Here is a 121,896-nt window from a genome sequence, read left to right as displayed (position 1 = left end):
CCTTAATATAGCCCAACATCACGAAGCTGTAGGTAAGACTATTCGTGCTCACTTTAATTATTTCTTTAGAAGTCATTCTGGATCTGAAGATCATTACACACAACTTCAAAACAATCTTGACTCATATTTCATCCAGTCAGTTTCACAATTCAGCAAAAGTAGGAATAAAACAGAATTTCCATGCCTTCTCCAATAAGGATCTTTAAATAAATAACATATTCATAAAACTCTCCCAAGATTCCATTGCATGCAAATACCAAGTACAACTTGTAGTTGTACTTAAAAAAAGAGTAGTTGCATTTAAAAAAAAAGAAGTTAACATCAACTCATAACTCTAGCATGTCTATTCCTGAAAGCAGAAACAGTACTTGAGGTTAAGGCAATAAAACAGAATTAGGTTAGTTAGTTAGCTTGTGTTATTAAAGTTAACTTTAGATACCTCCTGAGATGAATCACTTAGTCACCCTCTACTGACACAATTTGTTATTTTGAAGAAGAGAGAGTTTAGGAGCTAAGAAATGGTTTATTTTAAAATGTCTTTTTAATAGTGGTGAGCTTTTGAGCTAACCATAAAATTGCTGTACAACAAAGATGCTCATTAAGATAACAAGGGTAGGGTGATAAAAGTCAAACTGTAAGCTGCATCCTCTGTATCTGTATATGAGTCGTTAGGAAAATCCTCCTGACAGCAAATCAACAGAATAGGCAATAGGTGGTGCTATTGCTATGTGTAATGCCCAGCAAAAGACACGATGCCGCATAGGGGGAAAATATTTGCCAGAAAGAGCACAAGACAAACACATATTCCTAACTTCTGAATTCTCCAAAAGGTGGCAGTGTCATTTCTTTGTCTCTCTTGTCTGAGCTTCACCACTTATCACTGTCTTGTTGAACTGAGGTGCTTAATTTTTGTGTTCTAGGCCAAAGCTATGGCCAACGTGTCATTTTTATATGAAGGTTGCAAGGATTCAATAGATCTCTCATATTGCTCAGTTGATCCTAAAAGACATCCACATGCAGAGGAGATAAATATACCCACTGGAATAGGGGTCTTTGCAAATAGAGGATATTCAGAAGCTCCTCAGAATACATTTGATTTCCGTAACATTTGGTAGAATTATTCCACAGTTATCTTTTGTGGGGGAAAAAAAAGAGAACTATTTGGGAATAGTTCTTGAAGTTTGTTATATGATCTGGCTCTGTATCCGCACTCAAATCTCATCTTGAACTGTAATCCTAATTGTAATCCCCACATGTTGGGGGAGGGGCCTCGTGGGAGGTAGATTATGGAGGCAGTCCCCTCATGCTGTTCTGGTGATAATGAGCAAGTTCTCACAAGATCTGATGGTTTTATAAGGGGCTTTTCCCCCTGTCAGTCTGCACTTCTCTCTCCTGCCACCATGTGAGGAAGAACATGTTTGCTTCCCCTTCCGCCATGATTGTAAGTTTTCTGAGGCCTCCCCATCCATGTGGAACTATGAGCCAATTAAACCTTTTCTTTATATAATTACCCAGTCTCAGGTATTTCTTCATAGCAGCATGAAAATGGACTAATACAGTTTATAAAGTAAAAAGATAATTTGCAATAAACTTCCATAAAATTAAAAATAGTTTTCAAAAGAAGCATTAGTTATGGTACAGGAAAAAGTAGCAATATGAATAGTTAATAAATAGCAAAGTCTCTTTAAAGTATTGCTTTAGGCATGGAGAATGGATTTTTTTCTTTTTTTATCTGTGATGGTATTTATCATCCTAGTGTTAGTTTAGTCAAATCAGTCTTCATGGTTTGGAAAGATGTCCAGCTGTGAAAAGAAGTCACCTTGGGATTAAAATTTGACACAAATTATCAACCAAATTGAGAATATTTTACCACATTGGACATGAATTTTCAGACTGATTTGTGGAGATAAATTGTTTCTGATTCCAGTGGTCACACAAGAAGATACTGGCCTCTTCAAACTAATTCATTAAGTATCTTCAATTATTGCTACCCCTCGAAGAGTTGCAAAAAAAGAAAAATAAGTTGCATTGTACAGTAAAGTGAGAAATAAGGAGCAACAAAAATGATGCCTCAGCTTGGCATGGGGACTCACACCTCTAATCCCAGCAGCTCTGGAGGCTGACGCAGAAGGATTGCTTGAGGTCAGAATCTGAGACAAGTCTGGGTAACATGGCAAGACTCCATCTTTAAAAAAAATTTTTAAATAAATAAACACCTGGGTGTGGCAGTGTGCAACTGTAGTCCCAGCTACTGGGGAGGCTAAGGCAAGAGGATTGCTTGAGCCCAGGAGTTCGAGGTTGCAGTGAGCTATGAGTGCACCACTGTACTCCAGACTGGGTGACACAGTGAGACTCTGTCTCTAAAAAATATATACAAAAAATGAAAATAATGCTTCATAAAGTTTATAAAGTTCTTTCTATGCACCTGATAATCTAAGCAACTTTTTAAGATAGGCAAGATCGCTAATAATGCCAGCTTAAGTTTGAATACTTAAGACACTTTTCCAGCACTTTATACCTATTAAATTATTTAATCTTGTAATGGCTGTATGAGGTAGGTACTATTATTTTCCCCCTTTTCCAACAAAAGAGACTAAAATAGAGAAAAGTTAAGTTGCTTCCCAAGGATATACAACAACTAAGCTAGCTGGAATTAAAACTCAGATAGTCTGAAAAACTCACACAATCATTGCATATCACTTTTAGAGGTAAAAATGGACATTAAAGTTTACATAACAAGTTATTAAAGGTGCAACTGAATTTAGAACCAAGGCATTAATGATTTGTGGCCTGATGATCTTCCTTGAATCACATTTCATTTTTCTTTGGATAATTCCTGACTTGCCAAAAATTACATCTCCCTTGAATATAAGTGCCATCTAGACTGGTCTACACACAAACTGTGGGAGGTTGGTCTACCACAGATATTTCTCTGCACCTGACCACTGTGCTATCTGGAATTTCATGCCCACCCATCTCTGTAGGTTTCAGAATAAATAAAGTCAGCCTGCTCTTCCAAGACTCTTCCCAGTTACAAGTTCTTGTCTGAGAAGTCTATAGTGGCCAGTTTAATGCTGACCTCAAGGAAGAAGAGGAAACAGAGTGGTCTTCAGACTTTAAGATTCCAGACCTGTCTTCACTTTGGCAAGAAAAAGGAGATTACTAGATGCCTTCAAGTATAGGCAATATAGTATTCCTGAAAGCAGCTTGCGCAGTCTCCAATATTTTCCCAAGGATACGTAAGGATGATAGGACAGAAGTATAGAAGTCCCAAATCTTAAGAAAATAAGATACCACTCTCATTGGCTAAAGCTTTGCTGAGCTTTCTTGGTTTATTCCTGTTCAAGCGTTTCTTACAGTTTCTATGTGGGATGCTTATTGTATCAGTCAGCTTGTGCTGTGTTATGCTACGGTAACCAAAGACACCCCCACCTCCAAATGTTGGTAGCTTACAACAAACAGTTTTCTTTCTTTCTCATTTTACATGTCAATCATAGATTGACTTAGGCTCTTGTATCTGGAACCCACGCAGGCTGAATGAGCAGCCCCTACCTGGGACCTACCGGGCCACTGGCAGTGAGAAGAAAATGATGTGAAACCACAGAGTGGTTCTTAGAGCTTTGGCTCAGAACTGGCTTCTGACATTTCTGACCACATTTCATTGGCCAAAGCAAGTCATGTGGCCAAGCATGATGTCAATGGGGAAGTCTTAATCCTTTATAAGAATGTCTTAATCCTTTATAAGAATGGAGAGTTCCCTAATATTGGGAATGAAAATACAATGATCAGACTTACTGAATTACATTATATTAGGCATAAGGAGGCTCCTATCTGAATAAATTAATAGGGTGAAAATACAAGCAAGCTGTAGAAACTTCAACTAACTCTATAAAATAAAAATTCAAGGAGTCTAAGCATTGAAACTCTTCTCAACCTTTCTCAGCAGTGGCACAGTGAAAAAAATAAAAAGTCATTTCAGGGCATGGTAGTTGACTTGAGAGGGCAGGAAACATAGCCCAGGGAGCTGCTGAGCCCAAAGTGGAAGTGCTCCTCCATCAGCAGCTATAAAGCACGGGCCAGGTCACACAGCTCCTTATTTAGTAAAATTGGCAAAAATCCAGGCTTCATTTATAACTCACTGCATTGCAGTCCTTTTCGAGTACATTACCAGGACTTCATAAAGATTGATTGAGCTCTGGGAAGCCGTTGGGTTGAAAGTCCAGATGTACATAAATCAAGTTACAGCATCATTTAATTCACAATGTATCTGCCGAAATCATTTTGGGGTGGAAGTGAAAAGATTTATAGTAAGTCTTATGGGATTTGATGATCTGAAAAGTAAGAGATATTAAATGGGTGATTTAGCTGCAATAGTCAACTGCAGTAGTTTTAAATGGACTGCAGCCTTCATTGCTACTGGTTTAAAATGCATTTTAAATAATTGGAAGTATATTTTGGGAGCTCTTTAGGGTGACAAGTTAAACGTGATTTTTGGCAGTTAAAAATAAGATCTGATTTATATTCAGAAAAAACTCATCCATCAATAAAATACATGTCAGCAAACCTCTTTATATCTTAAAGCACTGTTCTCTACCATACTTAGTCCTAGATCTAAAAACTTTTTCTTAAATCTGTTTTATGATAAGAACCCAAAGTTCTTGAACTTGATGAAAAGAATTTCTGTGATCCTTTTAGTCTTGAGCCACAAATCAATCTACAATTGAAATCACACCAGTTTTTATGTGGAAGGACATTAAAAGCCACAATTCCAATTCATGCCCTCGTGGTCTCACACTAGCCAGGCACCTGGAGTTCCAAATCTGTAGAGGAGGTGAAGTTTGCTATAATCTTCTCTGAGCCCAACTCTTCCTGTATCGTTTTCTTTTCTTTTTTTCTTTCTTTTATTTTCTTTTTTTTTTTCAGTCAGAGCCTCCCTCTGTCTCCCAGGATGGAGTGCAGTGGGGACTCCAGTGATCTTCCCACCTCAGCCTCCCAAGTAGCTGGGACTACGAGCATAAGCCACCATGCCTGGCTTATTTTTTTATTTTTTATAAAGACCAGGATCTCACTATGTTTCCCAGGCTGGTCTCAAACTGGACTCAAGCAGTTCTCCAGCTTTGGCATCCCAAAGTGCTGGGATTACAGGCTTCCGACACCGGGCCCGGCCTTGAATTTCATGATGTTTCTTAATGCCTCAATTCCCCTTTTCTCTTTTCCTATCTTTTCATCTCTTTCTATCTTTTCTTTCAAAATCTATTCTTTAAAAGAAGTTATTTTTAATTAAAATTCACCGTCAGATACCTTAAAGGCTGAGGATATTTAACCTACTAGCATAGGCCATCGTATGCAAGTATCAGTAGAAAACAGTTTTGGCCAAAGGAAGGATGATCTAAAGGGAAATTAAGACAACTGAAAGTGAAAGTGGGATATATTCCTCTCTTTTTAAAATCACACAGTGGAGCAAATTTAAAAACAAATATTCAAAAGGACAGTTGATTCATATGGATGTTACATTTCTGTCTGCTCCTCTCACAACTTTACTGGCGTTTTTGATGGAACAAATTCTTAAAGGAACAGAGTTTTCTCCCCAGTGACCTCTAAAAATTTGCTCTTCATTATGAAAGACTGAACTCAGTATTTTTTCCAATTAATAGTAATATTTATTTAGTTTTACTTGATGTTCCTGAGAAATGTTGACTCTACATTTGATTTTAGTAAATGTTGCATGTGAATTTACTTTCATTCTATCTTTAAAAATTGCAATTAGAAAAATCTAGATCCTTTCCCTGCCTTTGTTACTGCTCTAGCAGTTCTGCGAAATTAGAGAGTGGAAGCCGAGATAATACTTGAGGGTGTTCAATTCTGAAATTCTTCATTGGTTCTTTTAGTTGAGGACAAGCTTCCTTAGTGAGAATGATTACTGCCAAATTTATCTCTTTGTTAAATTGGAGCATGTGTGTATTACTTAAGCATAAAGCTAAGTACACTGTATTAATCATTACATTGCCATCTTCTACTGGCTATCGAAAATTATTATTTAATCCAATATGTAGAAAACTACCCAGTGATTTCTAAAACTGGATCGTAAGTTTAAAAAAATGCACTATTGATTACTATAATACATTTTAAAATCTAAATTTAATATCTAAAACGTAGATTATAATATATTTCATATCCAAAATATAATTATAATTATCTACACTTCCCTTTCGTTCTTTTCCTATAGGTGTGTTGTTTTTACATTTTGTCTAAATTACCCTTCTTATTTCATTTGTTTGATTTTTGCTTTCAGTTCACCCCGCTAATACACTCTTTAAAAATGTATTATAATTTTTATTCATTATACATTATATTTTATGTGTATTTCAGTCAATAAATGCATGGACTTGATAATAAAAATTCAGGCTACGCAAAAGAGCACAAAGTAAAAATATAAAGTCTTTCTCTATCCCTACAACTGTCCTACTTTGCAAAGAGGACTATGTTTAACATTTTTTGGTTTTGGTTCTTGTGATGATTAGCTTGGAAATTCTAAATCACTGCTGTTCAATAGAAGCATAGTGTGAACCACGTTTAATCTGTCTAGTAGCCATATTTTAAAAAGTAAAAAGAAACAGGTGAAAATAATGTTAATGATACATTTTATGTAATCTCATTTATCCACAATTTTATTATTTCACATATAGTCAACATAGTCAAATTTAAAAATGAATATTTTAAATTTTATGTTTTATCTTAACTGTATTTATACTTATAGCACATATTAATTCAGATTAGCTACATTTCAAGTGTTCAATGGCCACATGTAGCTAGTGGCTATCATACTGGACAGTAAAGATCTAGATAATATGCTAAATAAATCAAATTTTTTGTTTAGCAGTTTTAAACAGTATTTGCTAATTTCCTGCCAAAAAGATGAAGAATTCAACATCTTGTGCTACGCATTCTATCTTACAAATCTCATTAAATATGTATTTTTAGATCTCCCATCAGTCTTCTTTATTATTTTGAAAACTATACCTATTCTTCTTTTCTTACACTAGTATTAGACAATATCCTTTGAATTCCAGCTATGCAAGGTGTGGAAACTAATATTCCCTCACTTCTCTCCACCTCTCCCACCATGCCTCCCAACTTTTGTCAAGCTATATCATTACTTTTAAATTGTTAAAGTTCATAACCTTTTTATTTTGTTCTATCACTTGAATAAGTTTAATTTTCTTGTCTTGTTTTAGGTCTCTAGAAATGTAAAACATGTGACAGTATTTGAAATATTATGAGTTTGGCAATTTCATTGTACAATCAAGCAGTGTGATTGAACCCTTTGGAAGTACAATCTCCCACTCTCAATCTGTGCTACTTAAAGAAGAAACATTCTGAATATTAAGGACAAATAAAGTCTCATTTCCTGTATTCTATCAATTTCTCAGAATTGTGCTTCAGTTTAGTTTGTTTCATATGAGGATCATGGCTCATTATTCAACGTTGTGGTTTTTCTTGAATTCTCTTCTTACCTTTCATTTACCTCGTTAACTAAGATATATACTGGCCATTTTATTTTTAGATCATCATGCTTTTTCATCATACCACTTAACATATGAAAGTGACTGTCTTCTTAAAGACTATCTCTGGTAGCTCACTAAGTTCCTTTCCTAATTTGAATTTATTGCCTTGTATGTCTGCTGCTGAGCTATGATTCTGGGATTTAATTTCATTGCTCTATTGGCTAAATTTGCAGTTTCTTCCATGCCAAGTATTTCTCTTTCAGCAAGCAAAATAATTTATTGAATTATATTCTCTAGTAACTTTAAAAAAATACACAAAAGAAATAAACTTTCTGAAGCTTTGCATGTTTGAAAATGGCTTTATTTTCCCTTTACACTGGACTGGCACATTTTAATTTTCTAAGAAACATCAGATATCTATAATAGCCTTTTATGCTATAAATGCACATTAGGGTGTCTATACTCTGTGGAAATTAAAATCAGTAATTACACAGTTATAGGATGAAATATATTCTTGTACTTCTCCCCATTAGAGTCCCCACAGTGAAGCAATATTCCACACTTTACCTTTAGCCACTGTTTTGTACCAGTTGGGAAATCAAAACTTTCATTAAACCAGCCTTCCTGGTAGATACTTAGAAGAATTACAACACTCTTCAGCATGTTTAGAAATGTCCTTATTCCTGCCCACATTTTACAAAGACATAATCACATAGTAGGTGCCTTTGGGACTTTTGAAATACATTCTGTGAACGAGAAGAAATGCCAACATGTTGGCAAAACTGATTATTTTCATTGTGGATCTCATGCTTGCTTTGGCCATTTTTATTATCTTTTATTTAATGGCTGTCATTGGTATTTTCATCTCGGTCATTTTCTGTCTTTTCAAAGCGGAGATGGAAAAAAACTGTAACTTCAACCAGCCCTGAATCTGGGCACTGGATTCTCGCAATGCTACTGAGGAGCCTTTGGCAGGCGGCGCAAAGAAAGTCAGCTCCAAGCTGCTTCCGGTCCATTTTCCAGCTGTAGGAGAAGGGTCTTCCCTGCCCAAGGAGAGTGGTCCCCTCTTCTGAAGAGCGAGGAGCTCTCTGCGGTGGAGGAGGCATGTGAAGACTTCCCAGAACGCTGCACCCACCTGACTGAGAGGTACTTTTTAAGGTGAGCATGTTAGACACCGAGCTTCATTTTCCTTCTTAATGCAAGTACGATACATTCTTGAGAGGAGAGGAGAAAAACAAATTCTTTTAATCACTGCCTTCTAGATTTCAAAACTGGAGCTGTCATCCTCTATAAATACTACAAAAGTTTTTGTTTTTAGCTGAGAGTCTCGATTACCCAGCAAACCAAGGAATCCTACCTATGTTATTTTCTCTCCCAAGCACTGATTAGACAAAGGGAAAAAGAGGATGAAACTTCGGTTTTAATCTTCTCTAGCAGTTTGGCTAAAAGGTTTGGTGTAAGAGAAAGTTTGAGAAAATGGATGCTTTGATCATCCCTATTCTATTTCACAACTTTGGTTCAATGGAAGCAAATTAGACCAGTTTTGCCTTGGCTTTTGACAGAAAAAAATGGCTACCATAGGTTCCCTGTGTTTGGGTTTTTGTGGTATAAATCCATATATTTTACAGTATTTGCATATATGTTTGTTTTCAGAAGGTTCTAGTAAGTTGATTTAATTTTAGCAGTTGTGATTATAACTTCTTAAAACCAAGTCCTAGTTTTCATATTTTATCTCCATTGACTTGTAGACTTCTGACTTCTTAACTTTTTAAAAGTATTTCTTCCAAACAAACTGAAAATTCATTTCAGTCTAAATGTCAAATAACACTTAAATGAATTCCCTTAAAAATATAGCAAAATCATACTCAATGAAGGAAAAATAATAGGCTTAACCTCAGAGGCCATAAACGCATAAACTTTTAGAAAAAAAATAAAGTGCTTTAGTATAATAATGTTATCCATAGATCAGTAATGCTGCTTGTTGAAGAGTACAATAGCTCCTCCACAGAAGAAACTGGTTAAATTTTGTCGAATGAGTACAGATTGTAGTAAGGGATTTTAAAATCATCTCCATTGCATCATTTCCAGGTTTATGCACAGAAGTAGAGGGGCTGACCTACCTGGTGGGATGGGGGATGCACAACTGAAGAATACCTTAAACAATTGCCCTGGCCAGGCGCAGTGGCTCACACCTGTAATCTCAGCACTTTGGGAGGCCAAGGCGGGCAGATCACGAAGTCAGGAGATCGAGACCATCCTGGCTAACACGGTGAAACCCCATCTCTACTAAACATACAAAAAAATTAGCCGAGTGTGGTGGCGGGCACCTGTAGTCCCAGCTACTCAGGAGGCTGAGGCAGGAGAAAGGCATGAACCTGGGAGATCGCGCCACTACACTCGAACCTAGGCAACAGAGCAAGACTCTGTCTCAAAAAAAAAAAAAAAAAATTACCCTTAACAGCTGATTACCTGCATGGAATTTACAATTATGGAAGCAGTATTTAATGAAATGGTTTTTCAGTTATAAGAAAACTTGACTACTATGCAAATATCTGGGAAGAGGCGCCCAGAGTATGTTTCTGTTTGTCTTTAAATCTTGCCATTATTTTACTCCATAACATATGTAGAGGGACTAGAGGGATGAGTAATAACTTAGGTAAATGTTGATTCAGAGGAGGCAGAAGAATAGGTCCTGCATGTGAGGCACTGGTGAAGTCAGGTATCACGGGGAAGAACTCAGGGGCAGGGGTAAGGAAGAGGAGTGTGGAAAAGAGACATGATGTGAATGTAGGATGTGATGAAATTGAAGGGCACCGAGGTGAACATTCACCTTTGCCTTGTGTAAGCTTTTAGAAACTGAAGAAAACTCTACACTCTACTGTGCTAACATTCACTGCGGATGGGTCATGGTTGGACCCCAACAAAGATTTCTTATGTGGTCTTGGCCATTTGCTCCAGAGTTCTCTTGTTTATCTCCTATGTGTTCCTAATGTAAGGGATTAGGGTTGATGGCAATGATTTGATAAGAAAGGAAATAAAAAATGCTTTACATTTTGAACATGTTCTGAAGCTGGTCCTCAACATCCACTACACTCCTGTCTTACACCTGGCTTCAGAGGACCTGCTGGCCCTGCAAGGAGTTTAAGTTTGTGTAACCTGCCAGGTTCCTCCAGCTCCACTTGAGTGAGTTTTGCATCCAAAGCTGTCTGTCCCTTAGTTTCTATGTGGGTTCCAGAAAGGTAAGTTTAGTACTACTAACTTATAAATTCGGTTAGGTGAAAATTCATTTCTGAGACTTATTACTTATCAGTGATTCCACCAGGCAACCTAGGAACCTTTTGGCTCTATTTTTTAGACTACGCCAGCCCACTCTTAAAATTCAAAAGGATCTTGAGAGTCACTGAGTCCACTTCTCATCCAATATTATGTGGTATCTTCTATGAGACACTTGTCCAACCCACGGTCTGTGGGCTGCCTGCGACCCAGGACGACTTTGAATGTGGGCCAACATAAATTCATAAACTTTCTTAAAATATTATGAAATTTTTTTTACAATTTTTGCTCATCAGCTAGTGTTAGTGTTAGTGTATTTTATGTGCTAATGTTAGTGTATTTTATGTGCTAGCATTAGTGTTAATGTATTTTATGTGTGGCCCAAGACAATTCTTATTTTTCCAATGTTGCCCAGGGAAGCCAAAAGATTGGAAACTCCTCCTCTATAATATCCCTGAAAGATAGTTGTCCACCTTCTGCTTAGCCATTCTGCATGAGCTGCAATTTTTTCCCTCACAAGGCAGTGTGTTGTTAAGAAGTTCTTTATAACATACAGTGGAAATCTGAGTCTCCACAACTTTCATTGCTTTGTCCTATTTTTACTCTGTTAAGCAATCCAGAAAACAGTTGACTAAGTACAATGACTTCACAGGAACCACAAACTCTAAGAAGAAAGATCAGCTTCTCCTTTTATAAATTTCCTGCTTTCTACACAAAGCATTGAATAATGTTGCCTTTTTCAGTGCAAATACCCCATTTAAGATCATAATAGTAAGATAAATCTAGAATTTATTGTGTACATTATTAGAAAATTCTTGATGTGTCTTTTCTGACTTCTTGCACATATTTGCTAATCAGGAATTTTGAAATTCATCTCTTCAAAGCTTCCTCAAGTCTGGGAGTGTTGCCAATTTGCACGGAAGAACATTTCATGAGTGCATTCATAACTATTAAAATATAATTCTAATGCACTGACCCAATTTCACAGCACATCAAAAATTTAATTGAACCCAAAATGACTCTCACAGATGTCTGATAATTTTCCAGTGGATGTTATTTGTAAGGTCAGATAAATTTGAGCATTTTAGAAAATTGTCAATCTTGCCAATACAATTTTTTGTGAATACGGCAACAGGAAAACCTCCAGTAGCAAGCTATGCTAATCTTTACAGAATGAAGCCCCCTTCATCAAAGGTAGCTGAGAGTGGAGAAAATTGGGAAAGAGTCCAGCCATCACATTTCTGGTGGCAGTGGATTTAGCTAAAGAGGCCCTGGGGCTGGACTAAGGAAGTCCCCATGTTCAGGATCCTCATGGCTTTATTAGTAGGTTTGGGGGAGTCAGAGTGCTAGAAGCCAAAGATTTTCTGCCTTTGTGGAAGGCTGAGGGTGAGCAAGCTTCTAGAAGACAAGGAGAAAGTCAGTTCCTGGAATGCATATCTATAGTCCCTTTTTTGTTTCTGCCTCTGGTGACATTTCTAACAATATACAGTTGGCTCTCTCTATGTATGGATTCCACATTTGTTAATTCAACCAACCATGTATGAAAAAATATTCAAAAAAATTTTAAAAGAACAATACAAAAATAACACACGTTTTAAAAATATAGTATAACAACTACTTACATAGCATTTACACTGTATTAGCTATTATAAGTAATCTAGAGATTACTTAAAGTATACAGGAGGATGTGCATAGATTAAATGCAAATACTATGCCATTTTATATAAAGAACTAAAGTATCCTTAGATTTTGGCAACACTGGGGATCCTGGTGCCAATCCCCCATGAATACAGAAGGATAACAGTAAAAGCGTTTGGATCTGGGAGTCCCTTTAGGATCTGGACCACACCACTTACTGGCCGTTTATTTGTATCAAGTGACTGCCTCCTTTGGCCTCTTTTTCTCCATCTGAAAAGAAGGGCATATGAAACTAATGCCTTGGAAGTCCCCTTAAGGCCTAAACTACTATAAATGTTATCAAACAAAATGAGTTTAAAAGTCAGATGCTGGCCGGGCGCGGTGGCTCACACCTATAATCCCAGCACTTTGGGAGGCTGAGGTGGGCAGATCACAAGGTTAGGAATGCAGGACCATCCTGGTCAACATGGTAAAACCCCGTCTCTACTGAAAATACAAAAATTAGCTGGTCATGGTGGTGTGCACCTGTAATCCCAGCTACTCAGGAGGCTGAGGTAGGAGAATTGCTTGGGAGGGGGAGGTTGCGGTGAGCCGAGATTGCACCACTGCACTCCAGCCTGGGCAATAGAGCAAGACTTCATCTTGGAGCGGGGGGAGGGGGGAAGAAAAGACACCTGGTCGGCCAAGAGGGCAATTTACACAGATGGTTTCTCAGCATCTGTCACTATACTTTGCTAATACCTGGGAAATGCATGAGTTGTGGGAAGCCTCAAGGGGCAGGGTAAGAGTTTTCAGGAGCACGTATAGGACTAAGGGTAGATTCTTAGAATAAATTTTCTTGGGGGCCCGACATTTATCTTCATGTCCCCCTTGCACCACCTGCTCACAATTAAAGTGCAACATGATATGCACACCTACATCCCACAGGTATCCATTGTCCTGTGTGTTCAGACAGGCTATCTAAACATCTAAACCCAAGTATTTTTGTTCTGTGTACAAGCAAGTTATCTGTTTTATATTCAGTATTAATCACTTGGATTATTTTGCCTCCCAAGATATCAATTTGTTCAACTATAAAATGAATATATGGTGTAAATACTATCAGTACCACCTGGGTTAATATTATTTTAAGGGTATATTGAGTAGCTATTCTTTGCTATTAACTCTACTAGGGGGTTTGGCAAAACAAAGACACATAACACATAGATGTAGACTTCAAAAGAGTTCTCATGTTATTTCTATTTGAAAGCATCCATGAACTAAACATGAACTAGAAACTTCAGGTAAAGTAATTAACTAAACAAAAAAAAAGTAATGTTTTTTCAAAAGTTAAAGTTCAATAAAGTCCCAGAGTTTGCCAACTTCGATTTTGTTTATTTTTAATATCCTGTGTTTTGAATGTGAAAAGCCAGACAATCTAATTGTTTTGCATTGTAAATAATCTTTCTTGACTTATCAGACAGAATTTGCTAGAAGTAAATGAACTATTTGTCACTCGTTTCTTGGGTATGACACCAAAAACCCAGGGAAAAAGTGAATTTTTTTTCAAAATTAAAAACTTTTTATCAAAGGACACAAGTAACAGAGTAAAAAGGCAACCCACATTATAGGAGAAAAGATTTGCAAATCATGTGTCTAACAAGGGATTAATATCCAAAATGTATAAAGAACTCCTACAACTCAACAACAACAAAAATAAAAACTTGGTTAAAAAGCGGGCAAAGGATTTCAATAGATATGTCTTCAAAGAAGATATACAAATGGCCAATATGACGTGAAAAGATGCTCAATAAAAACCACAGTGAGATATTACCTTATACCCATTAGAGTGATTACTATTTTTAAAGAGCAGCAGAAAATAAGTTTTGTTGAGAATGGGAGAAATTGGAACTCTTGTGTACATAAAATGGTGCAGCCACTTTATGTACAGCCACGGTGGAAAAGAGCATGCCAGTTCCACAAAAATTAAAAAGTAGTGTATGTGATTCAGCAGTTCCACTTCTGGGCATATACCAAAAAGAATTGAAAGCATATTGGTGTACATATTGTACACCAAAGTTGATAGCAACATTACTCACAACACCAAAAGGCAGAAGAAATTAAAGTGTCCATTGATGAACGAACGTATGAACAAAATGTAGTGTATTCATTCAATGAAATATTATTCAGCATTAAAGAAGGAAATTCTTACACATGCCACAACATGGATAAATCTTGAAAACTGTTTTTTTTTTGAGATGGAGTCTCACTATGTCACCCAGGCTGGAGTGCAGTGGTGCGATGTTGGCTCATTGCAACCCTAGGCCTCCTGGTTTCAAGAGATTCTCCTGCCTCAGCCTCCTAAGTAGCTGGAACTACAGGTACGCACTACCACACCCAGCTAACTTTTATTTTATTTTAATTTTTAGTAGAGATGGGGACGGGGTTTCACCATGTTAGCCAGGATGGTCTTGATCTCCTGACCTTATGATCTGACAAACTCGGACTCTCAAAGTGCTTACAGGTGTGAGCCACCGTGCCCGGATGAAGACTTGATGTTACATAAAATAAGCCAGTCACAAAAAGACAAATACTTCCATAAAATTTCAGTTATATGAGGTATACAGAGTTGTCAAATTCATAGAGACAGAAAGTAGAATAGTGGTTGCTAGAGATTGGGGAGGGGGGACGTGGGGCATTGTTGTTTGATGGGTACAGGATTTCAGTTTTGTCCGAAGAAAAAGAGTTCTGTGGATCGACAGTGGTGGTGGTTGCAAAACAATGTGAATGAACTTAATGTCCCTGAACCGTACACTTGAAAAATGGCTAAGACGGTAAATTTTACATTCTGTATATTTGAACACAATAAAAAAAAATAAAAAAGAAATTAGATCAATTATATTCTGGCTTTTATTATTATTATTATTATTTGAGACAGGGTCTCACATTGTTACCCAGCCTGGAGTGCAGTGGTGTGATCTCGGCTCACTGCAGTCTTGCCCTCCCAGGTTCAAGCTATCTTCCTGCCTCAGCCCCAGTAGCTGGCATTACAGGTGTGCACCACCATGCCCTGCTAATTTTTGTATTTTTTTATTTTGTAGAGACAAGGTTTCACCGTGTTGCCCAAGCTAATCTTGAACTCCTGAGCTCAAGTGATCTGCCTGCCTCAGCCTCCCAAAGAGCTGGGATTACAGGTGTGAGCCACTGCACCTGGCCCTGGCATTTTTTTTATAATTATAAAATGTCACATTTATTGCTGCAGTGCTGTTGAATACAGGACAAGTCTCCAAATTGACTTTAAAGAGGATCATTTCAAAATCCCAATAATCTAGCCAGCTGTGTCGACATCTATAAAATTATTTTTCTTTAAAAAAAATGACTTTTTTTCAAAACCAGTTACCTTGAAGCACTCAGAGCACAATTTCCACCCAATAATTGGGGTTTTGTCCACCTCCCCATATTTTTTCCATTTTTTGTGTTGGGTTAATCTCATTATATGTATATAATATATGTAGATATAAATATATCTACTTATAAAGATAGATATCTGTTATATCTGTCTGTATATAGACAATTATATTATGTTAAATTATCTACATAATTATATTATAGATATATAATTGTAGATAATAATATAGACAATATAATGATACCTATATACAGATATAACAGATATCTATCTATATAGGCATAACTCATTTATGTAATTGAATTGTATATATAATTTATTTTTTTGCCTGATTATAAAAACTAGGCTATGGGGAATGATGGTCTTCACAGGGGGTATTTTGTATAGGTAAACTCTCCAGATTATTTGGCTTTTAAAAACTGGATAGGACATATATGCCCAGTCTCAACCATGGCTGCATAATAAAATCACCAGCAAGGTATTTAAAAATAAGTTTTTTGGTTCTAGGGTAAAGCCTTGACATGGAGATTTTAAAAACATCACCAAGTGATTGTAATTTGTGGCTACAATTGAAAACTACTGCCCTAGGTTCTCAGTCATTGAATTATATTAGTCTGATCATTTGGTTTGTTCTTGGCACTGATAACCATGAAGTATCTTATCTTAGTTTGTTTTGTGTTGCTCTGACAGAATACTTGAGACTGAGTAATTCATAAAAAATTATTTTGCTCATGGTTCTGGAGGCTGAGAAGTCCAAGAGCATGGTGCCAGCATCTTGTGAGGGCCTTCATGCTACATCATTCCTCGACAGAAGCAGAAGGACAAAAGAACATGAAAGCAAGAGAGAGATGTGGCCAAACTTGCTTTTATAACTAATTTATTCCCACAATAATGACATTAATCCATTTATAACAACAGAGCCCTCATGAACAAATCACCTCTTGTTAGGCCCCACCTCCAAACACTGTTACCATGGGGGATTAAGTTTCCAACACATGAATCTTGAGAGACACACTCAAGCCATAGTATATTTACATTGATTAGCTAGTTTTTCGTAATGAAGAATTCAATGTTAGTAAGCCACACCATGAAATCCTACAGATAAGTATGGTATGTTCTTAGATAAATTAAAAACAATTCATAACAATTCAGTAGCACATTTATCAGATTTGCTTTCAGTCTTGAACAAGGCGAGTCAACAATTCACTCCATGCTTAATGGCAGTTAATTCTTAAGAAGATTGTTCAAATGTAAAAACACAGCAATGACCTGAAAGCCTAACCTGAAGGTTCTTATCAAGAGATACCAAAGTAAAGACAAAATAAAACAATTGCAGAATATTTACTATGTGACTGTTCTTAAGGGAGACTCCTGAACTAGGTGACAACCATATTCTCAGAGATTCAGGTTCATTATTTCTGTTGGGTATTAAGCCATCATGCTGTAAATTTCCAAGCATGAGTTCTTCCCAAAGCCCATTTATTCTTCACATTGCCTCATGCATGCTCAAAATCCTAGCATCAAACTAACGGCATGGTTTATTTCTTCTCTGGGAGCTATAGACGTAGACTCCATTTGAAGTCTTGGCCCTATGCCCTACACATTGTTGCCAGAATAATCTTGGCAAAATTTGTGCTCAAAGACTTGTAATAATTCTCACTCACCTAAAATAGAGTAATTGTGAATAACTTAATCTGGTATTCTTAGTTTTCTAGACACTATCTTTCCAGCCTTATTACCAATGATTTCACTATGCATTGCTGAGATTCAGCTGACCTAAACTAAATGTGGCTAGTCTGGGCTCCAAGCTGCGGGTTAGGCCCAATGCCTGGTCCACAGGTCCCTCTTCCTTCTTGAACTGGCAGCTACATGAGGCATGATCTACTCTTTGTGATGGATGGCTGGAGCACAAGAAGGACATAGGGACACATGTTGACTTTTACAGTGCAGACTTGGAGTTGGCACATTGTCACTTTGGGTTATGTTCCATGGGTCGAAGAAAGTCACATGACTGGGCTCAACATCAGTGGGGCAAAGAAGTGCATGCTGTCTACAGAAGTCATGGAGGGAGGTGGTGAATATATATCTGCTGAACAATAATATAATATACCCATAAAATGTAACAGAATAAAATTTTTCATAATCAATAATACTACCAATATTATTAAATAGTTCTTATTTTATGTAAAATAAAATGTAGGCTTAACATTGCCTGAGTGAAGTTTGATATAGGATTTGAAGTCCATATTCTTAAATGTTTGAGTTTTTTTAATGACTTCCATTGAACAGAAATCAGGTCCACTTACTGGAAAAAAGAAACTGAGTTCTTTCTATGCCATTTTTCAAGGCTGGAAATTGTTCCACGATACGTTCTTTGAGTTTCTTTCTCTTCCTCCATCATCCCTGATAATGGCTAAGCTCTCCCAGAAGTGCACACAGATGAGGCCAAATGCAGTACTGTCTTGGTAGAGAGAACAGGGGCTTTGGTGCAAGGAAAATGAGTCAACCACAGACTGGCTCTGAACTTAGGCCAAGTCATGTAAACTCACAAGTCTATATAGTTATTTAGTAAAACTTACCTGAACTGACTAATGGGTTGCTGTGTTCATTACGTGAGATACTATCAGAAAACACAATTGGAAATATTAATTATAAAATAGATATCCTTATGTATACAACCAAAGTCACATGTCACTTAAAGAGGGGGATATATTTCTGAGAAATGTATTGTTCAGTGATTTTATCATTGTGTGAAAACATCATAGAGTGTACTACAAAAACCTAGATGGTGTAGCCTACTACATGCCTAGGCTATATGGTATGGTCTATTGCTCTCGGGCTGTAAACCGGTACAGCAAGTTGCTACACTCAACACTGCAGGCAATTGTAACACAGAGGTATCAAACATAAATAAACCTAGAAAAGGTACAGTAAAAATATGGTATAAAAGATAAGAAATGGTATATGCCAGTAAAGAGCACTTACCATGAATGCTGCTTGCAGGACTGGAGGTTGCTCTGGCTGACTCAGCGAGGGAGTGGTGAGTGAATGTGAAGGCCTGGAACCTTACTGTACACTGTAGACGTCATATACACTGTACACTTTGGCTACACTAAATTCATTTAAAATATTTTTCTTTCTTCCATAATAGCCTTAGCTTGTTATAACTTAAACATTTTTAATTTTTAAAACTTTTCAACTCTTTAAAAATAATACTTTGCTCAAAATACAAACACAGCATACAACCGTACAAAAATATTTTCTTTATATCCATATTTTTGGAAAAAAATTCTATTTTCATTTTTATGTTGTTGAAAATTAAGACATAAACAATACATTTACCTAGGCCTACACAGGGTCGGGATCATCAAGATCACTGTTTTCTGCCTGCACACTGGAAGATATTCAGGGACAATAGCACGTATGGAGCTGTCATTTTCTATGGTAACTATGCCTACCTACTTCTGGATACTTCCTGAAGGACTTGCCTGAAGGTGTTTTACAATTAACTTTTTGTTTCATAAGTAGAAGGAGCGTGCCTTAAGACAACAATAAAAACTGTAGTATAGTAAATACATAAATCAGTGACATACTTATTATTATTATACATTATTATGTACTGCATACAATTGTAACTGACAGCACAGTAGCTTTGTTTACACCAACATCACCACAAACAACGTTAAGTAATGCATTGTGCTGTGATGTTGTGTTGTTTACGATTTCACTAGACAATAGGAATTTTTGAGCTTCATTTTGATCTTAGGGGACCACCATCATGTATGTGGTTGTTGACTAAAATATTGTTATGCAGTTTTGAAATTACGTAACTGCAATTTGTCTAGACTACAGTCTCTATAGATTCTAGTTTTTTTTCTACTGGGTTTACTTAACGTACTTTGCCTTTAGCTAGTAGTCAGTTGCCATTAAGAATAAAGCAGAAATTTTCATTTATAAATGGCTAATGGCATTCCTATATTAATTCTCATCCTTAGAGACCATTGACTGAAATAGATTATAATAAATATGATCAATTAGCTAATCATTTAATGAATCATTTGGTACACAATAATTGTTTCAAATTTTCCATTGCATAATACCACCTAATAGATATTGACCACAAAGGAAATATCCCATTGAATCTAATTTTTCCTCATTTTTAATATATGTGATAATTATCTCAATAAATATCTCGAGACTTACTAAAATTCAGTCAAGTGGCCCTGTTAAAATACTTAAGGATTGCTAAAATTCTCCATTTCACTTTATGTGTGAATGGTTTGCTGAAAAGAAAAGAAATAAATGATTGAGACATATATCCTGGATTTATTTTTCATTTTGAATTTTGATCTTTAGGAATTTTATTTAATAACAAATTAATAATAATAACAAATAATAATAAGTGATTTCATGTCATTGGTAGTTTTGACAAGTTCAAAAGAGCCAAGTGCATTTTTATTTTAAAACAAGACTTAGGCCGGGAGCAATGGCTCATGCCTGTAATCCCAGCACTTTGGGAGGCCAAGGCAGGCAGATCACTTGAGGTCAGGAGTTCAAGACCAGCCTGGCCAACATGGTGAAATCCCATCTCCACTATAAATGCAAACATTAGCTGGGTGTGGTGGCACCACGCCTGTAGTCCCAGCTACTTGGGAAGCTGAGGCAGGAGAATCACTTGAACCCAGGAGGTGGTGGTTGCAGTGAGCTGAGATCACACCATTGCGTTCCAGCCTGGGTGACAGAGCAAGATTCTGTCTTAAAACACACACACACACACACACACACACACACACACACGCAAACAAAAACAAAACAAGACTATGTTTCTGAAGTCAGCCTGCCAAATTTAGGCAATGTATTTGGAAAGACTTTTTATTCCTAGGTGTTATGTTCCTTAGAGCTAGATTCATTTAACTGGAGAGAACTTACAGTATGCTTGAGAAAAATAATATAAACATAACTGCTGTGGAATCATGGAACTGTGTTTATATATCACAGATCTCAGAGATATAAATTAATCATTCAGTGAAAACTACAATCCCTGAAAATAGACATGACTATAATAAAATCAATGAGCAGTTATGTATAAAATCCAACTTTCCTAAATATATGTTTTATAAACACTAATATAAAATACAAATGTGAATAAATATAAATTTTCTCCAACAATTTTGTCTTTAGTTTGAAAAGCATAGTCTTTTGCAAAGTTCATAAATTGGTATGTACACATTTTCAGTTATCCTAGGGTGCAGATCATCTTGAAACTTCAAAGTGAACATACTGACATAGGTCACAGAACAACACATTAATAAGAGCCCCCAAATGAATTGCCACACAGCAGACTTCATTCTATCTTTTTTAAGTGATGAAACAGTCTTCCTTTTAATGAAAAATGCTCCAGGCCCTGACAAGGCCTGGGCTGCATGAGTCAGGGTGAGGGTAGCATGAAGACAAAAGGATTCTAATTCCAAGTAGCAATATATGGAGCGCCCATTGACAAAGCATTTCAATTCCTCAAGTACCTGTGGTCTTGACAATGTGACACTACAACAAACTCCTCCTTATGGAGGGTAGTGGCATATGTTTCTCCATTTTTGAATCTGGGCTGGCCTCTGGACTTGGTGAGGCCAATAGAGATTTAAACCTGGGTCTCAAGAGACCCAGCTTGAGATTGGCCTGGGTCTCAAGGGACCTGGCACTTCTGCTCCCTTTCTGTTGGAGTCCTGCCAGCATCTTGGGAACAAGTTTCAGAAGATTGCTAGAGGATGGGAGCATATGAAGAGCAGATTGCAACCATCCCAGGGGAGGCCAGCCTAGACCAGCTATAATCACCTGTCTCCCATACATGGAGAGAGGCCCCCGAGTTTAGCAGAGCTGCATACTTGACCCACAGTGAACCACAGATGCGTGAGGGAGTCCAGGTGAGATCACAAGAACATCCAGCTGACCCGTAAGCTTATAAGCAGTAATATCTACTTATCATTCTTAGCTTCTGCTTTTGAGTTGTGCCAACTCATGCTGGTGGTGCAGTGTTTTTTAGAATATCTCAGTGCTTTCTAAGAGACTTTTAATTTTCCCCCCCCAGAAACCGCTGTTTTCATGCTAGATTTAATCAAACTTACAGTGGTTTTGTAGTTGTGAGATAATTCATTGACTTAAGCACATTTATAGAAACTCCGTAAAATGAGTTTGAATTAAGTAAGCAAATGAATTTCTTGTCTCGTCGTCCTATACCTCAGACTAGCTAACTAGTAAATTTGTACATAGTAAAAAGTAAATAGTGAAAGAAGGTATAAGTAAGAAGCAGTAAAAACAAAGTAGCAAAATGCTTTGTTCAAATAGCACTGCCAGTACCAAAAGCTGGAGTCCAAATGAGAAAAAAAAAAAAACAAACAACTAAAATGAATATTAGTTTGCAGATTCAAAAGCTAGTTCAATTGAATATATAGTATCGAAAGCAGAAAAGATGTCAGGATGACAGAACTAAGTCTAAATATAACTTTGCTCTCAAACATGTCAAGATATACATTAAAATGAATAAAAAATTTTCACAAATTAAATTAAAAAGTAGCTCAGGAGGCTGAGGCAGAAGAATGGTGTGAACCTAGGAGGTGGAGCTTGCAGTGAGCCAAGATCACGCCACTGCACTCCAGTCTGGGCGACAGAGTGAGACTCCATCTCAAAAAAAAAAAAAAAAAGTAGCAAACACATATCCTATAAAACATGGATAATATAGGGAAATTCTAAAAGGGTAAAAACTTTCAAAGTTTAAACAAATCCAGACAGACCAGGAAAATATTAATACAAATTTGAAAGTATGATACTAATGTCAGAGAAGTTTGAATTCAAGGAAGAGTCTAAAGGAATTTAAACACATAAAGATGAAACATTTAGAACACGCATTTACCTAAATAATAAGATAACAATAAATAACATAGCAAAAACAATGACAAAACCGTAAATTTCAAGAAATGCTAGGAAAAAAAATATAGATAAGAAAAAATTTGAAATTCTGCACAAAATAATTGAAGCTAAAATAATGAAAATATATTAAATTCTATAGTCTTATAGAATATACTTCACTTTAATCACTTATATTTATAAAGCAATTGGCTGTATATTAGGAGAAAAGCAGAAATAGTACAGACTACATTCTTGATGCACATACACAACCACACACAAAACATAAAAGATAATAATGAAAATCAGGGAGAAAAACTACAACCACCCTGAAATTTGTAATTTTCTTCCTATAAATGTCTAAGATCAAAGAAGTAATCAAAATTATAATTGCAAAGTATTTAGAAATTATTATAATTAAAACAATAAATATTAGAAATTAAAAGCAGAGAAAAATACCTACCCTTGCATATCTATATAACTAGCAGGAAAGAATAAAAACAAAAGAATTTAGCTACTCAACACCAAAAGTTAGAAAATAATAACAAAATAAACCTAAGAAAAGGAAGAAAATAATAAAGATAAAAGCAAAATTAATTAATTAGGAAACAAAGTGGGTAAATAGATTGAAAATAAGTAACTAAGAGTGAAGTCGTCTATAAGTAACTTGCTAATGAACCTGGTCACCAAAAGGAAAAAACACAATATTAAAATTTGAAAATGAAGAATAACCAAAAACAGAGAGGAACATAAAACTACCCAAAGAAAGTATGGTGCACACTACAAATAAATTGGAAATTTTTCCTGATATTGAGGATTGTATTGAAAAACAGAATTCCTGGGATTGACTCCAGTCACAGAATGTAGCACATATTTACACATTTGCTTCCTAGAAGCAATCACAAGAAATTGATACCAATTACTTCTTTGGGAAAGAAACTTGCAGGGGAAGGAGAGAAGTTCCTTTTTCGTTTCATTCCTTTCTGAACTATCTGTATGTCCATATTTGATTTTTTTAAAAATATGGGCTTATTGGGAAATTAGATTATATATTTATTTGTAGTAAGACAAATGGAGAGAAACAAAGAATAGTGGCTCACACCTGTAATTCCAGCAGTTTGAGAGGCCAACACGGGCGGATCACAAGGTCAGGAGATAGAGACCATCCTGGCTAACACAGTGAAACTCCGTCTCTACTAAAAATACAAAAAAAAAATATTAGCCCGGTGTGGTGGCGGGTGCCTGTAGTCCCAGCTACTCGGGAGGCTGAGGCAGGAGAATTGCTTGATTTGAGGACGCAGAGGTTGCCATGAGCTGAGATCGTGCCACTGCACTCCAGCCTCGGCAACAGAGTGAGACTCTGTCTCAAAAAAATAATAAATAAATAAATAAAAATAAAGAATAAAAGGTACAATCATGAGTAGAACACAAAGGCTGATGATCAAACAGTCCAGCCAGAGTGATGATGGGTGGAGGCTGGAAGAAACAGACCCAGAGACTTTGTGCTGGGCAACATCTGTTTCTACACCTGCCTGGCTACCCCATGGACTGTCACTCAGAGTTCCAAAGTATACCATGTTGGTATATGTATTTGTTTTTCAATATTTACTTAGATTTATTTTGGAAAAATATCCAGTATATCCAGCTATTTAACAAAATTGAGGATTAAAACTCTTTGATTTGGTGCTATTTTTGGACATGCATATTACACCAACAGAATAGCTGCTGATGCAAACCTGTTTGTTCCCTCTAGACAAGGAGATTAGAAAGGGTAGGTAGGTTCCTCCTTAAGAAAGAAGCAAGTAAGTTGAAATACAATTTGTTTTGTTTCTTGCATTTGAAAGTGCAGTTTAAACAAGCCAAATAGATACCATATGGCCTTCAGTAATTTGACATTGAAGAACAATGTATGATTTATATTCTATTTCCAGCTACTGCACAGTGAGTGTGCTGTGATACCATGTTTTTAAATTCCTCTCTGCCTTTGCCCTTGTTGTGTCTTAGAGGCATTACATTTATTTATTCACTTATTCATTTCTTCTCTTTTTTTAACCAGTGAACTCCAAAACAGATTGAAACTAAAAATAAATAAATAAGTTAAAATTAAAATTTCTCCATTTTAGTGACCTCACTGAAGCTGTGTCATTATCCAGGGTAAATACGCAAGGTTTGTCTCTCCCTCAAAAAGATTACGGGGACACACAGGGGGAGGGAGTTTAGGAGTGGAGGTTTACTAGCTAAAAGAAAGAGAAAGGAGAATAGCTCTCTCTCTCTTGTGAGACAGAGGGGCTCCTGAAAGGGAAAAACCAGCCTGTGGCATACTGCACCAGATTTTATAGGCAGGCTTGAAGAGGCAGTGTCTGATTTACTAGGGCCCACAGATTGGTTGGACCAGGTGTGACATTTACACAGTGCACAAGGAAGGCTGGCCAGCCCATCCTAATCTTATTATGCAAATTGGCTTTTCATTTGGCTGGGGCCATCTTGTCTGCTCCTTACTGTATGCATAGCTGGCAAAAGAAGGGAACATGGAGTCACCATTTTGAACATGCCTAGTCCCAGGTAGACTTTTCCTCTTGGCACAACTACTGGCATTCACTTGTGCAAGTTTCCAGCTTGCTTGTCTATGTCTGCAGCTCGATTTTACAGGCTGCTCTTTGTTAGAAAAGAAAATGATTTGGGGGCTGGTTTTCATTAAAAGGAAAACTTTACCAAGGATTTCCATACCCTCACTATCTGCCTAAATAATTTTTTCTTAACTCCTATATCATCACCACCTCTATGAGTTAATATTGTTTTGTTGACACTCCTAAGTATAGCATTATTTTGTATTGTGATAGTATATATAGCCCTGACTCCCCTACTAAACCCCAAGCTTCACAAGGTCAGGGCCATGTTTCATTGTTTTAGAAATCTGTAACACCTAGCATGTTCTAGATTATTTTTAAATGTTAAGAGAATTGCATTAAAAATTAAATACTTAAATATTTTTAGATCAAAGCATCAAGGTTAATATCTTTGTACGGGTTCTATTATGAGTGGTAATTAGATTTTCCCATTAAGTTTGAAGAACGTCAGTTTCACAATGCAGACTACTAACCACTATACGATCACAGCTGAAGGAAGCCAGTTTCAAATATCACGGTCATCCCTCATTTTATCTACAACATGGATATATATGACCACATTTGGGTTCCCAATAAGTAGTGAGAGACACAGAAGCATTTAATATTGCCAAAAAAAAGAATCGTACCATGGCCATGCTGATCTGTTTGTCTGTCATGATAACTAGTGCGGCTGTCTTTGATAACCAGTAGGAATAAGGAATTCCCTACAAGTACATAGTACTTAAACTAATATTTGAATAACCTACTTCAACATGAATTTTCAGTCCTCTTGGATGGCTAACAAGATGATCCCCTCCTCCCCAAAATTGCATCATGTATTTGTTCATTTATCTTTTCAATCAATAGTCATTTGTCAGGTGCATGTCAATTTAGGAGACACTAAGCTAGAGACACTTACACAGCATAGACGAGTGTTTTAAAAAGTGAAAATACTTTATACATTCATCACTTCCTCACTGCACTGCTTTGACCCCACACAAGAAAGGTGTAACAGTTTCTCTTGGGTTTTGCTCATAGCTTCTCCAACAGATAAGAACGTTTTATTTCATTTAATTTCATTTTAAATTTATTACTTCATGAAAGTGAGATAAAATTTGCCTCATTATCACAAGAAATATGGAAATGAATACTGGACATTTTCTAAGCACATGCATAGTACAGTGGACTCACAGCTTCCACTCTGTGTTTCTCAGTGATGGAGGAGTTAGTGAGGTCTGTCCATCAGTGCCTGCCATGGGGAGGGTGAGGGGCAGGGTTCAGGCCTCACACTTACAGCAGGTCTCATCCTATTCCAGATGTAATCTCCACATGCAGCCACAGCGAGAAGTTGCAGGGTTAAAAGATAATACCACTTGAATCCTTGAAAATAAACACTAAAAATATATCCAAATGTTTGACCGAGTTTGGTCATTTTTTCATTCTATTTTCTTCATTTTGGTCACTTCTTAATTTTGTTTAAGGCTCTCACTAAATTATTTGCATCTTGATCCTGGCTCAGTATTCTTATTTTCTCATTTTCAAGTGCCTTGTTTCCTAAAACCTTAAATGTCAAAGATCCCTGGAGGGACAGGTGGGGCTGAGGGGAGAAAGACAATATATAGAACTCTCAAATATGTCTTTCAAAAGAGTGTCATAAAAAACTTTTAAGACAGTATTTATTTACTTCCAATTTATGCACCTCAAATCAAAGAAAACACAGTAGGGTGTCTCCTCCCTCAATGTGATTGTCCCCTTCCCCTTCCAAATGGCATTAATTTAAAATGAAAAAATAGGATAGAATTCTGTGTTCTTCCTTCTTCTCAACTTGGTACCATAATTCACACGCTCCTCCTGCCCACCAAATTCATACCTTTTATCAGTCTTACAGGCGTAATTACAAGGAGAAAATTTCATTTAATTGTATTCATTTTATTTTAGAAAGGAGACTGAAACTTTGGAGGATATAAAAATATTTACAAAGCTATGAAGTATGTGCTTAAGTAAACTAATTTCACCAGTTCTCTTTATATTTTTTAAAATTTGAAAATAGTGAAAAAATATAAAAATAAAAATGTGCTATATTCTCACATTAAAAAAAAAAAAAAATCCTATGAAAGGGAGAACTCAAAAATCTGTTCTCTAATATTCTGCCCTTGAGGTCACCACTGTTCAGAGCTTGATATTTGTTCTTCCCATGTTCTTCTTAGACTTATTGTGAAATGTGTATGGGCTTATCTTGTAAAAATAATATTGAGCACAGGGCTCATCCTTCCTTGTCTGGTACCTGGGGAGATTTGGGCAGGTGGAGAGACTGGTGTATGAGAAGGACCTGATAAGGAAGTGATTGGGCTCTGAATTGGTTGGTTTGCATTTGAAAGGTTTGCTAGCAGGAGAGTTGTTGACTTACTATCTCTAGAAATTAGTGAACCCTGTGAGGCAGGAGCAAGGCCCTGGATGTCAAGCCTTCAGAATACAGAAAATCAAAAGACACAAGGTTAGTATACCCTCATACCTGCTTTTTTAATTTAAAGAAACCCAGAGAATTTGCTTAAGTGTTTCAAGCTAACAAACATTTTATTCGTGTGGCATAAATAATATATGAACAGACTTTTATGAGTAATATAACATCTGCAGCTCTTAGAAAATAAAACATAGTTAATTAGAGAAGGCATGAATTATGTAATCATTACTTTTATGTTTTGTTCTTTCTAGGTCATTCAAACTGTCATCCACACATGAATAACAATGAAATTCTCATAAAGAAGCAGAAATACCCAGGAGGCATGAGGAGTCATCATGCTTCAAAAGTGCATGTATTAGGACTTCATGACCTCAGGAAAAGTAGACCCCATAACTCTTAAAAGCTCAACCTTGGAAAGGAGAAACATGCTGTTTGATGACACAGCACTGAAACTTGTTGAAATATCCTTGGAGCTTGAGATGCTGAGAGCCATCAAAATGTTCTTAACAATTAAATTGAAAAATGTTTCTTCAAAATGTCTTAGCCAACCAAATACAAACATTTTTGTCCTTGTGAAAAAAAAGAAAAAAAAACTCGCCAATTGCTTTTGCTAGTCTCAGCACAGCCCAAGAGGAGCATCCTTCACTAGCCAACCGAAAAACAGTGTGCAGTCTATGCTTCTGACCAGATGGGCTTCTCTTGTCACCATAACATTATGTATTAGGACTTCATGTATTATGTATTATGTCAACACTTTATTCATTATGCTGATCATACTCTGTATTTCACTTGCTCTGGTTATTTGTAAAGCTTTTCCTATTTCATCATTAGATTATCCTTAAATTTTAGCAACTGCATTTTAGTCACTCTGTATTCTTAATAGTGCCTGCCCAAGTGACATATTAATAAGCATTTTTTTCTGAATCAATAACCACCCCCCAAAAAATCTGCAGCCATAGTTGTAAATACTGTACATTCCAAAGAGAAGTGGAAATGAATGAAGGACCAATTTTGAGGAAGAATTAGAGTTCTCAAAAATTTAACAAGTATAATCAGGAAGTTTTTAAAAATTTAACAAATTCAACAAGTATGTCAACAAGTATTCAACAAGTTAGAGTTATAAACATTTGTTCAAAATTTTACACATGGTTAATACCTTCAGAGCAGTGAGTCAGCAGCAAGACTCTCATTTTTAAAACTTTACCCCTTTGTTCATTTTAAGGGTGGAGACCATTAAGGATGGAGACCATGTTGATGTCAGAACAATTGGTCCAGGGGTGTGTGAGGAGCCACTAGGAAGGGAGAAACAGGGAAATGTGGACCCAAGCAGCATAGTGTTCCCCAGAAAGTTGGGTTGGACACAAGTGTGTACATGCAGGAAAAAGTAAAACCACGAAGATGTGTTAATCTGAACAATGCTGTGAGCAAATGAGACACAGTTCTCCAGGGGACACTCTGAGAAACTACACAGAATACACTTCAAAATTGTCCACCAGAAGGACAAATGAGAGGAAGGATGATCCACTGGCTCTCTTCTACCATTGGTCATGTTGGCCCAGAAGGTGTTCACAATCTTGGACTTCAAAGATTGCACCTGCTTCAGAATGGCTGAGTAGTTTGCAGAAGGCATCTTAACAGATGGTAACAGAGAAGCAAGAGATAAGTGCTGCAACTGATGCAAGGTGCTGGCGGTGACACTATCACAAAGCTGGTTGCTGTAAAAATGTGGCCAAGAGGATGTGAGCTACAACACAAGAGTGGTTCAACATCAACTCTCAGAAGCACATGAGTCTCATGCAAATCTATTGTTCTTGAAATAATGAGCAAAGGACCATATTCATCCCTTTTGGGCAATAGTCAGAGAAAGGGGCACCCATAGAGAGAAAAGATCTGGTAATACTAGTTAGGGAGTGGAAGAAGCCAGTTGATATAGTTTGGCTGTGTTCCCACGCAGATTCTCATTTTGAATTGTAATCTGAATTGTAATTCCCATGTGTTGGAGCTGGGAACTGGTGGGAGGTAATTTATTCATGGGGGTGGTTACCCTCATGCTGTTCTTATGATAGTGAGTTCTCACGAGATCTGATGGTTTTATAACAGGCTTTTCCCCATTTTGCGTGGCACTTCTCCTTGCTGCTGGCATGTGAAGAAGGACATGTTTGCTTCCCCTTCTGTCATGATCGTAAGTTTCCTGAGGCCATGCTGAACTGTGAGCCAACTAAACCTCTTTACTTTATAAATTACTCAGTCTCGGGTATGTCCTCATAGCAGAGTGAGAACAGACTAATGTACCAGGGTACAGAGGAAGCCTAAGACCAAACTGCACCTCTCCGTGCTTTAAACACAGACCAACACCTGGATGAGTGTTTTTCTTTTTCTTCTTTGCACATTTTTTGTATTTGGCTGCTTTTTAACTTGCCAGCTCTGACAGAACAATGCCATCTCCGAGACACATAAATTAAGTTGCTTTTTATCTACACATAAATTAAGTTGCTTTATTGCTTTAGCTTCTCTGAGTTTTGTGCATTTTAGGGCGAGCTCTCAGTGTTTCCTGCTTACAGTCTTACTTTAGGCTCCTCCAAAAGCCAATCCTGAGAAAAGGATGTAGATACATGTATTTTATTTTATTTTTTAAGAGACAGGAGTCTTGCTATGTTGCCCAGGCTGGACTAGAACTCCTGGGTTCAAGTGATCCTCTCACCTCAACCTCCTGTGTAGCTGGGACTACAGATGCTTGTCACAATGCCCCAGGTAGTTTGAGAGGTGATCCCAGGAAGTGCAACAAGGGAGTGAGGAGTGAAGTAGAAAAGGGAAGACAGCCAATGAAAGCTGTGCACAAGGGAGCAGGTTACTGCTATCTCAAGCTTTCTGGGAGTGTGGCCCAAAGAGGGATAGGGAAGCTGGACTGTTTTTGCACCAGTTCCAGTTTCTCACTGGTTGAAAATTGCTGCTGGGGAAATTAAACCCATTACACTTCTAGGCTGCCCTGCATACAGGCAGAGCAAACTCCTCTAGTGCCAAGAAAGCCCCACAGGCAGAGAGGCATGGATGGTTGAGGTAGAAAGACACGGATGTGTCGCGCAACTGCAATGAATCCACACATTTGACTGAGGGGTATAGATTGGGGCATCAGTTGCTTCTATGATACACTCTGAGATTATTTTGCAAAGGACAAAAATCCTTAAGTATGGAGAAAAACAATAGCAACAGCCTTCTTCTGGCATCTAGAAGGAAAGAAGATAAGTTAATTAGTAAAAGGTTAGAGGCAGTTAAAATGAACTTTGAAACTGAGACTATTTGTTAAACTTTGCAGACCAAATCTTTAAACTGGAATTGGATCCCTTTAATGAAAATCCCCTTTGCTGTTGCTGAAGAACAAATGAGGAAAGAAAAGAAACCAACATGTTTATTGCTTTCACCTATAAACCAAGAACCTCACTGAACTATGTTAAATAACAACAGTTTGGCTCTGTTTCTGTGAAGACCACATGGGGACTGATGGGTATTTTTAAATTTTCTCTTACTAGTCATTGTTCTGATTCATTACTAAGATGGAGCCACTCAAAGATGAGTGCTTTCTGATAGAAAAGTTGGGTGACAAAATATGAAAATGGGTCTTAAACGCAGTGGATTTCACCAGGGTTGGAAGCATGGGCAGAGCAGAGAGAAACTAGAAAGGAAATACTCTCAGTGGTATCATAGATTTTTAAAATTCACCCCAATTCTTCATTTCCTCTTAATTAAGTTATAAATGCATACCTCTGTCTAGTGTACTGAGTGAACTGCCCCACCCATTGATTCTAGATTTGGCCATCTAACTTACTTTGGAAAAGAAGTTGTTAGCAGCCATAGCATAACCTGTATGTTGGCTTATCTTCTTGGCAATCGTGATCATCCATGACACGAACATGTCCCATGGGCTGCTATGTCTTCTCCTTTAGCCTAGGCCCTGGAAAGAAAAGTGGAGCGAACTTGAACCCATCATAGCCAAGAGCTTCAGTCTTGGAACATAAGTACGGAAATAGAGCTGCCCAATCAAGCGTATTCTAAATGAGTCAATAGCAGTCAACTCGAGAACCTAAGCATGAGAGCAGATGCTTACTATTGTAACCACTAAATTTGTGGGTGAATCTATAACGTAGCATTATAGCAGCAATAGTTGACTGATATAAGTGGTAGATTATTTTTCTTTTCTTGCCTGTAGTTAGGGTGATAATTATAATAGGGGAATAAAGACTCTTGCTAAGACCAAGGGTTTACTGAGGAAACTAAAAAACATGAAATGATTAGGAAAGAGCCAATGGGAAGGGCTCCCTGGAGGGAATCTGTAGAGGATTCTGGGTCAAGTGACTGCTGTCCCAGTGACAAAATTCTGCCTCCTCACCAGTGATTGTGGATGATCTGAGTAGATGAAGACAATGGGGCTCTCCAAAATAATGGTCATCTGTATTCATTATTTTTTGTTTTTGATAAACATTACAGAATGTTTGGAAATAGTTAATACTCAGGTTTTGAAAAGGTGAGCTTTCCTGAGTATATAGGGGAGGTTCTCAAACGAAAAGATATTTTAATACCTTTTAAAATATTTAAACAAATCAGAGCTCCTTTATGCCAATACATCTCTGAAGAAAAGCTTATTCCAAATAGTTGTGCTATGAAGATAATGTGTACATAATATTATACTGACCTTTTGGACACAGAGGGATATACCTCGAATCTTTTCAAGTACAATAGAAAGCTATTTAAATAATAAAGATTCAAGAGAGTCATACGAGTGTTTTGAATGTTTGCTTATTGAATTTCAATATACTTCAAATTAGAAAATCAACATTATTATTATTATTATTATTATTTTGAGACAGAGTCTCACTCTGTCTCCCAGGCTGGAGTGCAGTGGCATGATCTCGGCTCACTGTAACCTCCGCCACCCGGGTTCAAGCAATTTTTGTGCCTTAGCCTCCCAAGGAGCTGGAACTACAGGTGCCTGCCACCATGCCTGGCTAACGTTTTTGTATTTTTAGTAGAGATGGGGTTTTGCCATGTTAGCCAGGCTGGTCTCAAACTCCTGACCTTAGGTGATCCGCCAGCCTTGGCCCCTCAAAGTGCTGGGATTACAGGCATGAGCCACCATGCCCAGCTTAGAAAATCAACATTATTGAAGAACTTGAGATGAAAATCAAAGATCTAGTCTTTGCATCCCCATATTCCCTAATTTGACAGCAAGTCTTACTGGTTTATGGGTAGGGATTTCTATAAAAATTTTAATGAATAAATAATCCCTTTGACATTTATAATCTATTCCAGAACACTAAAAAGATGAAAACCTTCCTAAATAATTACATGTGGCTTGACAAATGCTAATATTATGCCCAATAAAGAGAGCACCAGTAAAGAGAATAAACATTAAGCTCGATGCAAATAAAAATAATGAATAAAATATTTTCAAATTTATTGTAACAACATCTTAAAGTATTAACAATGCATGACGATCAAGGAAGGTTTACTTTAGGAATGCAAGAATGTTGTAGTAATAGGAAATGCATGCATGCTTAAAGCACTGGATTAACAGAATAAATGAGCAGAACATATACTATCTCAACAGTCGTTGGAAAAGTATTTGACAGACTATATTAGCCACCGCTGTCTAAAAAATTAAAAACTCTCAGGGAGTTGGGAAAAAGAGGACATTTCCTAAGTTTGATAGATTGCCTTCAAGAAAACTGTCAAACCAGTGATAAAATGTTACTTATTCTCATTAAAATCACAGGCAAGGCAATAATTCCACAAATCCCCATTATTCAAAATACTCCTGAGGGTCCTATAAAAAGAGACCAAAACATTGATAAATACTAGAAAAAAATAAATCCTTTCACATTGAAATTTAAAATAATGAAATAAAAACACATTAAAGAAATAGATTTGCAAGATGTCTAGGAATAACAAAACATACAAAAACCATCATTTCAATATAGCAACAATGAACCATCAACAAAAAGATACCATTCAAAATACAACAAAAGCATAATACCTGTTTCCCCACAAAACCTTAAAGTTACTAAAAAGTCATATTTAAGGTCAGAAAAATAAACCTAAACATAAGAAAGTGAGTAACATGGCTTGAAATGGGAAGTCTCACATTTACAAGTTTTAAATTTTTTCTTAATCTATCTATTCAGCATTATCCCTATTAAAACTCTAAGGGTAATTTTAAATGAAGCTATTCCAGTTGATTCAAAATGCTATCTCTAAGAGTAAGTGCATAAGAACAGCCAGAAATATTATAATAAAGATAGCATTCATGTGAGTAGAAAAGGAATAAATAAATGGTATTTAAATATGTGGTACATACCATTATTATTCCATTTACACTTTACACAGTTGAGGAAACTGAAATACAGGGAAGTTAAATAGCCTGTCAAAGATCGCATAGCTGCCAAGTGGTGAAACCAAGATGCAAACTCAGAGCCAATGCTCCTCACTTACTTACCAGCATGCTATGCTGCCTCTGGCAAAAATATACATGTGTGTATACAAATATTGGACAAAAGATTGATATCCATCACATACAAAGTTCCCACCAATCAATATTAAAAACAAACAACTCAATAAAAATAAAAATGGGAATAGGGTCTATAAGCAATTTTCAAAAGAAAAAATGGTGAGTAAATGTATGAAAAAATGTTCAAACTCACATTGGGGAAATGCAATTTAAAAATAACAACAAACATTTATAAAGTTTACAAAAATTTTAAAAGAGTTCTGATATTCAATGTTCCACGAGGAAGTAGGAAAATAGCTTCCTACTCCACAATGTTGGACATCAATTTGGCATTGCTAGTCAAATTAAAAATTAACTTTAACTTAGCCAGTAGCCTACTAAAATACTCACATATGTGCAAAAATACATGTAAAAATGATTGTTATTTTTAAAAGTGACCAATGGAAATAAACTTAATCAATAGAATGGAATAATATGCAGTCAAAAAATTAAATAAATATGGACATGAAAAAATGTCAATTTGAAGTTTTTTAAAAGCACATGGAAAAAAATTGCACATAATGTGATCCTCTTTTCTATTTTATATTCATGGATGTGTGCACATGTGTGTATCCACTTCTAAATGCATTGTAAAAGTTCTCTATAAATACCAAAGTATTCATTATACTACTCTCAGTTATTTTCATGTGTGTGTATTTGTGCATATTTATATGTATGCATATTATACCAAAATATTATCCACAGAGAAGAGAAATTAGAAAAGAGAAAAGGTTTCAATGAAGAATAAAGATGGACTTTTACTTTTACTCTATATATTTCTATCATTTTTGAATTTAAAAAAAGTTACTTGTATAATTTATAAAAGGAAAATAAATCAGACAAAAATTGTTTCCACAAATGAAAAAAGTTCATAAAACAAAAATATTATGTTTGATTAATATTTAACTATCAAATTACCATTTATAGAGTCTAGTAACTACCATAATCAATTAAAATCTTGCAACTCAAAGTGAGGTCCTTGATCAGCAGCGACAGCATTACCTGGGGACTACTTAGAAATGCAGAATGGCAGGTTGCACCTCAGACCAGCGGAATTTGAAATTTAATAAGATTTCCAGGTGATTCTTATGCACATTCAAGTTTCTGAAACATTCTTCTAAGATTTTAAACATTTTGTCTTCTGCTTCAATCACTGATAAAGAAACTGCTTAAAAAGTAACATATCTCATAAATTTATTGTATAATACACACAAAAAAACTGGAAAATGTCTTCAAATACCAAAGACAATTTGTAGAGATAGTTGTTTCACAATATTAAACAATAGTTTTAAATGTTCAAATGTTAAACACAAAATTAGAATTTTTCCCATAACTTGGGAAGCAGGACAACTGAGTTAAAAAAGAAAAAAATACGTATCTTAAGAAGGCCAGGGTGATCTTTGTAGATTGTAATTTTCCCTCTTGCATCTAAAATCAGCGTGTTTCTGCTACCTGAATGAAAAGCCAACCAAGCCCCAGATGTCTGGATTTCCCCATCCCCAGGTGAACTTACACAGTGCATCAGGAAACAATATGGAGAAGTAGACACATGGTTCATACCCCATTACCAGACACTCTACAGAAGGTTCAGCTTCCTGCTTTCACACAAAAATCAAATTTTTCCCCTTTACACCTTCACAACCTCTCACATAAATCTCACCCAAATTCCTACTTAGCATTCCCCAAAGGAAGACGCTCCCTGGACCAGGTGTGACTTCACCTCTAATTATTCTTTACTACATCTGCATGTGGCTTTCCTCATTATACTGCCATTAACACGAGGAAAGGGCCTCTGTTGCCTGAGCAACCAGAACTAGCACATGCACATGCCTACTGACTGCAACCCTACTTGTAGTTTTTCTATGATGTGCTTGGATCCTCTCACTTTCCCCAGTTCTGCCCTTTCTCTTCTTTGTGGCTCTCTTTCCAGTGTCTGGCTGATTTGTCCAATTTCTCTTGAATGTATTACCTTAATTTCTCTTGTTTCCATGAGCTTAGACTGATGTTTTCCATCCTCCTAATCAGACTCTCCCTTTGAATTGCTCCTCTGCTATAGACTGCTGCCCCAACATTTTGCTTACCTTTTACATGTGTCTCTCTACAATATTATATTCACCATAAAAATGATTCAATTTGCAAAGATTCCTTGTCTATCCTTATTTCCTTCCTTTTTCCTCTTGCTGTAGTTATTTTGCTACTGAAATACAAGGCTAATAGAAAAATGATGACCTCTATTATTATAATTCCTGGTAGTAAGTCACATAAAAATATTATATGCACAATCTCTTTTTTTTAAAGTGGTGGTTCTTAACCTAGGCTGGATGTTGGAATATTATGGGTAGCCTTAATAAATACTAATGCTTGGGTTCCATCCCCAGAGATTCTGATGTAATTGGTCCGGGGTGCTGCCTGGGCAAGGAATTTTCAAAACCTCCCTGGATGATTCTAACGTGCAACCAAAGTTGGGAAGCATGAAGGCTGATAGCTTTTCAAGGTAGCCCTTTCCATTTTGTTATTCCTTGGCATTTATGATGGTAAATTACAAATGCACATTATCCTTAATGGTCTTATGCCAGTGTTGGCCTATTTGCCCTCCAAACCATTATTCTTTCCTTGCTGTGGGTAGTGCATTTTGGGGGATAGATACCCATAGGTTCTTTCCTAGGCTCACGAGATACCTGGTTCCCAAAGAGCTTCACCCAATATCCAGTGGGAGGCTCTTCCAGGAACCTGGAGGGTGGGAGAAAGGGTGTCTCTTCCCCTCTCTGTGTGGTGCCTCTAGCTGTGTCCTGTGTCTCCAGCTCCTGCCAGACAGACTCACTGCAGCTTCAATTTCTTAGGTATAACCTGGCCCACAGACTTCCTTAACACAGCACTTTCCTTTGATTTCCAGTGAAGGGCTATTAGTAGTTTCCTCCTATATGTAAACTCTGGGGTATCTCACCACTCCATTTGGCAACTCAGTTCCTCTATCACCTGTATGACCAATTCCCAGTAAATTTTCCTCTGTGTTAAATACCTTAGAATTGTTTCTATTTTCATGGTACGGCCCTGCTTGACACAGTTTTCAGCCTACTGTCCAGTTTCCTGGATGTTCTGTATCTCTGATTTTCCCTCCACTAGAGCCCACTGTGATCCTCATGAAACAGATACCATCTTAGTGGTGCCAGGTCTATGTCACATTGCAAGATACATACATCACACATTGACCCAAGAGCTGTTGTTCAGAGTTACTACCTTAACAGTGTAGATATAAGAGAAACTTCCCTTTCCAGAAAAATTATATAGCACTAGTGTTATGTTCAGAAGTACAGTGATATATCCCTTACCAGACCTTGGAATGAGTTCTATAAGCCTTTTTAATCCCAAGGAGCATCAATATCACCCCAGAGCTTTCAGAAAACCAGAATCCTGAGCCCCACTCTAGACATGAGTTTTTAAAAATTTACATATAAGCTATTTCATATTCTGTAAGGTTTATCTACAGTCATGAGTTGCTTAACAACAGGGATACTGTATTAGTCCATTCTCACACTACTAATAAAGACATATCTGAGACTGAGTAATTTATAAAGGAAAGAGGTTTAATTGACTCACAGTTTCGCATGGCTGGGGAAGCCTCAAGAAACTTACAATCCTGGTGGAAGGGGAAGCAAACACGCCCTTCTTCACATGGTGGCAGGAGTGAGAATGAGAACTGAGAAAAGGGGGAAGCCACTTGTAAAATCCCCAGATCTCATGAGAATTCACTCCCTATTACAAGAACAGAATAGGGGAAACCACCCCCATGATTCAATTATCTTCACTTGGTCCTGCCCTTAACACACGGGGATTACTACAATTCAACATGAGACTTTGGGTGGGGACACAGCAAAACCATATCGGATACATACTCACACAAACCTGGATGGCATAGCCTATATACCTTGGCTATAAGCCTATTGCCCTTAAGCTACAAACCTGTACAACATGTTACTATGCTCTTTACCGTATACCGTAGGCAATTATAACACAATGGTAAGTATTAGTGAATCTAAATATAGAAAAGGTACAGTAAAAAGATGGTACAATAAACAAAACATGGTACACTTATAAAGGGCATTTACTGTGAATGAAGTTTGCAGGACTGGAAGTTTGTGTGAGTGAGTCAACAAGAGAGTGGTGAGTGAATGTGAAGACCTATGACATTCCTGTATATATATTCTGCTGTAGACTTTATAAACACTGTACACTAAGCCTGCACTAAACTTATGAAACATGTTTTTGTTTCTTTAATAGTAAATTAACCTTAACCTAGTGTAAACTTTATATATTTTAACTTTTTAAAACTTTTTGACTCTGTCACAATAACAGCTTAAAACATAAACACATCATACAAAAATATTTTCTCTATACCCTTGTTCTTTATTTATTTATTTATTTATTTTATTTTATTTTTAAAAATTTATTATTATTATTATACTTTAAGTTCTAGGGTACATGTGCATAACGTGCAGGTTTGTTACATACGCTTTATACCCTTATTCTATAAGCTTTCTTCTATTTTTAAAATTCATGTAAATTTCATAGAAATATTATTTAAAGTGATAAAAGCCAAGTATTATTTCACCTATATGAAATTTACATGAATGTATATAAAATGTTCAGAATAGGCAAATCCACAAATTCATAGAGACAGGAGATTGGTGGTTGCCTAGGGATTAGGGAAGGAGCAAATGAGGAGTGACTGCTAATGGGTCCAGGATTTATTTTTTGGAGTGATGAAAATATTCTGGAATTAGGTAGTGTGATGATCATACAATATGGTGAATATACAAGAAACTCCACTGCATTGTACACTTTAAATACGGTCATGCGTTGCATAACAAAGTTTGGTTCAACAACAGACTGTATATACAATGCACTTGTTTAATTTGTTTCATTGTTTCCTAAAACTACATTGCAAGTTAAGAAATATATTGTCATGACTATAAAAGCTTTATTGAATTTGATCTGTTTTTGTAACTATGTATAAAAAATGAGACTTCACAGCCTTTATTCAGAATCATACTTTATATTGCTTATAAGTGGCTCTGTAACCATTCATAAAATTATATAGCATGTTTGGATATGATGAAAATTTAGCATTATCTAATGTAAAGCCAAAAGAGAGAGATGTTGGAGAAATCTAGTCCAATTCTTTTATTATTCAGTTGAAAAAATTGTAAGTTACAAATATTAAGTGGTTTGTCCAAAATCAGAATTGTAATTGGTGTCAGATCTGGAACCGGAAAGTAGAACAGGGTTTAGGAAACATATTCATTATAAGGTTTAACTGTTGTAATTGTGGCTATTATTGAAAAAAGAATAAAAGATGCATTGAAAATGAAATGGATAATTGACAATTATCAAAATAACTGTTTTAAATAACTCACTTAACTACATAATTCAGACGAAAGTCAGCATTGTAGTTTCTTCCTAATTAAATAGATATTTAATACTAGTTTTCTACGCATGAAAATTAAAACAGAAAACCCTTTAGAATCTTATTGCTTCCTCTTATTTAAAAACATTTAATTAATTGCATTTAGTATTTCTATGATTTATTCATGCTGTGGCATGTATCACTACTTTAATCCTTTTTATAGCGAATATTCTATTTTATGGATATACCACATTTTGTTTGTTCATTCATTAATTGATGGGCATTTGGCTTGTTTCCCTTTTTTGACTATTATGAATAATGCTGCTATGAACACTCATATAGAAGTTTTTGTGTGAATATATGTTTTCAATTTTCTTGGGTATATATACACCTGGGAGTGGGAATTGCTAGATAATATGATAGCTCTATGTTTAAACGTTTGAGAAACTGCAAGGCTGTTTTTCAAAATGAAACTACAAGACTGTTTTCCAAAATGGCTGCACTATTACACATTCCCATCAGCGATGTCTAAGGGTTCCAACATTTCCACATCCTCACCAACACTTGGTATTGTCCATGTTTTTGATTAGAGCCATCCTCATGAGTGTGAAGTAGTATTTCAATGTAATTCTGACTTGCATTTCCCTCATGACTAATAATGTTGAGATTTTTTTCTTGTGTTATTGGTCATTTATTTATTTCTTTGGCTAAGTGTCTATTCAAATCTTTTATTTTTTAATTGAGTCACTTGTCTTTTATTGATGAGTTGTAAGAGTCCTTTATATATCCTGGATACTATAACTTTATCAGATATATGATTTGCAAATATTTTCTCCCAATCTGTGGGTTTTTACTTCTTGATAGTATTCTTCATAACACAAAAGTTTTTTCTGAATGATGTCCTGTTTATCTATTTTCTCTTTTATTACTTGTATTTAGGTATTATATTTAAGAGGTATTATACCTAATCCAGGGTCACAAAGACTTACTGCTATGTTTTTGGCTAAGAGTTTTATAATTTTGCCTTTTATATTTAGGTCTTTGGTCCATTTTGAGTTAATTTTTTTTTTTTTTTTTTTTTTTGGTATGTGAGGTAGAGGTCCCACTTTATTATTTTGCATGTAGATATCCAGTTGTCTCCATATCATTGACTGAAAAGACTATTCTTTTTACCACTAAATCATCTTGCAACCTTGCTAAAATTCAATTGACCGTAAGTGTATTGGTTTATTTCTGTACTCTCATTAGATTCCATTGACCTATATCTCTATCCTTATGCCAGTACCGCACTGTTTTGTTTACTGTAGCTTTGTAGTAAATTTTGAACTCTAAAGTGTTAGTTCTCTAATTTTGTTCTTTTTCAAGAGTGCTTTGGCTTTTCTTACTGCCTCCCTTGCATTTCCATATGGATTTTATAATCAGCGATGTCAACTTCTGCAAGAAAGACAGCTAGGATTTTGATAGGATTGTGTTGAATCTGTAGTCCAATTTTGGGAGTACTATCATGTTAACATCATCTTCCCATTCATGCACGTGGACTAGCTTACCATTTATTTGATCTTCTTCAATTTTTGTCAATAATGATTTGTTTTCAGTTTCAATTATTTTGTTTTCAGTTACAAGTCTTGCACTTCTTTTGTTAAACTGTTTCCAAATATTTATTCTTGATTATATAATTCTCATAATAAAATTCTAAAATCTTATTAATTTCATTTTTGTGGCCATGCATTTTAAAACTTGCCTTTTAACAAGACTTCCAGATGATTCTTATGAACATTAAGTTTGTGAAGTGCTGCTCTATTGACAAACTGAACTCACGTGACATTCCACACAGCACTGGCAAATTCTGTCCCGTAACTCCGCTAGCTCTCCAACAAGAAGTGACTTGAGGCAGCCCAAGGATACTACTTAAAATAATGAATTAAATGGTTTTAAATCAGAGGAAGCAATAAGATTCTAAAGGGTTTTCTGTTTTAATTTGCATGCAATGGAAAACTAGTATTAAATATCTATTTAATTAGGAAGAAACTACAATGCTGACTTTTGTCTGAATTATGTAGATAAGTGAGTCATTTGAAACAATTATTTTGATAATTGTCAATTATCCATTTCATTTTCAATGCATTTTTATTCTTTTTTCAATAATAGCCACAATTACAACAGTTAAACTTCATAATGAATATGTTTCCTAAACCCTGTTCTACTTTCTGGTTCCAGATCTGACACCAATTACAATTCTGATTTTGGACAAACCACTTAATATTTGTAACTTACAATTTTTTCAACTGAATAATAAAAGAATTGGACTAGATTTCTCCAACATCTCTCTCTTTTGGCTTTGCATTAGATAATGCTAACTTTTCATCATATCCAAACATGCTATATAATTTTATGAACTGTTACAGAGTCAGTCATAAGCGATATAAAGTATGATTCTGAATAAAGGCTGTTAGGTCTCATTTTTCATACATAGTTACAAAAACAGATCAAATTCAATAAAGGTTTTATAGTCATGACAATATATTCTCTTAACTTGCAATGTGGTTTTAGGAAACAATGAAACAAATTAAACAAATGCATGATTCCTTAAATTTAGTTGACATGGGATTTAGTTACATGTGAGACTCTCCTCCCCCAGCCAGATTAACCGTGTTCTGTATATTTAATACTCATCTTCCCCCTAAATTTCACAATAATAATTTTATAAAAATCAGTGTGTAAACTGCTGCATTGTCATGAAAGGCTACTAATGTGATACCTTTCAAAGATAAAGTGAACGTTTTTGTAAAAAGCCACCAAACTGGAGGCATTTAACAATATTCATCTTCCTATGGCATCACTAGCCTAGATGTACTTTGCAATTTTAATAAAGCCTTGTCTTACTTCAGGTTTCCTAGAAATAGAGCACGAGGCAGGGATTCTTTCTTGCTCGGTGATTTATTGAGGAAGTGCTCTCAGAGGAAACCGTTAAGAGGCTGAGGATAACAGGAAAAGACAGGAGAAGGGGGCTGAGCAGAGATGGGGATCCAACTGGAATCTGGCCTTTGCTGATTACCAGAGCAGCTCTGGCTGCGAATGGTGAAGTGCTTTTCTATTGACAAACTGAACTCAAGTGACATTCCACGCAGCAAATTCTGTCCCATAACTGCTAGCTCTTCAACAAGAAGTGACTTGAGGCAGCATAGTTACAGAAAACAGCACAAGAACCAAGGATACTAAACACAGTGACTTAAATGTTTTTAGGTAAGAGGAAGCAATGAGATACTATAGGGTTTTAATTTCTGGGCAATGGAAAACTAGTGTGAAATATTTATTAATTAGGAGGAAATGACGAGGCTGACTTCTCTCTGCATGATAGACAAAATTGAGTTCTCCAACCATGAGACAAGGTGCTGGACTTTTGTACCCCTGCACTATTCAGTTGATGGGTGAGTGGATTGTAACTTCCCAGGCATCTCCTGGTAGGCGGGCCCCACTGGCCAAGGACATTTCCCAGGAGAGTGAATGGCTGTGAGCTGCTAGCAGTAGCACTCACAGCAGCTGGGGGAAAATGCACTGCACTGGTCAGGTAAAGGGCCAGCATGTACCAAGGTCCAGTTCCACAATTAGTGGATAAATATTTAATAACATTATTTTAAAAAATAATTAGGCTGTATCACTTTGATACTTTTTCTCTAGCAGAGTGACTAAAGAGAAGCAGGTTTTTAACTGGAATTTTATTTCTGTTGTGTCTCTAGCCAAAGCTATGCTGATGTTTGATAGATTTTTTTTTTTTTTAAAGAGACAGGGTTTCACCATGTTGGCCATGCTGGTCTTGAACTCCTGACCTCAAGTGATCCACCCGCCTTGGCCTCCCAAAGTGTTGGGATTACAGGCGTAATCCACCGCACCCAGTCAGAATATTTTTTCATAAAGAATAGAACAACATTATAAAATTTTATGCATTAGGGACAAATTTTATTTTACAATTTTCATTTCAGTGAGTCACAAGATATTCAACACAAAATGAAATTTCACAAAATTTCACAAAATGAAAAATTTGTTTCAGATTCAATGTCTGCCTCCATCATCCATATTCATTCTTCCAATCTCTCAGACCAGAAATTTGGAGTATGTGGCTTCTCTACCTCACACAATTTGCTCTAACTTCAATATATACTCCAGAAATTACTGACTTTTCACTGTTTCTATGATTCCCATGTGTAATATATAATGCTTACAATGCATACATGCATACAATAATACAATAATTCTGTGTCACAACCACACCTAAACTGTTAAGTTTATATGATTATAAGCTGAGAGGTTTTGCTGATCTTGGCTGAGCTCAGCTGTGCGGGTCTTCTGGTCTTGGCTGGGGTTCACTCACACACAAGCAGCTGACAGTTGGCTGATCTAGGATGGCCTCAGCTGGGATGACAGGCTGTTTCCTCACCTTCCAGCAGGTGAGCCAGTCCCAAGAAAGAGAAGGCTGAAATAGGGAGGCCATTAATTGAGCCCATCACATGAAATGCATCTGCCACACCAATACAGTTTGATATCAACTCTCACCTGGATGTTTGCAGTCGCCTAACTTTTCTCCTTTCACTCACTATGCTGCCTTACAAACCTATTCTCCACAGATCAGCTAGAGCAACCTTTTAAATCCTAAGTAGAATGCTACCATTCCTCTGCTCAAAATACTAGAGAGGAGATGCCACAGTCTTTACCATGATCTTCAAGACCCTATGGGAGGTGGCCCTGTCTTACCACCATAGCCTCCTACCACTGCCCCAACATGCACACTGAGTTCCAGCCATAGCATCTGCTTCTTCATTGATCTGCCAAGGACATGAATGACTCAGAATCTTGAACTTATACTTCCCTCCGAATCCACTGAGCCTACTCCCTCTTCTTCTCAAATGGAAACTTCTCTGGCCAACCTATATGTACTAAAACGTCCATCCAGCACTCTATGTCATCCTTACCATGGTTTATTTTTCTTCATAGCACCTACCAATTTGTGAATTACTATATATGCATTTTTGTTTGTATGCATCTCTCTCCCTGCACCAGTATGTGAACTCCACGAGACTGGAGAGCGTATTTATTGTGTTCACTGCTGTAACCCCAGTGTCTAGAACAGTGCCTGGCACACTGTAGGTGTTTAATATTGATTTGTTAAGCTAAGCCAATGAATAAATATTCTTTTGCCTATGAGATGATGTTTAAAATTATTCAATTATTCACAACTGCCTGTAAGGAATGAATGTTAGTGAATTACTGTGATACCAATGAAAGTTAAATGATGCAATGAAGATTGAGTGGATCACAAGGTCAGGAGTTTGAGACCATTCTGGCCAATATGGTGAAACCCTGTCTCTACTAAAAATGTCAAAATTAGCTGGGCGTGGTGGCGGGCGCCTGTAGTCCCAGCTACTCAGGAGGCTGAGGCAGGAGAATCGCTTGAACCTGGGAGGTGGAGGTTGCAGTGAGCTGAGATCACACCACTGTACTCCAGCCTCAGCGACAGAGTGAGGCTCCACCTCCAAAAAAAAAAAAAAAAAAGATCTAAATATTATTATTGTCTGCCCTCATCTGCTGTCTTGGCTTTAGGTCATGCTTAGATCTTTTTCAGGTGCAATTTGAATTGATGCAACTAATGGAAACTAGAACAGAAGTTCATATTGAACTATTGTATTACACTACTGGACTCATCTTTCAGTATCACCAGGTGCATAAGGATAATGTCAAAAGTAATTCAAGAGAAAGAAATATGATCGCAGCTTAACACAATGTAAATTTATTATTTGTACTTTTTGTCTAAATGGTTTGCCTAAAAGACTGAAAGACGTTTTATATTAGTTAAAATACTTGAGGATAATAACATAAAAACAGTTTCCTTTCCGACTTGTTTATAAAAGGAAATCTTCACTGTTTTGAACATCAGTTATTTTAAACTTTTAAGCTGTTAGCATAGGAAAAGCAACCAAATTCTAAGTGCAGTAATCACTTTACTGCATGGTCATATGAAATCAAGGCGATGTTATGGGTATTACTGGAAAGCTGGACAGAGTAATGGGAGAAGTGACTAAAAGTATGCAAAACTAAGCAGATTGTGTCTCTAGAGTATTTCCTATCTCAAGTTTAGTTATTTACTAATTTGGCAACATCTGACCTATCTTTACTTGTGAGAAAATAAAGAAACACATAAACCAACTCCCAGAATACGGTTATACATAGGTGTAGCCATGACTTTGAATGTATTTGTTTGAATAGCATAAAACAAAAGAAAAATAAAATCTTGTTATAGTGCAAGAAATGGCAGTCATTAAACTAAGATGAGGCAAGTGTCATGAAGTATGAAAATATGGTACTTGAATTCTATTTATTAGAAAGTCTTCAGTGAGCTGAGCATGTTTTTTTAACAAATTCAATTACTGATTTGAATATTTATTATACTTAATTATTGCAGCCATGAAAAGAGGTGCTGGCTGAGGCTGCATTTAATAAAAACATTTAATCAGCTTGAGGTTAGTAAACCATTTAATTTGTTTTCTCATGAAGATTTAACTTCTAAAATAATTTCATTTATATATAGCCCTAGATTCCGGTCTACATAATATACAAATCATTTTAGAATGACACTAGGTTATTTCAACTGCTTTTCTAGAGAAGTGTTAAATAAGGGAGTAAAGTTTTGGCTTTTTCTATAATTGAAATAAGTGTACAATGAGCAGTAACTTCCTGATTTCACTGCTATTTTGTTTAATCAACATAATGATGTAGATTTACTCTGCATATATATGGAAGAGTGAAAGAAGGTTGCGAAGGAATAACTATCAGTTAATATAGGCTATATAGTAGTTATTTTTACAAATCAACTATAATTTCTGAATGGATATTCAGACCATATTTATATTACATAGAGGAGGTAGACACCAAAAGATTTAACAAATGTGCCAAATATTGGTGAATATTTAGTTAGGTACCAAAAGGATGTTGTATAAATTAAGATGCCTTTGGCCATAAGAGACTCATCTCAAAAATGGCTTGAAAATATGGGGAATTATTATCTCACTTAGTATGAAGTTAAAGGTAGGGCAAGTCCAAATTAATTCAAGTTAATTAAAGCCCCAAGTTCTTGGAATTTGCTCTGCTGGTCTTAGCTGGTTAGCTTTTGTCCTGAAGTTTGTAACTTCATGACCAGAAGATGACTGAAGTATTTTCTAAGTATAAAGCCTGAAGGTGTAAACCAGGTAGTCTCAGTAAAACCACTGATGCGTTGTCACCTTTCCCTTAGTTAACAAATATTTGTCTTCCAGATACTTTGAATCAGAATGGGCATTTTAACTAAGATCCAGTACAACTAAAGGCAATAATCAAACAAATGATAAAATAATTATTCTGAGCTGAAAACACAGTCTGAATATTGGAAGAGGTTCCTGATTTCCAGGCAGAATTGATAAGCAAAGATATCAACCTAAACACATCCTGGTTATAGTCTAAAATTTAAAGAATAAATGGGAAAAGATTACGAACTTTAAGGAAGAAATAACAACTTACACATAAAAAGGAAAAACTATCTGTTGACAGATTTATCACCTGCTAGATAAGAGCAGAATAACCATTCACTAGGAGAAAACGGGAGAAGCTAGAAAATACTGGAGTAACATTTATAGAGTACTGAAGAGAAAAAAAAACCTAGAAATTCAATACACAGCTAAGATATCATTTACCTATAAATGATACATGGTAAAATAAAGGGTAAAATAAGGATATTTGCAGATTCACAAGGAGAAATTAGCCTTCAAGTACTCAGCTGAGGAAAATCCTAGAGATAAAACTCTAAGAAAAACAAACTAACTGGGTGCAGTGGTGTGGGCCTGCAGTTCCAGCTACTCAAGAGACTGAAGTAAGACGATCGCTGGAGCCGAGGGCTTCTGGGCTGTACTGCGCTGTGCTGATCAGGTGCCCGCACTAAGTTCGCCAACAACATGATGACCTCCCAGGTGGAAAATGGAGCAGGTGAAAACTCCCGTGCTGATCAGTAGTGGGATCGTGCCTGTGAGTAACTGCTGCACTCCAACCTGGGCAACATAGCAAGACCATCTCTAAAAAACAAGCAAACAAACAAACAAAAATGATTTGGACAAATGTCAAGATAGAGAGAGTAAAAGAAGAAAGTATTGAAGGCCCTTCAATATAAATTGGATCAGATAATAAAAATAATAGCAAAGTTCTTTTCATGCTGTATCCTTAATTCCTCACCATAATCTTAGGAAGTGAATGTATTAATTATCTTTTGCTATATAACAAATTACTCCCAAAACTTAGTGGCTTCAAACAACAAATATGATTTTACAATTTCTGTGGGTCAAGAATTTGGAAGTAGTGGCTCTGGCTCAGGGTCTCATTTAAGGTGGTAGTCAGGATGCCAGCCAGGGCTGCAGGCATTAGAAGGGTCTGCTTCCTCAATGGCCCACTCACATGGCTGTTGGCTGGAGGCCTCACTTTCTCACCTCATGGGCCTCTTCATAGGACTGCCTGAGTGTCCTTACGGCATGGCAGCTGGCTTCCCCCAGAGTGAACATTCTGAGACAGAGAGTTAGAAGGTACAATGTCTTTTATGACTTCATCTCATATGTCACACGCTGTCACTTCCACTGTATCCTATTCACCAGAAGTGAGAGACTAAATTCACCAAACAGAAAAGTGAAGGAGAATGAGGTTTCAGTTTTTTTGGGGGGAGTTGAAGAACGTTTGGATATTTTGAACAACCACAATATAATTCTTCTTTTCACTGAAGCACAAAGAATTTAATTTGTCCAAGTGTACACAGTTAGCAGGCAACGTCTTTGAGAAAAAAATCCATATAGTCTGATACGAGCACCCAAACTCATAACCACAATGTGAATCTAACTGTTTTTCAATGAAAAAAGAAAGAAAGAGTCCCTTCAAATGTGGCATACGCATTCACATGGAGCTTTCATACTGCCAGTGATAGTACCATAGTTATCTGGAATTAGAAGTTCTAACTTATCTTGGCAAAACTGCAGACTTATGGCTGGGTAGAAGGTTGGAGGGATGTAAGGTCATTCTCAGGATCTCATCTGGGAGAAGAAAACAAAGTGGGGAAGTAGAAGACAAAATGTTTTTTTAGGTTGGGAAAAGACTGGGAGAATCAAGCATCTAAAATGGGCACAAAGAGTTACTTTATTTTATTAAAAAAAAATAGATGTTTGACTATTAATGCCTGAAAACAGCAGGTGATTATTAATGGGATGAAAAAGTTCATTAGATTCTCCAAATTAGTAAGGAAGGACTTGAAGACCAAATTGATACAAATTAAAAAAAAAAAAGATGTCATAGAATAATCTAAATAATAAACAATACATGAGACTGAAAAAATAAAATCAAGTATATCACTTGTTACACTAAATATTAATACACCAGATTCTCTCATTAAAAAACAGAGAAAGTCAAATTAGATTAAATAAGAACAAAAAGCTACCTATGTACTATTTATAAGAAATATTCTTATAAACCAATTGACAATGAAAGATTAAAAATAAGAGATTTGAGGCAAGGCAAGCAAAAAGAAATAAATATTAAACAAGGAGAAATTCAAGGTTATGGGCATTCCCTAAGGAAAAGGATGACATAGTGTTACAGTGGCAAAAGTTACGAAGCAGATGACATAAATCTATATGCACAAAGAGTATGGCCACAAAATACATTAATTGAAAATTACTACAAATATAAGGAGAGTTTGATTAAAATACTTATTACAAGGGATTTAACATATTATAAAAATTAAGCTGATGCGGTAAATTTAAATGTAATCAAATATTAGGAAAATACAATAATACAACAAAGTTGATTACATATATTCATTTCCAGATAATATACTTAATGCCTATGAAATTGTTCTTAAAATCAATTATATATTTAAGCGCGCGCGCGCGCGCACACACACACACACATCTTTTCTAAAAAATCGGGATTTAATAGCCATATTATCTGATCATAGGCTGTTGAAAATAAATGACTTAAAGGTGGCCTAAAGTTTAAGTACTTGCAAATTAAGAAACATCCTCTCCCATTCAAAGAGAAAATTACAACTAATGTTGCTAATTTTCTAGGAAGCAATTCAAAGAACACTTAATCTAAAGCCCATGAGATGCAGATGAAACTGTGTTCAGGAAAGAATGCATAGCCTTAAATGCTTATACTGATAAAGTAAATGAAAGGAAAAAATAGTTTTTATCCTAAGAAATTAGGAAAAAAGCAAATGAAGTGAAATATACTACTAAGAAATAAAGGGAAACTTACTGAATTTAATGAAATAGAAAACAATAAAATATATTAGAAAGGATAAAAATACTTTTAAAAATCTGCTCTTTTAAAGAATCTGTAAAACAGAAAGCCTTATGATTCAGATTAAAGGAAAAAAGTGTGTGTTTGTGTATATGTATGTGTGTATTGTTAAGAAAGGAGATATAACTTCACAATCAGAGAAGTTTCAAAGAACTACCGTTATATGGCAATAAATTTGAAAACTGAGAGGACACAGAAGATTGTGTGACAAATTAGAAATTATGAAAATTGACCTTATTCTGAAGTAGAAAGCAGGTATAGATCAAGTTTCATGCAAGAGTTTGGAAAGATGATTAAAAATGTACCCTCTGAAAAGCAAGCTGGGTGTGGTGGCTCATGCCTGTAGCCCTAGCTACTTGGGTGGCTGAGGCAGAAAGATCACTTGAGCCCAGAAGTCCAGAAGTTCGAGGCTGCAGTGAGCTGTGATTGTGCCACTGCCTTCCAGAGAAGAAAGAAAGAAAGAAAGAGAGAGAGAGAGAGAGAGAGAGAGAAAGAAAGAAAGGAAAAGAAAAGAAAGAAGAAAGCAAAACAAAAGCAGACCAGACCAGATTTCATAGCTGTATTCTGTCTATCCTTAAAGAATACATAATTCCACTTATATTTTAAATATTCTAGATGACAGAAGAAGGAGGAAAGTTCTTAGGAACAGATAAGAGAATTCAGAGAAACCAAGATTCAGTAGCCTACAAAGAATGAAAATATGCTCATAACAAGACAGCTTTTGAGATACTCATTTCAAAATCGCAAAAACTCCCCCATGCAATCTGAAAGAGGCTTTACTTTATTTAAGCCAAAGAAAAGTGCAGATCCTGAATATATTTATCTACAAAAGGCTCATATTCTAAAGTAATGCTATTCAACCCTCATTCACTCAGGAGCAGTTCTGTAATTGTTCCAATATAAAGGAGTGAAAACAATTTCTTAATGGAAGTATTAAGTAGTGTTCTATGTTGTCAACTAATTTATTTCCCATTTCAGACGTTATTTGACGTGTTTTCATTTCTCTTTTGGAAGGAAACAACTAAATATGTTATCAATCCATCATTTACTTGTACAATAAATAAAGTTCTAAATCACTGCACAGTGTAAAACAGCAAAGAGACTCCCCCATAACACAATGTCGTCCTGAAAAGTTTTGTTTGTTTTAGAAGAAAAAAATTTTAAAACCTGAGCACTATAAGATATGAATTTTGTAAATAATTATGAAAAGAAAGCAACAATAACAAAACTCTACTAACCTTAGCTCAATCATAAAAAGTTCCATGATTCATCAAATTTTATTTCCAATTAAATATGTTATCATCCAGTAGTATGCCATACCAGTTTCTAATTCATACTTCAATTATCTTCTAATTTAAATTAATGACTATAGTAGCTGTTACAGAACAACAGCTCTATAGCTTGCCTTTCAGACCAGTAAATAAGAGTTTAAGGGCCTGTAATAGCAAATGCAGTTTCTTATTGGATTTAAAGAAGAATTTTTGTAAAAATGTGTGAGGTTATTCAACAGAATCACATTTAATTTGCCAAGCATTTTGCAGAATGCCTAGGACTATGTAAGAAGTATTAAATTTGCAAGCCCTTTGAATAGTTGTAATTTAAAAACAAAAACTGGTTTAATATCAGACAAAGATAGCAGCACAAGTTAGGTTATTAGGGAATTTAGACAATACATCAGTTTGTATCGTAACTTGTTGGCAAGAACAACGTGTAGTTTTTTGTCACCTCCCAACTAGCTAGGTTTTGAGCAGCAGGAATACTTAACACCCTTTCCTCCCATTTTTCCTTTGTGTTGTTCAGATTCTGACAACTCTATTGCCAGATAGCTCAGGGCAAAAATGGTAAAGTTCAAATTCAGAAGGCTCTGCAGTGTTCTCAGTTCTCCTCTGGTGAAAGAGGAGAAAGGTTGTGTCTAATTACTAATTTGAGATTTCCAAAATTTTACCCATGCCATGCCTGCCCCCTCATTAGCATGAAGCTGTTATTTAAATAGTTCAGCAATAAGGACTTTAGTAGCCTCCCTAGGTTAAAAAGATTGAAATTAAATGTGTCTATCTATTGTTTTACTATTCAACTACCTGATTATAAAAACAAAGATTTTTTTCATGAAACTCAGTACTCCTTCAGGGAAAAAAAGAAAATTCCCTAAAACAAAGTTAGGAGAGTGAATCAGACCACATGCTTATCTCCAAGGTCTCAATCAACCAACAAATGCTTACCCAACTTCTATTCAAAATATTTGCTCCAGTAGTTCTGATATGACCCAAGCAGAGTTTACACATTATTAATGTACTCCTTTCGGTCTTCTAGATGTGTTTCTTCCTAAATCTACTGGATTCTCAAATAACTTCAGGAACTTTCTCCAGAACAGAAACAAGGTTGTCGCTGACATCAACTTTGTCTCCAAATATGGGGAAGATTATCACTGGAAAGATCTACTGACAACCTATAATACATAGTTGGAACTGTTTATCCACAGAAGTATTCCCCAAGAATCAACCACAGAGCCAAGATGGAGCTTATCTGATTGCTATGCCTACTTCTTTTATGGCTTATGAAGTCAGTTCATATTATTCCGATTTTACAACTGAGACCTAATGAACCTGAGTGACTTGTTCATCATCACTAGGCTCCATTATGTCCAAAAAAAAAAAAAAAAAAAAAAAAGAAGAAACTCAAATGTGAGGCTTTGCCTACACTGAGAAACAGTAGTTCAAGAAATGGTGCCCTGGTTCTGTTAAAATAATCTGAGAGTTATGTGGTAAGTACTTGAGGGTGAATAGGGTAGCTTGACAATAAATTTACACTCAAATATCTCCAAGGAATCAAACTTACAGATTAATAATTAGTAATCAGGTCTTGTAAAGTAAATTATGAAAGAGCATTGATACCAAGATTAGCAGAAAGTTTTTTGTGTGACAAAACCAAGTTTTGGCTAAGATACACACTGCTGATGGGAGTCTAAATTGCTATATATACCTGGAAAACAAGTTGTCTTTATCTTGATGTTATGAATGACCTATGACCCAGAAATTTAACTCCTAGACATATACCCTAGCGAAACTCTTGAACATGTGCATCCAAAGACATGTATAAATGTGATCACAGTAGTATTGCTTTTAGTAGCAAATTCTGGAAACATCCCAAATGTCTATCAATAGTAGAATTGATTTGAAAGGGATGTGGAATGGTAATACAATGGAATAGCATACAGCTGTTTAGATAAAGGAACTCCAATTAAACATATCAACAAAGATACATTTCAAAAACAAGATGTTGAAAGGAAAAAGGTAATCAAAACAATGCACAACATTCTACCTCATTTTTATAAATTCTTAAAATATGCAATATTAAACATACATTATTTAGAGAGGCATTCATAAAAAGCAATGCATTTTTAAGAGGCTGGGATGATAAATGTAAAATTCAGAACACGTATTACCTCTGGGAACAGGAAGAGGAAGATGCAGTGTTGGGAAGAAATACACATAAGTACAGCGGTAGAGGCAGACTTTTTTTCCTTTTTCTTTTTCCTTTATTTTTCCTAGCTTTCTTTTTCTTTAGCTATTGTATGCTTTGTATTTTTTGTCCTTTCCATATATCAGATAGTATATTTTGGAGTGCATGAGATAGTCCTTAATAACATTTTTATTATTTTTTATTTGACTTTTAAGTTCAGGGGTACATGTGCAGGTTTGTTATATAGGTAAACTTGTGTCATGGGGTTTTGTTGCACAGATTATTTTCTCACCCAGGTATTAAGATTAGGACCTATTATTTTTCCTGATCCTCTCCCTCCTCCCACTTTCCACCCTCTACCCTCCAATAGGCCCCAGTGTGTGCTGTTCCCCTCTATGTGTCCATGTGTTCTCATCACTTAGCTCTCACTCATAAGTGAGAATATGCAGTATTGGGTTTTCTGTTTCTGTGTTAGCTTGCCAAGGATAATTGCCTCCAGCTCCATATTCCTGCAAAAGACATAATTGTGTTCTTTTTTTTATGGCTGCATAGTATTCCATGGTGTATATGTACCACATTTTCTTCAGCCAGTCTATCACTGACGGGCATTTAGGTTGATTCCATGTCTTTGCTCTTAACATTTTTAAACGGTCTCTGAGTAGAATAGGGTAGGTTGGTGTAAGGAATTACTGTTTTTAATTGGAAGCAATTACATACTGCATTAAAAAGCATATATATATAGACACATATATATATGTTTTACATTCACATAATGAAACCAAAGCTTTCAGAATTTTCCGCCAAAAAGTATGTGTGGAGGGAGAGAGAGGGGTGTTACGGCGCATTTGTAGGCCCTGAAATAAAATGATCTCCATATTTGCTTCCATTTGTGTATAAATATTTTTTAAGCATATATGCATCCTAGAGTGTGGAAAGAAAATTTCTGGGAAGATTTACAAGAATCTGTGGCAGTTGAAAGTTCACTTTTAGCTTTATTGTGTAATTTATTGTATTTTTCATTTATTTGTACTTTGTAAACTATTTTATTGTATATTTGATTTCGTTTTTTAATTATCATATGCAGCTTTAATTTTATAACTAAATTACATTCTGACCCACGGCAGGACGTAGAAGAGGATGAGAGAAGGACGGAATCCTGAAGACCGCAGCATTCTGCGCTCCGCCCCTGGGATAGAGGGTTCCTGGAACGCCCAGCGCAGCTCCGCCGTCCAGCCTAGGCCGGCCACCTGGCGGCGAAATGAGGCGCGCGGGGCGGGGGCGGTGGCGGAGGCGGTGGCGGAGGCGGAGGCGGAGGCGGAGGCGGTGGCGGAGGCGGAGGCGGAGGCGGAGGCGGAGGCGAAGGCGAAGGCGAGCCCCGCCCCACCGCGCACGCTGTGGTTGCCCTGGCAGCCGCCCCGTGCGTGGCCGAAGCTCACAATCAGCCCTGTCCCTGTGGCTCCCACCCCGTCCCCTGCGCTCACCTGCTCTGGCGCTCGCCCTCTGGGGACCCGGGGCCCATGGACATACACACCCAGTCCTGCCGTCCCGCGCGCCAGCTCTCCAGCCTTAACCAAAGGGACACAATTCACGCCTGGGCGCCTCCGCCGGCTCCGGGAGCCCAAGGTCGCGGCTGGGCCAGCGCTGACCATCAGGGGAAGAGAGCAGGAGGCTCCCCAGTCGCCCCAGCAGGCCCAGGCGCATAGGTGCCCAGAGATCCCTGGCTTCTGATCGCCCGGACGACTAAGAGGTGAGCGTGACACCTGGCCTTTGCTTTGACATTACATCTCTACTCGCTCCACTCCTCTCTTCTCCAGATTTTTCTGGAAACTAAAAAGTGGAAAGCACAGTAGAGAACCCCCAACATGTAAACTATCGCTTACACTGTGAGTGAGCTGAAACCCACAAAAGTTTGTTGTATTCATAAGGAGCCTACATTGAAGGACTTTGCTAAATATTTTACAAAGATTATATATCATTTCCTTTTCACACAACCCCATAAAGTGGGCACCATTGCTATTCCCAGTTCACAGATTCAGAAACTGAGGTACAAACTAGGTAGGTAGCCTGTCCATATTTATCCAACTAGTTTGTGTGAATAATGATACAGGGAAGGGAGGATCACAACAGATTTCCCCACCTTAAACCCTACACTCTCTCCACGGTACCAAGCTTGTCTTCATCCATTCCGCTTTCTAATGATCCTCCCTTGTCGGATAGCCCCCTTTGAGAGTTAGATGACCTGAACACACGCACATTCCCACAGATTTTCGGGTAATTTCCGAGTATTCAGACCCCGAACATGGACCTCAAGTCAAGACATTCTGCTCTATTCCACTACCTTGGTAGATGGTTAGATGTGTCTAAGGTGGCCCAGGGTCGTGCTGGCGAAAAGTGCAGGTGTGCTTATATGTGGAGGACCCTATATGCTGCTCAATTTATAACGTAGGACCCAAGGGCTACACTTGTGTGATTTCCTCCAGTGGGATGAGCTCTTGGTCAGTCTTAGCAGTTGATTGTAAAGTACATTACACAGGGTGCTGCCCTCTCCCCTAGCACTTCGGGGCTTTAGCTGGGAGGGAGGCAGTCCACAGGAAACTGACCCATGGAACCTATTGAATTCATCATTGTAGCTACTAATTAATTCTCCATTAGGGATGAATGCTAACAGCGGCAACGTTGAAGTCCCTGATTGGAAGTCCCTATTTTCACAAATCAAGGGGCATTGATTCAGTCCAATCATTACCTGTGTAGGAGCATCTCACCCTATTCTGTAGATGACACATATACATATGCAGTATGATGACACTGCACCTAATCGGAATATGACTGATAATAATAAAACAATTAAATAGCAGCTGAGGTGAATGTCACCAAGCCGTGCAGCAAAGTCCAAGTGGATGACTCTGAGGCAGCCTCAGTTGGTTCCCTAGTCCACCACATGTTATAAACAGATTAAAAGGCAAAGGAGGCCTGGCCCAGTGGCTCACACCTGTCGTCCCAACACTTTGGGAGGCAGAGGCGGGTGGATTACCTGAGGTCAGGAGTTCGAGACCAGCCTGGCCAACATGGTGAAACGTGTGCCTACTAAAAATACAAAAATTAGCCGGGCGTGGTGGTGGGCACCTGTAATCCCAGCTACTCGGGAGGCTGAGGCAGGAGAATCGCTTGAACCCGGGAGGCAGAGGTTGCAGTGAGCTGAGATCACGCCACTACACTCCAGCCTGGGTGACAGTGCGAGAGTTGAGCTGAGGGTCGAGGGTCATGGGATAGGACGAGACACCAGGGAAGTGTGTGAGGTCAGAAAAGAGTCTTGAGGACCTAGCCCTGGGCACCCAACATAGCCTTCTTGAAACAGGAGTCAGCAAAGGAGACTGAGAAGGAGTGGGCAGTGGTGTTAGATGGAAGCAGGCAATGGGGATGTTGCGGTGCCTAGAGAGACACGTTTAAAGGAGAGAGCTGACTGCCATAGAGAATGTAGGTGAGGGAGCAGGCTTGTGATGGAGAAAAATGGTGCATAGTTTCAGCTTTTGTAGTAAGCTGGAATCTTTTCATTGCAAATTTTGGAAACCCAGCTAACTAGCTTATGCCAAAATAAGGTCGTGGGGGTAGACGATATATTAACACATAAAGTGGTAGATGGCTTCTGGCACCATGGAATCCATGTTGCAACTCATGCCATCAGTCTCAGTCTCTTTCCATCTTCCAAGCATGGACTCTCTCTGTGGCACCTAAGAGAGCGACCTGCAACCCCAGCCCCACACCATGACTGCTTAACAACTTCAGCAGAGTAGTCTTCCCTCATAGTTCTGGATGATGGGCTGCTGATTGGTTGATGTCTTTTATGCACGTATGTTTGAGCTTCAGTGTACCCAGAAAGGGACGGTTCCCTCAAATGGGCCAAGCCTAGGCCACAGACCCTTTCCTCTGGCAGGGAACAGAAGGGACAGCCCCATCCAAGCAACCCGGATAGGATTCCCTATGTGATAATGGGATTCTTTTTTCATAAGAAATGAAGAAAGAAAACCAACTGGGCATACCTAGCATGGCCTGCTACTCAATCCAAAAGATTATTTTACCTCCATGCAGGGAGGTAAAATTACATACTAGAATGCCCATCACAGTTTAACAGGGGGATTGTTTATGAAGATTTGCAGTTGCCTTGCGGCCATTTAACTACATCTTTTCCACTTAAGATGACATAGGAATCACTCATCACATCTTTGATATGTTACAGAGCCCAGTAGATTTCTGTGTATAATGAACACCTCAAAAGTATGTTTTTATAACACCTGAAAACTATTAACACCTGTATGATCTCTATATTGTGCTGGTATGAAACCATGTAGCTAGATGGTGGGAACTCGAACCCTTACCATGGCAATTTAGTTAACCTCAGCTTCTTCATGGTAAAATGGGCAAGTGTGGTGAGGAGGGAAGGTTAAATGGATAATAAGAAAACCACCTGGCAAACTATTTTTAATTATGATAGAAGATTTGTTTTGAACTGTTTTAACTTTATGCCCACTGAATATTTTTGGTATTTATGTGTAAATCCTATTTTCTGAACATTTCATAAAAACAATCTCTGTTCTTAAGGAAGGTCCGAAATATTGTTATTTAATCAAAATGAAGATGATAAAATTAACTTTGGGTTATTTTTCTTTTTTGTTGCTTCAGTTTTACTCTTGGTCCAGAAAGCATTTTCAAGGAGCTGGTCAAGCATGGCTTTAGTAGATAAGAGACTTGAGAACTTACAGATCTACAAAGTCCTTCAATGTGTGCGGAACAAAGACAAGAAGCAGATAGAGAAGCTGACCAAGCTTGGATACCCTGAACTAATCAATTATACAGACCCCATTAATGGACTTAGTGCTTTGCACTTAGCCTCAGTTTCCAATGATATTGATATGGTCAGCTTTCTCCTTGACCTTGGTGCTCACCCTGATGTGCAAGACCGAATGGGCTGTACTCCTACAATGAGGGCTGCAGAACTGGGCCATGAATTGTCAATGGAAATATTAGCAAAGGCAAAGGCTGATATGACTATAGTTGATAATGAAGGAAAAGGTAAAAATCCCAACATCCTCCCCAGCAGATTGCAACTCACTTTGTAGCCAGCAAGCAATAACATGGACTCTTTTTGTTTTCCAACTTTAGAAGTGAATTCCTTATGGTTTTAAGGGAAAGGCTAAATTCTCACCCCTATATCTAAACCTACTGTCTCCTCATAGAGCATTTCTTATTCTTTTTTTACATTTTAGAATTTCGGGCAGTACTACACCTAGGACTCCAAAAGGATTTTGACCCCCTCCATAGCAAGTCTGATGTAGGAAGGACTCGCACTTGGAAACTTGAAAGGACTAAAATCAATTCTGGCATAAACTCCAACTTTCTAGGATCGTTTAAAAATTTATTTGGAAATAAAACTTCAAACTTTAGACAATTATTCAGGTGAAAGAGCTGCACTTTCACACCTTTAATCCCATCATCTCAAGACAATGGTCTGAGAACTTCTTGCCCAAATAACTTAAGGTTCAGGCAAGAATTGACACAGCCTCATAAAAATAACTGAGATAATTACCGATAAGCTCAATGTAAACTGGTAGGTTTAAGCAGTTGTCCTGAGTCGCTACAAATACAAAGTCGTTAACATCAGCCCTGCAGTGCAGAAATGAATCTCATTTTATAATGTGAATATTTACTGACAAGAGCAAAATCTACTTTTCTAGTTCTCTCCAGACTTGGTGTTTGATATGATTACTTGCTTAGAAGAAAAGAGGACAAAGAAAAGGGATAATTACATATTTAATTGTACCATGTGACAAAATAAACTTCAGATGCATTCAGGGGCCAAATGTGTTTTGAAATGGTAAATCCTGAAAAAACAGTATCCTCTCAAAGCTCTATAGAATGCCATTCTACAGAGGGTGTTCCGTGGACCACTGAATTGCCAGGATGTTGAAAAGTACTACAGGCAAAATTGGTTTCACGGTCGCATTAATTAGAGACACATTTTAGACATGTATCTTTCGCATTGTTGGCTGAAAAATGGTGACATTTTCCATATTTATTTGACCACAAAATATATATATTTTTTAATGGCATCTTATATGCCTGGAGGTTTGTGGACTAACCTTTGGGAAACACTGTAATAGAGAAAAGTTTAACTTACTGAGTTTGAAACAGAGATATAAATCACAAAGAAAAAAGAAATTCTATAGCATAACAATGTAAAAGTGTAATTTATTTATTTATTTATTTATTTATTTATTTATTTATTTAGAGACGGAATCTTGCTCTGTCGCCCAGGCTGGAGCACAGTGGCACGATCTTGGCTCACTGCAAGCTCCGCCTCCCAGGTTCCCACCGTTCTCCTGCCTCAGCCTCCTGAGTAGCTGGGACTACAGATGCCTGTCACCAAGCCCAGCTAATTTTTTTGTATTTTTAGTAGAGACAGGGTTTCACTGTGTTAGCCAGGATGGTCTCCATCTCCTGACCTCGTGATCTGCCTGCCTCGGCCTCCCAAAGTGCTGGGATTACAGGCGTGAGCCACCACACCCAGCCAAGTGTAAATTTTTTTAAAAAAAATAAAGGTAAAATTGGAAACAAGGTCGAGTAAATATTTGCAGCAAATGCAACAGGCATATGGCTAAGGGAAACAAATCTCATGAGCAGAACTGAAACTATGAAAGGAAACATAAAATCTTGTTTCACATATAAGCTTGTTAGGATGCCTGCAGCCCTCACTCTGCGTGACCCAAGGTACTGCCCATTGTACAGAGTATATTGTCTCTTCCCCACATCAACAAGCCTCACTCACCTTGCACATCCCTCAGTTTGGCTGCCAGTGGCCAAACTGCTTTGCTTATTCTACAGTACCCTCTCTGTCATTGACGTCCTATTTTCCGGTGACTCATGTTTGACTCACTGTACATCATTTCTAAAGGATAACTAAACATTTCAATGGCTAAGCGGGTCTTTAGGATGTGAGACATGCCCTAGGCCTAAGCTGCACTTTCTCTTTGAACAATTTTACAGAATATGGAGAAGGTAAAGCTCTACGCCAACATATTCTTTCTTATATGTTGTCTTAGGGAATTAATTACAGCGTGGAATTATTCTCCTTAAAAGTTAAGCTATAATAGTTCCTTATAGCACCCATTCCCATTCCACTGGTTTTCTCATGTATAGGAATGTGACCTCAGTCCTCAATGCAGTCTGCCAGTTCTATGATAAGGTACAATATTTTTCAAACTTGTTTTCCCTTCAGTTTAGGAATGCTGATTCATGTTCTTTGTGGCTTAAAGAGTCAGCCCAGATACAGTTCAACTGTGTGTTGTACATGCCATTATTATGAAATGTTCATTTCATAAGTGGCTCTGGGCCTTTTGTAATGAATTCAGCCGCCTCGGGTATTATGCTTAGGTTGTTTTGTTGTTGCTGTTGTTGTTTTGGTCTGTTCTTACCTTCTATGTCTTGCTCTGTCTTTGACTTTCTGTTTTCAATAATATCCTTGACCATCTTTTCTTTTTTTTTTTTTTTAAACTGTTCTGAGTAACCCTATTTTAGGTACATCGGTTTATATAAAATATATTTAGGTTCTGATTTTCATATACATTTTATTTTTTATTTTAATGGTGGAATTTATCCAATTTATAGTCATCTAGATTTACCATAGGTTTGGCTTCAGAAACATCATTTATTTTATATTGTGAAGGCAAAATATATCTAATATATAAAAATATGTGAAAGTATTGTCACATATGGTCCATATATTTGTTTTACTTTGCTGTATATGCGTGTTTTTCTTTATATGCTTATAAGTGTATTTTCTAAAACTGATGGGCTGTTTTTAGTTATTTTAATGGTTAACTTGATACTTCATATATCTTTAAACCTGTTTATTGAGTTAGCATCTTAAACAGTATTCATTGATTCTTTACTCTGATTAGTAAGATTAGTACAATAGTACAAATGAGATAAGATTAGTACAATAACCCTTCCTCTTACTTCTGCTACTTCCCTTCTACCACTCAATTTTATAGTCAATTATAATTACTTAGTTCTTTCAATGATTCCCTTTTAAATAATAAGTACCTTTTACTTTATCTCCTTACCTGCTTTAAATAATATCTCAGTCTTAGCCCTAAACGATGAGAAGATCAAATACTTAAACTATTTCTCCTTCCTTCCCTTCCCTCCAAATTTTTGATAAATTATATTATTTTTACATTATTATGAATTGCAGTATATATTTCTCTATCTAAAATTCCTAAGGTGACTTAGCTTTGGTTCTGCGGCTAAAGAGATCCAGTATTTATAACTGTTCTTTTAGTCACATATTCTCTATTGATCTGTTGGAAAACTCACTTTTGCCATCAAGTAGTTTAAGTCACTTCTGTGGACTTATGTCCCTGACTACTTATATCCTTAAGACTATACATGTCTGTTGCTTTTATATGAACAAAGTCTTGATTGGGTATAAAAGTTCCCTGGTTTTTATCCCAAGTTATAGTGTAGAGATCCTTTAATTATACTGTAGCATTGAATGTTGTTGTGATAAGTTTTTGAGGGCAGCTGGACTTTTCCCCTTTATAGATTAGTTGAATTTTTGCCTGGATTCTCATGAGACACTTTCTTTGCCTAGCTTTACCTAGGCATACCTTGTTGACTGTTGTTAATCAACTTTTCCTGAGACCCAACGTACCCTTTTAATCTTACGATTCAGGTCTCTCTTTGCACTTTTATTTTAGAACAAGTTATATTTAGTTTCTTTGCTATCATGGAAATGAATTAGTAATTTTTCCTGATATATCTTTTCTAGTATGTACCCTTTTTGCTTGGCTTTCGTTATCAGGTTCTTTTTTCCTTGCAGTATTTTTTTTAATAGGTTGCATAGTAGTTTCTTTTTTGATTATTCTTTGAATGAAATCCCTTTTTGGAATGAACCCATTACAAAGTCAGTTTGGAGTTTGATTGTTATTTACCTAGGACTTTCTTAGCAACACTCTGCCCTGGGTGTATAACAGTAACCCTGATGTGCAGTATGCTTTTGACATGGATTCTATTGAGAGCCTGTATGTTACAGGTCCTGGGTGTAGGGATTTCGCATTTTCCTTTCTCCAATAGAACAAAATGATTTGCTAAAATGGCAGAGCCACTTGCCATCTAATTTTTCATCTCTTTACTGCTATACCGACAGCCTGCTTCTTACAAACATGGCCAGTCTACACATTTCATCACCCAGTGCCATCTCTTTTGCCATTCTGCAGTTTTAGAGGGGACCTGGGGGCTTACCAGTAGCCCTTTGGCACACATAGCTATAGCCCTGCTCATTCCAAGAAGGGACACTCAGGGTACGTACTGCAAGATGCCAAATACTCAGGGTCAACAGGGTTCACCTGTCAGCACTCCAATTCTTCCATAGGCCAGGTCCTATCACATGTGGTTGTGACAGTTTTCTAACTATGTCAGGAATTAAGATTTTTTGTTTTTGGTTTTCTGTCTTGGTGTTTTAGTTGGTTTCAGAGAGGAAACCAAGACAGCTATGCCTTTAACTAGCTAAGTATGATTTTTAATAATTTTACTTTCCTTCCTGTCAAATATGTATAGATGTTAATTAAATACTCTCTGGGGATTTTATTTCTCTGCAGGTGTTTTGTTTTACTGCATTTTACCAACTAAGCGGCATTATCGCTGTGCTCTGATTGCCCTTGAACATGGTGCAGATGTCAACAATTCTACCTATGAAGGAAAGCCAATATTCCTTAGAGCTTGTGAAGATGCACATGATGTTAAAGATGTGTGCCTGGTATTTTTGGAAAAAGGAGCCAATCCCAATGCAATCAACTCAGTATGGCTATTCTTGTGATTACAAATATTTCTTGTTTCAATTACAGCATAGTATAATCTTTGCATTTAAATACGATGACATTATCCTGTTAGCTGATAGACTGTTCATTTTGATTCAAAATACTTGAAGATGCTATACTTTTATTGTCTTCATATTGCTGTGATTCTGCAGTCTGTTTCCTAATTATGTTTGGAAATTTGGTATTTATTATGCATAATGTCAAGGTACCATTATAGGAAATAGTAAAAAATGCATTGCTGATGCCTAGTAGGATTTATCTTCTTAGAAAAAAAATATATAGTTCTGCCGTTTCTTTTTTTTTTTTTTTTTTGGAGACAGGGTCTTACTCTGTTGCCCAGGTTGGAGTGCAGTGGTTCAATCTGGCTCACTGCAACCTCTGCCTCCCAGGTTCAAGCAATTCTCCTGCCTCAGCCTCCCGAGTAGCTGGGATTACAGGTACACACAACCACGCCCTGCTAATTATTTTTTGTATTTTTAGTAGAGACAGGGTTTCACCATGTTGGCCAAGCTGATTTCGAATTCTTGGCCTCAAGTGATCTGCCTGCCTCTGCATTCCAAAGCGCTGGGATTACAGGCACGCCCAGCCTAGTTCTGTGGTTTCTTGTATCAATTTTGTTCGCTCTCCTTATTTGGCTAATTTCGAGTTTTCTTGTAATTGCCTTTTCTTGACACTAAACATTGATTTTCTTCTCATTAGAAAACACCTATGGGCCGGGCGCGGTGGCTCAAGCCTGTAATCCCAGCACTTTGGGAGGCCGAGACGGGCGGATCACGAGGTCAGGAGATCGAGACCATCCTGGCTAACACGGTGAAACCCCGTCTCTACTAAAAATACAAGAAAATTAGCCGGGCGAGGTGGTGGGCGCCTGTAGTCCCAGCTACTTGGGAGGCTGAGGCAGGAGAATGGCGTGAACCCGGGGGGGCGGAGCTTGCAGTGAGCCGAGATCGCGCCACTGCACTCCAGCCTGGGGCACAGAGCAAGACTCCGTCTCAAAAAAAAAAAAAAAAAAAAAGAAAACACCTATGACCTAATTTTATATTAGGTATTGATATTTTATCTCTTTTTCTCCCCTTTTATTCTGCTTTATTTGCAAGAAATACATTTTTAGCATGATATTCTCACAGGGGCATGCAGTGTGGTCTTGACTTTGATTTTAGAATTCTACGTTTTGGGTACTGACCCATTGTACTTGCTTAATTTTTCCTCTCTGTTACATGAAACTAAGAAAAATGTAGAGAACTAAACTTGTAAGTGTAAGGCTAAGGTCAAATGGATTCAGGCTGTATTTGTACTGATTCTGCTATTTAATATGATGGACATAAACAGCATCTCATCCATTTCATATCCAGTCCACAGGCCGCACAGCTTTAATGGAAGCATCAAGAGAAGGGGTAGTGGAATTAGTTCGAGGCATACTGGAAAGAGGAGGTGAAGTGAATACATTTGACAACGACAGGCATCATGCTGCTCATTTTGCTGCTAAAGGAGGCTTTTTCGATGTAATAATCTATTCTTTGCTTTAAAATTAGTTGCTAAAACTTTTCTGTCCTTTTTCTCAAATTTTTTATATGTCATATAGATTACACTAAGGCAGACATTTTTCTGAGTTACCTATGTTGTTTTCATCTTGATTTCCCCAAATAATTCTAAAATTATATTTTTAAAGGCCTTTATCTCTTTAGTTTTATGTGTTTGCTAATTTACTTATTTAATGTTATTCATAATATTTTTCTGTACACTCAGTGATAACAATTTAAAACTTCTGCCAGCTGGGACTGCTGTATTTTATGCCTTCATTATATACTAGAATCTTCAAACTATGATGATCTAATTATGGGAGAACAATGCCCTCATATTCTTATCTCCGTGGTGTTTGTGTGTATTAGATAATGATATACCTGAATTTTAAACTCAAGTATTCTGATTACCTAAACATACAGCAAAGAGTATCTCACTGATACAGTAACATTGCAGAAACAAAATAAAAATTAACACTATTTTTTAAAATTCTGAATTCCATCTGAAATTTCTTTACTCTATTTTCTTTGAGTTTTAACACAGTTATCTTCATTTATATCACTATTTTCCCTGCAATAAAAGTATACACAAAGATAGAAACCATATTTGGTAAAGAATTTTCCTCCTGGATGCTGTTTTCCATGCTCTGATACTTTCTTAAATTACCTACACTAACAAAAATGGTAGTGCCCCCTCTAAGTATAGAGTTTTCTATGCTCTAGATCAACGCCATTTAATAGAACTTTTGGTGCTGCTGGACATATTCTATTTTTGTGCTATACAACACAGTACAACACAATGGCCACGTGGCTTTTGAGTACTCTAAGTGTGGCTAGTGAAACAAACAAATGAAACTTAAATATATTCAGTTTAGTTCATTTCAATTTGGATTTTCAAAATCATACGTGGCTAATTGATAATGTACTGGATAGCGCCGGTCTAGCTGTCAGTCTTTAGTTAGTAGATGTACATTCCTATTCCTCCACAATATCCGCTATTTATTTTACAGATATTGAAGCTTCTTTTTGCCTACAATGGAGACGTGGGGCTGATTTCTTTAAGTGGGAACACACCACTTCATTACGCTGCCATGGGTGGTTTTGCAGATTGCTGTAAATATATAGCTCAGCGAGGTAAAATCGTCTAGCAATTTTGTGCTTGAAGTATTTTTGATTTACCCATATCATAGATAAGCAGAGAATTTGGGCCTATCACTTGTCAGTGGCTTATTTTTTTCTATAGCAAAACCTCACTCATATGTAGAAAGAAAATTGAAAATTATTTCTCTGTTAAATCATGAATCTGGTTTTAATGATGAAAATCTGTTTCTCCAAAAATTTTAAGTTATTGTTAAAAACCTAAAGGGGATTGTTCCTGAACCAGCTAATTATTAAAATACTTACGGTTGAGGGCAGGATATGGTGGCTCATGCCTGTAATCCCAGCACTTTGGGAGGCTGAGGCAGGTGGTTCACTTGAGGTCAGGAGTTCAAGACCAGCCTGGTCAACAAGGCAAAACCCCGCCTCTACTAACAATGCGAAAAGAAAATTAGCCAGGCGTGGTGATGGCGCCTATAATCCCAGTTACTTGGGAGACTGAGGCACAAGAATCACTTGAACCTGGGAGGCAAAGATTGTAGTGAACCAAGATCATGCCACTGCACTCCAGCCTGTGTCTCAAAAAACAAACAACAACAAAAAACGTACAGTTGATTAAGTTTCTTATTTTAAAAATGCCAACATCAGTCTAAAAAAGGACACACACTGAAAACCATTTGCTTTCATTTGAATTTTTAATTAGTTTATTTTTAAAAATATTCCTTGTGTCAAATGCAAAGATAATTTTTCTGGATAATTTGCAGTTATGGGGAAAATAATTTGGGGAAAAACATGAAATAAAAATTTTCGTGGAAAATTTGAAATGTAAGCAGAATTTTTAACTTTAGATTTTCCTGTAGCTTTTAAATACTAATTTAGAAATATGAACTATATCATATATAGCTTAATGAGTTTCTTAAAATGAAAATATTAGTTAATTATATTTAAGGATATGAATTAATTTTTGTTAATTACTTACTAATTAAATGCACATTAAAAGCTTTTTAACTCTGTTAGAACTGCATTTTGCAGAACTGTATATATTTTTTCTAGTTTATGAGATATAGGCAAAAATTTAAAGTCCAACAACTCTATAATAGAGCAAAGAAAGTGTTTTATTTTTCTGTCTTCCACATAGACACAAAATTTTAGAAGTCACTAAAATTATAGATAAAATTAACATGCCCACATAACTATAATAGCATAATAACTATCCATTTTTACTTGTATAAATGTATACTTTCCCTATGTCCCCAGTGTGATAAACCCTTTTAGCAAATGAGGAAAAAATATATCAAATGCAATTTTGGTTCTCTCAAACTGTCTTAATTGTTTGAGAGATCTGTCTCTATTGGTAGTTTATTCTGACATTTCAGATTTAACATTATGCATTATTATTATTTTTGTTTTAAAGATGGAGTCTGGCTCTGTCCCCCAGGCTAGAGTGCAGTGGCCGGATCTCAGCTCACTGCAAGCTCCGCCTCCCGGGTTCACGCCATTCTCCTGCCTCAGCCTCTCGAGTAGCTGGGACTACAGGCGCCCGCCACCTCGCCCGGCTAGTTTTTTTGTAATTTTTAGTAGAGACGGGGTTTCACCATGTTAGCCAGGATGGTCTCGATCTCCTGACCTCGTGATCCGCCCGTCTCGGCCTCCCAAAGTGCTAGGATTACAGGTTTGAGCCACCGCGCCCGGCCAACATTATGTATTTCTAAAAACTAAAGATCCACTCAGGTTGAGACAAATTTCTTTAACTTTAATATGTTGATTTATTTCTTATTGGGACAAATATCACACATACTCTATCATTTATGTATTCCTGGAATAAAGTCACAGAAAGTAAACGTTGAGAAACCAAGAACCAGAGCCTGGGTCATGCAAAAAGGCCTAATTCAGTGATGCAGAAAAGATCCATTTTCCTAGAAGAATCAATCATAAGGTTATTTTAAAGCTAATATTTGAAAATGTTCTGAGTTCTGTGTGTGTTTGGAAATATAAACACGTCACCAGATCCTATGTGGGTGACCCAGTTTCGCAGCAGAAGTGTTGTCAGTTACATTTTCACCTTTAGAATCTTACATCTCAGGCAATCAGAGCAGCAAGAAACCCTTAGCGATCAAATGCTTGTTTCTGAATAAGCTCCCTGGGTTTAGTGTCTTCTGTACTTAACTGTAAAGCATTTGTGCTGGCTGGATACGTTTCTCACATTTCCTCATGATAGTCCTCTTTCGCCCCCTCCTCCCCCTGCTGGGGCAATTGACAACTCCCTGTAAGCATGTGAGAGCCACATCCAAGGGCAGAGGAAAGGAGCTCAGGGAGTCCTCCTCCTCCTCTTCCTGGGCCCTCAACTCCCTGATTCTGCAGCACCAGCCAGCTGGAAGTTGAACATCTTTACCACAGAGGAGCATAAATCTCACAGGGAATGAACAGATCTTTATTTACTAATCATAAAGGAGGAGACAGAAAGCTCCAAGTCAAAAGGACAGGAAAACTGCCTTTAGCTCTTTTAAGTGGGGTGTTGGAGTCTTTTATACACATGGAAGTTTCTAACTAGGATTAAGCTGGAAGCTGCAGAGGGTAAGCTAAAGCAGGATGAAAATCCTTTGGTCCTTAGTGCTGGGTGAACACAGAAGAAGTGGCTTGAGAGGTGGGATCAAAACCCCCCTGACACCCTCAGTATGCAAAATAAATAGCTAAATAAAAACAGCATATCAGAATTAGTATGGAATTGCACTATGGAATTACTATGCTATGGAATTACACTGTAGAGTCACTCTTCTTATAACTATCCAATATAGAAATTGTGGAACCTTTATTATCCCAATAGCCTTTTTTAGTTTTTCTACTACTGGTAAAATTACCAGTCTTAGTATAAAAAGTGTGTGTGTGTGTATTAAAATAGATTTATGTGTGTGTGTAGTAAAATAGATTTATTTTCCTTTTTTTAATTTTTATTTTTTGATAGAAGTGTATATATTTGTAGAGTATGTTAAATGTTTTGATATAGGCATACAATACTTAATATTATCACATCCTCTAGAATGGGGTAAGCATCCCCTCAAGCATTTATTCTTTGTGTTACAAATAATCCAATTACACTCTTTTAGCTATTTAAAAACGTACAATTATTATTGATTATAGTCTCCCTGTTGTGCTATTAAATAGTAGGTCTTATTCATTGTTTCTATTTTTTTACCCATCGTGTAAAATTTTAATTTTTCACAATACTAAGGAAAGTGTTAATCTTGAAAAACATTGTCTGACTGCTTCTTCAAAGTCTTACTTATACATACACTTATTATAGACAACACAGTCTTTTTGGTAGCACTAAATGGATTCCCTAACATGTTCAGAAAAGTTTCTTTCTTTGGTGAATATTTACAATTAATGTTGGTCTCATCATTTTGTTAAATAAGGACCAAAAAGGAAAATGAATTTTAATATCTAACTTGCACATAAATATAATGCTGAACTCCTCAGATTTAATTACAAATTACTTTTTCCTCTGTGAAGGTTGTCCACATGGCCATACCACAAAACAGCAGATTACTATAAATGACATTATTTAATGAAGAATACGGAAAAAAATAGACTTTAAGATTATACACAGATTTATAGTTTAAATCATTCAAAAGGAAGCAGGTATTCTGCTGCTTTTCAGGTTCAGATCTGAGTTCATAAGGTCCTAGGTAAGCTGTTTGAATCCAGCTTCTTTCCAAATTCAAATGTGTCCTTGCTCTTTTCCTGTTGGCCTGAAGTCCCCTGAGCAAGTGTACCAATATGGTATGTGTTTCAAATATCTCTAGGGATCAATGTTCTAATCCTATTGTAAATTGTAAACTTATCTTCTTCAGAATTCACCAAAGTGATACTCACAGAAAAAAAAAAAAAAAAATCACAGCTCAATTTTGTAATTATAACAGCAAAATGTGCACATCTCTATATACATATAATTTGGGGACACTTTTTTTTTTTTACTAATCATGAGAAATTAAGAGAACAGTTGGATGAATGTCACTTATTAGCCATGCAAATGCCTTGGCACCATTCGTAATTATGATGCTTTATGTTTTAGGATGTGACCTGAAATGGAAAAATTTAGATCATAAAACGCCCAGGGCTGTGGCTAAGGAAGGCGGCTTCAAAGCAGCAAGCAAAGAAATACGCCGAGCAGAGAGAATCGCCAATAGACTAGCCAGGCCGGGAGCCAAAAATCCAAATCCACTGTGGGCCCTTAGACTGCACGATTGGTCCGTAGAACGTGAGGCTTTCCTCCGGGAAGCCTTTTCGGTTTTAGACAGGGGTGATGGGACCATCAGCAAGAATGACTTCGTGATGGTGTTGGAGGAAAGGCAAGAGTATGCGAGCTCAGAACAGCTGACTGCCATTGCTCAACTTCATGAGAAAACTCGGGGAGGAGGGGTCAATATTAATGAATTCTTTAAAGGAACCAGATATTTAAACAAGTCTTTTGTATTAGGATCTTATGGACCTAAGAAAAAGAAAAAAGGGATGGGCAAAAAAGGAAAGAGAGGGAAATTTGTCTTACCCCTTCCAATTTGCGTCATTCCTGAGTACGTGTTTCCACGCCGGCAGGATGGTGGGCCACCGTATTACATGATTGAGACCTACAGGAATGTCACTGATAACAGCCGGTTTAACAGAGATCATCCCCCAGAACATCCCATTCAGGATGACTCTGCTTGGTACATTGATGATTCAGAGAAAGTATTTTCAAACATTAATATTATCACCAAAGCAGGGGATCTGGCTTCTCTGAAAAAGGCCTTTGAATCAGGAATACCTGTGGATATGAAGGATAATTATTACAAAACTCCGCTAATGACGGCGTGTGCAAGTGGGAACATAGATGCGGTCAAGTTTCTTCTTGAAAAAGGGTATGTGTCTCAGTCGCGTGTGGCTTAAATTTTCATGAGTCTTCACATTTCAAGGAAGTGAAGGGACGACAGAATTTCGTAATATAGAAAAGTGCTACTTTATTAAAGTCTCTAATAAGTTAAGGCTTTAATGTATAAAAACCTTTTATTAACACTTAATAAATTATTATAGGCTTCATTAAAGAATGTTATTAAGGAATGCTTTATTAAAATGCTGATTTATTATATGCTTTATTAAAGTCTATAAAATGCCCTATAAAAGGTATGTGTTCATATTATTGATGGCTAGGGTTAGAAAAGGATAATTTATGTTAGATTTATGTTATGTTAGATTCCTAGCCCCTTTATTAAAGCCTGTAATAGATTAATTAAGCCTATAGATTTTATATGGGAAGCCAGGATAATGGGAGCATAGGATTGTGTGTGCACAAAGATATTTTGCCAATAGCAATTATGCACGAAGTGAAGGCCAGTAAGTGTTTACTCGGGGTAAACAGTCTTCTGATTGTTACTGGCCTTCTGTCAGTGGCAGCACAGCTCAGTCCTGTCTCACAGTCTCACCTAGATGGTGTAGAGTCACTTTTTAATCTGCCTCTATTTGAGGATCTCGACAACTTCAAACAAGTGGAATGGTGGCTATAACAACATGTTTTGGTCCCCAAACCTGCTGCCCTCCTCCAGTGTGGGGCAGCCTTTTCCTTGGTCATGTACATATCTTTAAAATATCAAATCATGACATTTTTATAATACTTAACTTTTTAGACTACAACAGTCACTTAGGTTTAATTCCTTCTTCTACCATAGTTGTGTAACCTGGGTGAGTTTCTTAATATTTTTATGCCTCAGTTCTATCATGTACGTAATGAGACTGTAGTGGAACTCATGCCACAAGATTAGTTGAAGATTAAATGAGTTCAAATATGTAAAGCTCTTGTTAACACAGTTATTTCATACTTGAGAAATAAAGTACTAATCTTATTAGTACTTTAATGTTAAAGAAAGATTCAAATTTGTATATTACCAAGAGAGCAACTAATGAGAATATGAACTTTCTGGACAGTGAATTTCTAAAAAGGACTAAAATTTTAAATAATACATCGTAATATTTAGAATTTTAATAATGAAGTTTCATTTAAAAATGTATTATATGCAGAGAAAGTAGTCACAAAATGAAATAATATAACTTTTATATGTCCTGTCAACTTTTATCTTCATTGGATCTAGTTTTATAATTTTCCTTGATTTTAACCTTTGCAAAATCGTAATCCCTAGAATCTAAAGTGCCTTTTAATGTAGATATACACAAAGAAAGTTAAGACTGCCAAATAATACAGAACAAAGAGGTTTGAAGAAAAATTATGGCACAGAGTTTACAATTTAGCAACTTGATAGAACTCTATGAAATTTTACTTTGCATTTTTAGTGTCCAGTCATTGGAAAACCAGTATTTTTAGCTTGTTCATCTATCTTATTTTACAGAGCTAACGTTAATGCAACAGACAATTTTCTGTGGACTCCACTTCATTTTGCATGCCATGCAGGCCAACAAGACATTGTTGAGCTTCTTGTTGAATCTGGAGCTTTCATAGACGCAGTTTCAATCAACAACTCAACTCCTTTAAATAGAGCCATTGAAAGCTGCAGACTGGATACTGTAAAATACCTACTTGATATTGGTGCTAAATTCCAGCTGGAAAATAGAAAAGGTATGTGTTCATTTTATTGATGATTAGCATTAGAAAAGGAGAATTTATGTTAGATCCTAAGCCCCTTCTGATTCTATTCTCGTAGGCTTGCATTGTCCACTGTGTTCTTGGTGCAAACACAAGCCTGAGTTAAATGTTATGGAAGTTTGTCTTATACCAAGTGCTTCTCCACTCATTGGTGTTGGAGGGCCAATTCTTTATGTTTGCAATCTTTCACGGACTGAAATACTTTTGTAAAACATAATAAAAATTATTTATTAGAAAAATAAAATGAAAAAAAATGGAAGGCCAAACCTCTGTTTTTAATATTTAAATTTTAATGACAGAAAATTATATTAAGTTGCTATAAACATTTGTAAACACTTAGTTTCTGTACTTACTTCATTATGGATCAGTAACTATTAGTTTGTGGACTTGCACCAGTTTGCAGATGACACACTGAGTTATTACACTGTTATGGCTGTTAATTACTAACAATTACATACTCTATAGACTTTGGATTTCTCTTAAAGCTGGACAAAGTAATTCCTGAATTGAGGCTTCCCTGACTCTAGGAAGTAAACACACGACCTACCTTGTATCGTAAATACCACACAGGAAAAAATTAAAAAATCATTTTAATATATTTGAGCTCCTTGTTTGGAAGTATCATTTTCCTACCTTGGAAACCACTGCTTCCTTTGACTGAGTGAGCATCGTACCTCTGGTTGGTTCAGGCTGCCTCTGAGTCACAGGTACTACTGCACCTGTCCTGCCTGATGATATTGTAGGTAACATATCGCCCAGCCATCTGCCTGGAGCACCTGTGGCCCCCAGACCTTTTGGAATTTCCCTCCTTACATCAAGGAAAGGGGAAGATAATGTAAAATTATCTATCACATACAAGGAAATTTGCACAATGTGGGGAGAAAACAATCAGTTTGATATTTAAAATGTAATATAATGTTTCCTATTACTCTTTAAGAAACATAGTAAAAAAAAAAAACTAAGGAAAAAATAATTTTATGTATTTAGATGGCACTATAAATCATGGGATTTTAAAGCTGGGACCACCATAGAGAATATCTGATCTAGCTCTGTGAACTTCCCTTGTATATATACAACTTGCTTTAGGAATCACCCTTATTAGGGCAGGCTTAGAGCTGATGTGCTGAGATATTTTTCTACATGGTTAATCATTAATATGTTTATAGTCACTCTGAATTTATGTTTATGTTTCAACAGGGCATACTGCCATGGACGTTGCAAAGGCATATGCTGATTATAGAATAATTGGTATGATTAAAGAAAAGCTAGATAACTTGCCAAAACCAGCAGAAAATCAAAAACTAAAAGGCAAGACACCTCCTATACTGAAGACTGAAGGCCCTGAAATTAAGAAAGAAGAGGTAAGAAAAAAGGTTGACTACCCATTAGTAACTGGAACTCTTTAAAAATCTGTTTTGGGGAAAGCAGAAGCACTATTTACATACTGTTATACAACATGGGCAAGATAATATGCAGTGCATATTTTCAATACCATTATTATATAGTACTTTTAAAGAAATACATAATAAAATTATTATCACTGAAGAGCCTAAAAAGTACTCACTGCAAAGAAAATCCATACAAAAACCAAATGGGTTCAGCCAAATACAATTGGAATGTTGAAAAAGAAAAGCAAAACTGGTACTGGATTTGTATATATTTGGTCCTGAATTATACAGATTTGATGAGATGGTCCAAATAGGGAAGGAGGCTAACTGTTATGAGGAATGAAGTAAAGCATGGTTTTTCTTCATTTTGGTCTCATTGCCACCATATCCCCTTTCATTGCCCACCATATCCCCTTCCTCCCACCTGCCACCTCCACCAAGGAATTTTAATGAATACCACTGAATTCTGGGATGTGGAGCCATTGCCACTAGAATATCCCACAAAATGATTGTAGAAGGTTTTCAGCATTTCTGGTAATTGGGAGTGATTTGGAACGTCTAAAGTGCAGCAGAAGGTTGAAGTTATTGCCCATATGAGTTACTGAGACATCAAGACTTTACCATTAGCAGGAAACCCCTAAGTGTGTCTCTAGATTGGAAGCTTTTTTTAAGGAAGCAGATTTACTGGAGGCACAGGACAAGAGATGAAAGTCAAGAAGGAAAAGTTTTAGTGTAATCAAATTGGAAAGGGTTGGGGAAATGTAGGTGGTAGGGAGTAGATAGGATGAAGGGATTATAGACAGACAGCAGAATTATAAACATGGAGGATGTTAGGATGGCAAAAGGTGAAGGAGGATCAGTCAACTAAAATTCTTTTTTAGTAGGCCACAGATCAAGGATGGGTATCTCGAAGACTTATGTGATCATCTACCAATACTTCTAATTAAAGTTAAACAAGGCAAACTATCTCTCCCCATCCCCAAAGTTATAATAATATACTATTTTATCTCAAGTTATAATTGCACAGTAGCATTTTTCATTTTTTTTCTGGCTTCAGAGTAAGATATGAAACAGCAAATAATGTTGGAAAGTCAATATAGATTTTTACAATTTATAATTTTTTTGGCCTTGTTTCCAGGAACCACTGTCATCAATTTATGGTGTACCAACCACATCAGAGGGAAAGAAAGTACGGAAGGATAATGTGGTTCATCTCAATTCATTGATTACCAGTGGTTATACTAAGAAAGTGGATATCACATTTATTCCACGGAGGGTAAGTGCTTTGAAAAGATCTTCATAGCGTGGTAGAAGCTCATAATGTCATTTTTTCAAAAGCTTTTTATGTAGAATATTCAAACAAATCTGCACAGTTTATCTTTCATAGTTACTATTTGTGAATGTTCTTTTGCCAGGTTCTGCTACTTTCAACTCAGTATGCCCAACTAATAACTCCCAGCATCTGGTTCTCTTGCTATTACTATTTCTGTATTGAGATTTACATTTTTCTTGAAAGGTTGAAGTCTTTCTGAATCAATGGCATGTTCTGCAGCTGTTTAATCTCTAACTCCTAAGGATACTTTTTTTTTTTTTTTGGTACTTCTCAGACCCAACCCTTCTTTGTACTTACTACTACCAGCTCATGCAGGAGTTTCATATAAATCAAGACTGGATTTATTCAGTAGCCTCCGAAAATGTCCACAACTAAAGAGGTGGAGACATATTTTGGAGAAAGGAGCTGTCTTTCCATTGGCTGTCCAACCAGTCTGAGCAAGCAGCTCCCCTCGCCTTCTATTATAAAAATAATTTTGACTTCTACATGAGACATATAAGTAGTAAACCTCAATGATCTTCTAATTTCTTTGCTTCCCTGTTTTGGCATCCTGAAAAACGAACAGCAGCTGGTCTGAGAATAACTGGCCAGAGAAGTAACTGAAGAACATTTCCGACATTAGTTGTCTAGACAGTCATCATCAAAAACAGTGATGCTCATGTAACCATTACTGTCATATGGGGGGGGGGGGAAGAAGTTAAAACACATCTAAAAGTAAATTTAATAGTTTTAAGTTAAAACTGTAAACAAGCTTTTAAGTTAAAACTGTGTATTGAAAATTGTCTGGATATTAGCATATTTACTGGCTGTCATACTCATACCTGCTTGGGCATGGCTATTTTTCTTTTTAAGATTTGGAGTCCTGAAGCCACAACAGCAGAGCTGATCAGGAAGAGGGAACTACGGCGAGAGAGGTTTACACATGAGGTGGACTTCGAAGATTTTATGATGCCTTTTCAGAAGAACATCACAGAGAAAGCTCGAGCACTGGAAGCTGCCTTGAAGACCTAAGTTATAGCAGTTACTTCTTGGGGTAAATGCTTTGAGGCCCAGGGACCAATCTTTGGAGAAAGTAGATATTTCCATCAAAGCCAAAGCAATCCATACACCAAGAACTTCTTACCAAATGTTTCGTTTTGCTTTAACAACTATAAATATTCTGAGCTGTCTAGAGAAAAGATGTATGTGATTTTGAAATGAATGGTATGTCATTCTGGATAAATCCCCAAGCCCCTTTATGAATGTAGTGAAGTACATGGCATGTGGGTTATAAACATTGCTGTCAAAAGATTTACCAGGTCTGCATCATCATGCTTATTATTTTTTTAATTGTCCCTTTTTTTCATTAAATAGAGACAGAGTCTCACTATATTGCCCCAGCTGGTCTCGAACTCTTGAGTTCAAGCAATCCTCCCAACTTGGCTGTCCAAAGTGCTGGGATTATAGGCATGAGCTACTGTACTCAGCCTGTTTATTGAAGATACTTTTCTAGTGGAAATTGATGAAAACAATTTAGGTTTTGGAAAAAGAAGTAATACTTAATCTTTTAAGGAAGGAGCTTATTTCTCACATGCCATTATAAACTGTGTGCATTAGATACCTTGGGTTGAATACACTTTTAACAGCCCTAGCTGTTAAAAACCCTAACCCTAGATAGATAGGCCTAGCCCTAAATAGATAGATATTCGGTTGGTGCAAAAGTAATTGAGGTTTTTGCCATGACCTTTAATTGCGGCAAAAACTGCAGTTACTTTTGCTCCAACCTGATAGCTAGGTAGCTAGCTAGCTAGAAAGACAGATAGACAGATATATAGACGATAGATAGATAGATAGATAGATAGATAGATAGATAGATAGATAAGATTTATTGCAAATAATTGGTTTACATAATTTTGGGCACCAGATGGTCAAGTGCTAAATTTATAGGGTAGGCTATCAGGAAGTGCAGGCTTGAAACATGCAGGAGCTGTCCCTGAAGTCCACAAGTGGAATTTCTTCTTCGTCATGGAAACCTCAGTTTTGTTCATATACCTAAATACTTCAGTATGTCTTTCCTAACATAAAAGGCATCCATTTACCTAACCAGATTACAATTGTCAAAATTTCAACTGTTGTTAAAGTGACTGATGGGATCAGGTTCACCTAGATTATCTAAGACAATCTCCTTTACATGAAGTCAATGAATTGTAAAAGTTGCTTGCATGTACACAGTTCCTTCACCACAACACCTAAGATTAGTATTTGATTGAGTTACTGGGTGCTATAACCTAGCCAAGTTGAGACATAAAACTGACCATGTCTGGAGGTGTACTCTGGAGTAAAAAGCTAGCTGAGGCGTTACTCACACCAGGAAATGCAGTGGGTACTGAACAGGAGCTCCAAAAATATCCAATGTCTCATTGACAGAAAGAAACCACTTTAGAATCTGCCTTACCAGAAGGCACCAACACCAGATTACAGCTCTATCAGTCACATATGGATTAAACCCCTTTCCTCTAACCTCCTCCCTCTCTTTCCAACCTTGGAGAGGGTCCTTTCACAGGAGCCAGTCGGGGAGGAGAAGGGAAGAGAGAGAGTGAAGCGTGTAACCAGGCCCACCCCTCTGAAGGAGACAGACCTGAACAGGAGTTGCTTACAAGCGTTGTCATTTGGAGCCCAGAGATTTGCTATTACAACTAAATTTTGTCTGTTTTGTAAGGTTTTGGTTTGGTTTTTTGTTCTCTCTTTTCTTTTTGTTTTGTCATAATTTCATATTTATGGAAAAGTTGCAATAATTGACAAAGAATTCTTATATGCCCTTTACCCAGATTACCTAAACATTAACCACTTACCACATTTGCTTTATCTCTTTCTCCCTCTACATACGTGTGTGTATGTTTCATTTTTTTCTCGAACTATTTATGTGTCAGTTGAAGACATGATAAAGACATGACGTTCTTTACATGATGTATTTGTATTTGTGTGTCAGTTGAAGACATGATGTTTTAAATATTTCATTGTGTATTTCCTGAAATCACGATGTTCTTTTGCATAACAATATTATCATTGGCAAAATAAGGAAATTAACACTTAAATGAACTATTTCATCTATAGACCTCATTCAGATTTTGCTATTTATCTCAGATTTTGCTTATTTATACTTTCCTTTGCACTCCCAGGTAATGAAATACGTTCGCTTGTCCCATCTCTTTGGTCTCTTTTAGTTTAGAACAGCCTGTTTTTGTTTGTTGTTTGCTTGTTTGTTTATGACAGTATATAAGAAGAACACAAGGCCGTTATCTTGTAAAATGTCTCTCAACTTTGGTTTGTCTTATATGTCTTCAAGAATAGATTCAGGTGATGCTTTTGAGGCAGCAGTGCTGCAGACATCATTGCACCCTTCTCAGTACATCATATCAGGAGGCACGTGATGTTGATACACGACGTAAACTTTAACTGCATTTGCAGTTGAGAGAAATGTCAATAAAAGTAAAGCTGCAGTAATAAATCATAACTGCAGCAAATTAACTGTAGTACATACTGTACAACTGTAATAATTTCATAGCCACCTCTTGTTGCTATTGTGTTGAGTTCAATTGTTGCCTTTTCTCACGCTTACTTTATTGTAAGAATACAGTATTTTATAACATACAAAATACATGTTAGTTGACTGATTATGCTATGGGTAAGGCTTTTGGTCAGTAGTAAGCTATTAGTATCTAAGTTTTTGAGGAGGCAAAACTTATACATGGATTTTTTACTTCAAGGAGAGTTGGTGCCAGTAACTCTCTAGTAGTTTTCCTTGTACTTAATGAATATCTGATGGATAGATACTTTGAAACTATGGAAATTTCCTTCTACTTTCACACTTTCACCTACTAATTTTAGCGTCCATGGAAGATTCTTGCCTGAAATAATTATCACAGTGACAGTTGCCATAAAATAACTTCTACATTTTATCATTCTTTCCATTTCTTACTTGGCCTTTTGCTGTTGGGCAGAGCTTTCTTTTCTTCCTTATTAATTTATGTACTCAAATCGGTATAGACTCATGCATTCCTTTTTTATTTAACGGGAATTATATATGTGTGGGGACCAACTCAGAACTCCAGAGTTGGTATAAAGATTATTTCAAGCCAAAGACATTTGAGATTTAACATACCATATGCAGAGGGAAAAAAAAAAAAAAAGCCTTCTCAGACCTTTGCTTATCTGACTACAAGCAGTAACTTCTAGGAAATAAGGCTGCCATAAATTCCTCTTCAGGTTTGATCTACTTCTAGAACACAAGTAATCCTACCCCAAATCCCTTCTCCAGAAGTGTTTTATGGCCCCGAAGGAAATTTAAGGACCATTTATACCTGCATAGATAAACATTATCACATAATTTTTTATCTTCTGTTCACCTGAAAACTCATGTATCTTTTTAAAAAGTCATTGTTCTTACATAAATGTCTCCTCCCCCTCCCCTTTGCATATCAAGATGATTATAAGCCACCAATTTTAACTATCCCTTTGAGTTACTCATCACTGAGTTCTCCCAAGTGTATATGCCTTGCATGCATAAACTTTTTTTCTCCTGTTAAAATGCCTTTTGTCAGTTTAATTCACAGGCTCCAGGCATTGAACCTAAGAAGGTAGACGAAAATTTAATCCTCCCCTATGTGATCCTTTACTCTCATTATTAATTTTCATGCTCAAATTGTCCCTGATTTAACTAGTGGAAAACCCTTCAAGTTGGCTCCTGATAAAAATACATTTTGTTTTCTAAAACAATCAGAGGACTCTTTATTTCTTGAATGTGAGGGAAAATGCCCGCCTTTAGCTTTGTTCAGGAACAGGGAAAATGAATTTGCAACTGCAGATTTTCAGAGGCGATAACTTTCTGTTTTCACTCTAGTGAGTACAACATTTTTAAAATGTCAGTTTGATATATAGTGGTGTCCTGGGATCACCTTCAGCCACTTGCAAATATAAACTGAGAGTAAGCATTAATGTTAGGTCCTATTAACTCTCTTTCCCCACATACGGAGTGTTTGTATTCATTTTAATGGCTCAACATGTTTAAAGGGGAATTGTGTGAGGGGAACAGTCACACAATTAACTGAGTTTATTTGGAATTTAATGCTAAACCCAAACATAGCAGAGTCACAGTTCTAACAATGGCCCATAAGAACATCAGTGCTATTCAAAGAGTGGTCCATGGGCCAGCAGCATCGTCATCACAGGGAGCTTGCTCCCGCTACCTGCTGCCCAAAATTATAGTTCTGAAGTCCATATGAGCGTAACGAAAATTTTGTAGAGTAAATCTTACTGGCATAAAAAGACTGTAAATGTTGCATGAAAAGTACCTACATTATAAGTAGTATAATATCAGACTTGCAAATGTGCAACATGTACATAAATAGTAATTTTGCTGGGTTTTTATGAGTTATCTGACCTTTATTGTTTTATTTTGGCTTACCTGTATTTTCTGTTTTTTTTTTCAATGTACACGTATTACTTTGGAATTAACAATTTTTTTAAAAAAAAGAAAGAACAGAAGTTAACACCAAAGTCCATAATACCAAAGTGAGTTTCTTAGTATTTGCCTCTTTTATGCCTTTTTGTGCATTGCATTAAGATTCTCTCAGAAGACACGGAGCCAAGAATTCAGGAGCAAATAATGTGTGAAGGAAGGGCTCCCAGGGGAGAGCAGTGTGGTGTGAGGGGTATGAAACAGGACAGGGAAATGAAAGGAGACAAACAAGGGTGCGCTTTCAGATGAAGCCACAGCTTCTGAGTAGCCTGTGGGGAGCTGTAGCACACAGACAAGGAGCTGGGCTTCCAGGTTCCTGTATCAGCCAGTAGCTGCAGGCTTGAGGGTGTACGGGCGAGGCTGTTCCAGTGCTCGAGGGCAAGTCTGCAAAGGTCATGGTGGAACTATTGGCTAGAAAGCATGCAGAAGCTGTAACTGTGCGCATAGCACAGGAAAGGGGACACACGCACTTATCTTTAAACTTACACTTCAGTGAACTGGGTAAGACTGTGGCTTTTATATTAGCAGACCTGGATTTGAATCTGCATATTGTCAGTAATCTGCATTTACTGCCTGCTTCCCTATGGATCAAGTTACGAATGGTCGTGACTCCCAATTTCATCATTTATAAAGTAGGGATAACAATAATATATCCCTCAATGAACTCTTATGAGACTCTAGTGGAATAACGTCTTTAAGGGTGCTCAGTCTGTGACTATGCCTAGTTGGTGATCAATATATGGTTTGTTTTTAACCATCTTTCAGTCTCAAGAGGAAAAGTGAACCAAAAGAAGGCACAGGAAGGAATAAGGACCCAGACCTGGACAGTCAGAACAGAAAGGGCTTCCTGGAGCAGATTCACTTTCAGTGAATCTCAACCAACGTCAAAATGATTTAAACATATATATATATATATTTTTTTTTTTCTTTCTTTCTTTTTTTCTTTTCTCTCTTTTTTTTTATTTTTTATTTTTGGAGACAGAGTCTCGCTGGAGCACAGTGGCATGATCTCAGCTCACTGCACCTCCACCTCCTGGGTTCAAGCAATTCTCCTGCTTCAGCCTACCAATTTTTTTATATTTTTAGTAGAGATGGGATCTCACAGTGTTGGCCAGGCTGGTCTCGAACTCCTGACCTAAAGTGATCTCCCCACTTCTGCCTCCCAAAATACTGAGATTACAGATATGAGCCACTGCACCCAGCCCTAAATATTTGCCTAGTTTCTGATAATCAGAGAAAAATGAAAACTCCCTATTTGCCATGAGATATAGTTACTAATTTCAGTAGTAGTTCCAGTGGATAGTGGCCCAAAGGTTATCTAGGTAATTACTAGTTAGGTAATTAAAATAATGTGTTAGATCAAGCTTCCCAGAAATAGAAGCTGGGATGGGGACTCTACGGCAAGTGACTTATTGTGGAGGAACGTGTCAGAGAATGAGAGAAGCAGAATAAAGCAGGGAAAGACCTGAGGGAAGGATATGATCTCAGGAGGGAGTTAGCACCAGCCTAATTTCCTGGGGAGCTGTGGAGGATGAATGGAACCATAGAGATTGTCCTGCCCAGAGGGAAGAAGGCTGGGCTGCTATATCCTGCATCAATCAATCATTAGCCAGACCCTTGTGGGAGAGAAACCTTACAAGTGTCACCTGGCTGATTTGCAAGGTGGCTCTGATCAGCCAAAGGCAATCCCCAGAGAAATGGGTAGCACTTAGCCTCCAACCACAGCAGCTGAGCACTGGGTGGGCCAGTTGGTAAAGGGGATCTGGGCAGCGCACCAACAGCATCTGCTACAAATGGCATGCCCTTGTGTGCAAAATTCAGGTGCAAAGTTTTGGAAGGTGACTCCTTGAGATCACTTTGCATGACACACTTTGTTTTTAAAAAGAATATAACTTCAACAAATTTCCGAACTTGCCTCATCGTTAAGAATAAAGATGAAAGAGCAAGAACAGCATTGAGAATTGATTTGGCAGCTACTCGAAAGGGGAATCACAAATCCCACTGGTGGTTTCTGCTTCTTCAAATTTCAGTGTTATCAATGGTTAAAAATTACAAACATGAGAAACAGAAAGATGTACTCAGCCTTATGCTCAGGATAAGGTCATGTCTATCTAATTGGTTCAAATCAATCATCCCCAGTGAAGTTAGTTTAGCAACTTTTATTAAATTCACAATGTAGCCATGAAAAGTGCCCAAGAGAACTACTGAGCCTGTACTTTTTCTTCAAAAAGGGTGGTGTAAAAAGAGAAATGGGAAAATTCAAATGCCTTCTCCACACACTCATAAATTTGAAGTAAATAGTCATCTGAACTATGGTATTATTAACTATTTACACAGTATGTATATTTCGTTATATGGATTTGTATTTCTGTAACAATGCATCCTAGGGGAAGTTTACAAATGAAGGTAGATGGGGTGTTTGTGCATATCAAATAACCACATACTAATATTCTTAGATCCTTAGGTAGTTATTACTACATCATGAATTTTTTCTGAGTAATAAGGAAGAACTGAATATTCTGTTGAGATTCTGGAACTTACTGGAGATTTCTTTTATCCTAGGTAAATAATTGAGTGTTGTGTGGTGTATGATGTGATATGTGTGTGTAGGTATGTGTTTATTCAGGATTAATAATGATGGCCTATTTTCCTTTTATCTTCAGTAAATAAGACTTTGAAGAGGAACTAATATGCAAAAAGGGATTTATTTTTCATAGGCTTAGTGACTTTTTATAAGATGATTTGAAATAGCCATATATTTTTCTAAATATAGGAGATTGTTATGTTCTTCATTATTGAGACCCGCAGGCTGCAGTTTGATGCTTTCCTCTGAAAAGCATTAGAAGTGAGAGAAATAAGTATTCCCTTATAAAAATTAAATAATGAAATAAACACATAAAGAATTAAATGAGCAATGAGTGTTATTGATGTCTGAATAAATCTCAAGCTAAAGCAACACTTCCCAACACTTCCTAAAGCTAACAAGTCAGCCAGAAGGAGGACTGATCAGCAACAGAAGATCATGGAATGAGAGTACCTAGGCAGACTTTGTGTGTTCAGACTCTGTAGACCTCTGGTCCATATAACACATGCATCTCAGTTAGAGATCGAGACTTTTCATGCTGTCCAAGGCTGCTACCACTAGAATGCTGAATCTATCAGCATCCCTTGTTCTACATACAATTTGGTTTTATTCATTCAGCATATATTTATTGAGCACTGATAATGAAAATCTTAGGTCTGTTCCTTGCTCTCTTCATGGTGCATGACAGGAGAGCAATTCATCCGGTTTGTATGTCCCAGGTTTCTGCATTTTTTGGCTTCCAGTTGGATCCAGACAACAGGAGACCACAAAAGATGAGAGAGGGAGGAGAGGAAAGGCCAGGTAGTTCCCCCTGTCCATCTTTGCCTTCGTCAGCATCCCCGGCAACAGCTGTGTCTGTCTCCCCATGGCCCCAGCTCCCCACTGAGTATCCTGCTATGGTCCTAGCCTCCCTCAGGTGACCCTGGCCCCTAGGCTCTGGTAGTACTATCCACTCCCTCTGTCCCTTCAACCTCTAAGGGTGGTACCAGCTTCTTTTGTTGTTAGTCTCAGGGCTGCCTCACTGTGCTCTGGTTGTCTCCTCAGCCTCTTCTATCGCTTGTGCAACCAAATCCTCCCATTAACTTCCCTTCTGTAGGAACTTAGAGTGGTTTCTACTTCCCCACTTGGATCCTGATTAATAATGTATCAAGCACAATGGCATGTCTGGAGAAGATGCAATGCAAAACCAGGAATAGCCCCTGCCCTCATGGAGCTTATGGTTTGGTAGGAAAAGCATATTTTAATAGAATAATCCTAAAATACATATGAGATGATTACACAGGATTAATAATTGAAGATTATCAAAAGACTCACAAGATTTCACAGTGTGTACTTGAGTAAGGTTTTAATACAGGCAGGTGAAGGATACGTCAGGACACAGAGCACAGACGATCACAGAGGGGTCTAGGGCTTCCAGTCACAGCCCCCCAGGGTCCATTGTAGTCATTCAGGACAGGACACGTTTTATCTTCAGATTACATACTATCAACATAAGTGTGAGTCCAAGTATATATTTATTGAGGGGTCTTTCATACCCACCAGCCATGTAGCTAAACCGAGGCTGTACACCCTATTAGACCAGGTGCAAACTATCAGTTTATACATTCCTAAACAATGCAGACAAACTAACACAGGCTGCCTCCAAGGGAATTATGAGCTTTAAATAGCACATTGCACATTTTAAAGTCCTCACCAGCACATATCATTCTTACTTTGACCAGACTTCAAGCATCCCAGGAGACAAACACAGGGCTACCCCAAGATAGCTGCAAGGTAACCCTACCTTATACAACATATGAACTTATAGTGGCGCTACAGAATTGGGGAAATTTTCGCTAATGAAATGGTATTTTAGCTGAACTCTAAAGAATGAGTGAGGAATTAAGTTGACCCTGAGGGAAGAGAGGAATCGAGTAGAAGTAGCAGCATTTTGCAGTGCAGACCCATTCCAGCAAGTGCAATAAAAGCAACATGACAAGTAATAAATAAAAAATGGTCAGGGAAAAGAGGCCAAAGCCAGATCCTGGAGAGATCTGTAAAACAACCATATGGATTTGGAAAATGATTGATTACCATTTGATTCTGTTGATTCCTCCCTCGTCCTAGAAATTTTCTTGACTTTAGCAACACCACGGTTTCCTGGTGCTTCTCAACATCCTTTGTAGCCATCCTTTTTGCATCAGGACTCTCAACACCAGTGGATAATAACAAGATAATTTTTAAGACTTAGAAAAAGAGAATTCTTAATACAGAATTTCAAGGGGTGGATTGAGCAAGACCGGAGGCAAAGTGTCTTCCCTGAAAACCGTTTCTCTCTCCTGTGCTTGCTGACAGTATCACTGTCTGGCTCCCTTGCTCTCTCTACTTGGCTTTAGTCTGTGTGAGCTCCAACCTTAGCCAGAATGTAGCAAAGATGTCCACCAGAAGCTCCAGGGCTACATCCTAGAACTCCAAGTGAAAAGAGGTACTCTTTCCCAACTGGTCCTGTGAAAACCCTGATTGCACTCTCAATGGTCAGGCTTGAGTCAAGGGTCTTTCTTCACACCAGTCATTGTACCACAGTATACAAGATTCTGATTGGCCAGATCATTTGTCAGCCCATGACTCAGGGAATGAGTCACTCTACCCAAAACACACAGATTGGTACTTGTATAGGTGTAGGCTCCCAAGAAAAAGTAGGGATTATTATTCTGCAAAAAAAGAGTTAGGGATGCTGGAAAGGCAGAAAGAAAAGGGAAGGGAAGGGGAAGGAGGAAAGGAAAGAAGAAAGAAAGAAAGAAAGAAAGAAAGAAAGAAAGAAAGAAAGAAAGAAAGAAAGAAAGAAAGAAAGAAAGAAGGAAGGAAGGAAGGAAGGAAGGAAGGAAGGAAGGAAGGAAGGAAAGAAAGAAAGAAAGAAAGAGAGAGAAAGAGGAAGGAAGGAAGGAAGAGAGAAAGAGAAAGAAAGGGGAGAGAAAGAGAGAGAGAGAAAGAGAAGGAAAGAGAAAGAGAGAGAAAGAGAAGAGAAGAGAAAGAAAGAAAAGGAAAGAGAGAGAAAGAAAGAGAAGGAAAGAGAAAGAAAGAGAGAGAAAGGAAAAGAAAGAAAAGAAAAGAGGAGGGAGGGAGGGAGGAAGGAAGGAAAGGAAGGAAGGAAGGAAGGAAGGAAGGAAGGAAGGAAGGAAGGAAGGAAAAAGGAGACAGGAAGGAAGGAAGAAAGAAAAAGAAGAAAAAAGAGAGGGGAAGAAAAGAAAGAAGAGAAAGAGAAGAAAACAAACCAAAAAAATGGCTACTACAACCTCTTCCTGACCATTAAATGTCGGAATTTCTCAAGACTCAGTTCCAAGTCTTCATCTCACACTATGAGCTCTCCCTAGGCAAGTTCATTTGCACTCTCTCCTTGGAATGACTCCCACATTTGTGTCTTAAGTTCAGTTATTTCATCTAAGCCCACAGAAGCATATCTAATTATACTTGACATTGGTTCTTGAATTTACAAACGCTCCTGAAACTCAACAATTCCCAAATCAAACTTTAGACCTCCACTGCCCATCCTTAAGTCTAGTTTACTTCGAGTGTTTTCTTGTTCAGTATAGGAACCACCAACCATTCTGCTATGAAAGCCAGACTCCCAGATATCACCATGACTTGCTTCGCCAAGCACCCATCCACCCCAATTCAACTCTGTTTAATCTCATAAATTCTTGTGACTTTTCCTCCTACTATCTCTATCCAAACCACCGTAGTCTACCTTATCATCTTACCCAGAAAACTAGTAAGAAATAGTCTGATCTTTTCTTTTTATCTCCTTCTCTCCTGCAGTCTTTCTATACATTGATGCCAGAGGAATCTTTTCAAGGATGAAAAGTGATTATTTCAGTACTCTACCTACCATCTAATTAAAATACTTTCAAAATTATTGTTTTTCTTAATAATATAAGACGATGTACGTGAACGTGGCCTGTGATCCCCTGAGTAGTCTGAGTACACTTACTCCTCCCCCAGATCAGGCCTTTAAACACTCTGCTGTAGACAGTCTGTTATTTTATTTTATGTACATGCTCCCAACTTCCATTAAGTTTTTGCATAAACTGTATCCTCCCTGTCCAGGAATTAATTCTCCCTCCTCTTCCCCAACCCCTCATCTACTTAATTTTCCATTCCTTTTTCATCTCAGAGAAATCGTCTCTTTGTTAGGGCAGCCTTCCTCACCTTCCTCACCAAGTTAAATTCTCTTTCTATATACATTCATAGATCACAATGCACCTTCCTTCACAGCACTTACCACAGTTGCAACTATATCTTCACCTGTGCAATTATTTGAATAATATTTAATTATTTGACACCATAACTGTCATGACTGAACATTCCAAAATATACCACATATTTTCTGGCCACATTGATGGGATTATAATATAATACAAACTTGAATTATTTTAAAACTTGTGCACAACTGAAAATCATATATGTACTTTCTTAGTGCCTCTTTATGTGGAGAGTTTCTCTTATACTAATTCATCACTGGCTATTGTACTTCTGAATTCCTACCTCTGTTCTTTAGAATGGTTTCTATTTTTTTTCTGCCTGACTCTATTAGCTTTCCCTTTTGCCACTGGGAACATGGCTGTTTGTAGTCATCCCAGGTCTACAAGTAACCTAAATGGCTGCTTTTAATTTCTGCCCACTAGGAGAGGGGCTCCTTTACTCCATTAGTCTCCTGTTTGAATCTTAACTCCACCCCAGGCTTCAGGATACATAAACATTGCCAATCATTCTTAAGAAGTGAAGGGATTGCAAATAAGCAAAGAGAAAGTAGTCTTAAACATTCTCTCCAAATGACCTTGCAAGAGTTTTTTCCATTTTTAGAGGGAATAGTGGGAGTCAGAATTGGCAGAATAAAAACAGTGTATTCCTAGACCATATATCAGCAGATAAATGTGTTCTGCAGCATTAAAATTACCCTTGTGGTGCTCATTCCTGGATGTACCATGTGTTCTGTGATGTAAATCAGTACATAGCCTTATATTTTCCTCTGTGTCATGGACCCACAGAATTGCAGTAGCATGAACTGGTTGACAACAAAATTCTTTCCAGTGCTTCATTAAGCCTTTGGCTTTTCTTCATTTGATACGTGTGAGTAGGAATGCACAAAAAACAAGAGCAGATGATATTATTTAAACCATTTGGTAAGAAATGTCTGACAAGAAAAAAGAAAACATATGTATCGATTCAAGTGCAGTAATTGGCTTGGTGGTTTTCTATATTATCCTTTCTACTTGTAAAAATCATCTCGAATGCAGCAAAATGTTCTTAAATCCCTTATATTTCATTCTAAAAATCAATAGTCCAAAGTGGTTAACTCTTTCTGGCTTTTGGAAAACAAAACAAAAACCAGAATAGAGAGGATAAATGTTTTCATTTTTCTCTAAGCTTTTCCAGTTGTTTCTGGTTTTTCCATCTCCACCTCATTATTGCTAACATTGGAATTGTTGATAAAGCTTAAAAGAAAAGAAACACAAATTCAGATTTTAGCAACTCACTTGAAATCCTCACTTAAAGACTAAAAGTCATTCATTTATTTATTTCATTCAGTAAATACTAAGGATCTATTATTTTCCAGTTGGCCTCTTTGGCACTGGTTTATAATACTACACACAGCACTCACTGCTCCCTTGGTTCCTGCCACCATAATAGGGAGATAGTAATTAAATAAATACAGCTATATTATTATAAATTGCGATGCATGTTACCATGGAAAAGTACTGGGTGGAGTTTTAGTTTGAGAGTCAGGGAGTGCCTCTGAAGAAATGTCTACTATGAGACCTAAAGAATGAGTAAAAGCTGTCAGATTAGGGGGAGGAAAAGTGTTTTAGCCTGTTTTCTGCTATATAACAGAATACCACAAACTGTGTAACTTATAAACAATTGATATTTATTTGGTTCATAGTTCTGGAGGCTGGGAAGTCTAAGGTCAAAGGGGCTGCATCTGGTGAGGGCCTTCTTGTTGCACCATAACATGATGGAAGGACAAACAAGCAAGTGAGACAGAGATAAAAAGTAGGCCAAACTCTCAAGATAAGTAACCCACTGCCAAGATAACAGCATTAACCCATTCATAAGGACAGAGCCCTCATGACTAACCTCTTAAAAGTCCCACTGCCTGATAGAATTGCATTGACAGTTATATTTCAATATGAACTATGGAGAACAGTTTGGAGGTTCCTCAAGAAACTAAAAAAATAGCTACCATATAATCCAGGAATCCCACTGCTGGGTATATACCCAAAGTAAAGAAAATCAGTATATTGAAGGGATATCTGCACTTCCATGTTTGTTGCACCTCTGTTCACAATAGCCAAGATTCAGAAGCAACCTAAGAGTCCATCAAGAGATGAATGGATAAAGAAAATGTGGTACTTATACACAACGGAGTACTATTCAGCCATAAAAAGGAATGAGACCCTGTCATTTGCAGCAACATGGATGGAACTGGAGGTCATTATGCTAAGTGAAATAAGCCAGGCATAAAAAGACAAACATTGCATGTTGTCATCTGTTTGTGGGATCTAAAAATCAAAACAGTGGAACCCAAGGAGATAGAGTAGAAGGATGGTTACCGGAGGCTGGGAAGGGTAGTGGGGAAATGGGAGAAAGGGTAAAAATGGTTAGTCAGTACAAACAATACTTAGAATGAATGAATAAGGCCTGGTATTTGATACACAATAGGGTGACTGTAGTCAATAGTAATTTAATTATACATTTTAAAATAGCTATAATTGAATTGTTTATACCAGAAAAGACAGATGATTTAGGTGATGGATACCCCATTTTCCATGATGCAATTACACACTGCATACCTGTATCTAAACATCTCATGTACCCCATAATTCAACTACCATGTACCCACAAAAATTAAAAATAAAACATTATATAAAAATTTCAACATAATACTCAAACTATAGCGGTGTGGGGAGGCAATCTACACATGAGGGGGCAGTACCTACCACAACTCTGAAGCCAGAAAGAGCCTGGCTTTGTGAAGAGCAGGAAGAAAACCAGAAAAGCTTGCACAAAGATGATGGTAGCAAGGGGAAGCCAGCTTAGGACAAGGTTGAAGAGGACGACTGGGCCAGATATCAAGGAACTCTCAGGGAAGAGTAAGGAGTGTGGATTTCTTTCTAAGTTCAACTGGTCTTCACATTGCTGATAGCATCTCCCAAGTGATTACAAGTCACATTGCTCTGTATCATCCATAAATTATCCTCAAGAACTCCTAGGGCCATAAGAATTTTATAAAGGACTCAGCTCTGATAATAGAAAGTCAATATTTTTAGTCTCTAGCTTTTCAAGTAGGCAGCTGGAAGTATAGCCAAAGGATTTCAGATTTCACAAATGTGAGAGCAAGAGACATCTGCTAGTCTCTGTTCAATCTCTAATTTTCCTGTGTCTAAGTGACACAGAATTAGTAGGCTTAGAATTTGCTATAAAAACTTGTTAAATTCATGCTTTGTTCTTTAACAGCATCTTAGCTCTTCTGCTTACTAGCTATGTGACTTGGCAAGCTGTTTGACCTCTCAGATTCTGTTTTCTCGTGTATAAAATAGGAACACACTACAGTAGTGATTAGTACTATTCACCAAATATTTTCTGTTCTCTCCACTCTGGGCACATGGTAGGATTATACTCTCTGCTCCATTCCCTTGTAGTTAGGTGGTGTTAGGTGACTAGTTCTGATGAATGAGCTATGCATGGAAGTGATGTTTGCCGTTTCCAGGTTGGAGCTTTTGATTGCAGGTGTGAGGCTCTCTGAGCTATCCTCCCCTCTGCTGCTGGCTGCTCTGTCAGTCTAGGAGATATGGAGTAGGATGCAGAGTTGCCCATCAATAGACATCATGGGTTATAAGCAACTGGGACTTTAGGTTGCTGACCAGCCTCACTAACAGACTTACTTCATAGGTTTGTGATAAGAACTTGTATTCATCCATTTTTGCCCTGCTATAAGAAATACTTGAGACTGGGTAATTCATAAAGAAAAGAGGTTTAATTGGCTCACAGTTCTGCAGGCTATACAGGAAGCATAGCATCTTCTGGCTCAGGGAAGACTTCAGAAAGCTTCCAATTATGGCAGAAGGCAAAAGGGCAGTGAGGCACTTCATGGCCAGAGTGGGAGGAAGAGAGAGGGTGGAGAGGTGCCACACACTTTTAAACAACCCGCTCTCATGAGAATTCACTCACTATACAGTACCAAGCAGGGGACGATGCTAAACCATTCAAGAGATCTCTGTCCCCATGATCCTCTCACCTCCCACCAGGCCCCTTCTCCAACATTGGGGATTATAATTTGACATGAGATTTGGGTGGGGACACAGATCCAAACCATATCAGAACTCAATGGGATAATAGACACTAGGCAATTGCTATACTATCTGGCACACTATGAAGTGTTAAATACATGTTTCTATGTTTCAGGTAAACATTACTGGATTTCCCTGCCCAAGTATTAACATTTGCAGAGTTTTCAGCATTTAATTTTCAAGCCTAGAATTGAATGATTCAAGTTACCATTAGAAATATTTACTCTGACATTTAATTATACATGCAAATTATTGGTCATCAAGTGTGTAAATCTTATTTTTGGTTTACAATAATATATGATAGTAAGAACCTCCAAGAACTGAACATTACTTTGCTCACAAAACTAACTTATAATGGCTGAAAACATATCTAATCTCCTTTGCAATAAATAATGATATGCAGTGGATTAACTCAGCTCTTGCCAAACGTGATTGAGATAAATCTTAACTGTTTGAAAATATTAAAGAAGTGTTTAGTTTTAATTCATTACAGATGCAAAATGTTTGGGTTTAAAGGAGAAAATCAAAAGAAAACATTCTAAAATAATATTGATTTCTTTCTCTCCCTGCCAGTTTTACAAACATGCTCCACCTATAAATATGCACCTGTATAAATTACAACTAAATCTATTTTTACTGCTTCACAGTAAGTCTTTTGCTGAATACATGGGGTCTTAATCTCCGGTGTATTATGTACTAAAGGCTAATAGATTTGGCAGCAAAAATAGACAGTTATATTCCATTAAAAACCAACTCCATAATTCATAACTGGACTTGGGTTCTGCTTCCAGCCCAATGTCACACTTAACTCCCAAAGCTCTAAAACAAATTTTCCAGTTTTATAATTGCCAGAGTCATACTTTTCTCCATTAAAAAAACACATCAATATTTGTGTTGTTTCCCATGTGTTCTCAAAATGACAGCTTAAATGACTTAACAATAAGTAAGATTTGATTAAATTCAGTAATCCCTTGACACGGGTGGTTTGATTATTTGATTATTCAAATTATTAATCATGATGCCATCTATTTAATTTTTTAATACGTAAATGAATTTTTTCTTGTAAAAGGAATACAAAATCATATCAGAGGAAACCCTGCAAATTACAAGGAAGAAAATAATCACTCATAATTCCAACTCTAGAAAAATATTACTGTTGACCACTTGAGGAGTTTACCCTAGTCCTTTTATTCTGCAAACATTTGCCATAAAGGTGCAATAGAACACAAAATAATGTATGCTGTTTTAAAATCTTTGTGTATAATTATAAATGTAATCTATATAGTTCCTTATAAGGAAATATGAAAAATTATTAAAACAAAAACATAACCCAGGGAAAAAACCATCAGAGATAGTCATTATTCATATTTTAGTGCTTCCCCTAAAAGCAGCCATTACTTAGCTACTTTAGCGTTCACTCAAAAGGTGTATTCTGCAGAATGGTCCTTAGCAGTGCAATTGCATTTTCCAGAGTGCCAAATATTTATTCACTTTTGAGTTCGAGCACCCACACACATCATGAATTTGCAATATGAAGCAACAACAGCGTGTTACGCCCTGGTGTTATCAATGTAAATAAAACCTAGCCTGTCCTCTCCAAGAGCTCCAGGTCTGAGGAGGATGTAGACTAGGAAACAGTTATAATACAGAGCGATTAATGCTAGGATTTGAGATAAGCTCAGGAGGCAATGGCACTGCGATGGAAAACAAACCTAGTCTGGTGGGGGAGAAGGTTTCAGGGAAATCAAAAGCGATCTGGGGGTTATGCAGTAAGGCTAGTTCTCAATGGATGCAGCCAAAGACAGAGAAAGAGAGCCACCAGTGAGCATATGCAGTCCAGGATCAAAGGTAATTCCATAAGGTTGGAGGATACAAAGATAGTGACAGGAGATGAGGTGGGAGAAGTTGGCCTGCAGGATTTGTATTCCATAATAAGGAGCCTGAATTGTATGCAAAATACAACAAAGCAGTTAAGCAGCAGAGTGACATATTCATGTATGCATTTAAGAAAGAGCACTCTGGCTGCAGGAGGGGTTGCATAAGACATGTGGCAAGGCTGAAGCTAAAGAGAACAGTAAACAATGGTCATCATCCAGATTAGAAATGGAGAGAGCCTAAATGAAGGCAGCGGTCAAGGAGGTTTAGACTATTCCTATCTATATGCAGTTTGGGGATTAACCTCAGATGTTGATCATGATTGCCAAATTATTAATGAGACAATATCTCAAGACCTGCCTTGATAATCTCATCATTCTTAAGAGGTTAAAAACAAAGCAAATAATATATCTTGGATTCTATTCTAAAGGGATCAATTTAAGAAACCTGGGTAAGATTCTGACACTATAATTGAAATCCAGGAACAGGGGCCTATGTTACATCACATACGGAGAGCAGATGGCTCAGAGTGATCATCTCAAGAACTTCTCCTTGGGCAACGTGACTTTTGCAAAAGAACTAAGAAAGTGTTCCTTTGGGCCATATTGATTTATCAAGGCTAGAAGTTGAAGAGATAATAAATCTATTCTGAACAATATACTTACTAAATCACAGTCATTTATAGTCCTCTAATGAGACAGGTACTCAAATGGGTACACATTTGCTAGGTAAACAAATGTATTGCATGGGGAATTAGGGATTTAGAGCAAGCAGGGGACATTGAGGCTCAATATTAATGGTTTTCTTTTTCCATTTTGGTTGCTAATGTGATTTATTTGCAATTTTCCTAATCAAGGTGCCTGACACAGAAACCTATCTAAATTTTTTAGCATAGCACTTAAAAAAGTTCATAATACATAATTTGACTCCTAAATAATTTCTCCTCTAAATAAATTAGAACTTTCCAAAACTGCTTTAAATCGCCTTATGAGGGTATCATGAGTTTGTGGTCATTGGAAGTATTAAGAAAAAAATAAAAAAGCCTGGAATATCAGTGATGAAATGCATCAAGCAGGAATTGTACATACATTGAAATACTGGTTTATACTTTTGAGGGTGTTTTCTTTTTTTTCTGTTGCAGCTATGTGAAGATATGCTTACGTATTAATTGTTTTTCTTGCTACCTAACAGTGTGTAAATAAATTCACCAAATTGATACAAGATTTCGGATACGAGGTTAGAAAACCTGATACCTAGAATTATTTTAACACACGTATTTCAAGTTTGCTTATGACTTCACTAGGTTAGAACTTCTTAAAAAGCAATGATTTAAACATTTTATTCATTCAACCTTTATTGAAAGCCAACATTGTGTTGCTGGATATGCAAAAATAAATCATGTATAGCGGGCTATTAAAAATTTGTATCGACTTACAAACTGAGTTCAGGTATCTACACTCAACTGTAAAGCCTTAGCAAAACAAAAAAAAGGATTGATTAAAATAATCCATAATAGTACATAAAAAATTAAAATCTTCCATTAGAGGAACAAAAATTGTGAAGAATTTCTAGGAGATAGAAAATAATTACGTACAGAGAAGATAATTCAAAATACATGTTGGAGAAAATTACTCTTTCAAAAGTCAGACATGTCCAGAGAAACTGGAAAGGAGGAAGATAGAATTGACGGGGAACATGGCAGAGGGGGACACCCCATCATGTGATGGCAAGAAATGCTGTTTCCACCTGAATGAATTCCCAAAATCTAAAAAACAGAAAAGTGAGATCTGAGCTATATTCATAGTTCTTTAATGTTTTCAGTATTCTCTCCAGCACTGCTTACTGAACTTGTTCAGGAGCGAAGCCACGTGTCCTCTGGGAGTGTGCTGCACTGGCAAGAAGAAATGGATGACTCACAATTTTGACAGTGACTCTATAGTGAGAAAAAAATCTGTGACTCAGGGTCTTGGGGAGAAGACATCTCTTCAAAAACTTATCTGATTTTTTTTCATGCCATGTAATTACTCAGAGAACATTAAGAGTCTAAAAAATTTCAACACTGGTGTCTAAGAGATATGGAATTACCTTTTGCCTGAGATGCTGGACACAGTGGGGGCAAGTTTGTAACTAGAAAGTTTTGAGCAAGTCAAGGCTCAGGTATCCAAACTGTCCTCTCTGCTGTTGGCGTAGGCAATTGAGATTTTCTGGGTCTTAAATAAGGTTTTCTTTCTATCTAAGGAACTATAGTTTCTATGCAGCTCTGAAGGGGCTTAGAGAAACCTAGCATGGAAAAAGGAAACTGTCAGAGCAGTATTTGGGAAAATGAGATGGGGAAATTTCACGAATGATGGGCATAGAGAAACTGACTAGGCAAGAGAACGTGAACACTATAATGATATCAAATGGAAAATTTGAAAGTTTATTTTGAAGGAGATGGCTAAAAACAATTTTATTCTGAATGAGAATGTGATTGCCAAGAATCAAGCAATCCAGGATTTAAATTTCCTTGTTCTAGGCTCAGAATTTAAATAGTCAAAATGCAGGAGTTCGAGGCGTATGAGCTATGATCGTGCCTCTGCACTCCAGCGTGGGTACAACAGAGCAAGACTGTATCGAAAAGAATAAAAATAAATAAAATAAAACATAAATGGGCAACAGGAAAGACTTTAAGACCACTCTCCCCTCACTGTTCATATGGCTGGGTTCTTCCCATTATCCAGGTTTCAATTTTAAGATCACATCCTTACATATAGTTTTCTCTGAATACTTAGCAATTTGATTAGCAATTTGATCTTATATAACACATTGAAATGCAACACGTGTGTTTCAAAGTCAAGTGATTAGAAGACTATGGACCCTAACTGCTGTTTACGGAAGTATGCATCCATAGCAGATGCTGTCAGAGCTCCCATGCACACTCAATTCTGTTTACAGTCTCCTCTGATTCTTCTTCTCACTGACAGTCTCTCACCAAGTACTGGTACTCTTCCTGAAGGTTTTCTCTGGCTGCAAGAGCATATTTCATCATGCAGGGCAGACTGGAAGAATCTGTGAGTTGATACCCTCAACAGACATCAGACAGGAAATGTTGGATAAATATCCCAACTCCTCGCCTCTTAGGTAGGACAATACTGAGGAATGTCCTGCAAAGTCTCCCTAGAGTCCCGAAGGGCCTGAGCCCCAGTTACCCACAGCAGTAATTCTGCACATTAGCACACTCCTTTAGTAATTTTCCTCCTTTCCTGTCTTATTTCCCCACTCCTGTCCAGTGTTTCCTGGGATCACTCCCGAAACAAATTGCTTGCACTCACATCCACATCTCTCTACTTCTGGGGAGTCCCAAACTCAAAAGGAATTTTTCCACAAAGGAAAATCAAATATAAGAGAAAGTAAAGTAAGATGAGTTGGGACAACAATGACTGATGATTAAGCAGCAAGAATAGCGGCAATTAAAAACTGGAGATCACACTATGGATGCACTGACACAGTGTCTTGGCCAAGCCCTGTGGGAATTCATACTGTTTGCCTGTGTGAAGTAGCGGTGCAAGTTTTGCAGTGCTGTGAAATATTTAGTGGACGCTGACTTTCACAGAATCTGAATTACTGTTCTCAATAAGCTCCAGTAATGTGCTATTTCAGATGTAGAAATACCAAATTTTACTAATTGTGAGCTCCTAATATAGTAACTTCCTAGCAGGTAGCACTTGGTTATATATTTAAAAGTGAAATGATACCATATGGCATATCATTTCCTATAATAAAAAAAAAGCTCTCAGTGCTCTATCAGTTTGGGCCCTTAAGACAGACTCCTGATTGGCAGGTAGATGCTGGACCGCACTCTCTTCCTGCACTAAATAGAGGTTGCAGACATTGGGTAAAACCCCAAGAACCACAAGCAGATGCCCACTGCTTTCCTGGCAGCCTGACCCTTGCACCAAAAATACTTTAAACAATAAGTTCCCAGGTCTTAAAAGAGCAAACATACCTTTAAAGGCAAAAGAAAAAATACACAAAAGTCTTACCGACCTTGGGTTTGATATTTACTCTTCTGTTTCTTAGGTCAAAGCTACTGAGTATAAACTGGGCTCCTGCCAGGTTCTTACCATATTCCTTCAATAGTTGTTTTTCAGGAAGTTCTGTTTTCTGGAAGAGATAAGAAAATAGCACCTGGGAGGAAATGAGCCATGCTTGTGTTGCTGAGAGATTCTAACATGCTTGGTAGGGGAGAGGCATATAGATGTTAAATCATTCACCCTTGGCAGAGAACCTCCTTTGGGTAGAGTGTTTCTTATCCTCCTCCACCCAGAAGCCTTGTTTCTAGTTTCCTGTGCTTGCGAGCTTGTCTCCCCCAACTAGGCTGTAAATGAATTGAGGGCAAGGATCTTGTCTAGTCTACCTCTACATCCCCAGGACAATAAGCTAGGGTGTAAACGCCCAGTTCCCTTGCCCAGGTAAAGAGAAAAGCACACACACCTGAGGCAAGATTCCACTGCAGCGCCCCCTGCAGGCTCCACAGAGGTGGTCTGAATTCACCACCAGCTTCAGTTCATTCTAATCCCTGTCCTAGTTCCCCCATTCCTTTACTGTCTCTGTGAAACCTTCCTTAGTAAACCACTTGCACACAATTCTCAAGGTTTCTTATGAAGATCAACAACTATGACATCAACCAATAGGACAAAAAAAAAAGAGCACTGGAAGCAAAGCAGACAATAGGCAAATTAATGACTGCCATGTCGTCTGAGAGAAGGATCCTCTATTTCCACTCAAATTAGCTTGAGTGGAAAGTTTACAGAAGACTCTACATTGCTAGAAGTACTTGATGGGCTTGGGGGAATTCACAAATCACCTTTACTTGCTAGGGCCACATGGTCTCTCTCCTGTTTCTCTTAGTACATGTACTCGCCTTTTTTTTTTTTGCTATAGTCCCATATTGCCTATGATGTTTTACTTTAATGTAATGTGTTTGCACATGACTGTGGCTTCCTAAGGAAAAGAAACTCTTGCCCTGGCTCTACAGAGAACCAACTTATCCAGTCCCTTAATTCTGTAGGTCCAAATGCCAGACAAAAATAAAATAAAATAAAAAAACAGACTCTGATGAGCCCATCCAAGGTCAAGTCCCTACGCCATCCCAATCAGATTCAACAGTGGAAACAGGGTCATCTGCCATGACACAACCACTTCTTTGACAGTACTGTGGGCATGAGTGGACTTTTTCAGGAGGAAATGTGCACTCCGGGCAATGATTGACATCTATAGGATGTCAAGCCAAGACTTTGTTTGGTCTTCAAGCCTCTCAATGTTGGCCCTGCCCTATCCAGCCAAGGGTGAAGATTCCCAGTCCTCTTGAACATGTCCCATCAATCCATTCTTATGGGCTTGCTCACTGTCTACCAACATACTGGACTAAATTTGCCTCCAGGCCTCCTCTCTCATTGTCCCTCAAATTATATAGGCTTTGGCTCTTTTCTGAACTATCCTTCATTTCGTACTTTCCCCATGAAGCCTTTCCCAGAATTCCAGTTGTCTCCTAATGCCTAAATTACCATTTTATTTTGTCCATTTACCCATTGGTGCATGGTAGCGCCAGGGTTGTCTTACTCAGAGAATAAGTTCCTCCAAATCAGGGAGAAACCATGCCTCCTATTTCTTCTGTTTCACTTACATCATTTGGCACAATTCTGAGCACCTAGTCAGCAAAACATAGCTACTTCTCCCTAATGTACTGAATGAAGTAGATAAAACTTTTCTACAACACCTATGTCAGTGCCTTAATCATAGGCTGGTTAAGAAACTTTTTGTACTACTGCCCCTTGGGCCTCACCACTCCAGCATGAGCTTATTCCACTTCCAACTGCCAGGATCTGTATCTCTTTGCCAGAGGGCTTTTTCCCAAGCAGCAGGAAGCCTGTCTGGCCTCGGGCATAGTAGACTGGACAGTCGGGAAAATTAATTGCTGGCAGCACTCATTTCAGGAGCTGGTGGATGTAACCCAACCCACTCAACCCTCTATAGTGTGTCAGGAGTTGGTTCCTTCGGGTGGGTTCATGGTCTTGCTGACTTCAAGAATGGAACTGCGGACCTTTGCGGTGAGTGTTACAGCTCTTAAAGATGACACGGACCCAAAGAGTGCGAGGTAGCAAGGTTTATTGTGAAGAGCAAAAGGACAAACCTCCCACAGCACAGAAGGGGACTCTAGCGGGTTGCCACTGCTGGCTGGGGTGGCCAGCTTTTATTCCCTTATTTGCCCCTCCCGTGTTCCATTTCTGTCCTATCAGAGTGCCTTTTATTCAATCTTCCCTGTGATTGGTTACTTTTAGAATCCTGCTGATTGGTGCATTTTTACAGAGTACAGATTGGTGCATTTTATAATCCTTTTGCTAGCTACAGAGCACTGATTGGTGCATTTTACAATCCTAGCTACAGAGTGCCGATTGGTGCATTTTACAATCGTCTTGTAAGATAGAAAAGTTCTCCAAGTCCCACTTGACCCAGGAAGTCAAGTTGGCTTCACCTCTCAGTGGGTTGACTCTGGGTGTTCTACACTGTTTCCTGGAGTTCCCCAGTGGGCTTGAGCTCCAGCTGCTCACAGTGGTGACTTACTTGATAATGGCCTCCTTGTGTCTGCCTTTCCTTCCTGTCTCATTTCTATAGTTCCCTGTTAGTGTTTCCTAGGATCACCTCCCAAATAAACCACTTACACTTGAATTCTCGTCTCCAAGTCTGCTTTTAAGGAAACCTAAACTAAGACAGCGTTCAATAAATGCCAATGGAAAGGTTAAAAAGGTAATTTTCACCTTCCTCCTCACAGGTAGAGAAGCTAGGCCACTAACAGGGTTGGATTTCTCAAGACTAGCAGGATAGAGGACTCCACTCCCATGGAAGCACCTTTCAAGAAGAGACTGTATGGGAATCAGTTTAAAACACAAAGCACTGCATCCTTGGGGGCATCTGCAAAGTTCATTGCACCCAACCACGCCTCCTAGAAAGGGCAGGTGCTGACAACATAACTGCCAACAATTTACTGGTCCAATTTGGGATAGGCAATATATATCTTGGCAGCCCAGAAGCCACATCCCCATTTGTCCTAGTTTTCATTAATCCAAAAAAGAGGAAGAAACCAATAATGATAATAGTAATGACAATAACAACAACTATTAGACTTTCTGCTAACTTTGGTGAGCAGCATTTAACTTGAGCTATGAAATCAGAGAAATGTTCCTTTCTTGCATCTTAATTTTGGAACAAATTCAACCTGTTAATATACTCCTTCAGGAATGAAACAGACAAAACCATACAAATGCTTGGAGGATGATTGGAAAAACCAGTTACTTCTGACCACCTGGAAGGGCAGCTTGATCATTTCTGATGGTGATTGCATAATTTCAGTCCTTGAACATCTAATGTGCCATCCCCATGTTTGCTGGAGGAATGCAATTGCTCAATGAAATGTGAAGAGACTTGACAAGAACTGTTTTCATGGTTATGTGCCAAGTTCTTGCTTTAACTTGCTTGCTTAATCAAATGTCTACTTCTGATGTCTTTGCGAGTTTCTAAACTTCATTAGCTCTTTCCTTAAAGAGAAATTAATCTACTTGGCAAGGAAGATTTATTCATCATAGGTCAGCAAACATTAGCACTTTCTAATAATTAGTTCCAAGATCCAGTTTCTAGATGCCTACCAAGTTCAGCCCTGGTTCAGAAGAAATTGACCTATTTTCAGTGGAAGCACTGTAACCAGTGCAAGAAACACTATCTCATAAAACAGTGTTAATCTGTCATTACAGCCGAAATGATTTGTTATAGCAAAGCAACAATCAGAGTAAATGATGCCTGTCCCTTCATTAAGGAAAATCTAGAAAAATGCTCTCTCATGACTTTAATCTGAGATTTGCCTGGCTATCCTGATGAAAACCATCTAATGAATATGTAAATTTATCATTGTCTTCTATTGTAAAAATGTACAGCAAATTTTCTGCTTGGTTATGCATAATCAGAAGATAAAGCCTCACTGCTGTGAATCTGAACTTGAATAAAAATTGTCTTCCCAGCAAAAGAGCATGCTGGATGGAGGAGAGGTTAACAAGAGCCTTCAATTTACAAATATAGGATGTCTTCCTGCTGTTAATTATTGTGGTAGGCAGCATAATGGCCTTCTCCCCAAAGACGTCCACATTCTAATCCTTGGAAACTGAATATGTTACCTCATACAGCATGGGGCCCACTGGGACTGGACCCCTCCAGTTGGCAGGTCCATTGAGTCTTGGGTACATGGGTAGACACTCACCCTCATTTACCATTCTGCTGAAACTGTATCTCTAGGTTTCTGAATGGGAAGAAGGGATGCTGGAAGGAAGAGTCTTGGCTCCTGGAAAGGGGGGCGGGGAATGAAGCAAAATGGAGTTCTTTCCAGAGTTGCCAGATTATTTCAACAAAAATATCAGACATGTGTGAGAAAAAAAAAATGGACAAAATAGCAACAAAAATGCAATATGGAAAGATTTCTGGAAACAATCCATAACATCTTATAGTTTGCACTAATTACAATGACTTTTCTTTATTTTTCAGAAACTCAGGTTTTGTACACTTGAACTAGAAAAGCATCACATAGGTCAAGAAAACAAGCAAAAAGATTGTTCAAACATCAATTAATGACACGAAAAATAATAAAAACTGTTTGGTTAGATTGTTTAGACTTTTATAAGGAAGACTAATATAAATTTACTGACACATTTCTTCAATGTGTTTCCAGAATAAAAGCTCAAACCCTCAATGCTTTCAGAATAAAAGACCACACATGATCTTAGGTGTGATAAACACCCTCCAGAGTACTTCAAATCATGGGTTAGACAGAAACTATAGACCAACAATATCCAATGGAAATATAGCATGAACCATGTTCAAAGAAGTTAAAGGAAACATATGAAATTATTGGTAAGAATCTATCTTATTTAACTTGATATAGCAAAAATATTATTTCAACATGTAACCAATATAAAAATTAACAAAATATTTTGCTTTTTTAAATCTATTCTTGAAATCCGATGTATGATTTATACTTATGCCATATCTTAATTTAGATAGTAAAATTTATCAGAAATAATTAATCTGCATTTACATGTCATGAAATTTATAATTGACAAGTAAGAGTCACATACTCAAGTGGTTCTAAGCATACATAAAAAAGTTTCCAATAACTGAATCGCAGTTTTTTTCATTTTAAATTTTAATTATAATGAAATAAAATTAGAAATTCAGTTCTTTAATCACAGCAGCCGGCCTGGCATGGTGGCTCACCCCTGTGATCCCAGCACTTCGGGAGGCTGAGGTGGGCGGATCAAGAGGTCAGGAGATTGAGACCTTCCTAGCCAACACGGTGAAACCCCGTCTCTAATAAAATACAAAAAAAAAAAAATTAGTCTGGCATGGTGGAATGCACCTGTAGTCCCATCTACTCAGGAGACTGAGGCAGTGGAATCGCTTGAACCCAGGAGGCGGAGGTTGCAGTGAGCCGAGATCGTACCACTGCACTCCAGCCTGGTGATGACAGAACAAGACTCTGTCTCAAAAAAAAAAAAAAAAAATTGCAGTAGCCACATTTTATATGCTTAGTTGACACCTATAGTTTATGGCTATCACACTGAACATCACAACACTAGATCATAGACAATGACTGTAAGAATGTGTGAGATTTGTTTCACTTTCAGAAATTTGTTGTGTTAATTTTCTATGTGACCCTTTTTTTCTTCATAATGTTTAGTCTGAAGCCTTTAAATGAGAAGCCCCTGTGTTCTTGTCAGTGGTGTCAATAAGGAAGTGAAGAAGGTTAGAAAAGGGGAGAAGTCCTATGAAAGAATGGGAGGATATTGGCAGAAGTTTCAGAGAAAGGAAATCAGCCTAACTCTCCAAGATCTGTTGGGCAGAAAGAATAGAGGTTCCCAGGGCAGTAGGATGGTCCTGGAAATTGTTCTAGCACACTTTCAGACTGGGCTCTTGTTTACAAATGACAGAAACTTGATTCAAATTGGCTTTGACAATGGAAGTACTCTATCAAGTCAAGTAAATAAAACATCCACATGCTCTGTAGTGAGAAGCTCAGGCATGACTAAATCCAGAGGATCAAATAATGTCATCACAAATTTATTTTCTTAATCTCTCAGCTTCAATGTCCCTGTGTTGCTTTAAATCCAATCAGAGTTTTGCCATAGTAAAAGCATGGCCACCAGCTACCCCAGCCTATGTCCTATTCTTAACACCTCTACCAAAAAGAGAGTACTTCTTTCTGAAAAGCCCCAGCCAATGTCCTGGGCTGATGCTCCCTGCTCTGGGCATAGATCTCATGCTCATTCCTCAAGTAATTCCCAGGCCTGGTGAATTTCCCAGCCTTGGAGATGGAGGGATGGATCTGACCACTCAACCCCATGAATTAGAAAAGGGAGAGTGGCTTGTTTTTCCAAGGGAAAATCAGGTTGCCATAGCTAGGAGAAGAGGGAATGGATGCTGGGCAGGAAAAATTTCTTGTGTGTCAAATCAAGACTTTTGACAATGAGGAGGCTAGTCAGTTCCCCCAAACCAATTTATTCAGACTTTAGATGTCTCATGAAGAAAATTATATCATCTGCCAAGCACCTAATCTCCTTTCCCCATTAGTCAGTCACGTGGGAATTCATACCTTTTTAAAGCTACCTAACCTTGACAAAGTTGTTTAATCTCACCATGATTCAGATTTTCCATCTATAAAATGGAAATGATAATAGGACCTACCTCATACATTTATAATAAAGATTACATTTAATCTCATATATTAAGATAACGATGATTATATTTAATCTTTTATAAATGTATGAGGTAGGTCCTATTGTCATTCCTATTTTATTTGTTCTTATTTGTGAAGTGCTTGCAATAAAGTCTGGCAGATGACAAGGGCTAAAAAAAACCACTAAATAAATACGCAAAAGTGTGGTATTATACATTTTTCTCAGAAAAGAAGATTCACTGACTTCTCAAATGAATTCATCTAGGCTTCTTCCCATCAAGGTGGCCTCCAGAGAGATGAGAAGCTACTGTAAATGTTTACTGAATGAATGAGACTCATTTTCAAAGGAAAGGACATAGACACTTTTTAAGACACACGGATGTCCTTTAATGCGGCTCATCTGTATTGTAATTTCTGTGAGCATGCATTAGAATGTAATTAAATTAACACCAGTGCAGTCCTCCTGTCAAGGAAGCTCTGCCTAATGTAATGGCATCAAGGAACAATCTGGGCATTACAAGTATCATGAGGAATTGTTTCCATCCCTATTCTATTCTTATTGTCACAATTTGGTTTAATTAAGTTATATAGGATAGTAATTATAGCAAATGAAGTTTGGCTGGAAAAATACTCCTTGTGATATGAAGGTCACATCTCTGGACCCCACTGCTGGGGAAGGCAGAATTCAGTCCCTACTTAGGACATAAAAACTCCCAGACACATAAGAAGACTGAAAATAGGAATTGCCTGCTCCTGAAAATGCCAAATTGATATATAGTGAGAAGCCGAGTCTTAGAGTCCCTTTATTGTTGGATACATTCAATAATTAAAAGGAAAAAGCCACCTATAAAAGGTAATTCAAGGGACCACATGCTCTGACTTTCCAAAAAGATTAGTCTAAAATTATAGCCCTAGGGTCAGTTCTCTGATCTGGCATTGCCTCAAGTAGGCACTTACCTGGTACAGGGACATTTGCTACCTGGAGGGAAACGCATTAACATTCTAGCACTGTCCTGTAGGTAACGTACTAGATTACTCAGCTGGGTGTGGGAATGTTCCCCATTCTTCACTCTTCCTCATACCCATGTCCTTGCCCAAGAACTCTCCAGTTCCTTCCACTAGAAAGTGTGCTTTGCCCCATGTGGCTTGATTGGCCAGTGACATATGGGAAAGAGTGAGGATGTACTGTTCTGAGCCTACACCCAAAGAAGTGCTATCCCTTTCTGCTCACTCCTCTTGTGTTTCTGCCACCCCATTCTTCTATTCTAGAAGAATATGAGACATATGGAACAGAGGCATCCTGGCCAGTCAGCAAGTCTGTGAGTGTGATCATCAATGCTTACCATTAAACGCCACTGAGATTTGGGGTGGTTTGCTGTGCAGTATGGTCGAGGTAATAGTTGACTAATACACTAGTTATTCAGCTAAGACAGAGAGATGCTCTGAGTGTCTTAACTATAGCAAGTAAAGTTTCCTGTAAAACAAGGCAGAATTTGTAGCCTTCATTGTAGCCATTCCTTGGCCCTTTTTCCTTGTTTTGTATAATTATAGAATCGAAGGAGTGAAATATTCAAGTTTCTAGAATTTTTTACAGCTAGAGTGGCCATATGATGCATTTCTAGCCAGTGATACATGTTTTTTCTTTTTCTTTTCTTTTCTTTTTTTATTTTTTTAGGGGACTCCTGGGAAAACTTTTGCCATCATGAAAACAGCAGACTTTTGTTACTGCTCTTCTCCCTTCTTCCTGCCTTGAAGGCAGTCATGATGCCTGAACCTAATGCAGTCAAGGTGCAGCCAGGAGGGGAGCAGCATGATGTTGAAAAATCAACAGCTTAAGGCGGGCAGAGTAGCAAAATGGAAAATGCATGGATCTTTGATGACGTTGCTGAGTTAGCTAAACCACCAATAACAAATGCCTCAGTCTTCTTTCTCTTAGAGCTAAAATTAGTGTCCATTTTGTTTAAGCCCTATTAGATGGGTGATATCTAATGCAATATCTAAAATTAAATGAATTTCTAACTGATATGCCTAATTTACAGTTTGGCTTGGAACTGGCTTAGTCTGTTTGCATCAGAAAGATGGTGTAGTTTCCCCCATTGGGTACTGGAGAAACTAAAATAGAAAGAAACTGAAGGTTTTATGGCCTACTGAGGACAGAAGGAGGGGAGAGCAGGGAAGCAGCAGTCTCATCCTTTAACATCAAATAGAAGTCCCCTAGGAATTGAGATGGAGAAGACTTGGAACAACTCTCTTCTCTGTGTCTTGACCTGTTTACCTATTAAAATCCAACCCATCCATTCCTAGCCGCTTCCATGAAGCTTTCTCAAAATCCAGCCAGAATGAACCACAGCTTTCTCTGAATATCTAGGGTTGTTTATTGGTTTTGATCTATGTGTGCCCCTCAATTGATACATCACACTTGTCCCTGCATGAGTCCAGCTGTATAATGCATCTTATCTTCCCTACAAAGACAACATCTTAATGTCTGCAGAATGTCTTACAGAACCTAGTAAATACTCAGCATATATCAGGTCTTTGGTAACCAGTAGTAACAATTAATTATAAAAAATGAATATAAACTTGCTTTATAATATGCCTGTCATCACACCCCTGCTTATGGGTGTATCTGGAAACTGAATTAGGAGTTGGTAGCAAAAACAGTCAGCTATTTCTCTTCCACTGTAGAGGAAATAGATTAGGAGAGAAACGAGAGAGGACAACAGAGAGGAGAAACAAAGAACAGTTCAAAGTCACCTCCAAAGAGACCAGAGCCTCTGTATAATTTATTCCCTCTTGGGAGCATTTCCTATCAGTAGTTCTGATGAAAAGAGAGTTAGCAATCTGGCACTGTTTTGCATATTTACACTGTTCCTTAAAATATACGTTGAATCATTTAGACTTTTTAGCTTCCACTTTAGTCAAAAAAAAAAAAAAAAAGAGGGAAAGTCTAAGCTGGAGAGTGCTAGAACTCATAATTAAGAAGGAGGGGTGTCTTACAATGGTCCCCCAGAAGCAGACACTGAAACAAGGGTTTGTGTGCAAATGGTTTATTTGTGAGGTGACCCCGGGAACCACTGTAGGAAAATAGAAATGAGGCAGTGAAGGAAAGGAAGCTAACACAGGTGCATTAATGAGTGGGTAACTGGAAATCAGTCCCCATGGAAAGCTCTATGTAGAACACAGCTCCAAATTGTTCCCCATGTGTGATGAGGAGCTGGGATATTTATTTACTAACTCCCATCTGCACTTGGGCACTCCTAGCCTGCCCCACTCATAACTGATCATGCTTCTGCAGTCAAAGAAAGTCCTTAAGCAGAGAATCCAAGGTGTTTGCAGTAAGAAACCATTGGCATGTGCAGGAATACTGAGTATTGATGATATGTAAATAGGGCATCAATTGTGTCTGCTATGTGGGGAAAAGTAGAGGGTAGCAGAGTAGGGGTTGGGGGATGAGAGAGCAAGGAATGAGGAGTACTCACTTGGGGAGGATTGACAACTGCATAGCCAGGTCTCAATTAACAAAAGTAGGCATTCTGTTGAAACTGCTGGGGAAGCCTATGATATAATATGTCTCCTATTTATCTTAATTGTCTTTAGATTTAGAATGCCTTCAAAATCATAAGGGCCAAAACTTGTATTTATCAACCTTTCTGTCCTGTATTGAGAGAACAATAGAGTATATCCAGATAGCAGAATATTCTGAATCTGTTTAAAATTATGATTCATAGTTTCAATAAAAAGAAAAGGCATTAACCATTTAATGTTAAGTGGTTTTTTTCTAAAAGGCAAGATCTAAAATTTTGTATCTGGTAAGATTTCCACACTGTAAAAAACATGTACTGAACCAATAGTGGAAGAAAATACTAACTTTTTTAAGGCTTTTGAGTGGTGGGATTGTATTTACTTTCCTCTGCTTCCTTATAGTTTTTGAAAGCTCACATGTTTTCCACATGGACATGTATTACTTATAACTATAAAGATTTTTATAAAATCTCTAAATAAATATATATATTATATATATTATATACATTATATACATATAATATATATATACACATTATATATATTATATATATATAATGCCACTCATTGCCAGTAATGGTCCTGCAATAATTTTGCTAACTTGGCCCATCTGAGCCTTTGTTGTTAGATTCTGTTTAGGACTGTGCTCAAGGGCACTGGCTCCCAGGAGATAAACATCTTCAACGTTGCTCTCATTTCTCAAGAAGTCTGTGTCACATTTCAGTTCAGCCAACCAACATGTATTCACTAATTTAATAAATATTGATAGATTACCCAGTGTATGCCAGGCACTAAATAAAACCAAATATAATTTCCAGCCCTCATGGAGGGAACTGAGTAATAAAAGCAAATGAATAAAACTGTCCATCTTTGAGTAGTGCTCTGCAGGAGAGATGCCTGTGTTAGAATCTGTAGGAGGAGATTTGGGATCTAATGGGGTGGGCTGCCCTCAGGAAGTGAGGGTCAACCTAAGGTCCCAAGGATGCATGGGAGTTAACCAGGCAAATGTTAATTGGGCTTCTAATGTGTGCAAGGGGTCACCATGCTGGAGTCTTGGGACACAAACTTTTGTCCTCAAGAATCTAGCCATCTGATTGTCAAACCACAGTCAGGTTTCCTAAAATAAAAGAAAAATCCCCACTGGTATTAGATTAAGGCCCCCGATGTCTATAAGAAGATGGAGTTCAAAGGAGGAGCAATCAATAAGGGCTAAAGTAGTCAGGAAAGACGCCGGAGGAAAAGTAACTTAGGTGCACTTTTGTGCCAGCCAGAAGGAAAGGCTTGCCTAGCAAGGGGAAAGGGATGAGCAAAAGTCCAGAAGGGTCAATGTCAATAATCTTCATATAAGAGAGAGTGAGATGAGAGGTTGAAACTGGTACTGGAAAAGCGTCCTGATCCAGACCCCAAGAGCGTGTTCTTGCATCTCACACAAGAAAAATTTCAAGGTCAATCCATAGGGTAAAGTGAAAGCAAGTTTATTTAGAAAGTAAAGGAATAAAAAATGGCTACTCCATAGGCAGGGCAGCCTGGAGGGCTGCTGATTGCCCATTTTTATGGTTATTTCTTGATTATATGCTAAACAAAGGGTGGATTAATAATGAGTTTTCCAGGAAAGGGCTGGGCAATTCCTGGAACAAAGGGTTCCTCAGCCTTTTAGACCATATAGGGTAAATTCCTGACGTTGCCATGGCACCTGTAAATTCTCATGGTGCTGGTGGGAGTGTCTCTTAGCATACTAATGCATTATAAATCACCTATAATGAGCAGTGAGGATGACCAGAGGTCACTCTCATTGCTGTCTTGGTTTTGGTGGGTTTGGGCCAGCTTCTTTGCTGCAAACTGTTTTATCAGCAACGTATTTATGGCCTCTATCTTGTGCTGACCTCCTATCTCATCCTGTGACTTAGAATACCTAACCATCTGGAAATGAGGACAAGAGGACAGCTTCGACTTTTCATGACTCCATCTCTGACCCAACCAATCAGCACTCCCCACTTCCTGCCCTCTTACCCATCAATTTATCCTTAAAATCCCCAGTCTCCAAATTTTTGGTGAGATTGACTTGAGTAATAATAAAACTCTGGTCTCGCATTCTGCCGGCTCTGTGAGAATTAAACTCTTTATGGCAATTTATCTGTCTTGATAAATCAGTTCTGTCTGGACAGCTGGCAAAATGAACCTGTTGAGCAGTTACAAGAGTAAAGGATGAGTACTGGGTAGAAAGGATGGCCTGTCCTTGGGAGTTGAGTAAGGATGTTTAAACTCACGGTAGAAGCTATGGAGTAAAGGGTGACCAGACAAAAGCTGTATTTATAGGAGGATGGATGTGGATTACTGAGGCCAGTTCCTCTGACCTCTCTCTTTCCAGGTCCAGGAACTATTATAGTTTTCTTGTGACTTTGGTAAGTAGGTGAACCCAGGGCATGGTTTGCAACTGGCTGTGTTGGTCATTTTTATGAACTGATTTGTCTAAACCCATGGGAAGCTTTCCTAATATAAACAGGTGGAAAGAGAAAAGTCAGAGGGGCTGGATTCAGTAATCCAGACAGCAAATCTTACAGAGAAGACCCTCCTTATATCCTGGGGAAATTGGTATATGGGTTTTTAGCCTCTGAAAAGGAAATTTCTATAAAGGGAAGCATCATTGCATTGCTTGATATCATCTGTTTTATCTCGCTTGTTTTATCTGTCTCTCTCCTATGGCCAAGGAAACATGCTGAAACAACCAGTTTCTTTCCTCTTTTAGAAGCTCTGACCATGGAGGAGACCATGTCTGCAAGTCATCTAGGACTCAGCTCTTTTAGAGCTATCCATGGACTGGGAGACCCTTCTCCCACTTTAAGGAGACCCTCTTTTCTACCCCCCAACCTTCCTGGCTCACAAAATTTGCTGACGGGTGTGGTGGTGTGGGAGTGAGGGTGGGTGGCATAGGTCATGTTGCTAAAAGGCCTCCCATAGGCGGGAAACCTGCAGGGCCAGGGGGCCGAGGGGAAGTCATCTCTTGCCTAGCAGATGCTGACAGAGGAAACGGCACATTTTGCCCATGCATCTGTCCTCACGATTCACATGCCAGCAATTCCTCAGGCTAGAACATACCTTGTAGGTCATTTTCTAGCACATGCCATAACTAGATAGCCCCTCCTGTTTTACAGGTCTCTCTAGGAAAGGTGAGTTTCTAAACTTTTTTGGTATTCTGTCTTACTGTACACTTCAAGGACTTTTTAAACAATAATAGAGAAATCAGCTTCATCCATGCTTCAACACACATCACAGAGCCAGTCACAAAAACTCTAGAATTTATATAGAGGGATTAAAGTGTGGCAGTCTAGTGACCTAATGGAATTTGGCTTGAAGCTGTATTTGCTTAGCACATATGCTGTTTTTATCTTGATTTTAAGTGTATTGGTGCAGCACATGGAAATAACGGGCACCAAAGCCCACACCTCCCAAGCTGGTCCTTGATGCCACCACTGAGCCCTAAGAGAGAGGCTTGCTTATAATAGTCCTGCATCCTCAGCTACCCTTAACCCCAAGAGTAGAATGGTGTCTTGCATGCAGAAATAGGTTATTGGTGAATAAATTGCTTAATGAATTATCTGGCTTCCCTAACAGAACTGGTTACTTCTTTCTCACGTGAAGGTGAGCAGCTGGTGAGAGAAGGTTCTCAGGAATCAGGTTCACCTTGATACTCAGGCCTTGGCAGCTCTCTGGGCCTGGCTCCTACGACACCATGCAGTGTTTCTGTATCTCCTAGGCCCTCTAGTGGCTATTGTTAGGCTGAAATCCCTCAGAACTCAGCCTCTCAGTTCCTGCTAAAATTTCAACCAGCCCCTGAATTTAAGTGTGTGTGTGTGTGTGTGTGTGTGTGTGTGTGTGTGTGTATAGCTTTTCATAAACTGCAAAAAAAACCCCACAAAATTTAATTATGTCTAGTTTCTGATCAAGGTTTATCTGGTCTCATAGCCTTCCCCTGGTTTGTTTTTAATGAGCTTTTTATTTTTCAGTTGAAAGATTATACCAGATTTCAAGACTTAACAGTAATCAAGACAGCATGGATTGATATAAGGGTAGACATAATTATCAATGGACAGAGTACAGACTCCAGCCACAGACCTACACATAGATAAGCAACTGATTTTCAAAAGTATCCTGCTTGCCTGCTTGTACCCCCAAATGGCTCTCAGTCACCTCAAATGCCTCTTTAGTTTCGTTTCAGAGAATTCCTGAGGGTCTTTTTCGCACAGAAATACACAAGGGGTCTAAGTGGGTTCTTTATGCAGAAGAGCGAAGATTTCCAGGCCCAATGGGCCAAAGTGCTTTCCCCTGCAAAGCCTTTGAGTGATTCCAGGCACCAGGGGCATCAAAGCCTTGGTGGGACCAGGAATTATTGCTGTTTTTAATGACTTTGGTAAGCAGGTGAACTTAGGGCATGGTTTGAAACTGGCTGTGTTGCTCGTTTTTATGAATTGATTTGTACAAACCCATGGGAAGCTTTCCTAATATAAACAGTCTGCATTATGGTGGTATCATCTTCATCTGACCCCTGGGAGCTCTGAAGAAAAGCCCATCATACTCACCTGGCCTTCAGCCTGACCAGGCGATTAGGCCACTGGCCAAGATGAGACTGAAGGAGGAAAGGAACCTATACCGTCTGATAACAACTGCTGTCCCCTTGGCTGAAAGGAAGGGCCAGAGAGAATAGCTATTTGCAAATAACTGGGTTTCTACTGGGTGCTTACTGTTGAGTATCTTATATTGGGACACAGGTATGTTCATCTCCATTTTACAGATGAGAAATCTGAGGCTCAGAGTTAAATATATTTCCCAAGGTCAACTAAGTAAGTGGCAGAATTAGGATCCAAACCCAATTCTGACACTCTCTAAAACCCGCTCTTTAGCTAGCCCCTGCTTCTTAGCCTTGGGGTTCAGGTTCTTGACTCAGTCTATGCAAATGGTGCCTTCTGGAATTTGGCAGTGGACAACCTGCACATCTGTACAGTGTAGCTGAAACCAACTTCTGGGTTGAAACCCTTCCATATTCAAGGTTCTAAGCCTGGGCTGAAATCGAGAGCCTTGTTACTCAAAGTGGTCCCTGAACCTGCAACATCAGCCATATTTGGGAGCTTTTTAGAAATGTAAATTGCTGCTCTCCTGCTGCCACTCCCCCCAATCCCTTTCTATTGGATTACAATCTCCAAGAACGGAGGCTATACCCAGGATTTCTCAGCTGTTATGTGCACTCAAATCACCTGGGAATCTTATTAAATGGAGATTCTGGCACAGGGGTTCTAAAGAGGTAGTGCTAAGCTTTTACTTCTTCAAGCAGCTCCCAGATGATGCTGATGCTGTGAGCCACACTTGGAATAACACAGCTTTAGATCAGTAAGTCTCAAACTTGAACCTGTGTATTCAAATCACCTGGAGAGCTTGTTAATACACAAATTGTTGGGCCCTACTCTAAGACTCTCTTATAATAGCCCTGCACCTTCACCTTTGCTTTCACCCCAAGAATAGAACAGTTTATTGCACACAGAAACAGGTTATCTATGAATAAATTGGTTAATTAATTATCTACCTTTGCTAACAGAGCTGGTTACCTCTTTCTCATGTGAACATGAGTACCTGCTGAGAGAGCGCTTCAGAGAGTCTGGAGTGGAGCCTGAAAATGTGCATTTCTAACAAGTTCTGAGCCCAGCATGGTGGCTCATGCCTGTAATCCCAGTGCTTTGGGAAGCCAAGGCAGGAATATCACTTGAGGCCAGGAGTTTGAGACCAGCCTGGGCAATATAGTGAGATCCCCATCTCTACAAAAACTTTTTAAAAGTTAGCCAGGCATTGTGGTGTGAGCCTGTTGTCCCATCTACATGGGAGGAAGATCCCTTCAGCTGAGAAGTTCGAGGCTGCAGTGAGCTATGATCTAACAATTTCTTAGGTGATGATGCAATGCTGAAGGTTTAGGGACCCCTCTTTGAGAACCAGTGTTCTAGCCGATCAGAACTTCCTCTAAATAGACAACTAACTCCATGCTTTCTGGTGTTTCATTTTTATAAAGCCCGATTCGGTCCTTGAATTCTAGCATTTTAGAGCTGAAAGGGACTTCAGAGGCTACCTTGTCTCCAATGAAAGAAATACGGAGCAGGGGTCCTACTCAAGGCCATACAATTAGCCAAGAGGTAAAGTCAGGATTAAGCATCCTGACTCACTCCATTTCTATGCTGTTTACTCTGCATTCTGCTGGCTCCAAAGCTCAATAAATTCCCTGGCATTCAGCAACTGCAGTATTTTTGGTGAGCTCTCCATCCCAGGCCAGCATCGAGGTGCTAGAATCCCTGTCAGACACATATGTCATCCGCACAATCGTGGAGACGCAGTGGCCTCCTACCTAACAGCTCTGTGAAAGAGGGCTTTGGAAAAAAACAGCAGCTGTGCTGGCCACTGTAGCAGAGAGAAAATGCAGCAGCTAGCAAGCAAACCCAGACAAGGTGAGTCAGCATAGAGGCCCTGAGGCTAAGGAATACGCCAGGATACTGCCAACAACTGGCACCCAGATTCTCCTGAGCAAATCTGAGAAGGTCCTTCAACCTTCCTGTGCCTGAAAAGATGCTTTTCTTTAGGGAAAACAATACTCTCATTCAAGGGAATAAACACACAAGAGAGGATCAAAAATGTACTCGGGGTGGGAGTTGTATCAGTCATGTGGCATGACAAATCACCTAAAACTTAGTTGCTTTAAATGACAACATGTATTCTTGCTCACAAGTCTCTAAGAAAAAGTATAAGATCCCTTGAAGCCTAGACTTGGATCTGGCATATCATCACTTCCTCCATACTCTACAGGCCAAAGCAAGACCCAAGGTGTGCCCACTTCTTAATGAAAGGAACTGTAACTTTACAGTATAAGGATGTAGAGAGGCCGAAGGTTCATGGCCATTTCTGCAATCTACGACAGAGAGATTTTCTTAGTTTAGGAAAGTCTGAGACCAAGATTCCAAAGCAAATGGTTTACTTGGAAAGGAAAGGAAATACTGGTAGGGGAGAGAAAAATTGAAACACAGAGAAGCAGCAGCCACTAACGGGTACAAAGCCAAATCGGCTAGCACTCTGGGCAGTTGGAGTATAATTCCACTGGAGAACTCTGGAAGTTGGTGCAAGACACAGACCTCATCATTATCTTACCTAAAGGAGGACGCCAGAATGTTTATACATCAATCCATTATATGGTTGGATCTGGGCCCCTGCCCAAAACTCATGTTGAATTGCAATCCCCAATGTTGGAAGTGGAGCCTGGTGGATTGTGATTGGATTGTGATGGTGGATTCCTCATGAATGGTTTAGCATCATCCCCTTGGTACTTCTCCCATGATAATGAGTGAGTTCTAATGAGATCTGGTTGTTTAAAAGTGTATAGCACCTCCCTTACCCCAACTTTCTCTTGCTCCTGTTCTTGCCATGTGAGACATCTTATACTCTCTACCTTTTCTGCCATGATTGGAAACTTCCAGAGGCGTCCCCAGAAGCAGAAGCCACTATGTTTCCTGTATAGCCTGCAGAACTGTGAATCAATTAAACCTCTTTTCTTTACAAATTACCCAGTCTCAGGTATTTCGCAATGCACGAACAGACTAATACAATCCATATCAGTCATTGACTGAGGCTGCTCTCAGAGCACAGAAATTCCATGTAATTTCAGCCTTCCACTCTGGGCAATGTGGCTTAAGAGGTCAGAGCAAGACCTTGGCAAAAAAATTTAAAAATTTTAAAAAAGCAGGTGCAGCTAGCTTAGCTGGAACATTGTGCCCTGCAGTGGTTAGGCAAAGAGGATGAAAGGGAAGGAGGATATGAGTAGGGCACCACCTAGAGCATGTCCTACAGTGCGATGGTGATTAAAAAGAAGGGCGCCTGTAGTCCCAGCTACTCGGGAGGCTGAGGCAGGAGAATGGCGTAAACCTGGGAGGCGGAGCTTGCAGTGAGCTGAGATCCCGCCACTGCACTCCAGCCTGGGCGACAGAGCGAGACTCCGTCTCAAAAAAAAAAAAAAACAAAAACATAAAAAGAAAAAAAAAGTCTCAAGTTTCAGATTTATGTTATTTTAGTCAAAACATCTTTTTTCTTTTTTTAAGTCTGTTTACTATATTTTGGGTGATGCCTCAGTTCTCTTGCTGGCAAAGGTTGGAACACTAGATGGCATTGTATTAAGTTGTCCTATAACTCAGGAAAAAAATGCAAAGGGATGTTCCTAGTTGTCTTTGGAATTTAACAATTATCAGCATGAGTTGAGAGCAAAAATCTGTCCCAGCCAAAGTGACAATGGGTCGCTTCAGCTCTACCAAGGCCACCACTCTGTCTTGAGCTCACACCTTGGCAGCAACATCACAAACCATGGGGGCCAAAGCACAGAGGAGCAGGCTAAGGCAGGAGGCATGTTCTAAAAACTAGGATTCGCAAAACCCATGGGAGGAGAAGCAGTAAGGAGAATGAAGCCTTCTGCCTCAAGAAAGTCTTTCAGAGGTACAGAAAAATGGACTACAAGAAGAAAAAAACAGTAAACTTATAGTAAAGATTTATTCTTACTATACTAATAGTAACGATTTATTCTTTGCTATAAGTTAGGTGTCTTGGTGTGGCCTGAAAAGAGATACTGCCCTTCTCCCTTAAATGTAAATGAGAGAGAACTCTTGATGTCTTTTGCAAACTTAGAGAAAGCCCATACCCGGCCTTCACAAAATGCTATGAGAAAAAGAGGGGCCAGGTGTGGTGGCTCATGTCTGTAATTATAGCACTTTGGGAGGCTGAAGTGGGCAGATCACCTGAGGAGATCAGGAGTTCAAGACCAGGCTGGCCAACATGGTGAAACCCTGTCTCTACTAAAAATACAAAAACCAGAAAAAAAAGAGGAATTTATTCTTGGGGGTAGGAATGGAAATGAGAGTGGCAATAGGATGAGGTTGAAAGTGAGGGTCAAAGGAATTTAACATTTTCTTTCAAATACCTTAAACAAGTGAGATAAAATGTCAACAATGATCAATTCCTCATAATGGATATTAGGTGGATGTCATCTTATTATCTTTACTTTATCTTAAATTTCAAAAAAGGAGAGGAAAGAATATAATGTTCTCCTATAATCAGCAAGGGCTGACAGGGTTCAAGAGGTGACACTGATATGGATCTTGAGTAACTGTTGACAAATACTTCCCTTTACTGAGCTTCCATTTTCTCGTTTATAAAATGAAGATAATGAGAGTAGTGATGTCAGGGAATTTTCTTTTTTTTTCTTTTTTTTTTTTTTTTTTTGAGACAGAGTCTTGCTCTGTCGCCCAGGCTGGAGTGCAGTGGCCAGATCTCAGCTCACTGCAAGCTCTGCCTTCCGGGTTCACGCCGTTCTCCTGCCTCAGTCTCCCGAGTAGCTGGGACTATAGGCGCCCGCCAACTCGCCCGGCTAGTTTTTTGTATTTTTTAGTAGAGACGGGGTTTCACCGTGTTAGCCAGGATGGTCTCGATCTCCTGACCTCGTGATCTGCCCTTCTCGGCCTCCCAAAGTGCTGGGATTACAGGCTTGAGCCACCGCGCCTGGCCGATGTCAGGGAATTTTCATAAACCTCAAATAAAATAATGTACTCATAGTGCTTAAGGCAAGGTGGGAGCAGTGCCCAAAGCAAGGGGGCCCCTCAACAAATGCTTTCTTGCCCAGGACCTTCACCAGCCACCGCCGCCAATGTGAGTACAAGAATTAGTTAGGCTCATCTTTTTCACTGAGTCAAACCATACGATTGGCTGGTTGTCTGGATGTGATTAGAAACAGAAAAATCTTAAATAAAGCCTTATCCTGAATCCTCTCAATCCAGAGACAGAGTTGACCTAAGAACGAAAATAAAAAAAGAAAAATAGTTTTTGGAAAAGAGACATCTCCTCTTACAGAAAAAGGGATTCTAGAATTTAACAATAAATACTCCCAAATTTTCCCAAGGCTTTAAAAATCTACCTTGAAGGAGCAGCTAATGTATTTCTAGAACAGACTTAGGTGTCTTGATATGGAGTGTAATAGAGTAAGGACAGTCTCTTCAATAAAGAGTGCTGGGAAAACTGAATATCCACACACAGAATAATAAAACTAGACCCCTATCTCTCACCATATACAAAGATCAACTCAAAACAAATTAAAGACCTAAATGTAAGACCTGAAATCATAAAACTACTAGAAAAAAATCATAAGGGAAATGCTTCAGGACATTGGCCTGGGCAAAGATTTTATAAATAAGACCTCAACAGCACAGACCACAAAAGTTAAAATAGGCAAATAGGATTACATCAAGCTCAAAAGCTTCTGCACAGCAAAGAAAACAATCAACAGAGTAAAGAGACAACCTGAAGAATGAGAGAAAATATTTGCAAAGTATTCATCTAACAAGGAATTAACAACCAGAATATACTAGTAACTCAACAGCAAATCATTGTCATCATCATCATCATCATCCGGTTTTTAAAATGGACAAATGGTCTGAATAGAGATTTCTCAAAAGGAGATATACAAATGGCCAACAAGTATAAGAAAAAATGCTCAACACCACTGATTATCAGGAAAATGCAAATCAAAACCACAGTGAGATATCATGTCATCCCAGTTACGATAGCTAATAATTTTTTTCTTTTTTTTTTTTTTTTATTATTTCAATAGTGTGGGGGGAACAGGTGGTATTTGGTTACATGAATAAGGTTTTCTGTGGTGACTTCTGAGATTTTGATGTACCCATCACCTGAGCAGTGTACACTGTACTCAGTGTGTAGTTAGACCCGAGTCCCCAGAGTTCATTATGTCATTCTTATGCCTTTGCATCCTCATAGCTTAGCTCTCATTTATAAGTGAGAACATACAATGTTTAGTTTTCCATTCCTGAGTTACTTCACTTAGAATAATGGGCTCCAATTCCATCCAGGTTGCTGTGAATGCCATTATTTCATTCCTTTTTATGGCTGAGTAGTATTCCATGGTATGTATATACCACATTTTCTTTATCCACTCATTGGTCATTGGGCCTTTAGGCTGGTTCCATATTTTGCAGTTGCAAATTGTGCTTCTATAAACGTGTGTGCTGCTATAAAAACGTGTACATTTTTCATATAATGATTTCTTTTCCTCTGGGTAGATAGCTAGTAGTAGGATTGCTGATCAAACAGCAGTTCTACTTTTAGTTCTTTGAGTCTCCATACTGTTTTCCATAGAGGTTGGACTAGTTTACATTCCCACCAGCAGGAGTAAGGCGGTAACACATTTTGATTTTAATTTTCATTTCACTAATGATTAGTCATGTTGAGCATTTTCTCATATGTTTGTTGGCCATTTGTCTATCTTCTTTTGAGAATTGTTTATTCAAGTCCTTAGCCCACTTTTTGATGAGATTGTTTGTTTGTTCTTGCTGATTTCTTTGAGTTCCTTGTAGATTACGGATATTAGTCCTTTGTTGGATGCATAGTTTGTGAATATTTTCTCCCACTCTGTGGGTTGTCTGTTAACTCTGTGGATTATTTCTTTTGCTGTGCAAGAGCTTTTTAGTTTAATTAAATCCCATCTATTTATCTTTGTTTTTGTTGCATTTGGTTTTGGGTTCTTGGTCATGAACTCTTTGCCTAAGTCAATGTCTAGCGGAGTTTTGGGGATGTTACCCTCTAAAATTTTTATAGTTTCAAGGCTTAGATTTAAGTATTTGATCCATAAGATGGCTAATTATAAAAAAAAGATAAAAAATAGCAAATTCTGGCAAAGATGTAGAGAAAAAGGGAACTCTTGTACACCGTTGGTGGAAATATAAATTAGTACAGACCTTATGAGAAAGAGTAGGGAGTTTTCTCAAAAAACTAAAAATAGAACTATCATATGATCCAGCAATGCCACTACTGAATATATATTTAAAGGAAAGAATATCGGTATGTCAAAGAGATATGTGCACTTCTATGTTTATTATTTATAAATAAATAAATAATGTATTTATTTATAAAAGAACTCCAATGTTCATTTATTCACAATGGCCAAGATACAGATCAACCTAAGTATGCATCAACAGATGAATGAAAATGAATGTTTGGTAACAAAAAAAAGACAAATGGATAAAGAAAATGTGACATATATATATGCAATGGGATACTATTCAGCCACATAAAAAATAAAATCCTGCCATTTGTGGCAACATGGATGAGCCTGGAGGACATTATGTTAAGTGAAATACTGCATGTTCTCACTTACGTGTGGATGCTAAAAAAATTGAGGTATGGAAGTAGAGAGTAGAACAATGGTTACTAGAGGCTGGTCAGGGAAGGGGGAAGGAGGAAATAGGGAGAGGTTGGTTAACAGACACAAAATTATAGCTAGGTAAGGTAAATAAGTTATAGTGTTTTTCAGCACTCTAAAGTTACTATAGTTGCAATATTTTATGTTTTGAAATAAATAGAAGAAGTTTAAACATTCCTAACAGAAAGAAATGATAAATGTTTGAGAAAATGGATATGCTAATGACTTTGATTTGATCATTACACATAGGTGTCAAAATATACTATACTGCATAAATATGTATAACTATTAAGTGTCAATTAAAAATTGTGTAGGACACAGCTAAAATAGTGCTGAGAGTAAAATGTATATCACTAAGTGCATACATTGCAAAAGGAGAAAAGTCTCAAATAAAAAATCTAACCTCCCACTTCAAAGAGAAGGGAGGGCACAACAAAAATAAGAGCAAAAAAATCAATGAAATTGAAAACTTAAAATCAATAAAGAGTGGGTTCCTTGAAAACATCAATGATATTTACAAACCTCAATCAAAGCAGACAAAAAGAAGAAAGGTCAGTATCGGGAATGAAACAGGGAATATCACTACAGATGTTTTCAACAAAAGGTGATGGCACAATTAAACATCCATAAACTATAAAATGAACTCTAAGTTTCACATCTTATACAAAAATTAACTAAAATTTATTATCCACTTGCGATATGGTTTGGCTGTGTCACCACCCAAATCTCATCTTGAGTTGTAGCTTCCATAATTCCCAGTTGTTGTGGGAGGGACCCAGTGGGAGGTAATTGAATTATAGGGGTGGGTTTTTCCATGCTGTCCTCATGACAGTGAATAAGTCTCACAAGATCTGATGGTTTTATAAAGGGCAGGTCCCCTGCAATTGGTCTCTTGCCTGCCACCATGTAAGACATGCCTTTGCTCCTCCTTCATTTTCTGCCATGACTGTGAGGCCTCTCCAGCCATGTGGAACTGTTGAGTCTATTAAACCTCTTTTTTCTTTATAAATCACCCAGTCTCGGGTATTTTTTCATAGCAGTATGAAAATGGGCTACTACAACTTGTAAACCTATAAAACCTTTAGAAAAAAAAAACACAAGAAAAACTCTTTGGTATATTAGACTAGGCAAAGAGTTCTTAGACACCAAAAATGTGATCCATAAAAAGAAAAATAGAAAAAGTGAACTTCACCAAAGTTAGAAAATTTTGTTCTGTGAAATAACCTATTAAGGAGATAAAAAGACAGGGTACAAACTAGAAGAAAATATTTGCAAACCACATACATGTCAAAGGACTAGTACCTAGGATATATAAAAAGCTCTTAAATGCAACAGTAAACAAACAATTCAATTAGAAAACAGGCAAAAGAAAGAGATATTTCACTGAAGATGTTATATTGATGGAAATTAAACACATAAAAGGAAGTTCAACAACATTAGCCACTTGGAAAAAGCAAATTAAAACCACATTGAGATATCATTACACATCTATCAGAATAGCTAAAATAAAAAAAAGAATTAACAAAACCAAATATTGGAAAGGATGCAGAGATATCATATCACTCATATATTGCTGCTGGGAATATAAAGTGATGTGGCTATTCTGGAAAGAGTTCCACAGTTCCTTAAAAAAGGAATAAACATGCACCTGCAAGGCCAGGCATGGTGGCTCATGCCTGTAATCC

At 37.8% G+C, this 121,896-nt stretch overlaps 1 protein-coding gene and 2 long non-coding RNA genes across 4 annotated transcripts; 2 read left to right on the top strand and 1 right to left on the bottom strand.

Moving 5' to 3' along the window:
- Positions 1-7,942: 7,942 nt before the first annotated feature.
- LOC103888103 lies at positions 7,943-28,628 on the top strand. The gene is made up of 2 exons (XR_652480.4): positions 7,943-8,663; positions 28,023-28,628. It is a non-coding gene; the product is annotated as an uncharacterized LOC103888103 (long non-coding RNA).
- Positions 28,629-30,886: 2,258 nt separating this feature from the next.
- Positions 30,887-48,428, bottom strand: LOC103888104. Its single transcript, XR_652482.4, has 4 exons — positions 48,183-48,428; positions 47,560-47,806; positions 31,595-31,720; positions 30,887-30,995 (listed from the first exon to the last, which is right to left on the bottom strand). It is a non-coding gene; the product is annotated as an uncharacterized LOC103888104 (long non-coding RNA).
- A 6,508-nt stretch (positions 48,429-54,936) lies between these two features.
- On the top strand, positions 54,937-78,316 carry ANKEF1 (ankyrin repeat and EF-hand domain containing 1). Of its 2 annotated transcripts, XM_003905069.4 has the most exons (10): positions 54,937-55,278; positions 58,209-58,598; positions 63,185-63,384; positions 64,756-64,905; positions 65,934-66,057; positions 70,094-70,916; positions 72,396-72,622; positions 73,847-74,010; positions 75,176-75,313; positions 76,223-78,316. In XM_003905069.4, exons 2-10 carry the CDS (start codon positions 58,253-58,255, stop codon positions 76,379-76,381), a joined length of 2,331 nt encoding a protein of 776 aa, XP_003905118.1. In that variant the 5' UTR covers positions 54,937-55,278; positions 58,209-58,252; the 3' UTR covers positions 76,382-78,316. The 2 variants fall into 2 exon arrangements, with proteins under 2 accessions (XP_003905118.1, XP_031512413.1); XM_031656553.1 differs by lacking the exon at positions 58,209-58,598 and having other exon boundaries at positions 54,977-55,278.
- The last annotated feature ends 43,580 nt before the right edge of the window (positions 78,317-121,896 follow it).

The sequence above is a fragment of the Papio anubis genome, chromosome 16 (assembly GCF_008728515.1).
Source record: "Papio anubis isolate 15944 chromosome 16, Panubis1.0, whole genome shotgun sequence".
Taxonomy (NCBI): domain Eukaryota; kingdom Metazoa; phylum Chordata; class Mammalia; order Primates; family Cercopithecidae; genus Papio; species Papio anubis.
Note: the sequence above shows the minus strand (reverse complement) of the source record. Positions and strands in the feature narration are given on the sequence as shown.

Coding starts and splice junctions, on each gene's coding strand:
- ANKEF1 (XM_003905069.4), top strand. CDS start 58,253: ATGGCTTTAGTAGATAAGAGACTTGAGAACTTACAGATCTACAAAGTC. Junction 72,623..73,846: donor CCAGCTGGAAAATAGAAAAG/GTATGTGTTCAT, acceptor ATGTTTCAACAG/GGCATACTGCCATGGACGTT. Junction 74,011..75,175: donor CTGAAATTAAGAAAGAAGAG/GTAAGAAAAAAG, acceptor CCTTGTTTCCAG/GAACCACTGTCATCAATTTA.